Source organism: Leptinotarsa decemlineata, unplaced genomic scaffold (assembly GCF_025532065.1).
Source record: "Leptinotarsa decemlineata unplaced genomic scaffold, Ldec_3_MD MMD2_tig00000251_RagTag_RagTag, whole genome shotgun sequence".
Lineage (NCBI taxonomy): Eukaryota > Metazoa > Arthropoda > Insecta > Coleoptera > Chrysomelidae > Leptinotarsa > Leptinotarsa decemlineata.
The window spans coordinates 3720670-3864848 of record NW_027412547.1 but is presented as its reverse complement, the minus strand read 5'-3'; the positions used below and the strand labels follow the sequence as shown (position 1 = coordinate 3864848).

Sequence of the window (144179 nt, the reverse complement as noted above, 5' to 3'; positions counted from 1 at the left end):
ACCTTTCCCGAATGCTTGTCGGGTTGTTGAAAAATATTAGGAATTCGAAATAACCCAACCCAAATCTAACGTAAAACTTAGAAAAAATGAAAGCCAACCCAGTGGCTAACTCAACCCAACCCAGGAATGGAAAAAAAGCCAACCCAACAACGCCAACCCAACCCAACCCAAGAAAGCCAACCCAACCCAACCCAATCCAAGAAAGCCAACCCAAAGGGGCCAACCTAACCTAACCCAACCCAACCCAACCCAGAAAAGCCAACCCAAAAGGGCCAGCCTAACCCAAGCCTGAAGAAAACACAAAATAAAACGCTACTCCAGCCTTCAAAATAATTTACTGCGTGAAACAAAACCAATACAATTACAACCTCTCTTCATCACGCGTGTCGCATCGGTTTGTCAGGGCGCTTGAATTCATTTTCTCATGCGTTAGATTCAATTTCGTGATAATAATTCAGACTTCAAGAGCATATGGATGCTTCAAGAATTGCATGCAAAAGCAACTGAAGTAGGTAGATCTATGAAAGAACAACAGTATGTAGTGAATTGTTTTATTATATTCAAAGGGATTAAGCAGTGTTTTCTATGAAAACTGGCAGGAGTAGCACCAACGCCCGGATTCAATACGATTAGAAGCATCGTCATATTTCAACCAACTCACACAAAATAATAATAAAGTGTACACATAAACCTTCCTCTAGAATAGCATCGTTCATTTGTGAAAACCATATGAAAAGCTGATGATTTTTCAGTTCATACTATTCAGACAGACTGACTATAATATTCAAAGAAGTTTTCATACACTTCATACAGTTTCCATACAGTTTTCTGGTTCAGAACAGTGTGCTGAGATTTTGAGAAGCAGCCTTTGCAATTTCAGTGACGTGATTGTGCCAACACATATTGGTGTCTATTTCAACCCCCAACAAACTCATCGAACCAGAAAGTGGAATTGTCTGACAAGACATTATAATATATGGTTCGGAGACATTTATCTTCTTGAACAAAACCAATGCCTGGGTTTTTGTGGCATTGAATTGATTTGATTTTCTTTTCGAGAATAGGCTGAACGCGAACATGGATGACTGTTCGCGTCAGGAAGGAAAAACCTTCACTTCATCAGGGCCAGACGCGTTGTTGATATTGAGCTGTTACAGAATTCGCCTGACTAAACGCTGTCGAAAATTAATTTCCGGCATTTTGGATTCTAGTGTAGGAATAGTGGGTGGTGCCTTTTTCAGAAAATTGACTGTGGGGTGGGACGTAAATTGTTCAGCTAGCAGATTTTCTTTTGCTATGGCTGTTGTTGAGATTAAAGCATTCGCTTGTGTAAATGGTGGAATTGTGGATTTTGTGAAGTTCTAACTGACAGCAAGCAGTTCATCTCTAATTCTCTGATTGTGAAGTTCTTTGTTTTCATTTATCCCAAGTTTGCAGGTGTTGCGAACTTCAACATACCTAGCTAACAAACCTGCTAACAAACTTGCTGTTGCAAGCATTAACAAACCTAGCTAACAAACCTGCTAACAAGCCTGTTGTTGCGAGCATTAACAAGCCTAGCTAACAAACTTGTTAACAAATCTGTTCTCTGTACTGTCTTTATTACATATATGTAGTATTGAATGTATATATTTTCAGTTGATCCAAACTAGTTATAGTTATATTTTCTTTTCAAAATTCAAAATTAAAAAATGCTTCATTTTCAACGGATATATCATAATCCTTGATTCACTATCCGTCACTAAATTTCGAATACATGCAACATAAAATTTAGTGCAGTGATTTTCACCGTTTATGTACGTCCATATGAACGCCATTTACTTCTGCGGTGGCTTTTTATTCGATATGGGAAATTAAACGTCAACTATTTGGAGTTATGATTATTGTTACTGTTATTACCGTAGCGGGAGTCTGCGTTTATTTTTTTATAATTTGCGTTCTGAAACGGGTAATCATTGTCATCGTTTTTATGATGCTGAATAAGCTAACTGGACAAGCATCATTAGGAATATGCAGCTTCCTTTAGTAGACGTTCGCATGAACTTAATGAGTGGTAAACATGCTCATGTCGAAATAATGACAATATATGATATCCATCGTTTTCTGCTTCATGTTTCACAACCGAATAATGAGTTTACAGAGTTGTTTTCCAAATACACATAGCTAGTAGGCAAACTACAGAGTGGCGAATTGGAAATGAAATGTTCTACCATACAAATGAATCTTCATAAGTGTTTGCACGTGATCAAGTGATCAAACAAAATCCGATTGAATAATTAATAATAATAATAATAATAATAATAATCGTCTGTATTATTTTCAAAAAATATATAAAAAAACTAGATCGCGGAAATACATCAACACAATTTTTTTTTAAAATAATAGGCGAAGTACAGTTCAGTTCCTGAATGAATTCAACAATTGAACTATTCTTCCACTCAGCCCTAGAAAATACCTCTCTACTGAATTTTCTTCAAATGATAAAAAAAAACAAAGAAAAATATACAAAGTTGTCCACGACAAGTAAGTTTACAGAAGTAGGAGCAAAACGATGTGAAGTTCTGAAATAATTTTTGGAACCCACCTGTATGTAATTCAAGGTGAAGGTCATTGATCACATTGCATATTTGATAACTGAAACACCTGCGGAAAAATTCAGTTTTGAAAGAAGCTGGAGTAAGTATTCCCCTGAACCTGATATTGACGTTATGAACATCCGTTCGAAAAGAAATTATTCTATGATAGGCAGGCTTTCTAGTAAGAATAATTCCACAGAATAGATTCTTCTGTTATTTATAATAATCCAATAGGCATCTTTGAGCTTATGAGAAATTCTCTGAGAACCTTTTATTTCATAAATAAGTCTCAAGCACGAGTTTTTTACTCTTTGAATTTCACGTTCAAATTCGTACTGCTCACTCAAATGTGGTCCATAGACAGTATTAGCATCGTTAAAATGTGATAAAACTAGTGCTTCACATAATACTGATTTCAATTTCAGTGGAAGGATCTGCCTAACTCCATATATAAATTTTAAAGAAGAATATGCATGTCGTATCAAGTTATTCAAGTACTTTCCGAATCTGAGAGTGTGGTCAGGAATGACTCCAAGATTTTTCGCTTCTTCCACCAACTCGACATTCACGCCATTGATTGATATGTTTAGGTACTGTTAAATATCAGATCGTTTGGACTTTGGTCCAAGTAATAAAATATTTGATTTTTGAGAGTTCAAGGGTAAACAGTATGCTGTTGCAGCCCTTTAAAAATTATCCAAGTCTTTATTAAGTATCATGCAAAAATCATTTACATCTAGAGGGAAGAAACTATAATAAATTTGGGTGTCTCCGCATAGAAGTGCATCTTGCAGTGTTTGAAATTTTTGATGAGATTGGATGAGTAAAGAGCAAAGAGGATCGGGCCAAGTATAGAGCCTTGTGGCACTCCACGCTGTCGAAATAGATAAGATGAAAAAGTTCCATCAAACGTAACTCTTTGATTTCTTCCATTGAGATAATTGGCAAGCAAGGTGATAGCTGAAGTTGACAGACCAAATACAAAATATCTAATGCCTAACGACAAAAGAACATAAGGAATTTATTAATTTAGTCGGAGTCAAATAGTGTTTATGTGGATCAATGTGGCCAGAATTTCTGAAAACGGTATGATGAACATGAATGGTCCTTCCGACTAGGTAAAAATGATTCGATGTTTCCAAACTATTTCTTGGAATGCAACCACGAATTGTCCAATCTAAAATTTTGTACTATGCAAGCAATTATTTGAAATCCTTAGAAATTCATGAAATAAGCATTGCGGGTAAACCTGCTAAATTTACAAATTGATCTAGTCTACCAACTGGTTTTCAAATAAGCTCACTCACATTAACACTTCTACTACAGAACTGCAACCACGACTCTTCAAGACGAGGTCACCAGGTTCAGGGTCACCAGGGGTTGCCTTCAAGGTGGGGTACTATCTCCCCTTCTGTAGTCGTTCCTAATGGATAGTCTGCTTGATGCCCTCAACAGAAGATAAGTAGATCTCCAATCTAGTGCAGATGACCTTGTCATCTTGGCGAGGCCCACGTCGAAAAGAGTAGCTTGTAATATCTTCCAAAGTACGATGGACATTTACAATTGGTGCCTGAGGGAGCAGATGTTTGCCAACCTCAGCAAAACTGTGATAATCCTCGTCACCATCAGGATAATCACTTATGGAACAAATGTCTGGTAGCCGAAGGCTTCACAGAAAAGGTTCAGGCGAAGCCCTCTGGCTCACAAAGGCAGGCTTGTCTGCCATCAGTTCCATACCGTCAGCGGCCATAGAAAATTTTCTAAAACTACCTTCTTTCCACATTCTTCTGGAGAGAGAGGCTAGATGAATTGCATATAAACTCCTCAATAGGAAGACTCAATAAATCGTCTCTGGTCTGGATTTTTGACCATAATGGTCTGGAAGGTAATGAGGCTGCTGACTGCCTTGCGAAGGAGGGTACTGCAAGTAGCTTTGTCAGACCAGAATCTGTCATTGGCATTGTTTCGTATTCCAAACAAACACTGAACACCTGGATGGCAAGAACATTGAAAGGATAACTGATGTAGCATGGAGAATGATAAGTTCTTTAGAGGTACTCATTTTCTTTCCTGAAGGATATTGATGTAGAAGAATTTAATATTGATAATTAATCAATCACGTTCCTGATGCGAGCACCGAAGATGTGCTCGCAACCCGAATCTAGCCGAAGCACCGCACATGAACAACTATATTTGAAGTCTTCCTCATCAAGGTAACTGACAACCCGTTATCTCGCAAAACTCCAAGTAGGAGTGAGGTCACCCAAAAAATTGCAGATCATTTAGAAACCGTTGGGTGTATTGATTTTTCCAGTCAAATACTGGATTATGTATACATAAATTCCAGAATCCATTGGAGTTGAGCATTTGAATCCAATGGCAAAAAATATATTCTGAATTTTCCAAAGTTCACAGACGCTCAAAAGTTATTATTCGTCTCAAACCACCCAATTCAACAATAATAAACTCATTTATACTTTTATATCACTTTCCTTCACCCGAGCTCATTTCTAAACAAAACTTCCGTAATTTATGTGGAAATTTAGATTGCACGTAAAATATGAATAAAGCATTTCTTTTACCTTATAAAATGCAATTTTAAAATGATGTCTGTCGAGCATATTTTACCGGAGTATCACTTCTTTGTATTATCCTTTGTGTCCGTTTACCAGGAAGAATATATGACGGACTATTCAAATTGTCGTTTTTGGAGATGAATGATATTACTGCGCTTCTACTCCTGGAAATATATTACGACAGGAAAGTTTGCCACATAGTGTTTTATGAATAAGGCAAGTAACAGAAAGAAATATGTATTCTGAATGGTATCATACATGATATTCTAAGTTTTTTGAAAAATCATTATTAGTACAACAAGGGGATTGTTCCGAATCCTTAGGGTTCCTGTTGAATACTCTTCGTGAGCAGGAAAATAGCAGAATCAATACTCCTGACCGCTTGAACGATTCCGTACAGACTATCTCGTCCCGTATTTGTATATGTTTTGCTGAAAAAATCTTCACTATTTTGATTTGTAATACATGTTCACGAGGTAGCAAAAACGTATGTGACTTTTTGGAACTCCAACTAGCGTTTCCTAATATGACTGATAACCGATCCGTGCAAAGCTTATTGTTAAATGTATTGCCAAACATGCGCCAAACTAACTGACTAAGAAAAGAAATATAGTCGAGACACCAGTCAATCCAATAATAACACTGATGATCTACAAACGTGATTCAACCTCTGACGGAAGCACCAAACTCTTACGAAGGTTCAAAATAGGTGAACACTTCAATCTAGCAGACCACTATTATAATATTCATGCATTCAATGTTCACTGTGGTTTTGGTATTGAATTTGGTCATTATTACGCCTTGGTCAAAGACAAAACGAACTGGTTCAAGTTTGACGATAGTCGTGTCACTAACTGTTCTGGGGATGTCTTGAATTTATTGGAGCCTCTGGAGACACCCTACATTTTGTTTCATGAAGGAGAGGACATTGGTAGATCAAGATTATCAGAAGATGTGATGCTGCAGGTTTTTCTGGGTTTTCCTGCAGCGGAAAAAGCAAATGCGCCGCTCGAATCAAACAAGGGAGCGCCAAAAAATTTTTGTTGTTGTTTAGTAATTGTCGCTCTCAAAATGAAATATTAATTCTCTGAGAGATTTTGTTTTTGAGATTTTATACATGGATGGAAAATTTTCGTTCGAATGCTTTTAAGAAGTGAGAAAAATAGATTTGGAGCCATTGAGAAAACCAAATTGGTAAAATATTTGACTTGCTAGATTCAAAATCTTCTGGTGAGTTAGTTACAGGTGAACCAGCGGTAGAACCGTCGAGTCTGTAAGTTCCAGTCTTTCATATAATTCCTTGAATCGAATCCTCACTGAAGCGTTGGTGTTCATCACCAAAAAATATATATTTGAGGTCAGATCCCAATTTTCATCGCATAATTCAATGAGTAGCGATTGTTTCTGATTTTGGAGAGGCTGTACTTGCTTTACAACAGAGTAAAGTCTGTGGGCCAGTACTTAAAGCACAAATTCAGATTCTGATTGCCATATAATGGAGGAATTTTAGTTTTCCAAGAAGAGTTTTGCTTTCTGAGGAGTATATGATACTTCCAGTGAGTAGTACTTTATATATTATCAACTGCTCACTCTATCTGTTGATTATTTTCCTTTTCGAATCTCACTAATTTGATTTCGTCACGAGTAGAATATATATACTTTCACTTTTTATACTCAGTGCTTCATTTCTCAATTCATTTTTTCAATAACTTTCGAAAAGTTTTGTTTCAATATTTCAAATATTTCGCGTAAAAAAATTTGTCTATATGGAGTACTTGAAACGAAAATTGTATCAATGTTTATAAGAATTTGACAGATATTCTAAAATGTGCATTGTAAAAAAGTACCTAATTCAATTGTATATAGTGGCTACCATATAAAAGCTAAAAATATGCTATCGTGAACTTTTATTTGGAACTATTTAAGGTAAACAAGTTCTTAGGGAGCAAGAATTTCAATACTCATCGTTATATTATGACCAAAATCACAAGAAACCTTTGTGAAGTGTAGCCAATATATCTTTATGGTGTATAATCTGTATTTATGTAAAGTTTCATCTAAATCCGTTCAGTCGTTTAGGCGTGAAAGAGCCACAAACATATATACATACACACATCTATCCGTCCTCACAAACTTTCACATTCATAATATTAGTTTAGATGGTTATATTAACAAAATGCGAAGAATCTACTTCGTTATTCTGATTTTCAGAATTCTAAGTGTTATTGAAGTGAAGTTCTACGTTGTTTGCTGAGCATCTATGAGTTTCAACTTTCCAAGAATGATACCAATTTCAGCAACAAAATATAACCTATTTAAATGGTTTTCAATATCGTGAACTTAAAAAAATTATTTCATTTTCAACCCATGCCTTTCGTGATCAAATCATTGATAAGCAGACAAACCATTTTATAGTCGTCTCAACTGGTCCAGAATGCAGGAGCGAAGAAAGAAGGATAAATAATCCACCGGGTAATACACAATCTTAAACTACCTACGTGCATTGTTATTCAAGGTGAAATATTTTTAACGAACCTCGGTCTTGTAGCCAGACAGTATAGAAAAAGAAGCCATCGAGCACATATTTATGAATCGAACAGAAAAACCAATAGAGTTAGGAAGCCACAGAATGGAAGTATGTTCCTGCTCAGCTGTTCATTCATATAGCCTGAGGAGGAATAATCGTTGTTTTCAGATTCGTTTTCAGATTCTAATTATTTAAAAATATAGGTAAAGCAGAAGATAAATCTTGAAAATATTCGAGAGAATATGATTGAAACACTAATGGCAAACTTGAAGATAATATGTTAGAAATAACATTAACATTGAATGATAAAAACGAAAATAACAATGAAAAATTTTTATTAGCTCTGGTTTCTGAGATACACAGTACTTAATCTTAAAGAGTAGTTATACTATACGTGAAAAGTGAAAGTACATAAAACAATATTGTTATGTTTCTTTTAGAATATTTTAAGTACAAAATTAATAAAAAAAACATTATTCTTAGTGTTTTGACAAATAAAAGAAGTTTGTACCACCAAATTTCAATTAAGTCCATCCGATTCATTGTAAGATCGCTCACAGCTCCACAGTTTTGTGGGAAGAAATTTAGATGAGAGTGAAGAAAATGAATTTTTAAGGACATGTTGCATCCAAGTTGGTGGTAAGCTTGAAGAAGCTCTTTAACCAATGCTGTGAAGTTATCATCTCTTTTGTTACCTAAAAACCCATGTACAACCCCCTTAAAGGCTTCCCAGGCTCTTTTTTCATTTCCTGTTAAAATCATGTCAAAAGCAGGATCATTTACGATTTCACGGATTTGAGGCCCAATAAAGATGCCTTCCTTGACTTTAGCATCACTCAACCTGGGAAACTTTGCTCTCAAGTACTTAAAAGCTTGTCCTTCCTGGTCCATGGCCTTCACAAAGTTTTTCATTAGTCCCAACTTAATATGTAATGGGGGAAGGAGAACATCCTTAGGATCTACAAGAGGCTCGTAAACTACATTTTTCTCATTAGGGTTTAGGTCTCGTGTAGGCCAGTTCATTTTTTTATAGTGGGATTTTCTATCCCGACTGTCCCACAGACACAAAAAACAACAGTACTTGGTGAACCCTAATTGCATTCCTAGGAGTATAGCAATGACTTTCAGATCACCACAGATGTGCCACTTGTGTTGTTCATATTTGATTGATTGGAGAAGTGTTTTCATATTTATATACGTTTCCTTCATGTGAACTGCATGACCTATAGGAATAGAGGGTAGCTGATTTCCATTATGCAGAAGTACAGCTTTTAAGCTTAGTTTTGAAGAGTCTATAAACAGTCTCCATTCAGATGGAGTGTGATCCAAATTCAAGCAGTCCATCAAACCATTAACATCAGAACAAACTACGAGGTTTTCTTTTTTCTCAAAAAAAGGAAGCAAATCTTTTTGACGCTGTCTGTACTGAGATATTTTCACATCATGTTTTAGAAGATTCCACTGTTGTAGTCTTGACCCTAACAGCTCAGCCTTTTCCTTAGACAAGCGAAGACCTCTTATAAGATCACTCAACTCTGCTTGACTGATTCTGTGCGGATCACTAGACCTATCGCTTACCCTCAAAATCAGGGTCATAGGATGTAGAAGGATGGGTTGCTCCTTCTAAACAGTCTTCATCACCTTCCTCTAAAATTTCATAGTTTTGGAGTGGAGAAGGGACTGGCAAATTGTCTGAGTGTGGTACAGACCGAAGAGCAGATGGGAGATTAGGGTATTTAACCGTTCCTCTTTTCTTCATAGATAAACCTTGCTTAATGGGAGGAGTTAAGCAGAAATAACAGTCGTCTCTATGATTGGTAGGCTCACGCCAAACCATAGGTACTGCAAAAGCCATTGCCCGGTTTTTATTTTTCAGCCACTCTCGCAATATGACGGAACAAGAATAACAACATATATGAGGAGCCCATGATTTATCTTGGTCCCCAACTTTCACACCAAAATAATGTTCATAGGCTGTCTTAACGATAGGTGTCATTTTACGTTTCTGAGCCTTAAATGTTATTTCACCACATATATAGCAAAAGCTATCGACAGAATTCACACACTTTCGAGGCATTTCAGATCAGCACTTAAATTAATTTAAAAATCAACTTCACACGATAATTTCAATAGCAACCACGTGCGTACAATTGACAAACTCACATAGGTTATGTTTACTACTTAAGAACAGCTGATGAGAGGGGTGTTATGTTAACAAACATGTGTACCAACTGTTGGTGATAAAATATTTCATTTGATGAAAACTCAATATACATATATATAATATAATGATACTATATCTTGAAAACAAGAGCTAATATATAATTTTTATGGTCACTTTCGGTTTTAACACGTGGAAATACATTAAAATCATCTAATTTCAACACCGAAACAAAAACTTTGTTGTGTTGTGTTATCTAAGATAGTCTGCAGTCAGAAAAAAATATCTGCAAAACGCTCGACCAACCTACAAATGAAAAAAAAAGAAGAAATAACACAAAGCTTATTGGAAGATCTTCTAAATCAGTAGTTGCCAACCTCTTCAATGTGTTGAGCTACTTTGTTAATTTTGGAATAAACAGCGAGCTACCCACACGGAAGCCACGTAATGCAACGTAAATGAAATAATCCACAGTTAATTTATCATTATATGTATTTATTTTACTATTTAACTGGTAATATATACTACATAGGTACTAATAATAAACTAATAACAAAATAACTAATATTACTAGTACGTACTTGTTCATAGCTACATTCCTACCTATCAAACGAAGGTGTTTGAAATATAAATACAAACTTTTATCCAGCCACAACGGCTGGCTAAATCACGTATGATTTAAAAATATTTAATAATAACAACAAAAAAGTAACGCACTATCATGAACATAAACATTGAAAAATAAAAAAGCACGTTCACTGAGAAGGCTGACACTCAGACTCGTCGATAATTTTTTTAATGTTTGCAGTATAATTTGATGCAGCCATTCGAATACAATTATCCAAATGTTCATCTGTAAGTCGATTGCGATATTTATTTTTAATAAACTTCATATTGGAAAAAGAAGATTGACACGAATAGGTTGAACTGAATAATGCTTCCACTTTCAAGGCAACACGGCATAGAACTGAATATTTGTCTTTACTTACAATAGGCCAGATACATTCAGTACTTGAGACTAACGATTTCAAGGCTGAATCATTTTGAAACTCAATGACTTCGATTTCTCTCGCAGCGATTTCTTCGCTAAAGTTCTGCATAACACAAGTTGCAAACTGTTGAATATCAATTTCCATAAAGGGAGAAACAACAAACTGCGCTACTAAAGCCACTTCATTGAAATCCTTAAAACGATTCTTGAAGTTATTCTTCAGGGTAAAAATTATTTCTACATGAAATTTGTTGTCATAGGGATCTAATGGATTTTTTTCTGAAAGAATAGAAAATGATCGGAAAATACAAGAATGAATTTACTATCTAAAATGAGTCACGTTATACTTTCACTATCATATTCGACTGATTTTCACCACCGTCGATGAAATCCATACAAATACACACTCGGATGGAGAAAATTCCACTCTGGAACCCATCATTTTCAATTTCCTTTTGCGGCTAGAGCTAGAAGTGCCTAGTGAGGATAAACGAGTTTCTAGACCGAAGACGAATTGAATTACTATTTCTCGACTCAGATAGGGTTACAGTTAAATAAAAAAAGACATACCTAATGAAAAATAGCTGTAACGGCATTCTGTCATAAGACTAGAAAGAACGGTGGAAAGCGGCTTGATGCAATTTGTACGTGAATTTTTCTTCGCTGAACAGCAACATTTCAGAATATTAGTAGGGGAGCCATTTCGGATTTGCTTTATGCTCCACATTTCTGTTCTCATATATTTCAAATCTGTTAACATTTTTTTGACAATAGATGTTCGAACCTTCAACATTCACATGGATCATATTTATTTGAGTTGTTTGGAGCTAAATTGATGGGAACAAAATTTTTGTATTTTGAATTTTGATCAATTCATAGTGGGTCTCTCATCAACTCTCAATTTTCCTATATCTTTTCGTTTGAAATTCTAACCATTATTTCATATGGCACAGCTGCGATGGACAAAATCGATAAAAAACAAATTCACTACTAGCTCACTGATTTCAAAAAAATTTACACGATTTCTCTCGGTAAAATCACTTCATTATCCTAAGCTTATTGCTTGACTGAATTCTCAATTCAAATTTCTTCATTAGACTGAATTTGATCCAGATTTCAAAATATTTGCTGTGACATGTACCTTTGGTACCTTGGAAGCTGTCTTACTTATCCATTTAGTCCAAGTCTCCAGAACACACTGCAGCCTCTTGGGCTCAACGTGTTTATAGTTAGAGTATGGCTCTGTGTTATAGAATCCAATTCACGACTACCAATAAATATCAACTGAAAGCGTGCAAAGGAGTTCCTGAAATACTTATTTCTAAAAGTTGATGGACAATACCCCACGAGAGGCATCGATTATAACATTTTGTTGGCACGATTTAATATGACATCTTTGGAAAATAAAAGAGTTATTCTTGGTATAAAATTCCTGTATAAATTACTAAACAACACTATTGACAGTACGGTTCTCTTACCCGAGATTAATTTCTTAGTACCAAGAAGTGAAGGTCGACACAATCTGAAATTCTATTGCGAAGCATCACGCACAAATGTTATACTACGATCACCATCCATTGAGTTTTATGTGCAGTAGCTTCAATGAAATCTCTGTAGAGTTAATAAAGTTAATAGTGCTCCACACTTCGGGCCCACTTCCACTGTCTGAAATTTTTTTTTTCGCTGAACAACAACATTTCTAATATTAGTAAGGGAGCCATTTCAGATTTACTTTCTGCTTAACATTTCTGTTCCGTAAAAAATGTGATTCACTCGATTGAAATATTTATATATATTTAAAAATTGCAAAAATAATATGATGCCTCTTAGTCACGTGCAGGATACGAACATCTTTTGATTTTGGCAGTGTTTGATTCTGAAGCTTTTTCATTTTGATCGATGTCTCAAGACTTGTGACTGTGAATAAAAATGATGAACTTCAAAATCCAATTCCAACCGATAGACTTCATAGTGCTTCATGGAAATATGATTCTTCAATTTGTTATAAACTCTTCTAAAAGTGTTGTTGGAGTGTACAATAATATATTCTTCACACTTGTAACTTTTTGATACGAAGCATCATTCTGGTGCAATAATTTTCCAATTGTCTTTATTGAAGGGCAAACCTTTTTTATCCTGCTATCTTTTTGTCTTCGGGTTGAAACTCTTTGGCGTTCTTCAATTTTTCTAGGAAAGTTTGTGGCTATCCTAAAGAGAATCTACGAAATGAAGTTTCATAAGGAGATGGCCGAAGGGCACAATCTTGACTGGAAAATACGTCACATTTCCATGGCCCTCCGGAAGGGAAACTCCTGAAGGGCTAGATACCATTCGACAGCTGCTAAGACCTACTTCTCCTCACAACTGTAACGCCACTTACGGTCTAGTAGTAAACGACTTGCCCAAGCCACAAAATTTTGGAAGAACTGCCATAGTAATTTCTGATCTAGATGGTAGAGTGGAGTTACATTCTACCAATTTTGTTTGGTTCCAATTGTGAGGTTCTGTAGTATCTGTTCTGCAGAAGAAACCATATAACCTGTGAAATGGCATATCAAAGTCTCTAGGAGAAGACTCCACTGCAGTGAAGCTATCATGAGAAAAGATACCACAAACCCTTTATATTTTCTGTTTTCTCACTGAATCAGCAACGGTTAGCAACTATTGCATCAAAGGATTCATCAGCATCATCAATTTCAAGAGGTTACTCCTGAAAAGGTGGCACAACGGAGTGTGGACTAGCGTACAAGTGAATATGAAAATCACTTGTTTTCTTCACAGTTGTGGGGGTTGACATAGTAATAACCCGTTCTGTAGTATCTCTTTGGGACAGTGGCATTATTTATCGCATCTCGATGCGCCACTGGTATCGACTTACCGTTTGGCAATACTATAGCTTTTTTATAAATATTTTTCACCTAGTATAAATGAGAATAGCATCTAGAGACAGACCAACAGAAATTGCCACTACATTTTCTGTGTAAAGTTCACAAATATTCACATTCACGTGGGAAGAGTCCACTTCATGATGAATATTATCCAAAATTAGCAGAATATTCATGGATTAAGGGTTTCCACATTGGGCGCGGAGCTCCATACATAAGAACATTACTCCAAAGATGGTCTGATCTGAGATTTATAAAGCATCAAAAGTTGCTGAGGTGTGTATAACTTTTTGGTTCGGAACAGTATTCCAAGCTTTTATGCCAAGACATGTTGGTGTCCATTTTAACCCCCAACAAACTCGTCAAAGCAGAAAGCGGAAATGTCTGACCTGACATTATTAAATCTAGTTCAGAGACATTTATCTTCTTTGAGAAAACTGATGCCTGGATTTTTGTGGCATTGAATTGAACCTGGTTACTTCCACCCCAATTCGAAATCATTTCTAGATCCTCATTAAGATATGCAACCTCCTGCTGCCGGTGAAGATATGCCTCCGTAGCCGATGTCCTGAAATCCAAATGAAATGACGAAACAAGTGTACTGTTGTCAGCAAAGCAATATATTGGATTATTTTTTCTCAATGAGCGTTGATATACGATAAAAAGAGGGTTGGAGACAATATGGATTGCTGGTGAACACCAGCATTGATGGTGAAGTATTCGAGAGATATCCATTGACTACCTCTTGCAGAAAACGTTCTTTCATGAAGCTGAAGAGCTATACACAGAAATGATCCAACATCGAAGTTTGGCCATCAAACCCTCATGCCACACACGGTCAAAGGCTGCACCAGAGTCAATATTGGAAAATTTTTGTACCGCATTCCAAACCGCATATCCAAATAGCCATGTGATTATGCGGTTGGTTAGTACCTCGTTAACAGGCAGAGGGGGCGATGGCAAATATACTCGTATTGCTTGTCGTTGGCTACAACTTTGTTCGAGGTATGATACCCTGAAATGATCTGATTTTTAATTATGATAAGTCGTCGACTTCGTATTGATCAAAAAGCCAAATAGCCCTGAACCGGTCTGCAAATGTGCCCTCTCCAATAATTGAAAATCGATTTTGTCAGTTGTTTCGCCAAAAGCATATACAAGAATCACTGCACTGACACCTGTCGGATAGCCAGAGAGTAGTTGTTTTCGGATACGTATCAGTTCTTAAACCTACTGTGCAGGTAAGGGAAAACTGGTCTGAATAAATTGTTACTTTAGATAATTTGATTCAAAACCAGTCTTCAGTATGCCCACTTATTATATGTGAAACTTATTTCCTTATACGAGGATTTCAACCATTTGGATATGCGGTTAGATAGTAACTCGTTTATAGGCAGAGAGGACGATGGCAGATATGTTGCTTGTCATTCGCTTCAGCTTTATTCGAGGTTTAATACACTGAAATTATTTGATTTTCAATTGTAGGAGATCATCGACTTCCTGTTGATGTAGGAGACACTACCTTGCACTGACTAGAGGCAAACTAGAGATTTGCCGATCATAACTTCTGCCGAGTAGCCGATTAGTCGATTGTAAAGAAGCCGACTAGTCGGCCAAGCCGATCACGGTTTCGGGAATTCCCGTGACGATTTTTTGCAGCCATTCGCGCGCAAGCCGTGAATTTTTAGCCTTTTTACATCATAATTTACCTTTAATTGAAGGATATATATTTTAAAAATGTGAGAAAATGACATATCTGTTGGTCACAATTATCACTTTGATTTGATTAGGTTATGTACGATTGTAAAAATCATATACGCACGTTACTATCTTTTTGTTTCCTTTCATCAAATAGTGAATGCGATCTTACTAGAGTAATATTGAAATATTACTTAGTGTGTTAATTAAAAACAACTTTTTTATATGTTTAAGAAGAAATATTTATAAATGTTCATTGAAAATCAGAAGATCTTATGTTGCTTTGTTTTTCAACTGAAATACTAACTTTCTTTATTAAATGTCATAGTTATGTTTCATTCAGAAGCAAGTAATGTAAAGAACTGATTACAAAAAAAAGGTTGCTTTGCTTTTCATTTCCAAATGTGTGAGACCGATTGAAAAATGAAAAAGAAATTGAGATTCATGATTGCCAAATAGAAAAAGGAGATTGTTTGATCAAGGTTCTTATTTGATGTCAGTCCCCTACATATATTTCATTGAAAAAGACATAAAGTAGGAAGCCGGATAGACGGCGATCTTTACCGATTGGTCGTCGACTAGACGCCGACACATACAAATATCCCACAACCGATTTGCAAGTGTACCCGTGTCGCCAAAAGCATATGCAGGAATTACTTTTGTGAAGAATTCTGCACTGACACCTGTCAGATATAATCCAACGCCCTTCGTGGTATTGGCCAAGTGATTAGTTGTACTGTGCAGGTAAGGGGAGAGGAGGTAGAGGAGGCTTTGGAAGCTCTTGGCTCCTACCGACCAACGTATACATTGGTAGCAAATTACCAAAAACGACTTTCCTTGATAGAAAGACCAGTTTGGTCAGGAATCCACCTGACCAAACCGGCCTGGAAGGCAAAGAGGCTGCTGACTCCCTTGCAACGGAGGGTGCTGCAAGCAACTTCATCGGACCATCATTGGCATCGCTTTAGGTTTTGCCAAACAAAGATTGAACACATGGATGGCAAGAAGATGTATGGACTTCTGGCAGAATCTTCCAGAATTGGCTCATTCAAAGGCGTTTATTACCCTTCGAAACTTGATACCAAACATTTTTTGGGCTACAGTAGGGATGAACTACGATGTCTAACAGGCCTACTTACAGGTCACTGTGATTTGAATCATCATATGCAGATACTTGGACTGTCGGAAAACAGTGTGTGTCGCCTTTGTTTGGAAAAGGATGGAACTGCAGAGCACATACTTTGTGCCTGCCCCGCTGGGGACCGAATTAGGTTTCTAGAGTTCGGTAGAGCCTTTCTCTTACCATCTGACCTGAAAGATCATTCACCATACAAACTAATCTGCTTCGTTGAGAAGCTGGGTTCATTTGGTCAAGTGGAAATAGATGTGAGCCACAATAAGCCCTTACGGGTTGCAGATGAGGGGCAAATAGACACACTCGCTTTGGACCTAACATGAACTAACCTAAGGGATGACTGACCTGAACGAAATGTTCCTTTAGATAAATTGAAGGCAATAATTGTTAGAAAAGAATTGGTCCAGTGTAACATATCCCAGTTGAATCACTTTTTGGGAAAAATACTAGAGAAGTTCATCACTATTCCAATTTGAATACATTCGAACATCCAACAGAGATCTTTGATACTCTTTCAATAAATTTAGCTCCCTAACTATTGTAGAATATGATACAATTTGTAGGTGAATTCTCCGCCACATGAAAGTACCAAGAAAAGTCTCTTTAATGAAATATCTCGAGACCGCAATATGTCTGGTCCGCTGAGATATCGCGGATGTCAACTATACGTCCTTTATGGCGGTTTTCTATTTTATTTTGACCTTTTGTCAGGCGGCGCGCTTTACTAAGATATATGATTACTTTTCAGCACACTATTGTACTTTTAATCCACTTTGTTCCGTAATTTCTTTATAGAGATTGAGTTGATGGGTTGATTTTGAATTTTGACCTTCTATTTAAGGAACTTCGATTGAATGGAATGATGAATTTCACTAGTTCGGGCTTCCATTGTCTACTATATAAAATGATTTGAAATCCCTGAAACAACTAAAAAAGAAGAATTAAAAATGAATAACTGAAAATAACAATTATATTAAGCAAAATAAACCTGAAATAAGATAATATGAAATAAAATACAAGTAGAAATAGAACGATAAAAATAAAGAAATGAAAATAAGAAAATAAAAATGAATAAAAATAAATAAAAAGTGAAGAGATTCCAAGTCACGTTAGTTCACGATGTTTCGATTGTTAGTATCTACAATCGTCGTCGGGTGATGACTGGACTGATTCCTCCGAAAGATGACTATTTATAGGTAAGATGTCTACAAAATTATCTCAGTTATTATTAAAAAACTGATTATTTTTGAAAACTTTGCCACTCTGTATCTCAAAAGTTAAGGTGTTTAGGACATACGTCCATAGGACGTTTTTTCCTTAAAATGGGTCTAAGAATTACCTCCTTAAATATTAGCATGTGTTTAAGGAACACCCTGTATAACACAGTTTTTTCGTGCATTGCGTGTGTATTTTATATCTTTGTATTACAGTACATAATGTAAGTACATATATTCGTACATTAGAATATTTAAGAATTATTAAAATGAAGCATATGTGATTTCTATAAAATGTTTTATTCACCTATCGATCAGCAATCCAAACAGCTAAATGAAAGACTAATGAACTAATGTACACTTTGCTACCACAAAATAATCCGTTTTGTGCGTCGTCCGGTTAGTACGCCATAGTATATCCGGTCCCTTGTAGGTTGTTATATCCTGATTCTACTATATATTTAACATGTATATTTGAGTTTTATCCTCACCGTAATTGAATATTACAGAGCTGCCTGCCGTTTTCGTTTCTATGACTAGTAAGCCCTCCTGGAATCATTTATAATGTTGCTCACAACAGGAAGAGCATTCGAATAGAAAATCCGAGAACGGTTCAGCTCCACCCATCCACCCCTGTGAAAACTTCCCAGAAATGATAATCCTCAACTCTCGCTCACCAAACTGAACCCTGTTTCACGGATGGCTCGTCAGAAACCTTCAATACCTAAAACTAGCTACCGGATCCCATATCTAATACTCAATCTAGAGTAGAGGCTGCGATGTTGAGAAGATAAAGCTTCACAGGAAGCGTTCTGTGTGTAACAGACTGTAACTGATGCAGCTTATGCATCACTCAAACGACATCAGGAAAATCAGGCGTTTGCACAAACATGGATTGGAAAGTAATATGTGGACGTTGACAGATTTGAACTACGATTATGCATGCATGAATACGTATGCCTGAATCAGGCGATAATATTTTTTAACACAATCCTCGGTTGGCATCGACAGTTTGACGTGTTTCGTTTTATATGCGTCTGGGATATCAGTTATACAGGAAGATCCTCATTCATTACTTAATTTTTCTTTGCTGGAGCGAATGTTGTGTATATATATATATATATATATATATATATATATATATATATATATATATATATATATATATTGTTATGATAAGTTTTTTTATAAGATTATTCTGTTTTCAAAGTTGAAGATTTTCAGATTTTAATTAGTTAAATGTTAAAAGTTTGCATTTATTTTAGTAGTTAAAAGTTTGTATTTATTTTGATAGTTCGATGTTAAAAGTTTTTCATATTATTATTAATTTGATGTTAAAAGTTCACATATTTTGTTAGTTCAGTGTTGAAAGTTTGTGAAAATCAAAGTTATTCTTAGATGTTTAATTTTATTAGAAAGCCAGATACTTTACCTTTATTCAAATTCTTATCTGTATAATTTGGAGTAATGTTCATGCCCAGATCAGGCAAAGTTGTGACTTATCACTATTAGAGTATTTCAGATCATTTCCAAACAGCACAACTAACCAGAAACCATCAATCATCGGGATAAATACACTGAAAACAGTAAAGACATTAATACAACATAATAACATACAATAAAACAGATTCACACTACAAATTAATAACAAAAATTCAATTAACACTGACATTAGGAATTTTCTCTGAAAAATGGTAAGAACACTCAGTACATGATTTGGATGCAACTAAAGAGTGGCCAATCAGATTGATAAATTGAAAAGGAGGTGTAAACTTCTGAAAAATGATGAATTTTGGATTCAAAATTAGAAAAATTCAAAAGAAAATGTGATGAAATGTAATCAAAATTAATCATTATTAGTATTAGTGAAAATTGGGTAACAGAAATCGTAAATGTGTGAACAGTGAAAAGTGTCAAAATTGAAGAAATTTCAAAATTATTGTGAGGAAGAGCAGCAGGCAGGAAAATTTTGTCTGGTTGCCAGGGGTGAATCAATAAAGAAGGAGGAGGGAAGCTTTTGAATTGTCCAGACGCGAATTTTTTTGAAGAGCTGTTAGAAATTAAAAAAGGGAAAAGAAAGAGAAAAGGCCGTTTTGCATGTTCTTATCAATATAAATCCATCAATAGGAGCCAGAGTATAAATAATAATAACGAGAAAGGATACTTACTGGAGATTTTAGAGTGTCTGGAAGAATTCAAAATTCCAATCAAGGGAAAACCAATCCAGGGAAGCTGTACCAGTTTTGAGGTATTACAATATTATTTATAATTCCCAATCCATAAGAAGAATACATTTTTTGAAAATCTTGAACAATTCATAACTTCCAAATCGAATCAAAAGTTTTCCAGTCACAAGGAACTTCCAGTGTGAAAATCACAACTTCTGAACTTTTATTTATCAACGAACTTCATCATTTTATTTACAAGAACTATTATTGGATTTAATATTAGGAAAATTTGAAAAATTCACTGACATTTAGCACAGATATTTTTAGAATCGTTTCCCACGCACGAACCACAGACATCTTGAGTTTTCAAGTAACTAATTTGCCGTTACACGTAAATTTAACTGTACGGAACACAATTCTAAGAATATTTTTGTTTCAAATTTAACATTTACTGTAACATTTCTTAGCATAAGGTATTTTGGCGCAGTTTTAGGGTAATTTAAGTTTGGTTTGACAAAACATTTACAAAAATTTGACATTCATTATATTTTTTTTTAACTTTGAGACAAAGTTTTATTTTCAAAAACACAGACATACAAAATTTTATTTATAACACCTTTCCAAGAACTCTACTCTGAGAAAGAGAGCTGCATGAGCTTCGATTGAGCTGAGCAACCTTGAAGAATAGAGGTAAGATTTAGAGGTAAGGACAGGTATCTGCCGGAGCACTAAGAATTTTGATATCACAAAAAATTTTCAAGTTATTTGAACTATCAGAATAACAATCAGGAATCAAATTAATTAAATTATAAATACTCTTCTAATTTTATATTTTTATAACAATATATATATGTATATATATATATATATATATATATATATATATATATATATATATATATATATATATATATATATATATAAATCAAAAGGGGGAAATTCGTGGACAGAACACTCAAAAAATAGGGGCAAACCGCGGACACGTGTTTCTGGCTATTGGCCTCATCAGCGTGGTGCAGCCAATTGCAAAAATGGACAACAACTGGTTACCAAAAATGAAAAACATCACATATGCACGGTGTCACCAACAGGAGCTAACCTTCATTTGTATTACAGAGCCCGAAAGCACGGTCTAGTAGAGTCTTAATGATTCCCATCTTAGTCGATAGATGGTGGTTGGATTCCTGGTTCAGACACTGTCCTGTGTAAATGTTTTTTATATTTTTTTACAGATTTTATTCAGGTATTTCAAATCAATTTGTATCATATTAGACAATGGAAGTCCGGACTAATGACATTCACCACGAAACATTGTCAACAACCTTCAAACTAACTCTTATTTATTATTTTTCCACTCATCACGAATATCAGTTATACCCAGTCGACTTTTCATTCACGAAACATTCCACTGCCCCAGACCAATGAAGCAATAATGAACAAAACCCTTTGCCGTGCAAAACCGGGTCATAAACCAATTCCACCAATTTCGTTCAAACTTCATTTTGCATATCCAACAGAAATGTATAGCATAAACATTAGCAGACTCGTCCGTTGTTTATTGTTCCTGGATTTGATTTTCGCGTGCACATTCGGGAACCATTATTCGATAGTGAAATATGCCCAACATAGACATAGGCCCGACAGACCCACAACCCTCGCCGCTGTCTGATATCGACCGGACTGAAATGGGGTAGGCTGCCCGAGCTAGACTCCAGAAACATGAATGAAACATTTTTTATGGAGATTTTGGTGTTGTATATTGTTAACAGAAAAAAAAACTGAGAAATTATATTGAAAAACTTTGCTGGGAGAATCGTACGTATGAATGGAAAAACCACTGAAATGTGCATAAGGCATAAGACATAATTTCCCAATTGTAGCTGTACTCCTGTACACAAAACGAACACAATAAAATTCCTAAGAGTATTAGGGGACCAATCTCTATGGTGGAACGACCACATTGACTAAACAGTAATGAGACTACATAAATCAATCTCTATGAATTTTATCAGCTTATGAATAAAATAAACACGGAAATGATACTTATGGTGTATGATGCTTTGGCTAACTCCATAATAAGTTACTGTATAATGGTACCTTCAAGACATCGCTAGTAAACTCAAAAGTGATTTAAATTTCAATAATAACAATCCACATTTTTCAGAGTTTATAATGGACTGCTAATTCTTCAATTGTTAAGTCAAAAACATCAATATTCCACGATGCAGACTCACGCATAATCAAAAATTTATAACGTATCTTGGACCGAAACTTTACAACACTCTACCTGAATCATCGAAAGACATGAGATACTAACTCAAATTCAAAAGAGAGTTGAAAAAAATGTTGAAGAAAAGAGAAAACAAACTTTCTATGTCTTTTACCACTCAATATTCCCATGAAAATAAAAAAATAAATAGATAAGTACTTTTTGATCATTCCCAATATTGATTTCAATATGCCCGGTACTGACGATGCCCAATAGGCTGAAACAGCTGTCTACCGGTGGCTCTTAAATTGAAATCAATATGGGAATGATCAGAGAGTACTTATCTATTTATTTTTTGATTTTCATGGAATTATTTTCCAGCAGCTTGACTGCATTAATTTTTCTAGATTTCATATCATTTCTAGAAACATGTGGATTCATTTTCCGATGGCATTTCAGGTTACTTCCCAAATTTCTGCTACCGCAGTTGTCGGTTGATTGGTCAAACCAACAACACTGACATAAAAGCTTGGCAAGTTGACTTGGGTGTCACACCAATAGGTGGTTCCACTTATGTTTCGCTTGTGTTTACGCAGCTACTTTTATCAAGTACTTTCTTGGTTTTTCTCGAACATAAGACTAATTGATATTGTACAGTTGAGAATTATGTACTTACATTGTCACTGAGGTTGGACTCAGTGATGTTTAAAATAATTTTTGTTATTATTTGATTTTGATGTTGAACTTAGATTCGAGAAATGGGAAAACATTGAAATTAGTTTGGATACTGATTCAAGATGATTCTAGTTACACATCAAACAATTGAACATATAAACGTCAAATTCGGTAAAATTATTGTGAATCTAATGAATAAATTCCTTTTTTTAAATTCTAAAATTCTGATTTTGTACCAGCCTGGTACAAAATCAGAATTTTAGAATTAAACAATTAGAAGGTTTTGACAGCATCTAGAATTTTCCAAAATTGGTTGCCAAGGAGATTTGGAGTTTGTTGAAAGGGGAAGCTAACGGGAGTCGATGATCAACGTTGGAACGAGAAGCACGTACAATTTTTAAAAGTTTCGAAAATTGAGTTAAAATTGAGAATTGATGAATCAAACCTATTAAAATACATACAGATTCAATTATAAATAAATATATATAGTGGGAAGCAGACAATTGAACTCACCCATAGTTTCAATTGGGAAAATAGGAGTTGAAAGAAGAAACAGCCAGATCAATTCACCGCACCAAAAAGGAAAAGTTCAAGGTATTTAGAAATCATTTATAAAACTCAAACCGCCATTTACTGAACCTGTTTGCTGATAGAAGGAATCCAGGAGAGACATTTCAATTTCTCAGTGTCTGAAAACTCACTGAACATTCATTCACCATTTTAAAACACATTGAGAATGATAACCATTTGTAAAATTGATATTAATGATTAATTTATAAACATTCAGTGAGCAGTCATTTTAGTAATCTGTCATAAGGCAGAGAACGTTGTAGCATTTTAATTTCAACAAGGTTATACCACGGAACAGCAATTATTATAGAGTGATACCTTTTTGTGTAATTCCATTCAGGATTTAAATTTTAAGATATTTTTCGCAGGTGTAGGTAGGTTAAGGTTAATTGTATTAGTGCCATAATTTTTGAATTCAATATTATATTTATTATTCTTTTTTGAAAATTTATTTGGCACAATAATTTTAAAAACAAACAAGACTTTTCCAAGAACTCTACCTGTAGAGGGAGAGGACGCTGCATGCTTATAGAAATACGACTGAGCTGATCAAGGTAAGAAATGTCTGTAAGATAAGGTATCTACCTGAAGTATATTTATCAAATTTGATTAAACAAACAATAAAAATCAAAAACTCTAAGAATACAATTCTGAACCCATTTATAAAATTCAAATAAAAAGTTTAATACTAAAACAAATTAGTAATTATCAACATCTCTGGAATATAACAATATATATATATATATATATATATATATATATATATATATATATATATATATATATATATATATATATATATATGTATATATACAAAGAGATATTCTATCGAGTGGGTAGCCGAAAGCAGGAAACAATACATAAGCACGGAATCAACAACAGGAGCCAACCGCACATTTGTGGTTCCAGTTAGAAGACCTAGAATTCCTAGGCTACATCTAACATGACCACATATGCAGCTATAGCTACCACAAATGTGCGGGCAATAGGCAATAGGCAAAGGTTGGACTCAGTGATGTGTGAATCTAATGAATAAATTCTTTTTTTTTTTAATTCTAAAATTCTGATTTTGTACCAGGCCGGTACAAATTTCTCAGACACTGAGAAATTGAAATGTCTCTCCTGGATTCTTTTTATCAGCAAACAGGTTCAGTAAATGGCGGTTTGAGTTTTATAAATGATTTCTAAATACCTTGAACTTTTCCTTTTTGGTGCGGTGAATTGATCTGGCTGTTTCTTCTTTCAACTCCTATTTTCCCAATTGGTACTATGGGTGAGTTCAATTGTCTGCTTTCCACTATATATATTTATTTATAATTGAATCTGTATGTATTTTAATAGGTTTGATTCATCAATTCTCAATTTGAACTCAATTTTTGAAACTTTTAAAAATTGTACGTGCTTCTCGTTCCAACGTTGATCTTCGACTCCCGTTAGCTTCCTCTTTCAACAAACTCCAAATCTCCTTGGCAACCAATTTTGGAAAATTCTAGATGCTGTCAAAACCTTCTAATTTGTAAATTTTGGCACTTCACTCAAACTACACTTAGTTTATTAACCATTTGTACTCATAAACTATCTAATATTTACAATATTGGTTGTCTTATAGCAATTCATGTTCTGTATTTTACAAAATTAATTTTCGAAATTTGCATTTGGCAAAATTCATGAGCTCCTCTCCAATTTTCTCACCTAGTAGGCTAGACAATATTTTAGCTACATGGTTTTTTCATATACTGAGTGTTTTTCCTTTCACAAATTGAAACTCTTTCAAAATATTGATTTGGATAATTTGAATAAATTGTAATGTTGTTTTGTTTTCTAATATTGATCTAAATGGTTTAATTAATTTGTTTTTGTGTTTCAGGAAAATATATATCTGGTGACTGAGGACCGAACCTGGTTTTTAGAGTTCGGCAGAGCCGTACTCTTACCATCTGACCTGAAAGACCACTCACCATACAAACTAATCGGTTTCGTTAAGAAGCTGCCTTTAATTGGTCGAGTGTGAATAGGTGTGAGCCACAATAAACCCTTGTAGGTTGCGATAGACGGTGGAATAGATCCACTCTTAACCCAACCTAGTCTTGCAGATGTTTCTCGTTCATCCAGCAGCAGAACCATGCTGAAATCAATTGTGTAGATCACCTACAGTATTATATCTCATCAGTGCAGAAAAGATCTGACTCGGACAACAAAGTACTTGGGACTCGATTAATTTCAACGTGGCTCGGAACTGGAAGTAGTTTTCGACAAAAATTCAGATGAATTGAATCGTGCATTTCCAACTGGGAATTGATCTGAATGCTCAAAATGTGGGAAGTAGAATTTGTTTGACATTTTCATTCAACTACCCAGAAATCATGCTGTTCAAAGCAACCTTGCGAAATTTTTATCATGGTACCTAATTGTTTCACAGATGACAATTCTGCTTCAGGATGGATATTCGCAAATTACAACGATATGCAATTGCAAAATATGGATTTTGAAAACTATGTAACTGGCTTCAAGAATACGGAAATAAATAATTCACAACACAACAAAGTTTTTGTTTCGGGGTTGAAATTAGATGATTTTAATGTATTTCTACGTGTTAAAACCGAAAGTGGCCATAAAAATTATATATTACCTCTTGTTCTCAAGATATAGTATCATTATATTATATATATGTATATTGAGTTTTCAGCAAATGAAATATTTCATCACCAACAGTTGGTACACATGTTTGTTAACATAACACCCCTCTCATCAGCTGTTCTTAAGTAGTAAACATAACCTATGTGTGTTTGTCAATTGTACGCACGTGGTTGCTATTGAAATTATCGTGTGAAGTTGATTTTTAAATTAATTTAAGTGCTGATCTGAAATGCCTCGAAAGTGTGTGAATTCTGTCGATAGCTTTTGCTATATATGTGATGAAATAACATTTAAGGCTCAGAAACGTAAAATGACACCTATCGTTAAGACAGCCTATGAACATTATTTTGGTGTGAAAGTTGGGGACCAAGATAAATCATGGGCTCCTCATATATGTTGTAATTCTTGTTCCGTCATATTGCGAGAGTGGCTGAAAAATAAAAACCGGGCAATGGCTTTTGCAGTACCTATGGTTTGGCGTGAGCCTACCAATCATACAGACGACTGTTATTTCTGCTTAACTCCTCCCATTAAGCAAGGTTTATCTATGAAGAAAAGAGGAACGGTTAAATACCCTAATCTCCCATCTGCTCTTCGGCCTGTACCACACTCAGACAATTTGCAGTCCCTTCTCCACCCCAAAACTATGAAATTTCAGAGGAAGGTGATGAAGACTGTTTAGAAGGAGCAACCCATCCTTCTACATCCTATGACCCTGATTTTGAGGTAAGCGATAGGTCTAGTGATCCGCACAGAATTAGTCAAGCAGAGTTGAGTGACCTTAAAAGAGATCTTCGCTTGTCTAAGGAAAAGGCTGAGCTGTTAGGATCAAGACTACAACAGTGGAATCTTCTAAAACATGATGTGAAAATATCTCAGTACAGACAGCGTCAAAAAGATTTGCTTCCTTTTTTTGAGAAAAAAGAAAACCTCGTAGTTTGTTCTGATGTTAATGGTTTGATGGACTGCTTGAATTTGGATCACACTCCATCTGAATGGAGACTGTTTATAGACTCTTCAAAACTAAGCTTAAAAGCTGTACTTCTGCATAATGGAAATCAGCTACCCTCTATTCCTATAGGTCATGCAGTTCACATGAAGGAAACGTATATAAATATGAAAACACTTCTCCAATCAATCAAATATGAACAACACAAGTGGCACATCTGTGGTGATCTGAAAGTCATTGCTATACTCCTAGGAATGCAATTAGGGTTCACCAAGTACTGTTGTTTTTTGTGTCTGTGGGACAGTCGGGATAGAAAATCTCACTATAAAAAAATGAACTGGCCTACACGAGACCTAAACCCTAATGAGAAAAATGTAGTTTACGAGCCTCTTGTAGATCCTAAGGATGTTCTCCTTCCCCCATTACATATTAAGTTGGGACTAATGAAAAACTTTGTGAAGGACATGGACCAGGAAGGACAAGCTTTTAAGTACTCGAGAGCAAAGTTTCCCAGGTTGAGTGATGCTTAAGTCAAGGAAGGTATCTTTATTGGGCCTCAAATCCGTGAAATCGTAAATGATCCTGCTTTTGACATGATTTTAACAGGAAATGAAAAAAGAGCCTGGGAAGCCTTTAAGGGGGTTGTACATGGGTTTTTAGGTAACAAAAGAGATGATAACTTCACAGCATTGGTTAAAGAGCTTCTTCAAGCTTACCACCAACTTGGATGCAACATGTCCTTGAAAATTCATTTTCTTCACTCTCATCTTAATTTCTTCCCACAAAACTGTGGAGCTGTGAGTGACGAACATGGAGAAAGATTCCATCAAGACATTGCCTTAATGGAACAGAGATATCAGGGCCGTTGGAATGAAGCAATGCTTGCAGACTACTGCTGGTCTGTGTGTAGGGATGCTCCAGAAGTGTTTTATAAAAGACAAGCTAAACGACAGCGATCTTACAATGAATCGGATGGACTTAATTGAAATTTGGTGGTACAAACTTCTTTTATTTGTCAAAACACTAAGAATAATGTTTTTTTTTATTAATTTTGTACTTTAAATATTCTAAAAGAAACATAACAATATTGTTTTATGTTCTTTCACTTTTCACGTATAGTATAACTACTCTTTAAGATTAAGTACTGTGTATCTCAAAAACCAGAGCTAATAAAAATTTTTCATTGTTATTTTCGTTTTTATCACCCCAAAATTAGTAGAAATTGACTAATTTTGTTTGTGTTGTGAATCACTTCAACCATTTCGAAAGGTCATTTTCTGATGACATTAGACCATCATCAATTCAATTTTTTGCACTCCGGGAGCTGCAACATTCAAATCATTTTGATTTCATGAGTATATCTTAAATCGCTGATTTTCGCACATGTTCCACCACATTCATCATCATTTCAAACTAGATATAATGAGGTATATGTTGAATTCTCAAACATCCTAAGTGACAACCATGTTCTGCTAAATTATAAAAAAACGGTGCTCGAAATAAAAACTGAGTTCATTGTTTCCTGTCACACTAGCATGGCTACCATTCATGTTTTTATTGTCCACTCGACTATTCCAATAATAGATCCGAACAATTCCGGTGAGCTGAAGTAGTCCGGGGACGTGTAGATGTGATCGATGTGAGCCCCAAGTGTGCACTCCATATTAGCGCATCGCCGCTTCCAATAACCTGATCATCCAAGGCGCATAACATACAGGAGACCATATTCCTATGTACATACAGGAGTGAACTTTTTCATATCTGGAAATATTTTTATCGGTTTTCCAGAGCGAAAGCTCCATTCGCCAGCGTGTTACCTCTTCATTAGCCAGTCATTGAGCTTGAAGTTGATTGTTTCGGTGTAATAATGTACATAAAAATAATAAAAACAATATAATTGGTCTGAACAGTGGAATTAGTTTTCATAACCGATAAATCCTCGTGAAATCCCACTTAGCTGTTACCAGCGTAATAAATGCTCCTTTCTGGTTTATTTATTCTTTTTAAATTAATTTTGGCAGCTACTGTCACTAAATGCGAATTTCTCCACATCAAATTTTGGATGTTAGGCAAATCCAAAAGAGGTTTGAATTCGGCCTCCTGCACGAAGAGGAAGTCTTTTGGAAACCTGATAATTTGGTATACACCAGGGGTCTCCAAACTTTGAAGCCTTCGGGCCATAATGATTTTTACAGTTTATTCCAAGAGCCAATTTCTGCCCTAACTATATTTCTATACTAGGATAGTCGCAAAGTGCGTGACCTGAGCTTTTTTTGCATTTCAATTATTATTGTGTATTGTGACACTCAACGACATCTAGTGGCGAGTAGTGGTACTATGTACTATCTTTTTCAGCTACCCGCTAGGTGGCATTAGGCGTAATTAAATATTTGGAATTACCGCGTTGGTTCGAGAAAGTTCTAGTTCTAGCTAGTGTATTCCGATCACCTCGAGATGGCAGTAATAATTGCATATAAAAAGGCTAGCGGCGCAACTGCGAGTTAGTCTGCGTAGCAAAGGCGAAGAAAGCGAAACTGTCTATTGTGAAATAAAGTAACACCCCTCAATAAAAGTATTTTGATTTGACTTATTGTTTTTATGTGTGATGTGTTAGTATGGAAAAGAAGCGAAAAATCGACAGTGAATGCAGAACGTTCCAAGAAAAATGGAACTTTCAGTATTTTGTGATTGAGTCCAGTAATAAGGCGCTATGTTTAATTTGTAATGAAACCAAAGCTCTTCTCAAAGACTATAACATTAAACGACACTATGAATCGAAACATCTTCAAAGTTACTCCAAGTATACAGGAAGTTTGCGGAAGGAAAAATTTGAAGCTTTGAAACGCGGACTCAAATCGCAGCAATCTTTGTTTACCAAAGCGAATACTGAACAAGAGTCTGCAACTCGCGCCAGCTTTCGTGTGGCTCTTGAAATCGGAAAATGTGGCAAACCATTCACCGATGGAGAAATGATAAAAGAATGCTTGATTTCAGTAGCCGAAGAAATATGCCCCGAAAAGGTAAATTTATTTAAAAATGTCAGTTTGTCAACAAACACCGTGACACTCGGAGGGTGCAAGACATCGGAGGGTGCAAGACATCGCAGAAAATATATCATCTCAACTGTCTGACAAAAATGGACATCATGAGTGGTTTTCTCTAGCATTGGATAAGTCAACGGATATGTTAGATACTGCTCAGGTGTTGCCATTATTAAAAAGTGGTTCAAAACTATTAGTCTTACATTGTATCATTCATCAACAGTCCTTGTGCGGAAAATGTTTGGATATGTCTGAAGTTCTAAAACCAGTCATATCAGTTGTTAACTTCATCAGATCCACTGGGCTGAATCACCGACAATTCTGCGAGTTCATTCAACAGATTGGAGAAAATGATCTACCATATCATACTGCCGTACGCTGGCTTAGTTGCGGAAAAGTCCTTAAGCGCTTTTTTGAGCAGAGATCGATTTTTTTTTAAATGAGAAGCGGCGCCCTTTTTGCCGATTTAGAAAATAGTGAATGGATGTGGAAGTTAGCCTTCTATGTCTATTTGACAAATCATATGAACGAACTGAATTTGAGATTGCAAGAAGAAAATCAGCTTCTCCCTGATTTATACACCAATATCAAATCCTTCAGGCAGAAAATAATCCTAATTCAATCGCAATTACGTAAAAAATGTTTCATACATTTTGAAACATGTGAAATATTCAGCCACACTACAGAGACTGAATTTTCCGTCAATTTTGCAATTGAAACTTTGAGTGCTTTGAAAATAAATTTTAATACTCGTTTTTCAGATTTTGATGTCATTGCGAATGAAATTAAGCTTTTTCAAAATTCTTTTGATTCTGACATTGAAATCCTGGCTCCGGAAGTCTAAATGGAAATTATTGATTTACGGTGCAGTGATAATTTGCATAAATTTGCTCGTGGGTTGTTTTCTGTTTTTGGTACTACTTACTTGTGTGAGAAAACGTTTTCCAAGATGAAGTACACAAAGAATGTTTACAGATCTCAATTAACAACTACAAAGTATTGTCGGTGGAAAATCACAATTACATAAATCTCATTAGTGTTTTTTTACTGTGATTCATTTCAATTATTTGTTAGTTATCAATATGCTCAAACTTAGATACTTAAGTTAAGTTTTCTTTGTCATCATTTCTGTCGTTAAGTTTTATCTTGCAAGTAAATAAAACCGAGTAATTATCATTCTGTGTTTTCTTCAACTTATCACAGCAATAGTAACAACAATTAGGTAATCATTGGCTGTCGCGGGCCAGATTGATGACAGTAAATCATTGGCTGTCGCGGGCCCGATTGATGACAGTAAATCATTGGCTGTCGCGGGCCGGATTGATGACACTGGCGGGCCGGATTTGACCCGCAGGCCGTAGTTTGGAGACCCCTGGTATACACACTTCTAGATATCTCCTGTTAGATGGTTCCAAAACGATGCCGAATATGCTCGAACTGAATTTTAATCTTAGTTATAATACTTTTCACTAACTATTCTCTTCTCTAATTTTTGTTGTTTTGTCAACTTCATCTTACCCTACGAGGATAGTATTTTTCTCAGTCCAAAAGAAAATGAAAGTCCGAGGTTTCGAATATTAAGTATAATTCAGTAGAACAACGATTACATGGACAAACAAAAAAAAACGTGGAAAATCTGAATAAAAAAATGTTAAATTCTATAAAATGAAGGAAAATAAAATTAAAAAATACCGCCAATTTGACTGTGCTATTCACTATTGATTTAACCTCATAAATCACTACAAACGCACCAACTCCGTACAAAATATTTTCAGTTCTACTTTTACTTTAGGGAGAGTGGTGTATATCCTTGAATTTGCTTCCTTTTTCAATTGTAATACAAACTCTAGCTAAACAGCCCACACCAAAAACCCAATGAAAAATAACCTCTCTGCAAATCGGAGGTGAACTTAGACAAAATAATATGTGAACTCTCTCATAACACTCTCATAACGCCTTTTTGGTAGTTCATGGTCAACCATGAGTTTCGTTGACTCGGTATATCTCCAACACCAACACTTTCATTTTCAACTTCCCTGTACACGATACAGGCATACAATTCCGCTACTGATTTTCCTTAATTTTTGCAGCCCCGCGCTTAGAAACAAAATAACTTTTCTATTCAGGCCACTGTCCTCACCCTCGAAGACTGAGGGGTGACACCCCCGAAACCGCCTCCACGGGCTCTCGTGTTCGATCCTCTTCGTGGCTCTCGCAAGACTTCCCCGAACTCTCCGTCCTACCTCCTTTCAAAAACCCAGGAAGAAATGACGGGAGCTTCGTCCCCTCGTTTCTCAAACCGTTCTTCGTAACAGTCGTCCACGTGCGAGGGGGGTCACCAGAAAATCAATTTCGCTGAATTGACAAAACTCACGATTTCAAGGTTCGTATATTGATGAGCCCATATCTACATCCGGGGCGGTTTTCAGCTACATCTGACTGCATTTTCCAAAACACGCCGATGAATTGTGTTTAATAAACACTCTCTCGGTCTACCATAATGTTAAATTGTATGAGAGATTGATCAGGCGTTTAAAAAATACTTAGTAAAAGAAATTTGTCTCTTTCCGAAGTTAGAATACATATTACCACACATAGCTTTCGCTAGGTGTCACATCGGATGCTTCGGTTTGGATGCAGTTCAAATGGTTGTCACTTTGTTTTGCAGACAAAGGACATTTAGTTGAGATTCTTTCGATACCAAACCAGTGAATACTGGAATTCTGTATAAAATCTCCTTACGATAGTGCAGCTCATTTATAAACAATGTGATCCTTCCAGGTGGTTCCAGGAATAGTGCGACATAATTTGTTCTTTATCTTCTCACAAAAAAATTCTGAAAGTCACAAGTTGGGTGACTGAAAAAATGATTCATTTTCACTCCTTCGTCCTATTCAATGACTTCGAAACCTGTTGTTCAAATAAATACTCTCATTTTGTGGGTTGTTTCGTGGAGAACTGTCTTGAAACATGATTTTCCATTTATTGTATTACGAATATTTTATAGTTTGGGGATAAAGAAGTTTTTTGGATTCCTAGTTCTCCATTTCCATACAAAAATTGTATGAAACTCTCAGAGGAAGACGAAACGTTCAAAAAAAATGAAGATGTGTAGATTATGTATGGAAGTTACTTTCAGAATAATACTGAAATAAAAATCCCTCTTGGAACAACTGAACATTGATTCACATTAAAAAAAAGTACTTTCAAACGACTACTTCCATATGAATATCCAATTATACGAAAATCGATTTTTCCTATTTAGTTTGAACTTCAACCTATCGTTATTGAATTGAGTCACTTATCTTTCATGTGAATGCTATGCATTCCCATTACAATGACGGACTTTGAAGTTTCGCAATAAGGTGCATATCTTATTACCTCTTCATCACCTTCTTGGATATCATTACAAGATGAAAACTCAGCATTCATAGTAGAAAACCAGTAATCTTTCTTCACAAAAAATAATGTCTCCTGAAGAAATATACACATTTTGATTTGTGATGTTTTCATTCTATTAATAAAGACTGAAACGATAGCATTTTGAAGTAGGAACAGCTTGTCAAAACGTGAGGCGTAGAGTTCTCTCTCTCTCTTTCTCTCACAGTCTCCTAACGAACGCGATGTTAGGGAAGATTCTATGCCGAGACTTTGAAGTCGCCTCCTAGATTTGACAAGCTGTATGGGGGAGCTCACCTATAGAGTTTTCACGAAAAAAAATAACCTAGAACAGAATTCCAAAAAGAAACAGTTTGCATGTTGAACTTCCAGTAAACTTTCACCAAATAAATTATTCAAATGGATACCAGACCAACGCCGCTCTGTTTTGAACATAACTCATGAACATGCTCAAAACAAGAAAATCAAGATATGTGATGGAACTTTAATTTCTTTCGAAAGAATTTTCGAGAATGTACTATAACAAATATTGAACATGATGTATTTCCTTAACCAACAGTCAATCATAACACTAATCATAAAGAAGGACTTTATCGCGTCAGGCATCAGACGATGAACAGTGAACATTCAAAGTCTCAGAGCAGAAATTGAACCCGCTTCCAGATTTATTATTTATTTTAATGACAGTAATAATTATGTTTGACATTTCATGAACACTTACCTAAAACAAACATGAGAACTCATTGAAACCGTAGAGAGTATAAATATAAAGAAATATTTGTGATATCCTATGAAATAAAAAAGTGAGAAATGAGAGTTGAATTTTCGAAATCAGGTTACATAAAAAACAAGAAAAAAAATTGAACACGATATCAAAACTTTCGTATATAACGTAGGTTCAATGAAAAAATAACGAAGGACACTGAACTGTTTATGAAAAATGACGGAAAATGGCAATTGGTATCTTGTACTCAAATAAAATGAGAAAAAAATGGTTGTGTTGAACGGTTTCATTGAAAAATATATTAAAAACTAAAAAATAATTCGAACGGTTCTAAGCAGCAGTTATCATACCACTCTCCTCGGCAATCTACGGTATTGATCAGAAAAAAATAATAAAATCGTTGTGTATACAATGCCCAACGATTTTATTATTTTTTCATCTGATCAATATCGTAGATTGCCGAGGAGAGTGGTGTGATGACTGCTACCTAGGACTTCTCGATTTATTTTTTAGTCTTCAGTACATTTTTAAATGAAACCGTCCAACATACATTTTTTTACTTATTTTGTTTTCAATTTTTTATCCACTCGAATGCCACACAGTCCTCGACACGATACAAAATCTTGACTTGGGTGAGAGATCCATGTTTGTGTCCCGAGTCTGAGTTAGCAAAGTTCGTTGTATAATTATATTGGATTTGCATCTTTTTCATAATATACTATTAAAGTACTAATGAAGTACTGTCATTTGATACCCATTATAGGTCATTGTGAAAAAAATTTTATCCGTCATTTTGTTGCTGCGGCCATTTTGAATTTGCAGCTTTTTCAAAGTGTACTACTATTCTACCAGTCAATCCCTGTCATTTGATACCCATATTGAGGTAGTTGTGGAAAGTTATGTAATCCGCCATTTTGTAGCTGCGGCCATCTTGGATTTACAATAGTAATACAGCATTTATTAAATCATATTGTCATCAAAACTAAATGTGTGTACCAAATATCAGATCAATCTGTCAACAGGAAATAAATAAATAAACAAAAAAACAAACAGAGCAAGCTAAATAAAACCCATTGAAAACAATAGATCTTTCTATATATGCTATAGATGGTGAAGATGTATGATCTCATTATCTTTTTCATAAGATTGACTGATTTGCTAATGATCTATTTCCTTATTCAGATTTTTCATAAGTAAATGTGATTTCTCTATCCAATATTTTTGGAGCATTTATTTTTAAGGTCTGAACTGTATCTGAAAACCTCCTGAATACAAACAAATGATCTAATTGAGTATGCCCATTGTTTATTCAGCAAATTTCTCATTCTGGATTTTGTTGTGGCGAGGGTGAAGTGGAAGAAATTCCACTTATCATTTTTTTTCTGGCAGACATTTACTGAATTTTACCATGTACTGAAACTGACTGATTTGAAAATCACTCGTATTCATTTCCTTGGTTTTTTTGATGTTCATAACTTCATGACAATTTCCTATAATTATTACATGAATAATATAACCAATTCATTTCAGGATTTACACCAGCTTCTAAGTGTCATTCAACGTGGAAAGAAACTATGTCGAAGGAGTAGATATTAATCGACAACTCATTTTTCATTGAAGGAAATCCACACAAGAAATGCAATGATTTTTTAATGGAAGCTGCAAGAAATGATGAGATTTCTCGTAATACCAAGACAATGAAAAGAGATCAAAGAAAAATTGGCCCGAGACGAATGAATTGAATTACGGCTCAAAAGTATTGTATTGTTTTTCCATTAGACGATTGGCGTTTGTTCTCATCCTAAGTGGTATTTTTCATTAGTAGCTGACACGAACTATGACCAGGGGTGGTTTCGCCCATTAAGTCTTTGGTAGAACAATATCTCTGAACGAGCGGAATGATTTCACAAAATTTTAACTTTGAAGAATGAAACAATGTGATATTTGTATTTCATTCCGACTTCATTTTATGAAAATGTCAAAACCTCAAGGCAATTGGAGCAAGACCAATATTTACATTGACAATCGAAGTTTATTGAAGAGAGTTTGAGCAATTTTCAGGAATAAAGGTGTGGCGAGATTTCATATACAGAAAAATCTGTTCTCATATTTTATTATACAGGCAATATACACTTAATATATTATATTATACAGGGTGTAACATAAGTCCATTGAAATATTCAAGTGACGTATTCTTGAGACAATTTTAAGAAAAATAGTCTATATGAACTTGTATCTGAAAATACTTCGTTTCGGAGTGTTACGGGGTGTTGAAATTGAATTTTTTGTTCGCTTTTTGAAAATAACTCTTGTAAAAAATAAGTTATTTGCACGAAATTCGGTACCCGGGGTTTTTCGACGTGAAAAATCATAATTTTGTATTAATGTTCATGCAACATCTAGATGGCGCTGCGTACACTGTCATTATTTATTTCAAATTGCCCTAACTTTTTTGATAGTAAACTTTCGGTACTTTTCATGAAAAAACCTAATTTCCACACCTTTTCCAAGTAAAGAAGGTACATCTTCTCAACAACGGTGGAGGTGATCGTTTTCGAGATATTTACAATTTTCTATATCGATGCATATTACTTAGCTCCTAGGGTACTAAGTGAAGTTGCTGAGAACATTACAAAAACTGAGTATGTGGTGGATCTTGTCAAAATAAACAATTTTTTCCTATAAAATGTTTTACGAAGAATGATTCGTTTTCGAAATACAGATTGTTGACATTTTTCAAAACATGATAAGGTTTTTGTCATAAGTTTTTTGCAATTTTAGTTATTTTCATCAACCTTTATACGCAGTATACCCGTACAGACTTCTTCTAAACTGAGCATTATCGAACTGCTTATTCAATCCAAATTGAAAAAAAATTGTCACGTTTAATAATTCAATTAAAAAGTGCTTCATTTCGGATCTTGTAAAAAAACAATTCGGAGAAGTACTATGTTATTTATTAGGAAAATAAACATAAAAATTGAACGAAACAACTATTACAACAGCTGTTCAAAGTGACGACCCCAACAGTAATACAAGCTTCTGCTCTCCTCATAAAAGAATTCCGCACCCGTTGAAAAATGCCCGGAGTATTTATTATCGTTTCGCAGCAAGATGATGCGATCCATCAACATTTCCTCGTTTTCAATGGAGCTAGCGTGAACTAGTGATTGTTGGTGTCTCCAAAAATATCGACGGGATTGAGGTCCGGTGACCTCGGGGGCAATGATCAGTGCCTCCTCTCCATATCCATCGTTGGGGATATGCTACGTCTAGAAAATTTCTTGCTATCACACTAAAATGAGCAGGAGCTCCATCGTGCATAAACCAAGAGTGATTTCGGTGACCAATGGGAACTTCTCCCGTAAGTAAGGGAAGCTCGTGTTCTAAAAAATGTAGGTCAGCATCTCCATTCATACCTAAAAAGGGATTAAAAGAGAATCTGTCTTGGAAATGAGTTTGCGTTATCGCATGTGGGTTATCTTCTTTCCAGATGTGGTTGTTATGGAAGTTCATGATACCGTTTCTTGAAAAATTAGCCTCATCTGTGTGAAGAGGATTTTTGATAAAATTTGCGGATGTTGTTCGACTTTTTTTGAAGCCATTGAGCAAATTCGATACGTGGTTGGAAATCACGTACTTCCATCAATATGGCTTTCTGGAGACCTTTTGAAATAAATGATAACATTACGTGCGAGGAATCTGTTTCAATCGACAGGGATCCGGACAGGGATCCGGAACGAAACTCTCGTTCGACAGTTCTTTGAGTCAATAAAATAGGGGATGTCATTGACCATGCAATGAAACGAAAACAAAGGAATAAAATATTCGCAAACGTTGATGGTGCTACAAAAGATGTGATGCGGCGAACAATTTATGGTATATACCAAGAAAATGAAGTACCAACTTTGGAAATGATTTGGTATTAACTACTCAACTATCCCGATTACAATTACAAATCTTTAGAAACTCTACGAGGTGTCTTATCTTATTGTCTTGTGGTTTCAAATATAAAAAATTGAACAATCGGATAATGGAATAGACGCGCATTGTTCAACTCCGACAAGAATATTTGAGGCGAATGAAAAGCTACCGAGAATCCAGCAGACATATAATCTACCTCGACGAAACTTGGTTTGACACCCATGAAGTTGTCAAATATGGCTGGGTAGACGAAACCAAGTATTGTGCTTTGAACACACCTTCTTCAAGGGAAAAACGTGTTATGATTTTGCATGCCGGGAATGAAAGTGGTTTTGTATCTAACGCTTTGCTTCTGTCGGCCAAAAATATAAAAGATTTGTCTGCTGATTATCACGCAAATATGACTGCGGTTTTATTCGAAACCTGGTTCAGTGAGCAGCTTCTCCCAAATATTCCTCCAAACTCGGTTATTGTTATGGATAACGCTTCGAATCATTCTCGGTTATTCACTACAATACCAAACATTAACACAAAAAAAGTAGATATTGTTGATTTCATGCGAAATCATGACATGGAAATACCCGAAAAGATTCCAACGAAAAAGGTATTACTGGCGACCATAAAATAATGTAATTTCAAAAAAGAGTATATTATTGATTCGATGTGTGAAACACGTGGTCATATTCTCTTACGTTTGCCTCCATACTATTGTGTGTTCAATCCAACTGAAATGGTTTGGGCCACAATGAAAGAAAGCTTGCGGAAATGTAATCAGTCACCGACTTTGGATGCGGTAGTGCTAGACAATATAAGGCGAGTGGTGAATGAAGTAGGTAATAGTGATGTGTGGAAGAACTGTGTGGCCCACGTTATAAAAGAAGAGAACAAATATTGTGTGCAAAGTTCCATAAATCCGATCGTTATTCAACCCCGATGATGATTCCACCTCATCCGAATATAGCGAAGAAGAATTTTGATTTTTCTAGCAATTTTGTTGGCCTCTATTATTTTGTAAATATATGTTTGACGAGAATTCGGTGTGATCATTTGTGTTTTCATTGTATTTTAGAGTTTTCGACTCGGAAATCAACTACCTTGAATTTCGAAGTTTTTCATAATTACCCATGGTGGAAAAATTCAGTTGAGATAACTTTTTCATGGAGTGATCAACTGCTATGATTGTAAGAATAAGTAACTGAAAAACTACCACTGAAAAGTAATATGCCGACGCCTATGTTGCGGCGGGAGTTCCTTATCTGTGCTGTTCCAATTGGTATTGGAAATACTATACCTCAAACTACTTACTACACGTAGACAGATCACTTTCTATACCTACCCTTTTTACTAGATCCAACCTTGGAAAAGTGTCTTCTATAAATTTGATGTGTGGAAATTATAATATCCATTGCAGTCAATGCAATATCAATTTCGATCCATTGAAGACCATATTATCCAAAATTGAACAAACCATCATCTAGCTCACTGTCTTCATTTCATGTTATTTATAAATAATAATTAATCAATATACCATCTTTTTTTTGAACAGATCATATGTGAATTTATTTCTTAATTTGAAATCCTAAATAGGTCAATCTTTTGTTATATAATTAGTTTGAGTAGCTTTTTTTTTATATTGCATTATTATATCATATATTGTCCTGTAAATGGATTCATCTGTTGGTCAATAAATTTTGTTTTCTTTTTCTTCTTCATTTCCCAATAAAAACGTGAGTTAATTTGGAAATTATTTACATTGTCAAAATTATGTATTGATATACAAATCAAAACGAATTCATGCAAAAATACCATTACTGTTGATAATCATCAAGACTCCATAACGTATGTGAATTCAGTGTAGATTCTTAGATTTTGGGTGGCATTGAAAAACAATTTGTGATCGCATTCAAAATTATCACTGTTCTGTTTTAACCTCACATAAATATGATAAACCTCCTCAATATTTTCCATCCTGTAAATTTGTATTTTTCATGCTGAGAAAACTATGACACGGTCTAACAGTATGATCATTTTTCCAATAGAACAGATATCGGGCAAACCGAACAGCAGTAACAAACCTCAATTATCTAGATCGAATTCATTGATCTCTATACTAAGTTATGATGTCATAGTTTTATTCTAAAATGTTTCCATTTTCCAAGTTGAAATAGAACGATGAAAATGAAATTTTCAATTCAGTAGCAACCACTCTTCCATTAAATAACAAACAATTATTTCAACCATCTGCAAATTAAATGAAAGTGTGATGAACATTTATTCGAATTCAATTAAATGATTCTAATATTCGTAATGGAGTTGTCACAATATTTTCCTCAAACACTGCGCTAAGGTATTAGAGCTGATTCTTTGTTAACTTCAATATAAAAAAAGTGATACAAATTATAAAATTATAAAACAGCAATAAAAATCAATTGGCGCTCTGGGGAGACTTGATTGTTTCCAGTGGCGCATTTGCTTTATCAGCTGCAGGAAAACCCGGAAAACCCTGCAGCACCATATCACCTGAAGATCTTGATCTGCCAATGTCCTCTCTTTCATAGAGTAAAATGTACGGTGTCTCCAGAGACTCCAATAATATAATTTTCAGATATCCAAAAATATTTAGTGACACGACTATCGTCAAACATAAACCAGTCCATTTCATCTTTGACCAATGCGTAATAATAACCAGATTCAATGCCAGAACCACAGTGAACAGTGACTGCATGGAGATTATAATAGTGGTCTGCTAAATTGAAGTGTTTATCCACTTCGAATCTCTGTAAGAGTTTGGTGCTTCTGTCAGAAGATGAGTCATGTTTGAAGATCATCAGTGTTATTATTAACTTCACAGAAACATAATGAAAAATCCACCTTCAATGAGGGTAGCTTGTCCTAAAATGATACAATCAGAATACACAGGTCCCCCGGCCCAAATGCTATGATGATGATGCTAGTAAGTCGCAACCAAATTATTTCTGCACAAAATGACATTGATTCCTTACGCAATGCAATATTCTATGGAATACATGAGAGAAAATATCAATATCAGATAAGGATTTCTTTTGCCAGAATAGTCTTCAACACTTTGGGATCCTATCCTTCACAGAGAACATTACAACATACTCTGAGGAAAATATCACCAATAGAAATAATTATCGAAAGAAGCTTACCTAACCAATAAAATAACCTAACGAAGACGCTTCACGCTACACTGCGCAAAAAAATATGCGCAGTGTTAACGATTTTGCAAAATGTTCCGCTCAAACGAGCATATTCTGGGAATCCCATCCGTCAAAGCAGAGAATACAACACGAATTGGTTACCGCACATATACAAATATTAACGTTCGAATTAGCTATTGCGAAAACTAACCTGACCATAAGCCTTACCTGATTGAAACGCAAAATAACGCTCAATTACATCTAAACGGAATTGTTCCTGAAAATAAGGATATACCAAATTTTGAGTTATAAAGAACGTGTACCCTACCGTAATAGCTAATAGCTATTCGTATCGGTTGTGCCACCGCAAAACGCCTCAGACAGTATAAATTTGCTGTCAGCTCTCCTATAATATCGACAAGAATCTGGTGTCCCTTATGCTTCTGGGGTTCCATTGGATCCAATGTGAGGAAAGAAAAATGCAAATTTATTGAAACTATACATTCTCTATCCTCAGGATGATGCAAGCTAATGAGTATAATGTCCTCGACTATCAGAGTGTGGGGTTTCTATCTCCGGCTTGTTGCTTTACAATTGAAATTCTGGCCAGACAAAGGCAGACATCGTTATTCTCAAATATGTTATAGAATTTCCCAATACTGATGGAAACCCATTACTTGAATGAAACTTCATAGTGAGATTTTCCCTAGATAGTTTTTGTAAAACCCTCCATAGCGAAAATCACATAATACACTAATGGATATATTGATTAGTTATAGAATTGAATCAGATATCATTCACGGGATTCCTACACAATATACTGAATGAAAGGTAGAAATTTCACTTACTTGGAACACTTACAAACTGGTGGACATCGATGTCTCGCCATAAGACACTTACCTTAGGGTTTTTCAGTACCAATCTGAATAATATTATAGGAAAATATACACAATTTGTTCAAAAATTACGACTTCATGTCAAAGAATGAATTCGATCTATTCATCTCATCGATGACATCTCAATGACATTCATTTGCTCATTTCATTGAATCCCAGCCAAAGGAATCTTGTTTGCATTGAAAGGGTTATATTTTTAGGATTGATCAATTTTTTTGAAAAATTTTTTTTGGCGTTCTATCACTCCATTTTGGTACAAAATAAAAATGTGGGAATCTTCCAAAGAAAAGAAGGAAGCATTCTGAATATGTTATTTTCAGCTCAGGACACACATTTTTCGGGCACAATTATTATTCACCTCGGGATTATTGATTTGTATTCCATGAGAAACATTTTGAAAGAGGCCTTTTAAATCGATCGGAGCCGGTCCTGACTGTCGTCATTCTGAGAGACTCGGCATCGGCACTTGGAATGGAACTCTGGGCGTTATTGTGAATAAAAGCATTACTGGCTCTGCTTTCAAAGATTATTGAAGTGTATGAAACTTCAGAAGGAATTCACGAAATAATAGTTCCGTGTTCGGTGCAAGGTTTTGTTGTAAGTGGTGGGTGTTAAATAGCTACACAGGAGTTGCATTAACTTTTTGCCAAGCTGTTGAATAGAACTTCATAAACTATAGTTTGGATACAATGTTAATGCTAAAACCGATTTCCTCTGTGGCGAAATGCATCTGGAAATACTGGTCTTTCTTCTTATCTAACAAAACATTATGCCAGCAATAAAAGGGATTTATTGTACGATTATGGAAGTTTATTTATTTATTTATCTATTTGCCACTGTGGTACAGTATGTACATATGGTATGCCAATAACTTAAAATATATAAAGAGTATAATAAGAGTGTGATACGAATAAAATAGGTAGGCTTTCTGATCATTCCCATATTGATTTCAATCTAAGAGCCACCAATAGACACCTATTGCTTATAGGGCATCGTCAGTACCGGGAAAGCGGTCCTCGATTGAAGACAAAATGTGAAAAACCAAGAAAAGTACTAGTCAAAAACAGAACTTGGAAAATTTCTTTGGGTGATCAGCAGAACGGAAGTGTACTCTTATAACACAAGTTATTCCAATATTTCGATAAAATTTATTATCATCTTTAGGAAAAAGCTACAAAATTTATATAATGGTGTTACAATATGAAAAATTATTAGGTACCATTGCTCTGAGCGTTTTCTACAATGAACTTCGAATAAGAAAACCTTTTTTGATTATTTGAAACATATTTACATCAAAAATACATTATATGTGTTTTAATATGCAGAAAAAGAAATGATAACAATAATAACATCCGAAAGGAACACTATAATTATAATGAAAATTGAAATGAAGTAATTTATATAGGTACCCAAAAAAATTATTGGCGCAAATATTCGAATTGGAGTCCTTCCATTTCAAGACATTTTTAAACTCGGTTTTTCATATTATTTATTACCCTTAACATACTTAATTGCTGAATTGTTGCGGAATCATTCAAAATCCTCAATCTCGAGTCTTCCACATTTTCTATCTCTCTGCCAGCGTGAATCCTATTTTTCAATGTCCCCCATAGAAAATAGTCCAAAATAGTGAGATCTGGTGACCTTGCAGACCATCTAATTGTCCCATTATTTGTCTCGAAATGGAAGAACTCCAATTCGAACATTTATTGCACAATTATTTTTTTGTGTATATAACTTACTCACTTCATTTCAGTTTTCATTATAATTATAGTGTTCGTTTCGGATGTTATTATTGCTATCATTTTTTTTTCTGCTCATCAAAACACATATAATATAATTTTGTTGCAAATATGTTTCAGATAATCATAAAAGGTTTTCTTATTCGAAATTAATTGTAGAAAACTCTCAGAGCAATGGAAAAAATATGAATAGGTACCTAAAAATGAAAAAAAGTAACGGCCGAATCAATCAGGAAAAAAAAGAGGTAATTCGTTTGATCTGATCTGGTAGATTATTATACAGATTTATAGCATTATACAAAGGTGACTTTTTATATTTTGTTGTCTTATGACTTGGAATGGGCAAAACATCACCATTGCGTGTGTTGTAACTGTGCACAATTGCATTTGTTTCTAATTCATGAATGCATAGCAAATCCTATACATTTGAGAATGTATATGGAGGGAGCCGATTATCATTTTTCCCTAACGAATACTGTTTTACAGCTGTCTCGGTTTTCAATGCTGATAATTAATCTAACTGTGCGCTTTTGTGCTACGAATTCTCTGATGAATTCATTACTACAACCCCATGCTATGATATTGAGCGATATATGTGAATATGCCATAGCAAAATCGATTTCTATTAGACCTGCTGTGTTCATGCATGATTTCATTCGCCTTAAAGCAAATAATGTCTTGTTTAGTTTGTTGCAGACATCTTTTATTTGCCAATCCCATGATAAGCTTTCATCCAAGTAAGTTCCTAAACGTTTTACTTCCCTACCCATTTTTATTTCGTCAATAACTTGTAGGTCATCTGGAACATTACTACAAATCTACTAGTACAGTTTTTGTGGATCATTTAATAATGATCTATTCCGCTGACATCAGGAGCTAAAACCATCGATTATGAATTTTACCTTACTAAGCAATACATCAATATTTCCCCCTGTAACTGTGATAGTGGTATCATCCGCAAACATAGTAAGGTGACAATCTTTCGGATATACTGACAAATCATTTGCATATAACAAAAAAAAGCAATGGTCCAAGCACTGACCCCTGTGGCACTCCAAGCTCAACTTCACTGCACTTTGTTCTGAAATTTTCACATTTTACAGTCATGATTCTAGTGTTTTGTTTGAAATGTGAAAATGTTACATATTTTTTCGTCACCAAGACAGATCTCACCTGAGATCTCTCTTGGAATAGAATAGTAGGTGGCACCGTTTCAACCCTTAAATGATAGGAATAAATGTATAACGCGTGGAATTTTTTTGGTTATTGTCGTTTCACAAAATAAAATTTGATTTGCGAGAAAGACATTTCGAACATAAAATCTACTTACGCTTATCTTGTGAACTGTTCAAAATGTCGTTCATTCTGCTGTTTGAAGTCTGTTTCCGAACACCCTTCTAACATTACGGAAAACCTCACTAGGAGTTGACAGGCATGCTGCTGTAAGTCGTCTTTTAAGTTTTTCACTATCAGAAGGTTGTGTTATATAAACAACGGATTCAAGATGTCCCCAAAGAAAGAAATCTAACAGTTTTAAATCCGGTGATTTCGGAGGCCAATCAGCTGCTCCTCTTCTGCCAACCTATCTATCCCAAAATCTGTCGTTTAACCACTGTCGGACGGGAGTAAAATAATGAGGTGAAGCACCGTCCTGATGAAAATGTAACAGATCCTCCTGTAAAAGTTCATTACCTTCTGCATTCTTTTGAGTTTCTCGCTCATGAGTTATGGAAGGATCGATGATATCTTCAAGCACTTCAAGGTACAGATTGCCAGTCAAGTTTTCTTCCAGGAATGATAGACCAACAATGGCATTTTCAAGAATACCAGCCCAAACATAAACTTTGTTGCCTATGCCCTTCCCGAAAAATATGTGGTTTTTCGTCACTCCAATAGTGACTTTTTTGGTTTTTCAACATTGCCTTTCGTAAAAACTGAACAGTCATCGCTGAAACAGATGTTCAACAGAAGATTAGGGGTGGTATTGACTCGTGGAGGTCTTGAAGAATCGGCATCTTGTATAGTTAAAATTCATGCATTTTCAATTATTTTTTTAAAGTATCGTGTGACATTCCCGTCTGTTCTGATACTGATCGTAAGGAGCTCGTGAGCTATGCAGCAATTGTTCCCAAAACTCCAATTTCAGCTGCTTCATTCAGTACTCTGGGGTTATTTCTTGTTTCATTTGTCACTGAAACAGTTCCGTAAAACTTTTTCAGCAAATCAAGCACTTACTAGTGAGTTACATTACAATTTGGATGTCTTTCGTTGAAAAAACATGCGCACTCTCCACCTCGTCCATAAATTACAATCATTTCAATTCTATCTTGAAAAATGTAAACCATTTTTAGACTTTTATACACTTCTTGAACTAATCACTGAACAGCCCGACAGGTACAATTGTATGCACAATACTACCACATCGTTTAAATTTGCGAACCAATTTTTTTGCCTGAAAACAGCAACTATTCACAGCAGAAGTAGCAAAAAAGTACGGCTATCTGTACACTCAAATTTCAGCATTTACTAAAGACAACTTCACTACCATCTACGATTTACTATTAGACTACTGTTTAATGTAAATTAATTGGAGATAATGCCTCATGTTACCCATAATGGTACCACCTGATATTCTCAACACTTCTGGAGAAATTATGCATCTCAGTATAGGCGTACCAACAATTACTTCTGTTAGTTAAGAACGCTATTTATCGAAAAATGTCAAGGTACCATTGGAAACAGAATTGAACCCTAATCGAAATGATGTGCCACTTGAACTCCCCTTCCATTTAAAATTCTGAGGATAACATCTACCCCTTCTAGGGGGATGAACCACGAGGACTACACAGAGTCCTTGAAAGTTCTCCCCTTTACAATAAAATTGACTCATTGTTTCGATTCCTCATCTGTATCTGTAGAGTAGGGAGGGTGTGAAACTAGACCCACAGCTCTTAGGCCACATGTGACCTACTGTACATCCTCCCGAAGAGTTGTCTTCCTAGGTCATCGTCCATTCTCTCCTTTTCAGGAAGGGGGGACAGGTCACTAGGAGACATCTCCTTTATATCGGCAGGTGAAGGCTAAGACTCGTCGAACACACACTCTCTTTGGCAACGTTGAGGTGTCTCACGGCGGCCTTCGTGAAGGTTTTGGAAGGTGCGGCTTCTTCAACCTTCTTGGGATTCCCTTCGTGAAAGTGCTCAAGTAAGGGTGCTTTCCTGCTGGGTCAGCCGGTCCCTTGCCTTTATTCAAGGCGGAGCTCTTGGCGCCCGCCGTGGGAAGTGCCCTTGCTGTTGGAGGTGAAGTGGGGAAGAAGAAGGGTGCACTTATAGTTGCTGCCACTCCTGCATCTATCGCTCTCTTTCTTCTTTTGGCCTCGCCGCCGCAAATGCGCTTACGCCTTGGCCTTTGTATTATATCACGAGGAGATCCGCCATGTCCAGCCTCATTCCAAGTGGTAGATTGGGGTGGACTTTTCTGTTGTTCAAAATTACTATTTGTTTCATGTAATTCAATGTTAATTTGAAAGTTGTTGTTTTTCCCAGTTTGAAATCAAAAGTAACTTCCATGCCTGATCAACACATCTTTGTAATTCAGTTGATCTTTTTCTTCTTTCGAAAATTTCCCACAATTTTTTATACCTACAAATTGAGAAGTAAAAATCCAAAAACCTAATCTTTTCTGAACAATATACACTTTTCATTCTTAAAAATATATCTAGCCTCCAATTCTTCTTTTTATTCATGAATTATATGCATTCTTCCATTATGAAAATTGATCAGTGAACAAAACCAAGCATGACAATCAAGTGAAATGCACTTTGCTTCCAAAATACAATGTTGTAGCTCACTCAGCACTTTTTTAAAGGGCGAAATCCAATTTGCAAGTGCAGTCGCTCGAAGTAGACTTTAATCTAAAATCAATTCCAAAAGGAGTTCGAGTAAAAGCACATGTGGCTAATTAGGAGTAAATCCGACGCCGGCGACGCCTCAGTAATGCTGTATCAAGCCATATTACATCGGTGGACATCAATTTGTTAGTTGCTCGATGTCCCCATTTGAGAGCAGACGCCCAATAAGAGTCTACTTCTACAAATTGAATATCTGGATCGCGTATCTCTGATAATGACCAAGTGATTTCATCCACTTCAACTTCCATTGTTCTCAAATAACAGATGCGATTAAAGTCAGAGCTGAATGAAATCTACTATCGACACATCATTGGTGTAAGTGAAATGTATTTATTTCGTGTGAGTTGATACCTCACGTAATACATCAACTATTCTTTTTTCCCTGATTGATGGCGTGATCATCAGTTACTAAGAATTATTAGTTCCGTGTCATATGTAGGACTTGCAACTTACTTCTCTGTCACCAACAGAAGAATTATTTATTATTGATTTATTTATTTATTTATTATTCATTCAAACAGGCTGATCAGCCTAACTACATGGCTATAACATGAAAAAAATATATAATTTCGGTTCAATACTGATACATAATAAAAATACATGATAATTACAATTCAATGTATTCATAACCGCAACGGTCAATATACAAGGATCGCAGAGAGAAATTATACAGAAATATCAAGTGAATAATTCAATATCAATTGACAGAAACTGTTTTGAGATAAAGTCCAGTCCAATGATGTCAAGACACCAATTTGATAAGCAGATACAAGAGATGTAGATCCATATAAATTCAAGTGGTAGTAAAATTCAAGTAATGAACGTGTGCGTCACAGCTCTACTTTAAACAATTCTGTATTGTAAACAATTCTGTATTGATGTTGGTATAGTCGAAGTAACCGGTATTGTGCATAGTTAAAGCTGTCGTAGATCTCAAAGGCCAAAAAAACCAATATAGTGTAATAAAGTCGCTGCCAACTAGTCCACGTGGACTGAAGAATTGGCGGTTCGTATTGGATGATTTTTACTAACCTAACCGAGTTTTATGATTGGCTGAAGAGTCATAAAATTAAATTTGAAGTCATGTTACAGTGACGAATAGAATATGAGGATGGTTATAGCAGTCGTGTTGTCAATGTTCAGTTCAGGAACTGATTGCGATTTGAGTGTTGAAAATCGATATAGGTGAAGCTATAATTACTTTAGTTTTTTTATCTGTTTGAAATGTGGCGTCCTTGGATAAGTACTAATAGTAATAACGAGTGTGATAGCACTGCATAATTTTTTCTGTGTAGTGATTCCAATAGCGATGGTGAACAATGCGAAAAAGAGATACCAGTGAATAAGATTCGTATACATTTGAATATTGAAACACAGAGAGTATGTTTCAATATAATATATAAGAATATATATCTCAAGTTTGATTTTGAGGGAAACAAACTATTACAAGCAACATCAGATTTGACCGAAATTATTTTCTCAACTGTCCGTAAAATAGTATATATATATATATATATATATATATATATATATATATATATATATAATATATATTATAATCATCATTATAATACAGCTGAGTATCTTCGGAGTTCATATTATATGAAGCTTGTTGTTGGCAAAAGATGGATGATTCTAGAAGGAATTCACATCGGTATCTACATTTTCCACTGATCTCTCAGAATACTCACCTCCAACATTTTTTCAACCAGAAAGGGTATTTGCTAATTTTGCTAGTACGTCGGAAAACATTTGTCCCCCATATACTTACTTTGAAATTTATCTGAAGCTGTCTCGACATTAGCATCATTCAAAATCACACACCAATCTGAATCTCTGACATGCATACTTCAAGCCAATGAATATGCATTTTTCAGTTATATTTTGCTTCATTACACTTTCGTGTGGATTTTATGAGATTGTAACTTTTTGGAATATTGATAGTTAAAAAGGACGGGTAGTGGTCGTCTTCTTTTACAGATGGCAACAAATTTTCCCAACTAAACATTCACTCATAGAAATTTCAGAACCCAGAAAATATTCAATTTTCTTCCTTGAGTATCCCTAATATTACTCTTGTAACATATTGTGTTTTTTTGGTGTTAAATAACCAATAACATGAACGTTTTTGTTCTTTTTTGGTATTTTATGTGCACTTTTCTTTTCGCTCTATCAATGTTCAGTAAATATTTTGAGCTTTAACTTCTAGCAGAAGTCAATAAATGATAAAAATATGAATTGTTGTACAACATGTGAATGGATTCATCTAATCCAAACTCCATATCAGGTCATCTTGAGAGACATGTCCTTAGTGTCGAACATCCTGTAGGAATAAAATTGGATATCCGCTTTTACTAGTGTATTCAAAATCCCCCAGGAAGTTCATATGATATCCTAATAAAAAAAATATTGATCTATTTATTGAACAGTCAACACCAGGTAATTTTTCTGAAAGGCCAATTTTTTCATATTTTTGAAGAGGTTCAAGATATATTTTCCACAGACCTCCGCGTGAGGATAGGACATGAGGATAGGACAAAAAAAATAAATTGTTTTCCAACTTCTGGAGGTGCACGGCGTGAGAAGTCATGGTTGATATAAGGAAATATTCCAGAAATTTGTGTGTATTATTCCAATAAAAAGAATGTCCACAAATACATTTGAAAATGGTATGGTCAGGGCAGCAATTAAAAATTATCCATTTGATAATTATCAAACTCTCAGGAATATGAGAAAACTCCAATTTCGTAACGATTCATGAACAAAGTCCTTCAGAAATGTTGTACAAAAAATACAGGCCCATATTTTGAAAATCAAAGATGAAAGTTGTTGAAGTAAATGAACATATTCTGATAAAACTTACCGCGAAGAAAATTGAACAGATTTTCCATATCTCAACGGCCAATTATAGATTATTTTAACTTCTTCCTTATACTTTCGAAACCAACATACTGGAGAGGTTTTTTGATATCACTCATTAGTACCCGAAAATAAACAACTCTGCCATGATTCAACCTAGCCTTTATCTCTTATGTTTACAAGATTTCGTGCATAGACTCGATTTTAAAAAGCCTTGTTCATTTGTTGGCAAAAAAACAGATTTCCCGTTTCAAAAAGATGGAATTATATGTTCTTTAAGTTAATTCAGTACTCAAGTTATAAGCTGAAGACTAGTTTATTGAAAAAATTATGTTCTTTCAATGAACCAAGTTCCTTTCATTTGAAATACCTTTTTCGTTTCCAGTATTCCAGCATTCAACTTGCTTCTAGATACCGAAGAGGCAAAAATCAAATTCAAGTAGTATTCTAAAATTCAAACGGCAGTTAGTGTCATTGAATATGTTTCCAATCTGAAAGTATGTCACAAAATATCTGCAATTTGGATGAGTATGAATACAAGAAATTCGGAGGATAAATTTGAAGTATTAACATTTGTAAACTACAACTAACTTGTGTAAAAAACTTGTCACTCGGCAATCAACTAAAATGGCGAACTCGCCAACAGAACAAACTAATGACCGTCGCCTTCGCCATTTCATATACATTGTTTCCGTTCGTATTCTAGCTGATAAAAAATAATAATCCAGTCATTTAAGCTTAAATTAGGTGAGAATTCGAGATACCCAGCTGTAAGTCTGTAAATACTTGTATATTGACACCCTAAAAGTTGTCTCAAAACCTACATATGGTAGGGTGTAAGCAACTATTAAATTTCAAGGTCAAAGGTCACAAAAATCGGTTTTTTGCGCTTTTTTTGGAAATATCTCATTTCCTATGGGTTTTTTGCTATTTGTATTTCAATCAATATTGTAGAATACAAAATTCTCTACAAATTTTGTTTGAAAAAAATTCTTATACGGTGAACCGTTTTCGAGATAGAGGGCGGAGAGCACGCGGTCACAGCATCACTTCAGGTCAACCGGTGCCTCCGGTCGAAAACGCCCCATATATAGTTGATGAACTATTGATAAATCAATGATTATAAATATTTGTCAATTTTTATTAACAATTATATTATATTTTATCATTTTTTTCCTAACTTAGGTATCCACTTTTTATTCAGTATTAATTTATTTAACAACACTTACCTGCCCATCTAATTGCAGAATTGTTAATGAAAATATAGGAATTATATTCGAATTTTTACCTAATTAATATTTATAACTTCTTACATGATGAAAAAAAAAACAAATAAATTATGAATTAATATTTTTAATAAAAAATATCATTGAATACATTTATTTTAAGTAAAGAAATGGAATAAAGGGTACAAAAACTACAATTTATAATTTTAATCATCTTCTTCCTGTTCATCGTCGTCTTCTGGCTGCTGGTAAATTTCAAACTAGTCTTCATTATCGTCTTCAACGACATTTGTCTCAAGTTCTTCCATGATTTCGGGGTCAAAGGTTCCATCTTTGTTAATGTCGCTCTGATATGGTAGAGCATTGAGAAAAGCTTGCCCATTACATTGGCCACAAGCTAAAGAGCATTGCAAGCCCGATTTCCTGCATCCGCATCGCGAACCACAACCAATCTTGCAGTTGCAGAAAATTGTATTTAGCAAATCTTCTGGAACCCCAGGTATGGGGTTGGGCAATGCGAAACGATTTTCTGGAGCCTATCATGACAATTTTAGCACCTGCTCCACCTGCGTGCTCTCCGCCCTCTATCTCGAAAACGGTTCACCGTATAAAAAAATTTTTCAAACAAAATTTGTAGAGAATTTTGTATTCTACAATATTGATAATAAATACAAATAGCAAAAAACCCATAGGAAATGAGATATTTCCAAAAAAAGCACAAAAAACCGATTTTTGTGACATTTGACCTTGAAATTTAATAGTTTCTTACACCCTACCATATGTAGGTTTTGAGACAACTTTTAGGGTGTCAATATATAAGTATTTACAGACTTACAGCTGGGTATCTCGAATTCCGAGGTGAACTTACTAAAATGACTGGACTATAAATATCTTTTGAAGTATTCTGTTCACCGGTTACCCTACAGCCACAATTCACTCCATGTGTATCGATATGAGTATATCCCTTATTGAAAAAACACAAAATGATGTCATATTGTGGAATAAGAATCGTTTAAATGAATATAACTTGAAATACATGTTTTTCACTACAATGGAAATGGAGATATTAATTCTTTCAATAAGCCATATTAAAAAAAAAAATATTTTACGATAAAATCACCTTTATACGTTTTGTATTCCATCAATTACTCTCAAATATCTACTTGAATAATTCAAATAATGATAGTAGTTAATAATAATAATACTCGAAATTTTCTTCTTCGGGGTCGAGTGGTCTGAAATCAAAAAGTGTCGAAAACTGAGAGGTTCATGTTTGACACCTGCTCACTGGGGTATTCGATCAATTCCCCATTGTAACCCGTCGTGAAGGTTTGTTGTGGCTTACGTATATTCAAACTCTCCCATGTCAGCTAGTCTTGTGAAGAAAAATCCATTCCAAAGTAAACAGACAATAATAATTTTCCAGAATTGTTATTCACACCATGTTTCATTCAATTTTTGGAATAGAAGATCGTGTTTCGCATGAATTGTTTGTAGATGAACATTTTGAATACCCGTAAGTGTGATATCAATCACACTTCCGGTTACATCCATGTAAAATTCACTGTTTTATTCAAAATACCAATGATGTTTTGTATCTGTATCTGTAGTGTAGGGAGGGTGAGTGTAAGCCCACAGCACTTAGGCCACATGTGACCCATTGTACATCCTCCCGAAGAGTTGAATTCCCAGGTCATCATCCTACCTGGCCTTTCCAGGAAGGTGGACAGTTCACTGGGAGACATCTCCTTTATATCGGCAGGTGTATGCCAAGACTCGCCGAACACACACTTTCTCATTGACGATAACTTCTTCGGACACTCGCATAGGACATGCCTGACAGTCTCATCTTCCTGTTCACACATCCTGCATAAAGGTGTCTTCACCAGCCCCATATTATGGAGGTGTTTTCTTAGTTGACAGTGGCCAGTCAGAAATCCTACTGTTAAGCATAGTTTTTTCCTGGTCATCGACAGATATTTCTTCGACGCCAGTTTCTCAGGGTCGCCCAGGGTGATCCTGGCAAGATAACATCCTTTGATTCCATGCCATCTCTTTAGGGATTGAGTATGGGTGTCACATTTGGCTAGTTCCGCAATTGTCGAAGTCATTAGGCCGTAGGTGCCACTGGGTCCTAAAATTCTTAGTCCAGCCGCTTCCTTAGCTAAAGGGTCGGCAATGCGGTCGTGCCCTTTAACCCACCTCAGGATGATGTTATTATCTACCGAGGCTTTGGCTAAATCTTGGTGGCACTGTAGTACCAGCTCTGAGGTAATACACGTTGTCTGTTCAAGGCTAATAGGGCTTGTATACCGTCAGTGCAGATTGTTATGTTTTTGCCAGAAATTCCTTTCCTGATTATTTCTTTTGTGGCGATTGAAATACCAGCCAGTTCTGTTTGGACCGACCACGCTGGTATGTTTTCCCATTCCCCACTCAATCCTCAGGCTTACTCATCTGGAGTACACTCCACATCCCGAGCCTTCTTTGGTTTTTGAGCCGTACAGGTGAATATGTAAGCTCTTCAATTCCAATTGTTCATTGACATTCTCATTCATCCATCAATGAAAATAATATAAATAAAAGAACTCAAGAATGGCTGGGCCAATTTCCATGATTTTTGTGTTTTTGTATTCATCTTCGTCGAAAATAGGATAACTGACAATTCGCATTCATTCTGAGAGCTCACGGTCATTATTCATTCGTTATTACAAACTGAAAACTCACGTAATGTTACCTGTGTCTGTTTGTTTTGAATTAACGCAAAGTTGACCGGTAATGTGTTTGTTTTCTGCGAGAATTATTATAAAATAAGTCTTATTGTGAAGCTATTATTATTAACATTGCCGCTACCGAGAAGATCTGATCTTTCCCGACAAAGCCGTAATGCAATTAGGATTCGAAACATCGCGAATGCATCATTTTTTATGAAAACAATGAAAACATTCTCATATTCCTACTCGATGAATATTAAATGTGTGTGAAAAAATTAAAACTGTTTTCGAATCTCTCAACATCGTTTCGTTAAGTGAACTATTCTCTTGCTTGCAGAAACTTTGTTCCCGTCACTTGGATAGCAATGTATTACAGTTTAGTTATTGTAATATTAGGTACTGAACGCCCTATGATTTCAAACTAACAGAATGATAATCGATTATTCTCACAATAGAATGTTATTTCCACCCGAAACTATACAGCGCGCTTTCTCCTTCAATGTGGCCTGCATAACTGTGAGTCTGGTATTCATTAATCAAAGTTTAAATTGCTATTTTTTGTCTGTCTAAAACAAGCGCTGCCTTCGAGAAGTTTCGAATTTCATCCCGCATGGAGCCCAGAAGAGAGACTATCCACTGCTTAATATTTATTCTCTCTCTGTTTCCTTATTGATACTATCTAACTCCCTCCTACTAGTTAAATTCAAAATGAAACGGCTCAGTCATTATCTCTCAACTTGTTACAAAGAACCACAGTGAAAAGGTAATTTGGATAACTTGAATCTCATTAAATACTCTCCAAGTCGGTTTCTGAATGGAAATAAAATAATTATGAATAGTGAAGATACGGATAATGACTTTTCAAATGAGATATACGAGTTGGATGAGAAAATTGATGTCGAAACAAAATTATTTCACGCACAAGAAAATAATAGTTCTCCATAAATTTCCTGAAAAAGGTTAGTAGTAAAAGGTAGGTAGGATATGTACTGAAGAGTATATATCCAACAATTTGTATCTAAAGTTCAAATTGGTGGTGAGTGTGTTTTCGCTAACTTCAATACGATAGTCGATAAGAGCTAACAATGGGTTTTTTGGAATAGAATTTTTGTCACTGTTCATAGATCTCATTATCGACTTTCAGTCTAGTCGGAGAATATATCGAAGAGTCTATGAAATATGTGAGAATTTCTGAATTCCTCAGGAGTAGTCATTTGGTAAACGACTGGTGAATTACTAGTATCGATGTCCGATATCTGAATAAATTACATAACGAATGTATGGAGAACGAAAGTATTTTTTCCTTTGTGTAATCCAATGTTTACATGAAAGTAGTTGTTCTTATTGAGGTCACTGTCAATGCCACAATCTGAGAAAAGAAAGAAGTGCAAAAGAGGACAAACTGAAGAGTTTGCCCCAAAAATTAGTAACAACAGTAACTTGTTCTATAATAATAATAATGTTTATTCAAATTCAACTAACTAAAGTAATACATACAGTTGAATAAACATCAGAAGCATCAGATGTTGCTTGTATGTGGTGAAAAGGAAATCCAAAGGAAAAAAATTAATATATTCATGATGAATAATAAAATATAAGATATGAAAACAAAAGATAAGAAGATGAGACATAAGATAATATAAAATCACAAATATAAGTATAGATATAAAAAGTTGTCAGTTTTGACATATAATATTATTTAGATATAAAATCATACAAACAAAACTAAATTGACAATTGAGTATAAAATCACAATTGTAAAATACGCGTACTAGTAATAATATATAAAAACATGTTGAAACATGATGTTGTTGAAAATTCAGTTTTGACATATAATATTATTTAGATATAAAATCATACAAACATGAAACTCAATTGACAATTGAGTATAAAATCACAATTGTAAAATACGCGTACTAGTAATAATATATATAAACATGTTGAAATCGATATGGATGTTGTTGAAAATGGATGTGATATATATTACTAAAACGATAGTGCCAATATATACATGAAGCGATTGACATTTGAGATAGATTTTATATTTTCGGGAATTCGGTTGTAGAGTTCAGGCGCGAAGTGAGTAAACGATGTTTGAGTAACGACCCTGACCATTAGGGGTATAGTATACTGATCTCTTTGGCGGGTGTGGTATAGTCTATTAATTCCCAATTGGAACGGCAATAAAAATAAGAGTACAGTCATAAACATTCCTTGCCTGTAGCCCCTAGTCGCCCAGATAGTTATTAAACGTGCCATCAAATGTATTTGAGCAATAAAGGCTCGGCTAGCTGGCTGCCTGAATACTAATTTTTTGTCCGTTTCACAATATTTCTTCATCAGTGCCGTGTATTTGTGGGGTTAGGTGAGGTAGGGAGTGGTTTTGCAAACCGATTTTTGAAAACTTCTTCTATAGATCAATTACCCTAACACCAAACTGATATTTTTGCACTCGACGCGCGTTTCGCTAACAATGTTAGCATCTTCAGGAGAAGCAAATTGATACTGAATCTAAAGACAAGGGTTAGCTGTTTATATACATGAAGTTTTTTGGTCCGATGTGGACTTTGTTTGTTAAATGATGACTATCCTAATTGATTTTTCGGTAATGGAACCACTACCTGCAAATTAATTTGTCAACAATAGATTAAAAAGCGGACAAATTAATTTGCAGGTTCCACTTGTTAATTACCGAAAAATCAATTAGGATAATCATCATTTAACAAAGTCCACATCGGACCAAAAAACTTTAGGTATATAAACAGCTAACCCTTGTCTTTAGATTCAGTATCAATTTGCTTCACCTGAAGATGCTAACCTTGTTAGCGAAACGCGCGTCAATTGCAAAAATATCAGTTTGATTTCTAGAAAAAGTTTTTAACTTTTACACCAATGGTTCCAATCTCATCATTTAAACCGATTTTTGTGAAAATCTTAGAGTTTTTGGGTACTTTCATCAATATGGCTTTCTGGAGACCTTTTGAAACAAATGATAACATTACGTGTGAGGAATCTGTGTCAATCGACAGGGATCCGGAATTTGAAAATGAAGATTTACACGTTACATGTTACATGAATGAATGAATTTGGATTTGACGCATGCTATTTTTCCCATTGATTATTATTGAATTTGTAGGCATTTATGGATAGAACAACTTATTGACTAATTGTACTTTCCAGTGTTTATATTACGCAGTAACTTTTCTGGGTGAACTTTTTAGTTTACCCTCTACAACACTTCAACAAATTCTCTACTGATTTGGCTTTTATTTTTTCAGATTCTGGTAGGTTATATACCTGAACAAGGAAGAAACAAACTCTTCCACAAAAAATTTATTCCAGAGAATAACGCTGCTGATATTCAAACCTCCTTCAATTTTGTGTATATCAATAGCTTCGATCTCTTTGAAGACTACAGTGAAACTTTCGTGCCAGTAATATAATTGAACGAAGACAGATATACTTTCATTCCTCCTTTCAAGCGGATCTTAGCTTTTCCAATGTTAGAAGGAAGTCCACAACGAATCATCATTCTCAGACGTATTGGTGAAGAGGACCGACACTAAGTGGGAAACATCTGTATACCGAAAACCCACTTATACGGGACAGTATCTGAACCACGAATCCAACCACCATCAATCGACTAAAAGAGGAATCATCAAGACTCTAGTAGACCATGCTATCTGGCTCTGTGATACGAAGGAAGGTATCAGGAAGGTATCCGGATCAGAACCTGCTTCTGATTCGTAGCAGCCTCACGAAAACCAGGCCACCAAACGCGGACTGCGATTCCAAGAATGGCATTTACTGGATACCCTCCCAGCGACTGCGGAGAATCATACATCGGTGAAACTAAGAGGTCATTGAAAGTTCGCATTGCCGAGCACAAGAAACACATACGGTGAGGAGAAACCAGCAAATCAGGAATAGCAAAGCATGTTTGGACTATGACTATAACTAATAATTATATTGAAAACCTAGAAGTGACACAAAAATGGCTGATAAAGATAATGTATAATAAAAGCTATAGATTTTCGTCAGACAAACTCTTTCAACAATCTTAAGTACATCCATCAACTGTACTTCCTTAATTCTGCATCTTACCATCATCCACACAAGTATGAACTGCCCGAAATAAACCATACAATACTCGACTGAAAAATAAAATAATCAAAATACCAAAGGTTGGAACTACAAATAACCAAAGATTCCTCTCTTATCTATGCCCTATAATTCACAGAAAAATCCCAAATGAAATGAAAACACTTAATAGTCGTTTCCTATCTAAAAAGAAGTTGAAGGTATGGATTTTAAACCAGCCCCCGAACTAATTCTCGTAGCTTTTCAAAGAGAACTTCAGAAAACGATTTTTGATACAAATTGGACTCTAACAACGACCCAGAAAACTTTAAAGAGTACATTTCACTTGAACTGCCTTAATTATACTGCTTATATTTGTGAACATCAAAAGAAATTTATAAAAAAATCAACGAAAAACAAATTAATATCTTTGTGTGCTCCAAACTTTACCTACACTCCCATACTCAATTAACTTTTATTGGTATATGTTATTTATTATCATCGTATAACTCTTTGATCTCAACTTATATTGTACATAACGCACAAGGTTTCACCTTTTATGCATTTTCTATTCTATTTGCTATTATTGTTACTCACTCTGTTGTTCATCTAATGATTTTTATTATTATTTTTTCATCGTAGTGCGCGCTGGTCAGGCCCTATTCCCCGAAGCCCCGATACATTCGGAAGGGCGCGTCACCATTATCAACCAATGACCACTCCCCACACCGTGTGGTAAGTGATCATTGGGTCCGAGAATCATGTGCCCTAAGCAAGTGCAGTGAGCCAAGAATGACAGCCTTCTGCATCTGTGCGGCTAAGATTTCTGCCTTACTGCGGCAAGCCGGTATGATTTCAAGATCCGAGAGTAGAGAGGGCATCATTTCACCAAGGACTTCAATAATCAGAACAACCATTTCGACAGAGTGTTCTGGATAGAGTCTGCGGAGCTCGAAGAGAAAATCTCGATATTTCATCCGTTTTTCCTCCTATTTTCTGACGATATTCGTCTCGCCAGGAGCTGAAAACTCCACGACAAATATCGTTTTGCTCTGGTGGTCGAGAAGTACTACATCAGGCTGAGGATGGGGAACGAATAGTTCCAATAAATTCGACAGTTCTCGTTCACCACATCGGATTCAATATCCTCCAGAGCGTAGGGCAACACCAGTGTGTCGTCAATACCTTAAGAGTGCCGTAGATGGTGATATAGCATTCTTAGGGCCGCGTTATGTTGATGGATTTAGGCCGAAACCGCATATGCTGGACATGCTGATAGCAAGTGCATTAGAGTCTCAGGCGCCCCGCGGCAGGCCCTGCACCTTGTGTCAGGAACCTCTATACCCATCACGCGACTGCGGTAGACTAAGGTGTCACCTCGCAAACCACAAGAGGGGACTAAATCATCTGTCGGTAACAAATAAGACAGATGGGTATCCGCGGCTAAGCTAAACAGTGGAGACGGGAGTGGGTTAAACAACTTAGCAAATTTCAAATAGATCTTAATGGGCGCCAGGTAAATTTAATCCTCCAGATACCCTAAGTAACTCACAATATCAATAACTTACCAATTAATATTGGAAATAAAAGATAAAAATCCCCAATATGATTTATTCAGTAATCCTAACTTACATGGATTAACCAACAACGCTTCTAAGACAACAATGCAATATTCACACTACTACGCGATGTTCAAATGTCCATACAAGAGCGCGGTGTATCTAACCACGAATTCAATCAGCCATAAATTACGGTAGTAACGACGCTCAAAAAAAAAAACTACAATACGTCGAGTAAAACTACCACGAAAATTGAGTAGGTGAAATCGTAAATACTAGTATCGGATGGTAAGACAAACTCGTTTGCGTCGCGTGAGCTCAGGCGTAGGCGCATCGGTGTCAATCAGCAATCGTGAAAGGAAGAATATACCTCAATTTCCGTTTCACAAATATCTATGTCAATCAGGTATCAATAACAAACTCTTAATCAATAAACGATAAACAAACACTATATCAACAGGTATCAATAAACGTAAGGGCAACAATTATTCAAATATCTCAGTATATCACAAATATTCAATTAAATCAATTATAACTTGCGTGCTCCTTTTGGGCCACCCGGTATATGGTGTTAGGCTACCCTGTAGTATGGCGGAGATGGATCACCCTGTAGCACCGGAGATGGATCACCCTGTAGCACCACCAAGATAGATCACCCTGTAGCACCGGTGGATCACCCTGTAGTACGGCGGAGATGGATCACCCTGTAGCACCACCAAGATAGATCACCCTGTAGGGCACGACAAGCTGGACCAGTAATGGATCACCAAATAAGATCCAGAAAGAAAATAAAGGAAAACAGGAACCCTTGACGAAGACAAAAAAAAGCAGGAAGAAAAGCAGGAAGAAAAACCCTACGGAAGAAAATTCTCAATCAGAATCAGATGAAACAAGGTGAGATTCAACCCCCATTCAATAGGACTATTTGACTAATCAATACCCCTGGTATATTTTCATCAAGCAAAGTAGCAAGATAACAAGAGTATATTTTTGGGTGCCCTGTATAACCATATGATCCGTAAAAATCAAGAAAATTGAATGAGTGTTGAAACCTCTCTTCAATACTAATATTCAGTTGAGATATAACGATGGAACCAGAAATTACTAAAATCATTTAAAACACATTTAATGGTAAAATTCTTACCCTGGCCAAGGGGTTTTCTATACGATTCTTCGTGTGCGGTGTTCTGCACGGAAGTCCTGCTGGGACTTGATGAGTGACTGAGGGCCTTCTGTTTCTTATGAATCTAATTTCGGAAATCCTTCCACCTGGCACGAGTTCGGTATCCACCACAAATCCTCAAAAGAGCTTAAGTTTCCGACTGCAAATATCCACACCAAAATGACCAATCAGTCTTCCACTATACAATCCTGACTTGTAGAAATAATCCCCGTGAAGGATGGCACAAATACAACCAAATATATCCTACAATCAGTCTGATGGTACCCTTTGAACTCCGAACCAAGCTCACCGAAGGCTAACTTCCAAATACTAAGAGAATGCCACATCTGACAGCTAACCAGTTGTTGCCACAGTGCATCCAATCTACACTACAAGCACCAAGGGGGCGCTGTGCACAACATCATAAATCTAACAATTCCTCCACAGCCACTTGATACATCATCAACAAGTCCATGACCCATCAAAACTCCTTCTCAAAGCAATGCAACCCTAAAACAACCCTTGACAACTTGAGTAACCGATCAATCCCTCACCCGTGAACAACTGTAGAACTAGTTCGGTGTAAGTCGACGGAACGACACTACGAAAGTTCGGCAGATGTCAACCAACAGCTGTCTCTTAACCTTGTTTACGAATATTTACAAAATATATTGTTCCAACCTATTTTCAACTATTTACCAATCCTTATTCATGCGATGGAATAGAAACATATAAGGTAAGTCGCCATAACCTTCCCTTTCAGTACAAATATTAGAGCATTCATATTATGCAGAATATTTACCGAAAATATCAAACAGTATTCAGAAACCAGAGCTAACTAATATTGTTTTTCAGGCGATATGGCTCTAATATGTAGTAATCCTTCTGGAAGTGATGAATAACAATCTATGCAAGAAATATTCTCGGAAAGGTATAGAGAATAAGGCAGGCAACGGCTGAAAAATGATAGGCGAAGTAAACTGAGAAACAAACAATAACAACTATTTCAACCTAGCGAGGAATTTCGGATCTCCAACGTCGATTGGCAATAGGAGAATGCGTAAGTACTGGTCAAAGCAGTTAGTCAGGGAGCATACATTTATTCTTGTACATTTCAGGTATGGTTTTCTATGGAACGGAAGATTCCCATTACTATGATGTTAAATGAATAAAATGAACTTGTAACTGAATTACATTGTTAATATCCTCTGAATAAAGATCTTAAAAGGTAAGGTAGTGGTTTTGAAAGGTCACATAAGAGCAGTTTGATCTAGTGCTAAATTGAAACGTAACAACTTCTTTGAAAATGTAGGTCGGGCACACTGACAAACCAGATGTGTCCCTAGCTGTGACGAAAAGTTCGTCATCAATAAATGACAATTCTGTCGATTCCATAGTAAATAAACGAACAATATCTACAATATTTACAAGTAAATTTAGACCGTTACAATTCCCCCTTTGCCTCAAGAAAATTTACTAGCGTAAATTTTCATCAGCGCTAACTGACTTTAGGTCTTTCGCATTCCATATCCCCTTATAATTACCGTCTTCATCTCTTAATTCATATGTCCACGGGGATACCCTTTTTTTTCAATATCAATGTTCCGTAGTGGTATCAATAGAATGCACAAAGATTACATACATTACCAAAAACGTCAATATTTCAGTTACACTTAACAAGGACATCTCAACAATCACAAATTTACGTTTTCATGTATATATAAAAACATCAATACTATAGTTCAATAAAATAATGATAAAAACTTTAAAACAAGCTTTTACTTAAGTGCCCTTCTCCTCTAATTTGATTGCCATCGTCAGAGAATGCCGCATCTCTTGAACAGTTCCTGTAGCAATTTCTCTAACTCTAACCTCATACACGAGCTCATCTTGACTCAAACGGTTCACTAGCATTTTGCGGGACATGATAACAATTCCAATGAGACACAAAAAAAATATTTAAAAAAAATGATCAAAAATTTTTTCCAAATTTATCAAAAAATTTTTCCAAATTTTTAAAAAAAAAACTATGAAGACGTTGTTTTAACGCGGCCCCACGTTGGGCGCCAAAATGTCACCTCGCAAACCACAAGAGGGGACTAAATCATCTGTCGGTAACAAATAAGACAGATGGGTATCCGCGGCTAAGCTAAACAGTGGAGACGGGAGTGGGTTAAACAACTTAGCAAATTTCAAATAGATCTTAATGGGCGCCAGGTAAATTTAATCCTCCAGATACCCTAAGTAACTCACAATATCAATAACTTACCAATTAATATTGGAAATAAAAGATAAAAATCCCCAATATGATTTATTCAGTAATCCTAACTTACATGGATTAACCAACAACGCTTCTAAGACAACAATGCAATATTCACACTACTACGCGATGTTCAAATGTCCATACAAGAGCGCGGTGTATCTAACCACGAATTCAATCAGCCATAAATTACGGTAGTAACGACGCTCAAAAAAAAAAACTACAATACGTCGAGTAAAACTACCACGAAAATTGAGTAGGTGAAATCGTAAATACTAGTATCGGATGGTAAGACAAACTCGTTTGCGTCGCGTGAGCTCAGGCGTAGGCGCATCGGTGTCAATCAGCAATCGTGAAAGGAAGAATATACCTCAATTTCCGTTTCACAAATATCTATGTCAATCAGGTATCAATAACAAACTCTTAATCAATAAACGATAAACAAACACTATATCAACAGGTATCAATAAACGTAAGGGCAACAATTATTCAAATATCTCAGTATATCACAAATATTCAATTAAATCAATTATAACTTGCGTGCTCCTTTTGGGCCACCCGGTATATGGTGTTAGGCTACCCTGTAGTATGGCGGAGATGGATCACCCTGTAGCACCGGAGATGGATCACCCTGTAGCACCACCAAGATAGATCACCCTGTAGCACCGGTGGATCACCCTGTAGTACGGCGGAGATGGATCACCCTGTAGCACCACCAAGATAGATCACCCTGTAGGGCACGACAAGCTGGACCAGTAATGGATCACCAAATAAGATCCAGAAAGAAAATAAAGGAAAACAGGAACCCTTGACGAAGACAAAAAAAAGCAGGAAGAAAAGCAGGAAGAAAAACCCTACGGAAGAAAATTCTCAATCAGAATCAGATGAAACAAGGTGAGATTCAACCCCCATTCAATAGGACTATTTGACTAATCAATACCCCTGGTATATTTTCATCAAGCAAAGTAGCAAGATAACAAGAGTATATTTTTGGGTGCCCTGTATAACCATATGATCCGTAAAAATCAAGAAAATTGAATGAGTGTTGAAACCTCTCTTCAATACTAATATTCAGTTGAGATATAACGATGGAACCAGAAATTACTAAAATCATTTAAAACACATTTAATGGTAAAATTCTTACCCTGGCCAAGGGGTTTTCTATACGATTCTTCGTGTGCGGTGTTCTGCACGGAAGTCCTGCTGGGACTTGATGAGTGACTGAGGGCCTTCTGTTTCTTATGAATCTAATTTCGGAAATCCTTCCACCTGGCACGAGTTCGGTATCCACCACAAATCCTCAAAAGAGCTTAAGTTTCCGACTGCAAATATCCACACCAAAATGACCAATCAGTCTTCCACTATACAATCCTGACTTGTAGAAATAATCCCCGTGAAGGATGGCACAAATACAACCAAATATATCCTACAATCAGTCTGATGGTACCCTTTGAACTCCGAACCAAGCTCACCGAAGGCTAACTTCCAAATACTAAGAGAATGCCACATCTGACAGCTAACCAGTTGTTGCCACAGTGCATCCAATCTACACTACAAGCACCAAGGGGGCGCTGTGCACAACATCATAAATCTAACAATTCCTCCACAGCCACTTGATACATCATCAACAAGTCCATGACCCATCAAAACTCCTTCTCAAAGCAATGCAACCCTAAAACAACCCTTGACAACTTGAGTAACCGATCAATCCCTCACCCGTGAACAACTGTAGAACTAGTTCGGTGTAAGTCGACGGAACGACACTACGAAAGTTCGGCAGATGTCAACCAACAGCTGTCTCTTAACCTTGTTTACGAATATTTACAAAATATATTGTTCCAACCTATTTTCAACTATTTACCAATCCTTATTCATGCGATGGAATAGAAACATATAAGGTAAGTCGCCATAACCTTCCCTTTCAGTACAAATATTAGAGCATTCATATTATGCAGAATATTTACCGAAAATATCAAACAGTATTCAGAAACCAGAGCTAACTAATATTGTTTTTCAGGCGATATGGCTCTAATATGTAGTAATCCTTCTGGAAGTGATGAATAACAATCTATGCAAGAAATATTCTCGGAAAGGTATAGAGAATAAGGCAGGCAACGGCTGAAAAATGATAGGCGAAGTAAACTGAGAAACAAACAATAACAACTATTTCAACCTAGCGAGGAATTTCGGATCTCCAACGTCGATTGGCAATAGGAGAATGCGTAAGTACTGGTCAAAGCAGTTAGTCAGGGAGCATACATTTATTCTTGTACATTTCAGGTATGGTTTTCTATGGAACGGAAGATTCCCATTACTATGATGTTAAATGAATAAAATGAACTTGTAACTGAATTACATTGTTAATATCCTCTGAATAAAGATCTTAAAAGGTAAGGTAGTGGTTTTGAAAGGTCACATAAGAGCAGTTTGATCTAGTGCTAAATTGAAACGTAACAACTTCTTTGAAAATGTAGGTCGGGCACACTGACAAACCAGATGTGTCCCTAGCTGTGACGAAAAGTTCGTCATCAATAAATGACAATTCTGTCGATTCCATAGTAAATAAACGAACAATATCTACAATATTTACAAGTAAATTTAGACCGTTACAAAGGTGTTGAAGACACCATCCTAGCAAGCCTTGATGAACCCCTCAGTTTCCGACTTCAGCCCACTCGACCTGAGAAAAGCTAACGTCAGGCGCTTTGATTAAGCCAAGGTCTCCAATGTCATTGAAGGAGACCCCATGCATTGGCGTATCCCAATGTTTTCGTAGAAGTGAGGTGATCTCTGCGGCTTTTATATGAGCTGAACGGGTTCCAACTCGGTGACAGAATTGTGGTCACCTCCTTCCTATATCAAGTTCATCAGCTGCTCGGGCAGCTGCCCTATAGAGAAATGCTCCAATCCCTGCTCTCTCATGGTCACGGACCATACAGAGAAGGGGATCCTAACTCGTGATGACTTTACAGGCTGTATCCAATACCATTCTGTCATGTAGACACTCCAAACTCGAAAGTCCACGGCCTCCCTGTTGTCGGGGGAAGTACAATCGTGGAACGGACGATTTAGGATGCAAACTCCTATAGAGATGCATCATTTTTTGGGTCTCTACGCCGAGTTGATACAGCTCCTTCCGAGTCCACTTCACTACTCCAGACGAGTAGAGTAAGATTGGAACGGCAAGCATATTTGTTGCAGCAACTTTGTTCTTCTCCGACAGTTCCGATGACCAGATCTGTCGAAGTTTGTGCTGATACTTGCTTCAGAGAGAGTTTTTCACTGCTGTTACCTCTTGTGAGTGGCGTTGTTGCACCCCGTTGTTCCACGCAACTCACAAGAGGTGAGGTTATTATTATTATTATCAACATAACATCAAGTGGTCCCAAGCTGAGATCATCCATTGGTTCAGGAGGAAATTCAAAGACGCCGCAACAACGTATTCAGCCAAGCTAGCGTAGAAATACGCAACATATGGAAACCCATAATCAAGCAAATAACGGCCAACTCACCCCAAACGAAACGTCGTTAAGTACCTTGGCTTGAATTCTTCTGATTTTCATGTCATCTTTTTTATAATCATTTATAATCTGAGTAAGTCGCTGTTTATTGCAAAAGTCGCATCTGCGACCTTGCACGACGTTGTTAATTGAAAATTTATGTCATTCGATATTGTGGACATTGAAGTCATCAAATACAGTAATTTCGGTACTGGAGCAGATAGTCAATGGTGTTTGCAAGTGGAGAGAATAATGCCCTATTTTATGTATCGCTTGGTGGTCGATAAACGCAGAATATGAATTCAGTGACCGGTAAATTATCGCTTTGAGGGCACCCGGCGAATTTGAAAGAAATTTTGAGTGTACTTACGTATTTTGATGCGTAGATTACGAATCCGAAAGAAAAAAGCGGCGCTCTCCCTTATTTAAAAAGTTACGGCCCTTCAAAGTTCAGAAAAGGGCAACTTTCCAGCCTTCTTTTTCACAAAATAAATAAAATGAATTTGAATTATTTCATGATTATTTTCTATATTTGACAATACGATTTTAGTGTATTAGTCTTCTCTCATGTTATATGCTTATTCACTGATAGAATCGTTTACGTTTGCCTATAACTAAATGCCCTGATATCCTGATCTTCGGCATTTTCCGAATGCCCTAACGCATTTTCATCGATACGTTCAGTTCCTGATAATAAACATCAATTATAGAAAATGAAGAACTATATTAATAGTTTCACTATCACTGGAAGCTAGCGTAGAAATACGCAACATATGGAAACCCATAATCAAGCAAATAACGGCCAACTCACCCCAAACGAAACGTCGTTAAGTACCTTGGCTTGAATTCTTCTGATTTTCATGTCATCTTTTGTTTAATTGTTCAATTCTCAATTTTTTACTTGCATTTTATTGTTATTTATTCAGGGTTTGTTTTTGCTCAATATATTTGTTATTTTCAGCTATTAATTTCAATTTGTATGGGTTCTTTCAGGGATTTCAGCTCATTCCATATCATATTAGACAACGGAAGTCCAAATTAATGAAAATCACTGTTCCCTCATTCTTTTTCACACATAACACAAATATTATTATAGAATCCGACACCTGGAACAAAATAAAACAATTTTTCAATCAGCGTCTTTCTCTCGTCGTGTTTTCTTGTAATCTCAGTTCACATCCCGTCAAGAATGCACCACCTGAGCCCGAGGCAGCTGTCACAACCCCAAAACAAACAAACATCGTACATGGCAGCACAGAGAGTGCTGTGGGCGTATTGCGGAAGGATTTGAATATCGAAACAGTAACAGTGAATATCAATTTGGGATTATAGCTTACAAGGTCTACGGTCTCCCACTGCTGCATAAATTAAAAGGGCTTTGAGCGCAGTTTAATTTGAGGATCATGTTGTCTGTGCAGTATGTAGACAGGAGAAGAGTTAAGTCTGCCTGAGAGGTGCATGGACACAGGGGCATTTTCACGGCCTTGATTGGGTGAGAGGAACCGGGAGGATTAGTGGGATGCCAGCAGAGATTTATGGAAATTTTGGTGCAACGAAAAGGATTATGACGAAGCATTATCGGTTTTCAGTTCACGGGACATTAATCAGCGAATAACTACTCAATTAATCATCAAAAAATGTGAGGGACATTTTTGCACAATATACGGGTAGTTCAACGAAAAAAATACATCTGACTATGATAACGCATCGATTCTCTTTTTAATGAATATTACTGTAGTTTTTTCCCAACACCAAATCGTTATTTCTAACACCTCTGCACGTGTTTCGATCATCAAGTGATCATCTTCAAAGAGGAAGATTAAAACTAGAAACTAATGCGAGCTAACCCTGTTTATGCTATATAGGTATCCCATACAGGTAAACCATCCAGGCGTACCACCCATACAGGTATACCAACTTAAATTAATTTTACAATTTTGCCTTATCTATTATTTTACAATATATGTTTATATAAAACAATTTTCAGCTATATAAAAATTAATTTCACAATATTGCCTATCCAAATTTATTTTTGCAATGTGTCCTTATGTAGCAATCAGTAAACCCAACAACAATATTTTATTTTAACAAGCTCTTTGGTATAGGTCCGTCATCGTTATTCATAATATTATGGTGTTTACTTATTTCTACACTCTCATAGGCATCTAGTTGCCTGTTGTTGTTAACTTGTCTAAGTAATCTTAATGAACTGAAGTCTATGGAATGGTTTTTTTGCAAAATATGATGGGTGACTGCTGATTTTTCAGGTCTTCCATAATTTAAGTGTGCTATGTGTTCCTTATATCTTACTTCAATAGATCTTTTTGTCTGTCCATAATATTTTGCATCGCATTCAATTTCGTAAATTCCAGACTTTTCCGAATTCTCGACCTTGTCTTTTGGACCTCCCAAAAGGCTCTGTTGTGTATGACTTGTTTTAAAAACCACCTTCATACCTAGTTCCTTGAAAATCTTACCAAAGTTCCTCGTATATTGGTGGTATGGAACTGAGATGTATTCATCTTGGTTTTTGTCCTTTCTGAAAGTCGAGATTTCGTTCATCCATTCTCTTTTTAATGCTTGGATGCTTCCAATATCAGTATCTGAAACATGGCTAATACCTAATTGTGATGTGTCTATGTTCCAAATACCTTCTCACAAATTTATTCATGTAGCAGTTTTTTTTTGTTTTCAAATCCACACGTTGTTCAATAATCATGCACCATATGTCACAAGAATTTTTACCAAACCTTATACACCATGGATTACAGACAATGTGAAGTTTATGATGAAAATAAGAGATAAAGCCAGAAACAAATTCAAAAAAACCGGTAAAGCTGAAGATTGGAATTATTATAAAACTCTTAGAAACTTCACTAAATCTTCTATTGAGCGAGAAAAGAAGGCTTATCTAGAATACATTGCCTCTAATAATAACCATAATAACTCTAGAGATCTATGGTTGAAGCTAAAAAAACTCGATATTCATAATAAAAAACCTATATTGAATCTTCCCTCCCATTTATGTGATCCTAACAACATGAATGATTTTTTTATTGCTTCGCAACAACGGTGTAATAAGGTTGACCCAAATCTAGAACAATTTTACAGTAATAATGTGAATGATTCTATCACATCATTTCTTGAATTGACATTGATTACCGAAAATGAACTGTTAACCTTCATATCACAAATAAAAAGTAGATCCAAAGGGATAGATGATCTCGATAATTCTCTCTTAAATCTCTGTTGTCCACCTATAGTGCCCGTTATTTTACATATTATAAACTTTTGCTTGGCGAAGAAAGTTTTCCCAAGTATGTGGAAGCAGTCTATCGTGGTACCAATACCCAAAATTAAAGAACCTAAGGAATTCAAAGACTTGCGTCCTATAAGTCTTCTTCCATTTCTTTCCAAAATTTTGGAAAAGGCTATTGCTCAACAGCTGAGAAACCACCTTCACAACAACAATGTACTTCCAATTATGAAATCTGGTTTCAGACCAAACTATAGCTTTGCTACAGCTTTATTGAATATATTAGATGATATCGTCGTAGCATCGGATAGAGACGAAATCACTGTCCTACTATTGATTGACTTTAGCAAAGCTTTTGATACATTGAATCATCAACTACTTCGATCTATATTACATTATAATGGACTTTGTCAAAGCACTTTGAATTTTTTCCATGCATATCTTTCACATAGACAACAAATTGTTAGAGTGGAGAACCACATGTCAGATTTCAAAAATACTTCTTCAGGTGTCCCACAGGGTTCAATCCTTGGACCTATCCTCTACATAATTTACACCTCCCATTTGACAACCTATTTGAAAAAACTCAAATATCATATGTATGCCGATGATACACAGTTGTATTATTCTTTTACTCCTGACTCTGTACAGCAAAGCGAAAATATCATTAATGACGATTTGAATCAATTCGTTAATGTATCGAGGAAACATGCCCTGGAAGTTAAAAATTCCAAATGCTCTATGATTGTATTCGGAAGAAAAGTCGCAAGGTCAAAACTTAGAGATCTAATCATAAAAATTGATGACACTGTTTTACCGGTTGTAAATCAGGTTAAAAATCTAGGAGTTTGTATGGATGATGAACTCAAATTTAAAAAACATACTTCAACATTGATTCAAAGAGCATCTGGGAAAATGAAAGTATTATACCCTCAAAGGCATGTCTTGAGCCTAAAAACCAAATTACTCATTTGTGATTCGTTAATATTATCTATTTTCAATCATTGTGACGTAGTGTATCATTATTTTCTGAATAAAAATGAGCAACAACGAATTCAAAGAGTTCAAAACTCTTGTTTGAGATTTTCATACGGTATCAAGAAAAGAGAACCGATTTCTCATACACTCAAAAAAGCTAGGTGGCTGAAAATGTACGATAGGCGGACTCTTCATTCTTCGACATTATTTCATAAAGTTATTGTCAATAGAACACCTCCCTACCTCTATAACAAAATAACTTATCGAACTGATGTTCATAATGTGAACATCAGGCACAAAATGATCCATGTTGTTAGACACTCCATAGAACTATTCAAAAGGTCATTTACATATACGATAGCTGAATTCTATAACAACCTACCACCTTCCTTTCGGTCGAAATCTGTTTCCAGTTTCAGGTACTGCCTGAAAAAACACCTTCTGAAAAATCAATAATACCCGAATATATTCTATGACACATTGGCTCTTGTAGGCCATAGCTAAAATATTTGTAGTATCCTTATGTTTGTATCGATATCCGCCTCATGAATTAAATGTTGTACCCGCTATCACAATTCCAATTTTATTTTAGGTCTTTTGTTATTTTGTTTTGTTTTTCATCATTTGTTTTTGTAAAGTGCAAGAGGAAGAATGAACTCTGTTCAATCTTGTATCCTATTGACAAATTTGTATTTTGTTTTTCTCCATATTGTATCATGTTATTTCAACTGTCAATAAATTCATTTATTATTATTATTATTATATACAGGCTGATTTAGGGAGGATGGCAAATTAGACATTTTTGGTGAACCAAACACCGGATCACTTTGAAAATTCGATAGGAAGCAAATTCGGACATTTTCTATCCAACTGAAACATCTTCAACAATGCGGTGTTGCCTCTTTCACTAGAAAGTAGTAGCAACTTTGATCATTCTAATCGAACACTCTGTATATAATATTATTTTTGGAATCTACAATAATTACCCGACAACTCTTCTTGATTTTCCTATAAGTATCTGTTCACGTTTTCGAAATATGAATTGATTTCAATTTTTTCTTCGTAAATCATGACCTCTTAAATGCTGATATCTTCAAGTTGAGGAATACTATGGTACCTGAATTTGGTTTTTGTTAGGTAATACTTGGAGGCTTCCCACACTTCAGCAAAATTTCTATTACTCCTATACAGGGTGGTAAAAAAATAAAGTTTTATTGTTTGCTTGAAAAAGTGACGGGAAGTTGATTATTCCAAATGGAACACTCTGTGTATTATTACAAATCCAGAAAACTTCATTTTTATGCATATCGTGTGGCTTGCATATCGTTCGAAGCAAATATTTGTAGAAATGTCCTTCAAAATGGTATTCCTATTTGGTATTTTGTAAGCCGGCCATGATTGCCATTTGACAGTAACTTTATGACATTCTCCCAATAATATTGACATTTTCGTCACTCCCTAAATTTCAAATACCTTCGAAACGATGAAACAAAACTATTCAAATGCAGTTCTTATGGATTTGTTCATCATTTTTGGACAGTTTGATGAAATTATCAGCAGAACATGTAGAAAGTTCAACGAAAGGTATTCGAATCTACTACTAATGAGCCTCAAGAAATGTATACGAATTTTGAACGATTTCAATGCACCATCCGCTTATGTTAGTGATGGAATTGGGGATTTTGTAAAGTTTTAATTGACAGTTCAGCGACCGACTAGCGAGATTTTGCAAGCGGCAGCTTGCTCGCGATTTTTCTTGAACCAAGATTCACCGTTAGAACTTCGTTTCATTGAAAAATGAATATATGCATCCATGGATGAAATGAGTTGATTGGTTGTTAGGTATAGATCCAGAATCAGGAATCCTGTATGGCTCATTTATAATCTGAGTAAGTCGCTGTTTATTGCAAAAGTCGCATCTGCGACCTTGCACGACGTTGTTAATTGAAAATTTATGTCATTCGATATTGTGGACATTGAAGTCATCAAATACAGTAATTTCGGTACTGGAGTAGTTGCAGATAGTCAATGGTGTTTGCAAGTGGAGAGAATAATGCCCTATTTTATGTATCGCTTGCTGGTCGATAAACGCAGAATATGGTTTCAGTGACCGGTAAATTATCGCTTTGAGGGCACCCGGCGAATTGGAAAAAAAATTTGAGTGTACTTACGTATTTTGATGCGTAGATTACGAATCTGAAAGAAAAAAGCGCAGCTCTTTTTTATTCACAAAGTTACGGCCCTTCAAAGTTCAGAAAAGGGCAACTTTTCAGCCTTCTTTTTCACAAAATAAATAAAATGAATTTGAATTATTTCATGATTATTTTCTATATTTGACAATACGATTTTAGTGTATTAGTCTTCTCTCATGTTATTTGCTCATTCGCTGATATAATCGTTTACGTTTGCCTATAACGACATTTTCCGAATGCCCTCACGCATTTTCATCGATACGTTCAGTTCTTAATAATCAACATCAATTATAGAAAATGAAGAACTATATTAATAGTTTCACTATCACTGGAAAATGGCAAATGATCAAAATTCGATGCAACCTTTGCTGCACATGCATTCTCTATTCTTAAAACGACAAATATATTCCTGCCCTTTAAGTTTTTATTCCGTGAATTGAAAAACCACCAGACCTTACCTCATATAATGGCTCCTAAATAACCAAGCGCACCGAGTATAATGCACTTATACGGCGGCTTCTAAGGAAGAATGTGCATGGACTGATGTATAGGAAGCCAGATTTCTCCAGGGAGCGATTGAGCTATATACTTGCAATTACGTGAACAGGGTGATTTCGTGGACTCGGGATGAGTTGAAAATCTCGTGACTAGGATGGAAAAAATCTAACGTGAATCACTACCTCAGCACAGGCACCGCTCTAAGAGCGGTGCCTGTGCTAAACTAGTGATTCACGTTAGATTTGAATCGCTGGAGATTAAATTCATTTGAAAAAATGTTTGGGAAGTTTGTTCCACATAAAGGCAGTTCTCCAAATGAGAGAGTTCTCAAACAGTGAAGTTCAAGGTGTACTGAGTTGAACCTCGAAACGATGAACAGGCACAGTACGTCGCGTATTTCTGATACGTACCGCTCTTGGTGGAATCAAATATACCAAGTAATTTTAACCCTTCCCATGAACGTATGAAAAAGAGACCAATCTCCAACTTTTCTTCAATGTTCAAGATTATCAAGGTTTCAAATGATGTTCGTGTCTCCAACCAGGTGGATGCCTCTTTTCTGGAAGGAATCCAGCAGCTTCAGGGTTTGCTTAGGGGAGGAGCTCTATACATGAGAACAGCACTCCAAAGAAGGTCCCATCTGATCTTTATGAAGCATCAAAAGTTGCTGAGGTTTGTACAGTTTTCTGTTTCGGAACAGTGAACTGTTTCCTTTTTGTTTTGAGGAAAAGTGTGTGCCGTTAGCTATTGAAATAGGTAGAGCATGTGGTCGAGGTTCATCAATTGATTGTGTTTGAAATTAAATTTGGACGCCACCCAATTCTGTTTAAAAGATAACTCAGTTCTTGTCCGAAATGGGAAAACAAGATGCAAGAAAAGTTGGTGTACACTTCATGTAATATTTCATCAATTTTAAAAGTCACACATTAACATTCAATAATCACAAAGGGAGGAATCTGAAGTCAAACAAATACTTTCATTAATAACAATATAATAATAGAAGATATGACATATAAAAAGGTAAATTATCATCCTACAAGTAACTTCGTGGGAATTGACACAATATTACGCTTGATTTCAAATCTGTTCAACCAATATAAAAAAGTAATTCATGTGATGACCATATTCAAGTGTTCAAAAAAAATTGGAGCGATCGTCCAGTACTTACAATGGCTGTTACACACAATTATGATGTAAATTGAACAGGTGGCAGGTAAAACATGAAAAATATTAAAATTGGTTCAGGTATACTATCCTGAATAGACTGAGCAGTAGTATAAAATCCCACAAAGTTGGTTGAAGCAAAAAGTTGTACCATCCACTCCATTCAGGTACGTCGTAACCAAATAAAATAAGGATAGACAACTAGGAGAGTAGATGAAACGTCCTTGGGCTAAATAGTTTTTGACAGGCTCTTCAGATGGACCACCCTCTCAATCCTCATGACCAGATAGAATCCGAAAAAACGATTGTTTGGGGAAAGTAGTTCATCTTGAGTGGTTGAAACGGGCTGCAAAGTTGAACAATCTTCCTTTCGTCTTCACCAAGAAAGAAATGGAGAGACAAAAATCTTGTATCCTCATAACCAGGTAAAATCCGGAGAGACGATTAGAGCAGGAAAATAATCCATCATTGGAACATCTCGCTTGTGAAAAATAAATCGAATTTTCATGGAAAGAGTTTCAGTCCAATACGACAAAATGGCGGACAGGATCAACGCAGAAACTGCCATCAGCAAAATGAAGGAAATCAAAAGGAAATCTTCCCGTACATTTAAGATTAACTCAAATTACATCGCAAGAAGAAGTTTCTCCTGAAATCTCCCTATTTCAGAAATGTGGTTACCAAAAAAATTTGCAAAAACTCACCTCGTACCGAGGTTAAATTCATGTCCTTACAGGAACAAACAAAATATGGTCACTAGACATAGTGCCCAATTAAAGCAGGAGCATTCAAAGTTATAGATAATCCACACTGGATTTAATTTACTCACAAATTTGCTTTTTCTGTCGGAGTACACAAATCTCGACTAGCGTCGTTCCCTACACGAACAGAAAAGACAAGCTAACATGGCTACCTCGAGCACTTCGATTTATTTCAAATCAAGTAACGACACCTGACTATACCATTTCTAAGAAGATAACATATTAAACAACAGAGTTCTACCACAAAAGTGAAGTCTATTCAAATCCAAGAAAGAGTAAAACAAAACAAAACCGAAGCGTGATGTTCACGTGATCGCCCAGTGTCAGATGGAAAGGGCAGCGTTCATTGGTGAATTCGCCTTCTTGGTACTAGTTCGGTACCAGCACAGGGTTGTAATCAGTTGTTTGCGTCCAGCCAGGAAACGATCCAAAAAAAAGACATTTGAGTGTTGACATGAAAGAAGTGATTTTGAATGTATTCAAGAAAGAGATGGAAGAAATTGAGACAACGACTGTCGACGAAGTCGTATCGAAAGTTTCCGATAAAATTGGAGTGTGTTGCGCTTCGATTTATAATGTTTTACGGGAATATAAACAAAATCATACATTTTCCAAACCGAATACAAATCAGAATCGTCAAACCATTATAAAATCAATAGATGATGCTGATAAACATGCAATCAGGAGGAAAGTGCATGAGTACTTTTTCAGAAATGAAATACCCACGATAGGCAAAGTACTCACAGAAATAAATGAAGATGTTTTATTGCCAAGTTTTAAGCGATCAACATTCCATAAAGTATTTAAACATTAGAATTTTGTATGGAAAAACGAGGGCGCAATAGTTTATTATTAGATAGAGAGGAAATTGTGTTATGGGGGAGAGAGTATTTGACCAAAATCAAATATTATAGGGAACAACAGAGAATAATTTATTATATGAATGAAACCTGGGTTGATGATGGTCATACTACCCCTAAAGTATGGGTCGATGAAACTGTGACCTCATCTAGGAGGGCCTTTCTAGATGGACTATCCACCGGATTAACAAATCCATCAGGTAAACTTATATCTATATCAAGACCTGCCTCAATCTCAATATATAAAAAGTAACCCGAGTATTTGTTTTATTTACTTACATACCTCTTCATAATTTCAGGTAAAGGAAAACGGCTTATTGTTTGTCACATCGGCAATGAGATTGGGTTTGTTGCTGAAGGGCTGTGGTGTTTCGAGTCGAAGAAAACTGGAGATTATCACGAAGAAATGAACGGTGAATCTTTTGAACAGTGGTTTCTCAAAGTTCTACCCCATCTGGAGGATAATGCTGTGATTGTAATGGACGATGCACCTTATCATTCGCGACGGTTAGAGAAAATTCCGACAACGTCTTCAAAGAAGGTTGAAATCCAAAATTGGCTGCGATCAAAGAATATTAGCTTTGAAGACTCGATGCTAAGAGTACAGCTACTAAAAGTTGTCAAGGAGCGCAAGCTTGAATACCAAAAATATAAAGTCAATAAGATGGCAGCAGGCCAAAACAAAATTGTCCTTCGCCTGCCTCCATACCACTGCGAGCTCAATCCCATCGAGTTAATATGGGCGGATGTGAAAAATTTTGTAGCTCAGCATAATACCACGTTCAAATTTGCAGATCTCAAAGTATACAATTTAGGTCAAAAACTTATGCTAATCTATTCTAAAGGTTTTTCAGAATGATGAGCTTTCAATTTTTTCAACATTTGTTTCTATTGGCAAATTTCAAAGTATAATCAATTATTACCCTTGTGAAAAGAGAAAATAAATAATCCAAAGGAAAATTATCACAAGGATGAGAAATGTTGATTTTTGAAAACGTTGTTTTGAGCTGGTTGTCTATGCAATCAGTGGCACATAAATTGTTGAAATGATTAAAAAAGAAATTCTGTCTCTAGATGAATGATACATTGTAAAAATTAATTTGGCGGCATCTATAAACTCCCAACTGTTTGGCTACTGTATTACTATATGCCTTGAAATGACTATATACATTTGTTTCATTCAGTGTAGTACTAGCCGTCGTGGCAAAATTTGTACATACTTCACATGAATGTTTTCTTAAACATTTTCTCAAAAGATATCCACTAACATATCCCAAGCTGTTTGTTGCCTTCTGGAGGGGCTAGAGTTCTATAATCATTTGTCTCTACTCTCAAAGGTTTATAGGGATTTTTTGTAACTTCCACAAGAATCTTCATTCTATTTATGTCTGCATCTTAATACTAGATAGAATCTCACTTGTATCTTCTAGACAGTGACTTCCTTCTGCCTGTGTAATATACTGAAGAGTAAATGTGTTTTTGAAAGCGCTGGTAATTTGAATAGGAGTTGGGTTTCTGACATTTCCACAAGTATTTCACTGTTGACCAAAAAAATTATCCACACAGTCCTGATTCATACCCCTCGTCAATATGTAGGAGTTTCCTTCACTATGTAGGTTTTCTCAAAGTTACAGAAATGCCGAAATTGTTATCTGCCATCCTTCAATGAATCTCATTTGTCTAGTCATGCTTTTTTCTTTTTTTTTATATTACAGTCAATTTGCTGATAAATATTTTCATTTCTTTCAGAAAACCAATTTGTTTTGATGTTTCGGAAAAATGTTTTTTGAAATGTTTGACATCGTCAAATCGTTTTGAATTCAAAATATCAAACACTTTATCCATTTTTTCAATGAATGTAGCCGTTCCTATTGCTGCTAATGGTATCTGATTGAAACTGGCATAGGTATTCATCGCTGTAGCTACCGAATCACTGAAAACTTGAGTGGCTAATTTAACTTTCATCCTTTGAAAGTTAGTTGAAAATAAATGAGAATCAGTAAGTTCGGGTGCTAGTCTATATTGCTTTTCCTTATCCAAGTTGTAAAGTTGTTCAAGATGACGTTTGTTCGTTGTATATTCATCAAATTTAAAAAAGTCATCAAAAAAATGGTTTCTGCTACATTTCAGCAAATGATGAGTATCAAAAAAGTAAAATATTTTTTCTCATCAACAAAGAAAGTTGGCTGCTCTACAGTCACTTCGAGATCTTTTCTGGCAAGTTTATAAAAATTAGAACCTAAATCTGAAATGATACCCCTAACTCTCAATCAAATTTTTGATAATTGCCTTACATTTTTAATCACGATATCCAGTAATGATGTGGATGAATTGGTAAAAAATTATGCAACAGGTTGTTTCCAGTTCGAATGTATGCCTTTTGCCATGACTACCAAGGCATATCCTTCTATAGAAGCCGTTTTCTTGTTAAATATTTCCTCAAAACCAATTGTTCTATCCTTTCCTATATTGTAGAATCAGTGTGACTTGATGCTCATTTCATCGAAACAGATGTTGCAATCCTTATCTTGATTACTGAAGTTATCGATTTCTATTCATTCCACTATACACTGTGTCCGTAAAGTATGGAACAAATTCATTTTCAGCTAAACAGGTCATTTTAAGAAATAATCCTGAAACACGTCGATTTTTGATGTTAATTTACCGTATTTTAAAATAATAATCTAATATACAGGGTGAATTACGTTCGAGTAATGACGTCACCGTCATTTTTTTTAAATGGAACACCCCCATTTTGTCTCCATTTTCGGATTACTCTAGCTGAGCTGATTCCAAAAATGTATCACATGTTGATTCCAATTGGTACAGGGTGGACAAAAATACAGTAGTTGTGTGTGTGCTAATAAAGTAACGCGTAACATTCTTTATTAGGTAAATTAACAATATTATCAAAAATACTTATTGTCTAGCGGCAATTGGTTTAAATGTAACACCCCGTAGTTTGCTACATGTTTAGAATAATAAAAATGAGCTGTTTCCAAACATGTTTGGTACTTGTGGTCTAGCAGACAGAATATGAAAGAAATAATTTCTTATCTACATTTATAAAAAACATAATCGTCTAGTTTTTTGTGAAATATCATTATTTATTTAGTAATTTATTGATGTTCAGTGACAGTTTAGTACTACAGTATTTTTGGTATTCGTGAATATTCGAATGATTGCTTAGATTTAATTGGGAGTAGAAATGAAGTTAAGTGTAAAACGAAGAATTTAAATACTTATGATGATTGGGTATGGAGACAGATCGCGAACCCAGATGGAAGTGTGCAATTTGTTTAATGATAAATATCCAGAAAGACCTATAACGCGTTCAACAGTCAGTAAGCTGGAAACGAAATTTCGAGAAACTGGTACGGTTGCAAATGTACGCAAATCAGGTCGTCAACCTGCAAATGCTGATACAGCATTAGATGTTTTACTGAGTTTTGAAGAAAATGCGCACACTTCTGTTCGTAAAGTTAGTCGCGAAATCGGTGTTGGCAAAACAACGGTACACAAACTATTGAAGCTTGAAAAATGGCATCCTTATAAAATCAAACTTGTGTAAGAATTAAACGAAGATGATCCCGATAGACGACTCCAATTTTGCGAAGAAATAATGGATAAATGTCACCGAGACCCTCTTTTGATACAAAACATTACTTTTTCTGATGAGTCCACTTTCACGTTAAATAGTGAGGTTAACCGTCAGAATTGTAGATACTGGGCAAAAGAAAACCTCCACTGGATGCGTGAGCATCATACACAATACCCTCAAAAGGTAAATGTATGGGCTGGAATTGTACGAAATCGAATCATTGGACCCTACTTTATCGAAGGTAATTCAAACGGGGCAAAGTACCTTGAGTTTTTAAGGGGGTATCTCTTACCTACTTTACGTAATTTATTTTCCAGCAGACGTAATCCTGGAGGTTTTGATGAAAGTTTATGGTTTCAACAGGATGGTGCACCTCCACATTATTCTGTAGATGTTAGAAGGTACGTTACTTTATTAGCACACACACTGTCCACCCTGTACCAATTGGAATCAACATGTGATACATTTTTGGAATCAGCTCAGCTAGAGTAATCCGAATATTAAGACAAAATGGGGATGTTCAATTTAAAAAAAATGACGGTGACGTCATTACTCGAACGTAGTTCACCCTGTATATTACATTATTATTTTAAAATACGGTAAATTAACATCAAAAATCGACGTGTTTCAGGATTATTTCTTAAAATGACCTGTTTAGCTAAAAATGAATTTGTTCCATACTTTACGGACACAGTGTATATGGTCTATAACAATTTATTTTATGATTTTCATTATATATTCATTACTTCAATCTTACACAATGAATAATTAAAAAACATACCTTTTTTCGTCAATTGGAAATCGAAAAAAATTAATGCCGACATCACCCTGCAAATTACAGCAACTCACAGCTCGACACTTGCTCATTTTGAAACTAGACACATTTTTTTTCACAAATACAAAACCACCACTTACAACGACTCACTCTGTAATAATATTCCATGCCTCAATTTGGCTCGCTTGGTGAACGCCTCAGATTCAGTTGGTTGAGCTGTAGTTTGGCCGCGCATAAAATTTGAGGTGGGGAATCTTGACCCAAATATGGCGGAGAGTGAACTTACCTGTGTTTACTTCTATACGGTGACACAATGAAAGTTTTACAAACTTGTTAGATATAATTCAAAGTCAACAGTGTCATTGGTAAGGAAACTAGTTGTTTTTGGCAGGCATTTGCCTCATTGCTTTCTTGTGCATTGCACATCAACAATATGTTCATAAAAAAAATGCATTGAAGTTACTTCACTTTATTGTTAATTAAACTGGAATTCCCAAACTACAAGTTCCTCCAATGTCTCCTAGCCAAGTATGATGCAATTATATGGCGGCTGGTGAGGAAGAGTACGTCTCGGACTGATGTATAAGGAGCCGAATTTCTCCAGAGAGTAGTTCGGGCCGCTGCGCCAACCCACGTATCCTGTAATTACATGTTATATTAGTCCTTTGAACGTTATAACATAGTGTACACAATAACACAGTGTTCATTCATCAAACTGTACACCACTTCACGGCCAACTGCTCGTAAACATGATTAATTAAAGTTTATTGTCTGTGTGTTCATCGGAAGAGAACGAGAGATCATGGTTAGACAAGACTATTATGAAATAACAGCGTCGAGATTTGCTCAAGAAAATTGATCATCCTGTAGTTGGTGAGATGCATATGTACGGGGGCTCCATCTGAAACCTCATGTAGGAAAATTTTGATAATTTGACAGTATGTATGAATATTTATTTGAGAGTGGCAAAATTCTGATACACATACGGTTTTGTGTGCGCATTTTTCACTTCAGTTGAAAGATTATAGAAGTCATACCATCCAATGTGAATATTTTTTCCAGGACAAAACACAAGCACTGCAGAAGAAACCTTGAGGCGCTCTAAACGAGGTCCTATGCGAATGTAATAATATGCTGATGGTTCATAAATGCCGGTTTTATCCTTTTTTCGGACAGTGTAACAACGTACAAAAATTAGGCAGCTGCTGTCACCAGATGCAGATTTCTCCACATCAAAATTTGGAAGTTCCGAAAAAGGCTGTAGGGTTCGTGCCGATCGCACGAAGGCCGGTCTTTTTGAAATCTGATCATTTGGTATACCTACTTATATTCTCTTACATTATGTGGTTCCAGAACTGAATTTTCATCCTCAATTAAAATGCTTTTTACTCACTATTCTCTTCTCGATAGATTGACAAAAAGTCTCCTATCTGTTTTTTGTTATCTTAACTTCATCTCACTCTACGAGGATGGTATTTTTCTCAGTCCAAGAGAAAATGAAAGTCCAAGGTTTCAAATATAAAGTATAATAAGTAGAAAACGACTCCATGGACATTACAAATGCGCCAACTCGGTACAAAATACTCTTGGTTTCACTTTCACTTTAGGGAGAGTGGTGTATAACTTCAAATTTTTGCCCTTCTCTGTAATTGTATTATCAACTTTAGATAAACAATCAGCACTAGGAACCCAACAATATATAATCTATTTGCAAATGGAAAGTGGACTCAGACAAAATAATATGTGAACGCTCCCTAAACATCAACTGGTTAGTAAAAAAAAACAAACACTCACATAACGCTTCTTTGGGTAGTTCATGGTCAACCATCGGTTCCGTTGACCTGGTGTGTTTTCAACATCAATACTTTAATTTCGAACTCCCCTGTACCCATTACCGGTCTATGATTTCACTACCGTTCGCACCACGCACGACGAGTTCCGGTGACTGACTTTTTGTGTCTCCATAAAGAAACTCTCCCAAGCCCTCGCGTCAACAACGCTAGCCACAAAAACACCATTTCAGCGTTTTTTTAACCTTCCCAAGCTCATGATAATCGGCAGGATGCAATATATTCATTTGTTTAGACTAGCTCAAATTTAACATGACCACAACGACGCTCGAAGGTCCGACAGTCATAAAGTAATTCAGCGCTTTTTCAACTGGAAAAAATATCAACACCGAAGAAACGGGTCATCGACCTCGATCTCAATGAATAAAATAATATTTTATGTTACTATTGCAATGGCAGTTATTACACGAAAGTAGCGATCCACGATGGATTGATCTGCATGGAGAATGCAGAAAGTACTCAGGAACGGACCTCGACAGTCATGCCCGCCAATACCCGGCGAGCAAGGAATCGTCTACACTTACCAGGAGAAGGTGGACACATTCGCGGACAACTTCGAAAGGCAGTGCAGAGAGAACGACGTCCCGTTCACGGAGGAGGTAGACAAAATAGAGAGACAGGTGAAAAGAATGGTACGAAGGCTATGACAACGAACGGACAACACGCAACCCCTGGCCCCGACATCTCCCGAGGAAGTGAAAGACATCCTAAGACGTCTATCCACTCGGAAAGCACCATGCCCGGACAACAAAACAAACCGGGCACTGGAAGTACTACCGCCCAAGAGTATAGCAGTCATAACCAACATTATAAACTCAGATTGCAACACTTTCCGTACCCGTTCAAAGAGGTTACGGTAATCCACATCCCCAAGTTCAACAAGAACCACCTGTTCCCAGACAATCACAGACCAATCAGCTTACTTCCTTCCATGTCATCCAACGAGCTAGGATTCCTTCTGGATGAACAATTCGGTTTTAGATCAGAACACTCAACAGAGCTACAAGTCCTAAGGGTAGTAGACTTTGCGACCGAAGGCTTCAACATCGGCAAAGGATACAACACCGAAAACATCTTCTTAGATGTCTCCAAGGCGTTCGAGTGGTTCCAAGGCGAACCACCTGTTCCCAGACAATCACAGACCAATCAACTTACTTCCTTCCATAAGCAAAGTGGCGGAGCATGTCATTTTGAAGAGACTTGAAGACCAAACCAGAGAGCTAGGAATCCTTCCGGATGAGCAATTCGCTTCTAGATCAGAACACTCGACAGAGCTACAAGTTTTGAGGGTAGTAGACTTCACGATCAAAGGCTTCAACCTAGACAAAGGAGCTATCTCCTTAGACGTCTTCAAGGCGTTCGACAGAGTTTGGCATGACGGACTACTAGCCAAGATGGGCGATTTCGGATATTCAAAACCAATAGTAAGATTAATTCAGTCTTTTCTAGCTGACAGAGTAGGAGACGAACTATCAACAATTCGACTACTGAAAGCAGGGGTCCTGCAAGGAGCAGTCCTTTCATCACACCTCTTCTTCGTATAAACAGCGGACGTGCCCAAGTCAGAGAACAACTTCAACAAGTTGGCGCTCTACGAGGAGGACACGGTCCGGCTAACGAGATCCACGAGCCAAGCGCATGTCACGAGGTACTTGCAATAACAGGCAGACAGATTAGAGAAGTGTGCCAACCTGTGGAAGATCAGTATAAACCCTGACAAGAGTCAGGCGATACTGTTCACTCGCAGGTTTGTACAACCGGAAGACAACGTTACCTTCAACAGACAAGAGATTCCGTGAACCAACAAAGCGACATACCTGGGGGTCATCTTAGACAGGAAATCAACATTTCAGTCTCACGTACGGCAGAGAATCGGAATGGCTAGACATGCCAGACAACGCCTGGCACCAATCATAGGACGCAGAAGCAACATGGGGTTGAAAGTGAAGTTACTGATGATCAAAATCGTTCTCATGCCCATAATACTTTATGCCTGCACTGCCTGAGGCCAGTGCGCACAGACATGCAGGAAGAAGATACAGTCGTTCATGAACGCGAGCTTAAGGGCCGCCGGAAGCGCAGCGTACTACATTCCCAACAGATTTATATACAGAGGCCTAGATCTGGACATGCAATATGTGGACGTGTATATGAGCGAACACGCAGGAAGCGTGTTCGATAGAATCAGATCGCACAACAACCCAGCGCTACGCGATCTACACGATGCGTTGAACATGGATGACCCCAGGTTCCGAGAAAGGGACAAACATCCAAGGCCAACGAAGCAGAACCAAAGACCGCTCCCACTAGTCGCCATCAGGCGACTCCGGTAAGGACACTAATCAGATTTTCTTCCAGCAAGTTCACCGCAGAACAACTCGACCGCGATCCAATTATCCTTAGATTCACTAAGGAACGCCCGACGTTAATAGCAACAGCCGCGGGTTAGTTTTTGGGGTCCCCCATGCAAAAATTCAGTTAGGGATAGTTAGACAAAACACTTTTTACCGATCGCGAAAGAATAGCACCTAAAGGCTGACTTTCGACCAAAAGAGGTCAGATGTCAATCTTGCTGAAGTGCCCATCAGTGAGTTGAGGACCGCTCGGAGAGCGGTGGTGGATGGATTAGGGTATTAGGTTCTCCTCGCAAACCAGCAGGATGGAAAGCTTCTACTTCAGGGCGCTCAACACGGGAAGGGGCATGAGGGGGGCAGATCAAAAAGTAATAACACCTAAAGGCCAAAGACGATCAGATGTCAATCTTGCTGAAGTACCCATCAGTAGGACTGAGGACCGCTCCGAAGGAGCGGGGGTGGATGGAACGGTGTATTAAGTTTTCCTCACGGAATTTATTTTGTGAGGCAAAGTTTTTACTCCAAGGCACTCAACTCGGAAGGGGGCATGGGGGGGCATTGATATCCCTGTTCAATCTAATGAGTAGGTAGATTGAGACCTTAAAGAGAACTCCTGATGAGACCTGGACAGTAGGCAGATTGAGCCCCCGGCGTCAAGTCACATCAATTTCTTGAAGATGGCTCCATAATAGGAGCCAAATTTCATCTTCCATCTGATCGTCTGAAGAAATAAATTTGAAATTCTTGATTTGAGTTTTTTGGGCCAAAATTCCTGAGAAATACTAGACATCACACCATTCGTCACCTGATAGCCAACGCATTATCTGAGAAGTTTATGAGAAAGTCAACGGTACAGCTTCCAATGGAGGCATTAGTAAAAATCACGTTACAGCAATAGCAATTCATAGTCGATCCAACAATAAGATTCGAAATCGGTAATTCTCGAGTTGGCCCAGAGAAAAGAGGAATCTATCAACCAGCCATCAACTTTCTCAAGAAAATATTATCATAAAATTATTCGTGAAATGAAAGTCATTGATCCTCTCATTGCTGCCCGAGGAAATGTTCTCAAAATTTCTGGTGATTTTAGTTCAAAATTTCAATGGAAACTTGGAACTTTGAAATATTCAGTTGAAATTGCTAAAGCACATAACTCCTGTGTATGCTGACTTGGTTGGCGAATCGCGCATCGAGAGACAGCGATTTTATTTCAAATTCTACTTATTGAGTAATCGTATATCCATTTCTTCATTCATTGATATCCACTAGTTGGCATTACAAAAACTCAAATTATAGAACCATAACAGTAAAAAATTACTTCAAATTCAAAAAATTTCGAATATACTCTTTCATACCTACATAATCACACAACGTGATTAAATTAAGTACAATAAGCTCTCTTGAGATTCTAATGTTCTGAAATTATTTAAATGTTCAACCACAGTTTGGTCTATCAACACAAAATGTATGAAAGTGTTATCAATCCTGAATCTATGGAATGATCCCACTCGTTGAGAAAGTACATAGTATATTTTAGTTTATGATTGACTTTTTCACAAAAATCCATATCTAAACCGAATGTATTAGATGAAAGCAACAGAGAAATTCAATTCAGAACTTTCCCCGTTGGCAAGTCAGTTCAAGTTTGCGATAAATCACGCACCCCAGCCGTAAATCTAGCAGTCCATGGACAGCACCTATTTTCACAGTTCTTTAATAACATTAAGTTCGAAATAAGTTACAAAAAATCAAACATAAATACAGTCTAGTGTCTGTTGTTCAATATTGATGGCGATTTCTTCTGTAAACGTGCTATGGCATTGCCTGGAAATTTATGTTGCAATTCTCAGGTATCTGAGCTGAACGAAAGGTGAACGAGAGGAAGTTTGTAAGGTTACAAAATGATTTCCTTAACTATGGCTTAGTTTCCAGGAAACAACTGTACCAAAAATCAGTCATTTCTAGGTAAAAAGTGAGATTTTGTGGGATAAAACATGTGATAGTACAGACAATAACAGAATAGAATGATTCAAAATAACAAAATTGTAAACAAAATATCACATTTTCACAATAAATGCTGAAAATGTTGTCCATTACATTCTAAACACTTTAAAATGTTTTTTTGTACGCGACTTGTGGTTGCTTTTTCAATTTCCTGGAGATCCAGATCTTCAATACTCCGCACTATTCGCCGTCGCAATTATTCTTTGGTAGGCACTGGAGTACTGTATACCCTTTCTTTTAAAACACCCCATAAAAAAGTCAAGTGGCGTGAGGTCGGGTGATCTCGGTGGCCAATCCCACGGCCCTGAACCAACGATCGTCGAAGAGTTTGTCAAGTTTCTTGGAAACTTCCTGGGTGGAATGAGCTGGCGCTCAGTCCAGTTGAAACCACGAATTCCTATATTCCTCTAATAGAAAATTTTCAAGAAAATCGGTTACAGTCGTCCTTAATATTTGGATATATCTCTCTGCATTCAGTGTATCTTCATAAATAAAAGAGCTAATTTTTTTGTTCTTCAGAATACAGAAAACATTCAGGTAAAATTTTTCTTGAAAACCCATTTCTATTGTGACATGAGGATTATAAACAGCCCAAAAATGTTTATTCCTTCTATTGAAAATACCATCCCTCGTAAATTTTGATTTGTCGCTCCAAATAATTTTTGACAAAAATTCCCGATCTTCCTGTGTAAATTTATACGGATGCATTCCGTGATTTTTCAAAATTCGTTGTACTGAAGCATGTGATACACCTAAATCTTTTTCTGCACTGCGAATGGAAGCTTCTGGATATGCATAAAAATATGCCAAAACGTTAACAGTATTGTCCTCATTTGAAGTAACAGGTTTTGGTAATGTTGAAGGCGCTTTTAACATGAAGCCATAGTTAAGAAAATTATTTTGCAATCTTACAAACTTCCTCTCGTTCATTGGTGTTAATTCAGGATACATTTGGTAGAATTTTCTACAAGTTCTGGCAATGATTTGATCACACTGTCCGTGTATAATAAATAATTTCATAAGAACTTCGTTTGAATAATCAATATTTGCATTCATTTTTGGCGATTTTTTGAAACACCGTCAATAACCATTTATCAATTACTTATAAAAGTCACCAAACTGTCATAAGCTTGATATTTCCACGGCTATCTAGAAATCAAATTCTTTAAAAATTATACTGTTATTGAAAATCTCTTTGATAGAAACACTTCAATCAGAATACCTACCAAAAAATCATTTAGAAAAGTTCGCACATGCAGTTCGTGCTATTGGTAATATTAAATCCCTGTGAAGTTACTGACGATGACGAACTAGTATTCAGTCCAACTGTAGAAAGTCCTTCATGACTAACCAATAATCCTCCTTAAAATAACGTGAGTTGGCGTTTGTAGTTGTATATGCCTTGTCCAAAGATCGTGTGTTCAAATCCCATGGACCCTATAATTTTTTTTATTATCAGCAGTAAAGTTATACAAAATAATTTGTATGATACATTTGTTATTCTGCTCGTGGGTTTGCTCCACTTGCTGACGCTCGTTTCGCAATAATCCCCACTCACAAAATAAAATGCCACTTTCAACACTTGTAGGTAAAACCTGAATAACTATTTTTCCACAAAAACGGCTTTATTAAGAAAACTTGACAATTTAGGTATAGGGACATGTATATGATCTTGAAGCATTTTTCACCATCTTTCAATTTATCGAGTAATATACAGGGGGTTTCATTTGAAAAAATGGACTTTCCACTACTTTTATGCACAATGGAAATAATAGTAATTTTAGCAGGCCATGTATGATATGGAGTCGATTTCTTGGTGTTATTTGAATATTTCGAGTTTGTCCAAACTATCATCAAAATATCAACTTTTCATGAATTGAGAGTACTAATGTACTTAATTTCAATTAAGGCTATGTCTTGGACCATATTTAGCACAATTTATTTTTTATCTCGAAAACAGATAGAGATAGGTATAGGACATTATCAACAAAAAAGTATTAAAATACCAGAGATATACCAGAGCGGGGTGTTCCATTTAAAAAAATATAATTGCTAGGACTCTCTGATAGAAGTGGCAATAGAACAGGTAAGGAAATGTGAGAGGTGGAATTTTCAGAAAAATCATGCTTTGTGTTTTCCAGAAACGTCTAACGTACCATCGACCGTGAGTCACGGGTGTTCATCCGTTGTGTACTATTCGATAGTCGACGTTTCGCCATCATCTCAGATGGCATTATCAAGACGAGTTACTGCACCTCTCGAAGCGAAGCAGTAACTCGTCTTGATAATGCCATCTGAGATGATGGCGAAACGTCGACTATCGAATAGTACACAACGGATGAACACCCGGAAAAACAACACATCATATATATATATATATATATATATATATATATATATATATATATATCACATCAAATTGTTGAACCATATGGAAATTGAGGTTCAATGATAAATCTGGAATGTTATTACATTTGTCTAATTGACATTCCAATTTTTGTAGCATTCTTATCTGAAATATATGTTACATGTTCTTTGAAATTTGGTAAGCTATTCAGAAACACATATAACTTTTTTCATTTTCAATAGAGAAAGATATGGAATTTTGTTTTTGCCGATGTGAAAGTAACATACATTTTGATTCACCTATATTCAGTTCCAACATATGGAAATCCAATCAGTTTCCAATGCAATTGATATTTTTTTGTAAATATTCAATAGAGATCAGTTTAACATATTCCTTATCATATGGACAAAACGGATGAATGAGATTGATATCAAACCAAATTAATTCAACTAGCGACAGTTCCACAAAATCCCAAACTTCTGACAATTTATCATTTGAAATTTTGAAAAACGCCACAAAATAAAATTGACTCAGTGAATTTGACCATTAGTCCCAAATTTATTTCTAGCATTGCATTAGAACGTACAATTTATAGATACATGCAAACTAATTTTCATCCCAGTGGACACTGTGCTCTTCTGAAAAACTTTTTCATTTTCATTTCGTATATTATTTTATCTATAGCATTTTTTATGTTCCAGTATAAATGTAAAAACAAAATTGTAACTGAATAGTTAACGAACTTTAGGTAAAATTTCCTTTAGTTGTGCTGAACTTCTTTGAAAAAAATGTATTTGTGTCATAATTTTTGTTTGCTTGGGTTTTCGTCAACAAACTTTTAAATAATTCATTTCGGTAGGAGTACGGGCTAGGAATAGCATGTTGAAATGTAAGACCCCGTTTATCCTGAGATCGCAAAAGTTTCGACTCTCGAAGGTTGTCAATAGTTGTCTGATACCTACTACTCAATTTCTCAAATGAAAAAAATGATTAATCGTGAATTTCAGTCATCTCGACAAGAGTTTCTATATATATATCATCTGTCAGAGTCATGGAAATGTCAACCAGGTTCAATAAATTACATATTTAAAACCTATGTTTCAATATTTTTCCAAAACAACTGTCACTATCAACATGAAGACAACGCATTTTTCATTGTCGTCTACCACACCAAACATTCAATGTCCAAATGTTAACTTCCACTGCCCATGAAAGAGACCTTAACTGCAACGTAAATTACTTTGCAGCGGAAATTACTGAAAAAAAAACAACATCGTGAATGTACATTTTTCTTCAGTGACTATTCCTTTCACTAGATGGCTGGTACTATTACGCATTTCTATACAACAAAAGACCTGCCATTTACGCCACCCTTTGTGCCACGACATGCCTCCATTTCCTAGTCGAAATGAGACGTAATTAATGAAAGGATACATTACAGACGCGATGGAAATTCCCTAATGAGCTTAATATATTACTTTCCTACCTATTCGCTATTCACGTAATTTGAATGTAAGCTTTGGAAGTAAAACTTGATGTGCGCTTGACTTGGGGCTACTCCCCAAGTGAATGAATGAAGGGAGTGTTACGAACGTTACAAAAATTGTGATTGAGCGAGGCGAACGGAAATTCAGAAAGGTATCAATACAATATAATTCCTAGGAAAACAGTCAATATGAATATGGGAACAATTTCAATAATGGTGAATGAATAACTTCCTGTTGAATATTTACGTTTATTAATTTTCAGAGATTCAAGCAGGTTTGATTTCTGTCCCTTATTTCCTTTATGAAATATGCCATTGTTTATGACGAAATCATGGTTATTCTCTAAAAAGTAGCAAGCATAGGCAGAATTGATTTCCTTCAGCTCGAAACTTCTTAAATGTTCTGCCATTCTCGTTTTAGAATTTCTACTTATTCATCAAACTCAAACAATTGTTCATGCAGCTGCAGTTTCGTAAGAAGGTATCATCTTTCCCTCCAACCGATTTCCTGGAGTCTTTGAAGTCCACTAGATACTCAGGACAAAAAGAGGATTGTTCCGAATTCTTGGGGTTCTTGTTGAATACTCTTCGTGAGCAAAACAATAGCAAAATCAATACCCCTGACCGCTCTGGACTGACCCATCTCGTCTTGTGTTTCTAAATCTTTTGCTGGAAAAATCCTCACTTGTTTACTTTGTGGTAAATGTTCAAGAAGTACCGAAAAGCTATTTGAATTTCTGGAACTTCATCTAGCTTTTCCTAATATGACTAAAAACCAGTCCGTGCAAAGCGTATTGTTAAATCATCTGAAAATGGAATTTTTAACAGGTGATGATCGACTGTATTGTCAAACATGCGCCAAACTAACTGACTGTTATGAGAAAACAAGTATAGCTGAGGCACCAGTCAATCTAATAATAACACTGATGATTTTCAAACAAGACTCAACCTCTAATGGAAGCAAGAAACTCTTTGAAAGGTTCGAAATAGATGAAAATTTCAACCTAGCAGACCACTATTATAATATCCTTGCAGTCATTGTTCACTGTGGTTCTGGCGTTGAATTTGGTCATTATTACGCCTTGGTCAAAGACAAAATGGACTGGTTTAAGTTTGACGATAGTCGTGTCACGAAGTGTTCTGGCGATGCATTGAATTTATTGGAGCCTCTGGAGACACCCTACTTTTTTTTATAAGAGAGAGAACATTGTTAGATCAAGATCTTCAGAAGATGTGGTGCTGCAGGTTTTTCCGGGTTTTCCTGCAGCTGAAAAAGCAAATGCGCCACTGGAATCAATGAAGTCGCCGGAGCGCCAATTAATTTTTATTGTTGTTTTTATTTAATTTTTATGTAAACTATTGGATATGATCCACATGTTAGTTTGTAGATCCCGGATTTGTAATATTTGTCCATTTCTGTCCCCAATAACCAAGTATAAACGAAAATATTGAAAAAAAATTAAACGACCAACAGAAAATTATTCACCAAATGGTAAAGGCTTTCCTAACTGAGGTTTTCAGTATCACTATTTTGTGGGTTTTGAGGCCGTGGAGTTTTGAAATTCATCCCTGACGTTTCGTTGGCGCAAGTGGCTAGCTTCCTCAGAGGTTCATACATATCATCGGAGATATTAACGTGCCAGCGAACGTGCCAGCCATAAAAAAATCCAAAAATCCATGGCCTTCAAACCCGAAAAATAGTGACACGAAATGTTATTCATTAACCATTATTTAACTGTCATTGTTTAACATATTTACATATTTACTGTTCAAGGCTTAGATAAAAAGAATTTGAAGTCAACTCTGAGAGTTGGAAGCTTATTCTAACTTGAATCCTCAGAAAATTCTAAGAATTCTTGTACAAATAACTAATCCGACTAGAGTTCATCTATTCAATAGAATAACCCAAAAATGAGGATAAATAAAATTGATTCATTTTGGAAGTATATCAATGTAGAATAAGTTACTGGAGTATAGAAAATAATGGAATTATTGTAAAAATAATCAGAATCAAAGTTATTGAAAAAAATTGTTTCCAATTGAACTATTAGGAATCATTCATTTAGGTAAAAATCCTAAAAAGGGGACACACCTCCTAAATTTATTAAATTCAAAATCCAAAATATTTTTCCTAATTTACGCTGATTTATTGAATTAAATTTTATTAAAACAACGATAAAAATAAAATAAAAACAACAATAAAAATTAATTGGCGCTCCGGGGCGACTTCATTGATTCCAGTGGCGCATTTGCTTTTTCAGCTGCGGGAAACCCCGGAAAAACCTGCAGCACCACATCATCTGAAGATCTTGATCTAACAATGTCCTCTCTCTTATAAAACAAAACGTAGGGTGTCTCCAGAGGCTCCAATAAATTCAATGCATCGCCAGAACACTTCGCGACACGACTATCGTCAAACTTAAACCAGTCCGTTTCTTCTTTGACCAAGGCGTAATAATGACCAAATTCAACGCCAGAACCACAGTGAACAATGACTGCATGAATATTATAATAGTGGTCTGCTAGGTTGAAATTTTCATCTATTTCGAACCTTCCAAAGAGTTTCTTACTTCCGTCAGAAGTTGAGTCTTGTTTGAAAATCATCAGTGTTATTATTAGATCGACTGAAGCCTCATCTATACTTGTTTCCTTATATTCCTTATAACCGTCAGTTAGTTTGGCGCATGTTTGACAATACAGTCGATCATCACCTGTTAAAAATTCCATTTTCAGGTGATTTGAATTAAATAATTGCTCCAAATAGAAAATCTGTAAAATTCAAAATATAGAAATGATATTTATCAAAATTAGAAAATAAATACAAAAATATCGAATTAAAATAATTTTTTATATGAAATTCTAGCTAATATTCAAGATATGCGATTATTCATGGAGTATGCTGAAATTTGCGAATATGCGAATAATATATCAGTCTGATAACAGATTTCTACACATCTACTGCACATATTGAGGCAGCGGCTTCACACCAGTCCGGCAGCTGTACCTGGCAGAGTTTTGACATAAAATTCCAATATTTCACCAATTTCCTAGAAGTCACATTGTATTGCACCTAATTGTTTATTGAAAATGTACCTGTTTTTTTAGTCCTAATCATTCATCCAATAAGTTTATCCTCAAACAATGTTTTGTGAAAGATATTCTAGAATAGTTTAATGTATTAGTAACTAATGAAGCTCGCGTATAGCAATATGCATTTCAAATAAAATGAATTGTGAACATGATATAATTAATATTACTGGAATTTTTTCCCAACACCAAACCGGTATTTCAACATCTCGAGGCGTGTTTCGATCACCAGGTGATCGTAACACGTCTCTTCAAGAGGAAGATCAAACAGTTTGATCTTCTGACCCAAATAGTAGAGTGATTGATTTCAACACGGCTCAACTGCGTGTATGAAACCTTCGTCTGAGAGAAATATTGTTATCTGGTGACACCTCCATTGCTCGATTGAGATTTTGTAATTCGTCTGATATTTGATGAATGAAAACAGCTTGTACAGGTATGAAACTTTATTACCAGATGAAGTTACTGGAAAATTATCCGATGCTTCAGCCTTCCAAATGTCCGGTTCCAAATTTTTTTTATTTTTTCTCATTTCCACCAGTCGTCGATACATTTCTGGGGTGTATCCTCTTTTTGAAGCTTCCTCTAGGCAAATCTGAAATATCAATTTTCCTCTTTCAACGTTCTTACAATACCAGAAGAGCTGATTGATTTGGGCGAATATCTCAGAATGAGAATGTGATTAAGAGTATCTTGGTTGTTTTGATACAAATATACTTAGATGAAAGGTATTAAATTTTTAATCGATTGTACTCGAAGTGTAAAAAGTCCAAAATGAGGAGGACGACTATTAGAAATTCGAAAACGTTAAAATATGAAACAACGTTGAAACGTAGATAAAATCAGTATTCTGATAGATTCTTGAAACAAATTGTCAACATATCTAACATCAACTGCAGATTATAGTCTTTCCAATACCAATTGGAACAGCATAGAAAAGGAATTCCCGCCTCGACATAGGCGTCGGCATATTATTTTTCAGTGGTAGTTTTTCAGTTACTTATTCTTACAATCATAGCAATTGGTAACCCAATGAAAAAGTTATCTCAACTGAATTTTTCTACCATGGGTAATGATGAAAAACTTCAAAATTTAAGGTAGTTGATTTCCGAGTCGAAAACTATAAAATACAATGAAAACACAAATAATCATACCGAATTCTCGTCAAACATATATTTACAAAATAATAGAGGCCAACAACATTGCTATAAAAATCAAAATTCTTTTTCGCTATATTCGGATGAGGTGGAATCATCATCGGGTTGAATAACGATCGGATTTTATCAGAACTTTCACTAAATTATTACCTTTGAAAATGATTTATGGGACTTTGCACATAATATTTGTTCTCTTCTTTTATAACGTGGGCCACAAAGTTCTTCCACACATCACTATTACCTACTTCATTCACCACTCGCCTTATATTGTCAAGCACCACAGCATTCAAAGTCGGTGACTGATTACATTTCCGCAAGCTTTCTTTCATTGTTGCCCAAACCATTTCAATTGGATTGAACACACAATAATATGGAGGCAAACGTAAGAGAATTTGACCACGTGTTTCACACATCGAATCAATAATATACTCTTTTTTGAATTTACGTTGTTTATGGTCACCAGTAATACCATTTTCATTGGAATCTTTTCGGGTATTTCCATGTCATGATTTCGCATGAAATCAACAATATCTTCTTTTTTGTGTTATTGTTTGGTATTTTAGTCAATAAACGAGAATGATACGGAGCGTTATCCATTACAATAACCAAGTTTGGACGAATATTTGGGAGAAGCTGCTCACTGAACCAGGTTTCGAATAAGGCCGCAGTCATATCTTCGTGGTAATCAGCAAACGAATATTTTATATTTTTGGCCGGCAGACGCAAAGCATTAGGTACGAAACCACTTTCATTCCCTGCATGCAAAATTATAACACGTTTCCCCTTAAAGAGAGTGTGTTCAAAGCACAATACTTGGTTTCGTCTACCTAGCCATATTTGACAACATCATGGGTGTCAAACCAAGTTTCGTCGAGGTAGATTATATGTCTGTTGGATTCTCGGTAGCTTTTCATTCGCCTCAAATATTCTTGTCGGAGTTGAACAATGCGTGTCGATACCATTATGACCATCCGATTGTTAAATTTTTTATATTTGAAACCACAAGACAATAAGACACCTCGTAGAGTTTCTAACGATTTGTAATTGTAATCGAGATAGTTGAGTGATTTATACCAAATCATTTCCAAGGTTGGTACTTCATTTTTTTGGTATATACCATAAATTGTTCGCCGAATCACATCTTTTGTAGCACCATCAACGTTAACGAATTTTTATTCCTTTGTTTTCGTTTCATTGCATGGTCAATGACATCCTCTATTTTATTTGAAGGTGATTGACAATGTTTCATAATGAATTTCACTAGTTCGGACTTCCATTGTCTACTATATAAAATGATTTGAAATCCCTGAAACAACTAAAAATGAATAGCTGAAAATAACAATTATATTAAGCAAAATGAACCTGAAATGAGATAATAGTGAAAATAAATGAAATGAAATGAAAATAAAAACAAAAAATAAAAAGTAGAGGGATTCCAAGTCACGTTAGTTCACGACGTTTCGATTGTTAGTATCTACAATCGTCTTCGGGTGATGACTGAACTGATTCCTCAAAAAGATGAATATTTATAGGTCATTCGAGTACTTTCACTTATTCCCGCTTTCCATTTTCCGCTTCACTGATTCCGTGGGAGATGACCGTTTTGGCGGGAAATGGCCATTTTTCGCTTGATAATGGGTTTCCATATGTTGCGTATTTCTACGCTGGCTTGGCTAAATACGTTGTTGGACAACATGTATGCGGCTTCCTTGAATTTTCTCCTAAACCAATGTTCCTCTCTGTGGAAGATCTCAGCTTGGGACCACTCGATGTTGTGTTGATGGGTCCAAACATGGTCTGCTATTCCTGATTTGCTGGTTTCCCCTCGCTGTGTGTGTTTCCGCACTCACAGGGTATCCGGTAAATGCAATTCTTGAAATCGCAGTCCGCGTTTGGTGGCCTGGTTTTCGTGAGGCTGCTACGGATAGTGTTACCGGATATGTTGTACTTGGGACCAATTCTTCTTATCCTCTCCGATAATTCTCTGATGTAGGGAAGTGCAAGCACTGGTTCTGATGGCTTCTCTTCCTTGCGAGGCTCCTGCTGTCTTCTAGCCAAAGTCTTTTCTACCATCGCTTTGGAGTAGCCATTCCGTTGAAGATCATTTTTGATGATGTCTAGTTCCTTTTCGAGACCTTCCTTCGTATTACAAAGCCCAAAAGCACGGTCTAATAGAGTCTTGATGATTCCTCTTTTAGTCGATTGATGGTGGTTGGATTCGTGGTTCAGATACTGTCCCGTATGAGTGGGTTTTCGGTATACAGATGTTTCCCACTTAGTGTCGGTCCTCTTCACCAAAACGTCTAAGAATGGCAATTCGTTGTGGATTTCCTTCTCCATTGTGAAATTGATGGAAGGTCTCACGCTGTTGATGTGTTTCAGGAAGGCGTCTAGTTCAGTATTCCCATGGTTCCATATTATAAAGGTGTCAGCAACATATCTCAACCAGACTCGAGGTTTCTTGTGGGCTTCTTCAATGGCCAGAGTATCAAACCACTCCATATATATATGTTGGCTATGACTGGTGAGAGTAGCGATCCCATTGGCAGTCCCTCATCTTGTGTAAAGAATTCGTCCTTCAGTTGGAAATAACAGTTTCGTACACAGCATCCTAGTAATTCCATGATTACTTCTATAGGTAGATTCGTTCTCTCTTTCAGGTTCCCGTCTTCGGATAGCTTTCTCTGTATGATTTGGAGTGCTTCTTCGACCGGAACGTTGGTGTAAAGGCTTTCCACGTCGGAACTAATTAGTTGATCTTCCTGTGTGAACTCAATTGACCCTAGTAGTTCGACAAAATGCCTTGGATTCTTTACAATAGACGATGTTTTTCCTTGTAATAGTTGTATGAAGGGAAGTAAAATCTAGACAAGTTTTGAGTAGCCGAATCTCTGGAGCTGATGATCGGTCTAAGCGGAACGTCCTTCTTGTGGATTTTGGGTAGTCCATACAAGTGAGGGATCTCACTGAGGTGCGGTGTTATCTCTTTCCTTGTCCGAAAAATAGACTTGGTGTTTTTTCAAAATCTGGTACAACTTCCTTTCGGTTGATGCAGTAGGGTCCCGTACGATCTTTGTGTATCGTCCCGTCTGAAGAACCTCTTCGATCTTCTGTTCGTAGAGAACGGTATCCATTTCCACAATAGCGTTAACTTTATCTGCAGGTAGGATCTTGATGGTGTTGCCTCTACGTAGGTCGTTCAGAGCTCTACGTTCTTCATTGCTGATGTTAGATGTTGGAACTGGTTCTCGATCCAGCTGTTCTCTAATTTTCCATCTGAACTCTTCTGCCTCGGTCTGGTCAATGAGGGAACTGGTGGATCCCACTGCAGTAATTATCTCCAAAGTGGGCACAGATGTTGGCGTGATGGCGAAATTTAGGCCTTTTCTCAACAAGGATTCCTCTATTCCCGTGAGCGGACGGGAACTCATGTTGATGACGTTGACGGCTTCATAGTTGTCCTGTTTTCGGTCTGTATTTGGGCATTGTTTCCTTACTAACTTCCCCCACTTTCTGTTGTGGGTATTCTCCATGTCTTGGCGGATCTTCAAGCACGTGCTTTCAATTTTGGCAAAGATTGGTCCATGATCATCTTCCAATGTCTCTCTTCTTATCTCTTTAAATCGTTCCGTGGCATCCTGCAACAAAGTTGACCTCTTCCAATGGTGATAATTGATTTGAGACCTTATCAGTGCTCGGCTGGCGCGTTCCAATATGCGTTTAGCTCTCTCTCCTGGGATTGGCGATTTCAGCAGAAAACCTTTGGGGATGATGTTGTTGTCTCTCGCTTTGCACAGAAAGCTGAGGTGAGTTTCTTCCTTTGTAAGCTTGATCATAGTCTTCTCATATCATCGGAATAAGTCGCTGTTTCCAGGTCCGTACCGGGTATTCAACGTTTGTTTGAAGGTGATTAACAATGTTCCATGATGAATTTCACTAGTTCGGACTTCCATTGTCTACTATATAAAATGATTTGAAATCCCTGAAGCAACTAAAAAAGAAGAGTTGAAAATGAATAGCTGAAAATAACAATTATACTAACCAAAATAAACCTGAAATGAAATAATAGTGAAATAAAATACAAGTAAAAATAGAACAATTGAATAAATGAAAATGAAGAAATGAAAAAGAAAATAAAAAAATAAAAAGTGAAGAGATTCCAAGTTCACGACGTTTCGATTGTTAGTATCTGCAATCGTCTTCGGGTGATGACTGGACTGATTCCTCCGAGAGATGACTATTTATAGGTCGTTCGAGTACTTCCACTTATCCCCGCTTTCCAGGTTTATTTTGGTTAATATAATTGTTATTTTCAGCTATTCATTTTCAATTCTTCTTCTTTAGTTGTTTCAGGGATTTCAAATCATTTTATATAGTAGACAATGGAAGTCCGAACTAGTGAAATTCATCATGAAACATTGTCAATCACCTTCAAACAAACCTGTATACTATTGTTATTAAGGGTGGTATTGAATGGAATGCCCTGTATATGCCCATTATTCAGGTGTGAATAGTAATAGTGAAAATTAGTGAGACATTATCAATGAACTGGAAATCGAATCAATATTTATTCACATGCATGAAACGACAGTCGAGTATATTCACGTGCGCGTTCAACAGTTCCGATAATCATCTCCTTGATCTCAACAATGTATTTTTCTTTCCTTGAATGGATTCAATCAACCCACGATCCAGCCAATGTCTGCTGAAAGACCCTTTGTTGGTGAATCTCGCTTTAAATTTAAATGGTATCTATCAGTCTGTATTTGCCGTCTGTGTACAAAGGCAAGAGCAGAGGAAATTGGCGACATAACTAAGCTCCTTATTGTGCCGGGCCGGGTTCGCAGCGATGCACATTGCACTTTGTAGTTCGCTATCCAATTTATGTGGCTAACAACGATTTACTTTCGAACACTTCAGTGCACAGTTCGGCTTTTTGAATGACGAGGCTTTTTTCGCGTTTTAATTGCATCTGCGATGAAATCTTCAAAGGAATTCGAAAGCAATTTATACATAATTATACTGAACCGTACCGGTGTGAATTGCTGACGATTTTCGTCAATGAATGTCTGGTTTCGATTGAGATCGTTGGCCTCGTGAAGTGTCTTCTGCCTGGTCTCTGATTTTTGCTAGTTTGAATATGTACATCCAAGTTATGCACCGTTCTCAAATACCAGAATTGCGAAACTCTCCTCAACACGCGTTTCATGACCTTGTCTTCGGGAGATGAAGTAGCAGTCCACTTCATCTCCTGGAAACGCCAACTTGGTTGATCAAACGCGCATTGAGAAGAGTTTTGTTTTTCTAGTATTTGGGAACAATGCTTGCATAGGATGTATTCCAATGTCCAGCTCTCCATTGCACATGAACAACTTAATGCAAATATACAACATGCTGTTGACGAAGGGGTAAAAGCTAATCTTCTGTAATTTTTTGAAATGTGGCCAGAGACCAGAGCAGAAAAGTATTGAGCCGAAAGATCTTTCATAGAGCAACTTAGAATAATTCATCAGGTGTACCACAAGATTCGGTTCTGAGTCCTATCTTTTTTATGCTTTATCTGAATGATTTGGTAACCATTGATATTAAAGGGAAGTTAACACTTTTTGCGGATGACACCACGAGCCTCCGGCGTGGGACAAATGAAGATAATCTCAGAGACATCATAACTCTGAATCTGTATACGGTTGAACAGTGGTGCGATTCAAACTCCTTATGTTTCAGCACAAATAAAACAAACATAGTTTGCTTCAAACTCAATTTTGACGATTTACTTATAGAAAATCACGCTATAGTTAACAAAACTCACACAAAACTTTTAGGGGTATTTATAGATGATAAATTAAAATTTGATGAGCATATAACAAATTTATGCAGTTCGAGTTACAAATCACTTTTCATCAGTCAGAAAATTCTTACTGTACCTTGTTTATCCCTTTCAGAAACCGTTTGCCTAATTCACAAAATATACTACAACTCAGCAGTAAATAATGACAGACGTTACCACACGAGAGAAAGTCGGAATTTACCCTTGCCAATCCCAAAATCAGGAATTACAAAATTTTCTTTGATATATGAGAGCAAGAAAATATACAACCACCTTCCAATGTGCTATTAGGCATAAGGAAATTTTTTAAAATTCAGAAAATTACTTAGAGGAGTACTTCTGCAAAAAAGCCTACTATTACTTAAAGTAATATTACGATGATGTATTTTAACTCTTAGTATTTCAAATGCTTACATATCTGTAATGTGTGTATTGTGCTAAGTAGATACAAACTGTTTCTGTTATCTTTTTCTGTTCTATTTTTTTACATATACATATATGCAGTATCTACTTAAAATTGTATATTATTTTATAGTTTATAGTTTTATATGACTAAGTAGCGATAGCTAATATGTGTAATTTTGTTTGTTTGTTTTTTTTTATTTAGTTATTTCAACCAAGCTTTGTCAATAAGATGAATCTTCAGACAATGAAGCATATTTTGACTTTGACTTTGAAACTCTCTACTGTATAGAGACAGGCTTGCCTAGTTATCTTCGGTGCCATCTACAATACACTGTCAGCGGCTTTGAAAATCCTTCCCAACCTTCACCTTTCCCACATCTTCCTGAAGACAGAGGTTATGTGGGCAACAAACATAAATGTGTTTTTTTTCTATACATATCAACAGACTTATGAGTTAGCTGACACCAACACTGCATTTTCGAAATAACTTCCGCCCTCATGGCTCTACTCGAACTGAAGGTTTTATCTTTTTGTTTGTTCTTTTATACGGTTAGAACGCGTTAGTGCAGGTATTTGTCCTCTCCTTTCATCCAGATGTCTCATTAAATTTTCCTGTATTTGGGTTACATCAGATAATATACATATTTTGTGTTGGTGTTTCTCTATATTCATTGTTTTTAGGAATGTGTATTGTATTGCGTAGTATATCGAATGTTATGTCTTGTTGTGTATTGATTTGTATTTCTTCTTCGATAAGTAAATTATGACTTTTGAATTTATGGATGTTTAGGTTTTCCCAGATATCTATACGGTTTCCTTTATTGACTTCGTTGAGTTTGATGTTTTCTGATGGTGAAAAGTTATGTTTGTTTTGTATGGTGTGTGTTGCGTGTTTTGACTTATATGTTATTGGGTTTATGTATGCTTTTTTGTGCCCGTCGTACCTTTGGATCAGTTTTTTCTTGGTTTGGCCAATATAAAATTTATTGCAGTCCAAGCATTGCATGATATACACTTCTTTTAGGTTTTGTCTTCTTCTCCTTCTCCATAGCTGTTCATTTTTGGTGTTATTTTCGTGTTCGGCTTATAAGTGATATTGATGTTCAAGGGTTTGAAGATGTTTGTTAATTTTTTGGTTTGGTGACCTATGTACGTGAATGCTATGTATATGAATTCAAATCAAAACACAAGACCTAGGCAAATTCAAAGAGACATCCGAAATACCTGCACTAAGGCGTTCTAACCATGTAAAAGAACACACAAGAAGACAAACCGTTCAGTTTGAGTAGAACTATCAAGATTAACACAAATTATATTGAAGCTTCAAATGTACCGATTAAATAACAATCACCTGAACTGGCCCTTGGAAATCTGAACTCTGCTTCAAAATATTTTCTTCATTTTCTTCTTTGATGGATTGCATTTTTCAGGTAGGTAATGTTACTTTTCATTCGATTATGATTTATTATTATTAAAATACTTGAAATTTAATTGTTATCAACGCATTTCTCAAATATTTCTGAAGCATCAAATTCACTCGATCCCCTCTTTAGGCTTGGGAAGCGATCCTTTTGTTAAATAAGTTAAATAATCGCTACTTTCCTTGGATACCAACTACTGATTGTCATAAGTTCAAATTTCAAAGCTTCATATTTATAAAACTAGTTAACTTACAGCTTTGATATTTACTTCCAAAATCAGCTACATTTCTCTTTTATATGTTTACAAATTTTGTATAACCCCACTTAGGTTCAAATACCTTGATTTTATGTAAGCATTATTTAATGTTCGTAACTAGGGAGTCTGTTTACAACCATTCTTTTCAAACATTTCATTATTTATAATTAATTAATTACAATTTAATTAATTAAATAACAATTTTATTACATTTCTTCTAATTTTCTGCAATAGATACAATATTATTTCTGATTGATAATGTACAAATTCTGTCAATTGTATTCATTCTGAAATAATTAAAATAATAATTTTAAATTTTTGACATTTTCCTCGCTTAGTGGTGTGATTTCCGCTTAGAGAACAGCACTTCTGTTCATGTACAGGGTGATCAAACTGTGTTTCTTCTAAAAATCTCCCTGAGATGTTGTAAATATTGCCTTTTTATTGATTTCTCAGAGTCTATTTTTTAACAATACATATATATGTATATATGCCTATTGGACATCGTCAGTACCGGGCAGGAAGTCCTCGATTAAATAAGATGAAATGCGAAAAACCAAGAACAGTACTTGCGTAAAAGCAAGCGAGACATAAGAGGAAGCACCTAACGGTGTGACGACACCCAAGTTAGCTTGCCAAATTTTTATGTCAGCGTTGGTGCTTGACCAATCAACTGCATTAGCAAAAATTTGGGAGGCTTTCCTGGAATATCATCGGAAAAGTAAGCCACATGGTTCTAGAAATGATATAAAATCGAAAAAGATTAATGCAGTCAAGCTGCTGGAAAACAATTTCATGGAATTCAAAAGATGAAGATCAGTACTATTTCATGATGTTTCAACCTGTTAGGCATCGTCACTCATTTTTGTCAAGTACTGTTCTTGGTTTTTCGCATTTTATCTTCAATCGAGGACCGTCTGCCCGGTACTCACGATGCCCAACAGGCTGAAACAGCTTGTCTACCGACGGCTCTTAAATTGAAATCAAATTTGGAATGATCAAAATAGTAGTAACATAAACGCAACAAAATCGGTCTACTAGTATAGGAGCTACAGTGTCACAGACAGACACACAGATACACTAGTCAAACTGAACTCCCTATTTAGTGATTCTCAATTTATCTTTGATGCTATAACTGCTTCAATGGATAAACGCGCCAAAGCTAAAAATTTTTCTTGACCCATTGTATTTCTTGAATAAATCTTTATTAGTTTCGATTTTTCTAATAATTATAATGATAATGATACGTTTATTCACCCATAATTTATCACAATTATGTCGGATACATTTGATTTAAAATTCGATAAATATGAGGGCAAGAAGGAGAGAAGTTCAACGTAGTTGCTCTTTCACTTCTCCCTGGGAAAAAACTATTTTTATTAACACAAGACAAAAATACCTAAGCTGATTTTATGGTAATAATAGACTCATATATTTGTATACAAATGAGTAATGAAAGCATTGAAAAGCTCCTTTCAGCGGAAGAAGTAATAAAATTCGAATGACAATGTGAACATTTCAAATCGTTCTCTATAATATATTGGAGCAGATATTTCAAGTCTTCAGTAAGGTTTGCTGAATTTGGGATCATATTTTGTAGTTTTTTATATAACTCGTAAGTTTCTCATTATTTGCTTCTCCTGAATTTTTCAAACCAGTTGATTTCGAATCCATATTGTTCATCACAAAAAATCAATCACGGTATTGAAAAAAAATTTTTTCATACCGGCATCTGACTGACTGTATAGATTGATCGCTACTTTCATAATCAAACTTTTTTTGGCAACCCTTCCTTCATTAAAATCTTTTGGCAAATTATACCTGCTTTTCTCAAAGAACTGACGAGCGTCAGATAAGCATTCCTCAAATTCAGTTTTTCGATATTCTTCGATCCAGTCAGAAGATGATAATCTTTTAATTAATTAATTTCATAATAGTTCATCAGTTCATCACGAATTTTTCTATCATATGCTTTCGTGCGCCGAAGAGTGGAATATCTTCAGGTTGGGAATTTGCTAATGTATTAATTATGAAAAAAATCATGGCGTGTACTTTTAAATGTTTTGAAATTCATTTTCCCTTTACAACGCCAAGCTTTGTAGTAGTAATAGTAGACCTTCGAACCTAATCATAATAAAAAAATGTATCCATTCGTTTCTAGTAAATTATGAACGTATTCGTTATTCTCAATTTTCAGAACTTAATCCGTTATTTTGAGAAAAATAGTATACAAAATGATTTTTGTTCAATATTAAATACCCAGTGTAAAACTAATTCTTCAGCTTGGTCTAATAGTTATGAGAATTGGTTGTAGTTTGATGGCTGATTCCAATCAACAATGGATCTCATTACCAAGAAATAATTTGTATTCACGGAATAAACTCAAAGAAGTAATGATCACACTAATCGTACTGAACAAACAAAGAAGATTGTTGCATGTTTCAAAGGTTTTTTTGAATGTTCGGATTTTTATAGAAAAAAAGTTATTTTACCTTATCAAAATCAAGATAAAATCCCCATTTTCTATTCCATTCCTTACTTGCCTTCTCCTGTAGAATTTCTTGAGATTTCCTGAAGAAGAAAGAAATGACTGTCAAAATATCAAAGAATAGTAATGAATATAGATTCAAAATTTAATTTTCATGAATTGAAGGGGTTATATTTTTTTTAGGAGTGATTAATTTTTGGAAAAGAAAGTTTTTGGCTTTCTACTACTCCATCTTGATACAAAAAAAGAAGGATGAGGGAATCTTCCAACGAAAGGAAGGAAGTAACTCTATACATAGATGTGAAGATCATGCAAAGAAGTAACTTTCAGACATAAACTGAAAGAAAGTCCTCCTGAAACAGCTACTTTCATATAAACATTGAATTATACGAAAGAAAAATACTTCCATATGAACACTGAATTATACAGAAGATACTTTTCTCTACTCAGTTTGTATTTCAAACATTTATTGTGAAATACAATTCAAATAAGATTCCTCTTGGCTGGGATTAAATCAAATAGGTGAATGAATGTCATTACGATGTCATCGATGACATAAGAAGATCAAGCTTCAGTACCAATTTGGTACTGAAGAGCCTTAGGGCAAGTGTCTTAAGGCGAAACATCGGTGTATACGAGTCAGGATGACAGTGTTTTATGTAAGTGCAATTTGTTACTATTCATTTAAAGTAGAACTCATGTGAATGATATCTGATTTTTATTTCACAACGAATGTTTGAAATACAAACTGAGTAGAGAAAAGTATCTTCTGTATAATTCAGTGTTCATATAGAAGTATTTGTTTCGAAAGAATTATTTTCTTCCGTATAATTAAATGTTTATATGGAAGTAGCTGTTTCAGGAGGACTTTCTTTCAGTTTGTGCCTGAAAATTACTTCTTTGCATGATCTACACATCCATGTATAGAGTTACTTCCTTCCTTTCTTTGGAAGATCCCCTCATCCTTCTTTTTTTGTATCAAGATTGAGTAGTAAAAAGCCAAAAACTTTCTTTACCATTAATTTTCATAATATGAAGTGCAACTGAAAGAATATTCAGATTGATGTATGTAGCGTATCAAAAAAACTGAGTGAAATATAATTTGATTCATGCTTTTTTGGTTTAATTTGGAGTTGTGATATAAGACATAAGTGAAATGCTCATTTTCATTTCTTTTTTCTGCTTTAATTCAACATTTGCGACGTGAACTACTGCGTAACAATTCCTGAAATTTCCTACAACAAACCATTCAATTTGTCTACACTTTGTATACAGTATGCAGTAACTAGCGTGAAAAAGATTTTCAATGAAGAGAGATGATGAAAACATTTATGTCCAAATCATGGACCTTCATCACACTTCGTAGTTCTCATGTCACTCTTTGCTATTCTCAGGTTATCGAAATGATCCGAAAGTTTAGTGTTCAGTTATATGTCGCAACCATTTATAAACTGTTCTGCCTAGGTTTTCTAACAGGTATAGAAATTTTGATTCTTGACAAAATAATAATTGCAAGGTTTATGAATTATAATTCACGATTGTATTTTATAAAATACAATCTATGCTCTTAGGATGGATGTGGCTCTTTCACGCCTAAACGACTGAACAGATTCAAATTTTACATAAATAAAACTTATACATCATATAGGCAACATATAGGCTACCGTAATAGTGTTTATTTCGAATAGTTCTATATAAAAGTCCGCGGTAACATATATCTACCTCTTATGTGGTAGACAATATATGCAAAATACTCCGTTAAATTCTTATAAAAATTAATAGAATTGTCTTCTTGAGTATTAAATAAAGATAAACTTTGTTATACTAAGTAATTTGGATGAATCGTTTAAAAGTTATCATGATAAGATCAACTTGACGCAACGCAGTAAGCCTGAGGGCAGACGTCGTTGCGAATTTATTTATAAGCAACTCAATTCGATTCTCAAAGCTATTCAACCAAGTCAAACAGGCCATCATTGATCACCAGAACGAAACGTGGGAGGATCTCTCGGAAACCCTTGAGCCTGGAGATGACGAGCTTTGGCAAGTCACCCGTAGACTCCAAGGGAAGAAGACTGCTCCCTCACCCATTCACGGAGAGCACGGAGTGTGCTACTCCCTCGCCAACGAAGCGTTGGCCTTTGTCGACACGATAGAACGCCAGTTTCAACTTAACGTTGACGACAATGATGATATGGACCGCGATATTCTGCTGGAAGATCGGGGTCACCATATCCTCAGGGAGGATGACGATGATAACATCCGCCCAGCTTCTGTGGAAGAGCTGAAGGGTTATATCAGAGCAGCAAAGGCCAAGAAAGCTCCGGGGGTCGATTCAATAACCAATAGGTTGTTGAAGAGGCTACCGGAATTCTGCTTCGAAAATCTATTGCAGATTATCAACAGTTCATTGGCACTCAGATACTTTCCCAGAAGGTGGAAGCATGCGATCGTTGTCAAGATCCCAAAACAGGCTCAGAACCTGCTGTTCCCACATAATTATTATCCGATCAGTCTGCTATCATCGGCGGCGAAGCTGGCTGAAAGAGTCGTTCTGCAAAGACTCAACGGAGAAGTTGAGGACCGGAATGTTCTGCCTGACGAACAATTCGGCTTCAGGAAAGAGTACTCCACTGAGCTACAGGCACTGAGACAGGTCGAAAACACCATCGCAGAGCTGAATCAAAACCGTCCATGTCGTTCTATGAGACATCTCTGACGCCTTTGACCGTGTATGGCACGAAGGCCTTCTATATAAGCTAGTCGCGTTCGACTTGCCTCGGGGCCTGATCCGATTGATTGGGTCTTTCCTGAAAGACAGAAAATTTCAGGTTAGAGTAGAGGGCTCTCTGACAACAGAGAAATCCTTGCTGGACTGCCACAGGGGCCGTGCTCTCTCCCACACTGTACTCTCTCTGCACCAGGGGCCTCCATAGGTCCGAGCGTGTGAAAATATCCCTCTACGCCAATGGCACGGCTCTGACACAGCTCTAACACGGTTCTTCCCTCATCTTCCATGGGTCGGGATAACATGGAAAGAACGATATATTCTTCGGCTAGAAAAGTGGGAATTTTCGGAAGGAAGATCGATTGGCAAGCACGGGTAAAGTATCTCGGTCTTCTTATGGTCCGTAGACTCACCTGGAACACGCACATCATAACCGTGAAGGCAAAGATCGGGGATCAGATCAAAAGTCTGTACCCTTTGATCAACAGACGATCCAAATTGAGCCTAAAGAATGAAGTTACGATGTACAACACGATGTTCAAGCCTGTCATCATATATGCTTCAGGCGTCTGCGGACAAGCGGCTCCGTCTAACATCTACATTCTGGAGAGACTACAAAATAAATGTATAAGTATGATTGTAAATGCTCCGTGGTTCATGCGGAACGAAGCCATCTGCGGAAATTGGCAGCTGTTTTTCATCCAGCAGTCCATTCAGTCGAGGAATCGGCGAGTTTTCGATTGTGGCGGAAACTCACGATAATCCGTTAGTTAGGAAAGCTATAGATTATTCTAGAAACGACCCCTTCCGATATAGAACGCTCCGACACTATGTCGAATGAGGCCCTATGTCCCCCGCTAACAGATGAATAATTTTGTATCCATCTCACCCCAGCCAGGCAGAGGTACACCATGAAAGGCGGTACTGATTTTTAAAGACTTTCATGCCGCCGCCACCATTCAGTTATGTCCCATTTGTCCTTCTGACAAACGCCAGCCCGAAGGGCATGGGATCTAGTCTCCAACCTGTCTATTCATTATTCGGTGTCGTTGATATATTTTTTCAGTTACTTTTTTTTTAAGTAAAAATATAAATAACTGTATATTGCCCGCCCTTATATTGACGTACAGCAGAAGATACTGAACCTAGAATCTTGGAATATGCAGGAAGGTTCTTTGTATAGCGTAAATAACCATCAAGAATGGAAATCAGGAACTTCCACCACCGAAGGAAAAAGAAGGGGTTCAAAGATCGTATTGAATTTCGTCAGTTTTGAAGTCGGAAACCTGAAGTTCTGGGTTATTAAAAAAATATTGTAACTATCTGTTCAAAATAGTCTGTCACGAAACTTAAGGTGACAAACCAAATACTACGCAGTCGAAGCTGCGGGCAACAACTGGTCGAATTATAAATGCACATCCTGATAAGTATCATGGTTCAGGTTATCATTCACTGGCTTTTTCTGTCTTGTTAACCGTTGAATTTCTCAGCAAATTTGAGTATTATGAAAAAGGTTCAATACTCACAGCACCTCACTTTTAGTTATATATTCAAACGTGCGATTCATAGCCACCAAATCGAAGTATAATTGAACAATTTTGTTGTCCACACTTGTTATTTTGTCTGGAATAGTTTGATCAATATATCAGATACATGCGCGGCAATAGTTCCACGTGTAAATAGAGGTGGTGTGGTCTGAAACAAATGAATTCCAGATGGTGCTGCCGACTACAAATTACGTAACTATTCAGAACTCATGCAAATTATACCCCAATATGAATTCTAGTACTTTTCAACAACTGTTTTCCTTGGAAAACAGTAAGTAATAATTTGAAACGACAAGGAAACTACAAGTAATAAGTGGAACCATTTGAATTATTTTAATTCGGAATTGAGATTCATTATTGCTACTATTGCAATTCAACATTAACTATTTGTGAAATGGTAGAAAATGTATAGTTCTACAAAAAATAATCAAATTCTGAGTAATAATAATAATAATGATTTATTATTTACTATAATATATAAAATTTCACTTTTTTTCAATAACTATACCTCAGGATTCGATCTACACAAAATTTATTTGAAAAATATGTGGAGATCAAATCGTGAGGTGTAGTTTTTGAAATAACTATGGTTCTTCATCAAGTAACGGCTGAATCAATCAGCAAAATAAATCATAAAATATCACTTACATGAAACACCATCATCCCCAATGACCGACTCCAAAGTTCCTGAAACACTTATTACTACGAAAGAAGTCATTTTCAGAAGAGGAATCAGGAAAATAGATTCTCTTGAACGCCTTCACTATTTTCTGTTAAAATTTTTAAAATATACAATTTTCAATTCAAACAAGATTCCTATGTCTCAGATTGAATCAAATAAGCGTCTTTACATTAGGTTAGATTAGTCAAAACCGCTCGCACCTATTCATATTAGACCAAATAAACCTAGCTTCTTAACGAAGCCAATTAGCTCATATGGTGAGTAGTTTTTTTCAGGTCAGATGTTGAAAGTGCTGCTCTGCCAAACTCTGAAAACCTGAGTCGGTTCTCAGCCGGCAGGCACAAAGCATGTGCTCTATTGTTTTATAATTTTCCGACAGTCCGAGTCTCTGATGATTCAGACAACAGTGACCCGTGGGAAGGCCTGCTGGACATCATAGTTCAACCCTACTGTAGTCCAACAACTGTTTGGTTTCAAGCTTCGAAGCGTGACTGAACGCCTTGGAGTGAGCCAATCCTGGAAGATTTTGCCAAAAGTTCATAAATCTTCTTGCCATCCAGGTGTTCAATGTTTGTTTGGCAAAGCCTAAGGCGATGCTAATGACAGGTTCTGGTTCAAAGAAGCTGCTTGCAACACCTTTCTTTGCATTCCAGACCAGTATGGCCAGGAATCCAGACCAGATACAATTGGTTGAGTCTTTCTACAAAGGGGAGTCGTTTTTGGCAATTTGCTACCAAATTAGACGTTGCTCGGTACGAGCCAAGAGCTTTCAACGCCGCTTGACTGTCCGAGAGTATTTTTATTGACTTGTGTATGAGGTTTAATTCTACCAATATTTACACACACTATAGTCTATTTCAAAAGAGTGTAGAGTAATAAAATCTCATTAAGTATTCAAAAGCGCTACAGGGTGATCCGTCAATAAATTCTGTCACTTCCCTAGTCCGCATTGCAAAATTATGTCGTTTCATAAAGAGCAGGTAGGTATCACCCTGTTTTAAGGGATTTGTCCATTGTTATCGACGGATAAATACTGAGCCAGAGGCGCGCTAGTGGGATAATTGCCAAAAGAATATGCATTCATAAAAATTATATTAAAGGAAATAAAAATTTAATACAGCAGAACAGTGTTATTAAAAAATATAAAATGTAACAATAAAATATATACGAACCGAAATCGGGAAATACTCACAAACACACACGAACGAACTTTACGTATTGAAACACTTGTGGGGACTTTAAATCAATTTATTCACAAAAACGACAAGAACTTTACTGGATACGTTATTACAATTTGACACTTGAACAATACTAAAACTGTGAACTTCCCTTAACGTTTAACAACACTCTATTTATACCCTAATTGAATGTTCTAGAGATTACTAGGTACAATTTTCGAAAACCTTCCGAGAAAATAATTATTCAGACTACCCTTAATTCTAAACCCTAACCTAAGCAAAAGTGTCACTGTCACTGATACACTGGTCTCTGTCCAGATTGCTTATCCCGCTACAGTATATTTACAATTCAATTAAATTATTCTACATCAGTATAGTCTTCATCCGAAGAACTGTCATCATCCCCTGGTGTTATAATTATAGGGTCAACCACCTGATCGACCAAGTTGTCCAGTTCCCACATTTTATCTTCCTCTTTCAAAACATGCTGGATTGCTTTTTGCCAGTTTTCTGATGTGATTTCCATAATGGCTTGATCAAACAATACCTTGACATCTTTCATTTTAAATGTGGTATTGTGCCTTGCAACATATCCTTTAACTTGTGCCCATATAAGTTCTATAGGATTTAATTCGCAATGATATGGCGGTAGGCGCAGCACAGTTACTTTATACTTTTCTGCTACATCTTCTACGGCATATTTCATGAAGCGAGATTTATGTTGTTTTACTATGGCTAGTAGTTCCTTCTTTACTGAATTCGTCTCAAACTGAATACCTTTATTTGACAGCCAGTTAATAATTTCTTGCTTTCTCCAAGCTGAAGTTGGTACCTTCTCTAAGCGCCTTGAATGGTAGCTTGCATTATCCATAACCACGACCGAATCAGCTGAAAGAAATTTTAACATTTCCCCGAAGTAGTCTTCGAAGACATCCGAATTCATGTCCTCATGATAATCTCCCGTCCGGCACGACTCAAAGCTTAACAAACCTTCTTTTAAAAATCCGTCTTCGCTTCCAATGTGAGCAATTATAAGCCTCTTCCCTTTCCCGAAGGCACTTTAATACCCGTCGAAAGGCCTTCTATGAAAGCTTGGCGAGAACTTGTTATATTTTTATCTTGCCACATTTTTTTGACTATATAACCTTCGTTTATCCACTTCTCATCAAGATAAAAAATTTTCTTTTGCTCTCTGCGGTACTGCTTCATAGTTGTCAAATATTTTCGTCTCCAGCAAACAATTTCATCACTTTCCAGTAATAGTGCCTTTCGATTGTGCTTTTCCCAGGCAAAAATCATACTTTTTAAAGTTTTCCATAAAAGTTTTCTGGATATCAAAGGAATATCGTTATCTTGGCTTATCTCGATAAATATTTTTTCAAGAGTGGGTATTTCCTTTTTAAAATAAAACGAATGAACTTTTCTTCGAATGTCACATTTGGTGTCTTCATCTAAGATTTTTATTGGTCTTCCTGATTTTCTCTTGCATGGACTTACCTGGCCTGATATCTTTCTTTCTCGCAATAATTTAAAAATCGTGGACTGTCCAATTCCAGTCATTCGGGCACATCGCTCAACACTTTCTTGCACAGACAAACTAGGGTGATCGTGTTCTATGCAATCATATACATTTAAAATTATAACTTTTTCGCAAACAGATAGCGGAGAATTTTTTACACTTCTTTTCTTTGGAGTAAATGTCCCCATTTTATAACTTTTTCACTATTTCTATATCACAATATCACTGTACGTTTAATTGGTGTAGTAACAATTACTATTATAACTCGAATGTTTAAGACACCATTACAATATATTTAAACCCTTTTTCCTAATTACCTGGGTTTAATAGGTATTGCATGATTGGTGGGCAGGGTCAAAAAGGGATTATTATAATGACATGGCACCTCGGAACTAAGTGTTAACCCTTTTTTGAGAAATCATGCTCAAGTATATGAACCCAAATTGCATATTAAATAAGTTTACAAGAACCACTAAAATTAATCTTAATCTTTTTTTAAGAAATTTTACTTACCTAAATACATGTAGGTACTTAGTTTTAGACCAAATTACTTCCCAAAAATGGCCTTTTATTATTATCTATGTCTGTAATTTTTAATTTACTTTAATTATTAAGTTTAATAATCCTAAGATTTGCCTACGCCCATGGACGACAACGAAATTCAGGCAAATTTTATGACACTTCATGATTTATTACTCTACACTCTTTTGAAATAGACTATAGTCAATAGTATATATTTCTGCTTGAAATAAAGTCGCATAAGACCCTAGATAGATTGATATCTCTGTCCTGTGTCTGCGACTGAAAATACCTGCACCACAACGGGAAGGTGTTTTTGATCCATCTGTGAACCAACAACTATCTGCCCCTAATGTTTCCTTCTTCCAAAAGATCCAGTCCTCTCTACTCAAGAACAGTTCTGTATAAGGCAGTTCGTAGTTGACAGTTGGGAGCATTAGATTGATTTGTGTCACAAGTCTATATGCAGTCCAATCTAGCCTCTTTCTCCAGAAAAAAGTGACTAAAAAGTTCTCCATGTCCGCTGATGGTATGGTACTGCTGGCCGGACCAGTCTGCCTTTTCAATTCAGAGAACTTCGCCTGAGCCGTTTTTTGTAAAGCCTTAAGTCACTCAGAAACGCTCAAATTGATTGTCAATGAAATTAAAACGCCGTTAACTCACTTAATCAACAAATGTTTACAGGAAGGCTGCTTTCCCAAAATATTCAAAATTGGAATGATAAAACCATTTTTTAAAAGTGGAGACAAAACAATAGTGAGTAACTATAGACCTGTATCACTGATCTCAAACATAGCCAAAGTAATAGAGAAAATTCTAAAAATAAGATTAGTGAATTTTACTAGGAAATTCAAATTGATATCTGATCAGCAATACGGATTCAGGGAGGAAAGATCAACGGAAGATGCAATACAAAATCTAACTACTTGTATTTACGAAGCTCTTGACAAAAAAATTCCAGCAATGTGCATCTTCGTTGACTTATCCAAAGCTTTTGATACCGTCAGTCATACAAAACTCCTGAGAAAATTAGAGAACTGCAGAATACGCGAAAGCTATCTAAGTGACCGAGAACAGAGAGTTAGTATCGATGGAATTATGAGTTATCCCAAAATTGTTACTTATGGTGTTCTGCAAGGAACGGTTGTAGGACCAATCCTGTTTACAATATATTTGAATGAACTATTGCAGATACCAACAAAAGATACAATTTTGAGCTCTGCTGACGAAACGGCTGTCTTGTATACCGACTCTTCATGGAACCAATTGAAAATGTCTGCAGAAAAAGATTTCATTGAGATCGAAAAATGGTTCTGTCACAATAAACTTACGATCAATTTCGAAAAAACCAAAGATTTGCCTTTCACACCATACTGCAGTACATTACCGAATATGGGACCCCCAAATATAGGAAACAATAATCACATACCTGAAGGCGAGTCAATGAAATATCTAGGTATCCATAGACATTTACGATGGCACCTACATATGAAAGTAATAATCAGAAAGTTGAGAGGTACACTTTCTAAATTCAATAACTTGAAAAACATTCTTGACATTCAACATTTGAAAACGTTGTACTTCGCACTTGTCCAATCCCAACTATCCTATGGTATAATAGGTTGGGGAGGAGTGAATGATTATTATCTTAGGAATCTGAATGTCATACAAAAATAGATGCGAAAGATTATATTTAATAGGAAAAAACTCATCCAACTGCTGCCTTATTTAAGGAAGCGAATGCAACTTTTTTGTATGAGCATACTCAGTAATGTAAAAAAAGAAACATCAAAATAAAACCAATTATCCACTTCTACAATACTAGGAAAAAGACAAACTCTTCAAATGCACCACGATGTGACAAAACGATAGGACAAAGAAATGCAACATAACCATGTAATGCAACCATGCAACCATGCAAGGCAACATAACCACGCTTATATTACCAGAAAAAATCAAAAATATCAACAGTTCTCACAAGTTTAAGAGAGAAGTAAAGAAATTAATTCTGAATACCGTAAGAGCCAAAGAAGCCGCGTATATATTGTCCAACAACGCATTCAGTCAAGATTGCGTAGAGATACGTAACATATGGAAACCTCTAATCAAACGACCGCCAAACCGTCATCTCCCGCTAAAACCAATGAAGCGGCGAGAGAGAAGAGGGGATAAGTGAAAGCACTCGAATGACCTATAAATGGTCAGATCTCGGAGAAATAAGTCGTTTTCACCCGAACACGATTGTGGATAATAACAATCGAAACGTCGTGACGTAACTTGGTTTGAAATCCTGTAATTTTTCTATTTTTCATTTTTGTTAATAATATTTCTATTTTTAATTTTCAGCTTCTATTAATATTCAAATTTTTTATTTTTTTGTTGTTGCTTGTATGTTATTTCTTTGTAATTTCAGTTTTTTGTTTGATAAAATTGTTATTTTCGGTTGATCTTTTTCAATTTTTTTCAGGGATTTCATATTATTTTATATTATATCAGACAATGGAAATCCGAACTGATGAAATACACTGCTTGGCAGTTGACAAAACTACACATCTATGTATAGAGTTACTTCTTTCAAAATTGATTGGTTTCTTTCCTTCTTTGAAAATTTCCCCCATTTTTTATATCAAGATGGAGTAGTAGGAGGCCAAAAACGTTCTTCCCCAAAAGATAGAAGATATCTTATTACAGTCATCTTGAAATAATGCTGATTATGCACAATGTATATTAACAAACTGGCAATTTTTTAAATCGTGAATAAAAGGTATATCTAAATTTTCATCTTGTGATTTGACAACGAACAATACTATAAAAAAATTCGATAACATCTGGTTTGAATAATTCATATTTTGGCGCTTCAGTCATTCACAGTTAAATAATTTTATTAATTTCAGTTTCTATTCATCGTATTTCTAATTCAAATGCAAATACATCTGAAAGAAAAATGCAATTTCATTGATCCTTACAGCACAAATACAATAAAATGAAAAGTACTTAAAGCCGCAAGGTCTACAAAATTAATGTAGCTCTACTGATTACAGAGTATCAATATAAATGCCAAAATAATTACCCTTCCAACATACCTAAAAACACCCTACCATATTTCATTTTCTCGCAATACCACCACTCATCCTACTTCGATACAAATCCCCACAGAATACAGCAAGGCAAATGGCGATTACTCGAGTGGGATTAAACAAAAACAAGCAGCAGACGACAAATCTACCACATCAGGATTAAAATTATTTTTGTGGCACTTCGCTGCCATCCGTTTTCATTTTCGTAATGAATTTCCATCATTCCGTATGCATTTCGCCGTGTAAACAGATAATCTCGGTTGGAATTCAGGGAGCTTGGGATGAATGTTCTGCGTACTACGTAGTTTATATCGAAATCGGCATGGAAAAATGTGAAACATTTGTTATATCCTTCAACTTGATACAGGCGGGATGAATACGCATACGCCTCTCTGGATTAAAGAGAAAATGAACCAGATGAGTGGCGCAATTCGAAACAGGTGAATGACAGTTCTGTTGAAAATATAAGTTAATGAACTTTCGTGGAAAGCGCCCCCGATCCGATCGTATATTGACCGGTAAAGATATACAAATAGCTTGAATCTATTGAAAAGATCAGTCAACATTGAAACAATAATGTAGAATTTAAAAAAATGTATAGATCAGTAACAGATAATACCTGCATATTAATAGTAACGAGTTAACATTTCTTTCAGCAGTCTATCATACTCTAGATTACTTTTAAGTTCACCACATAAGAAATTGCTGTCAGTCAACATTGGAGTAATAATGTAGTTTCAAAAAAAGGTATCAATCAATTCAATCAAACATTTATTGAATCAGTTTTCATTTACAATCACATTAGGCAAACATCATCATGAAATACTGACTGATAAAACAGGTCAAACTATTATAAAAATCAAATACAAAACATAACTTAAATAAAACTAAAATTACTAAGCTACAATCAAATTATGATTCAAGGAGAAACTCATCCACAGAGTAGTATGCTTTCTGCAATAGAAAAACCTTGAGCTGCCTTTTAAAGACATTGATGTTTGAGGACTTAATGTCATCGCTGAGCTTATTATATTGTTCAACCCCAATGCACATGGGGTGATTCTTTGATACTGTCAATCTACTATAAAGTTGATGTAGTTGAGAGTTATTTCTGGTGAAATGTTCATGGATTTGCTCATTTCTAGGAATAATTGAAATGTTGTATATATCAGAGTTTGGTTGGCATTGTTAATACACTATAACGAATGAATAATGGCCTGCAGTTTGCACTTGAAGATGCCCCAGCTAGAATTCTGATTACCTTTTTCTGAATAACAAACACTTCATTAGCTTTAGCTGATAAGCCTCGCTGTTCAAGACCATAGGAAATCACTGTGATATAAAAGCATGAGAACATCAAAAAAAGTTTGTGTGTATATATTTAGTAACTATAACAGTTTTTCAACCAGATGACAGAACAAACCTGTAGTGTTCTACACTGCAGTTTTGAACTTCGGCTTTTGGATGTTATATTGTATTTCACCCAACAAAGACCATTATTATTATTATTATTATCTAGCATTCATAAACATGACACAAGAATGAAAAATCATCTGAATATACCCTTCTCTGGGGTTCAATTATCTAAAAACTCTCCAAACTCACTAGGTCCTTTATTATTTAATAATTTAACAGACAATGTAAGAGAGAGTCTAACCTTAACATGTTTTAAAAAATGTCTTGAACATTTTTTAATTGAAAGATGCTATTATAAAGTCGATCAGGCACTATAATAAGTATTTGTAAATCCTTTATGATATGTCTGTTATTTGTGTATTTGGGTGAATATATGTATATATGCATATATAATATATATCTTATATTTCATTCACTGTTCTGTTCTTAATATGGTCCTTGTTCACTACACTTCTGTAGAGTCGCTGTCTATTCTATAAGGTAAGTCCTTGTTCAGAAAGATTGCGACAGTACAGAATATGATGAACAATAATGACCGATGTGGATTAGAACAATGAATAAAAGTTCAAATATAAGTATGAAGCTGGTGTATATCATGAATTGTGAAATTATTTCCATTTATACTTCAAATATTTACATTATTTTTTGTGAGAACATGTGATTTTTCTTTCTGTATCACTACTTCATTTTTTTCGTTCCAATATTTCATTTATTTTACCTATTGTTATATTCGTTAGCCATAATTTCAGTTCTTTTTTGAATCTGTTATCACTTGTACTAGACTTAATTTCGAATGGAACTTCTGCATAGGCAATAGGGCACAAGTATGTGAGAAATCTTTGACTTCGGGATGTACTTACTTTAGGAATTCTTGAGGTTTTGTGCTTGAATCTGGTATCGTGCAAGTGATCCACAGACAATAATTTTGTTTCATATTTCCTATGATACATAGCGAGACTTTGAAAATATAGATGTCTACATGTAAAAAATTTAGATTCTGCGAGAAGTATTTCGGACGGATAGGTATAATCTCTATTGAAAATAATTTTAATGAGAAATTTTTGAGTGACATTTATAACCTTGAGATGATTATCAGTAATACCTCTCCACACAATTATTCCATAGTTGATATGGGACTGTACTAGACTGAAATATAATGTTCGTAGCTGTGCTATGTCAAAAATCTTTTTGAAAAACTCAAATTTGTTCAGTAGAAACCTTATTTTATTCGCAACATATTCTGCATGCTTACTCCATCTTACATTTTTATCTATTATTATGCCAAGATATTATATGTTCTTTCATATTTATAGTCATTGTGTTATTGTCATTATCGATTTCCAACGAGGTATAATTTGGCAAGTTGTTGTTGAAATAAGAGAAAGGTACAAAGTGAGTTTTTTTTGTGTTAATTGTCAGCAACCAGCTCTTAAACCAACTGACAATTTTCATAAAATCTCCCTCAACCTTGTCCTTCAATTCATTCCAAGTTTCAGCGCGATATAGTACGGCTGTGTCATCAGCGAAACTAATAATGGTACCTTCTGAATTGACCCTAAACAAATCATCCAAATAGATATTAAATTGGAGAGGCCCCAATACCGTTCCTTGGGGGACTCCATATTCTATGGTACGGTAAGAACTAAGTGTTTCATTTATTTTGACGCACTGTTTCCTATCAGAGAGATAGCTTTCAAATAATTTCAGTAGTAATAAGTAATAATGTAGATTTGAAAACGAAGTATAGATCAGTAACAGATAATACATACATAACAATAGTAACGAGTTAATGTTTATTTCAGCAGTATATCTCATTCAAGATTACTTATGAGATTACCACACAAGAAATGTATATCAGTCGACATTAAAGTGATAATGTAGATTTGAAAACGAAGTATAGATCAGTAACAGATAATACGTACATATTGATAGTAACGAGTTAATGTTTATTTCAGCAGTATATCTCATTCAAGATTACTTATGAGATTACCACACAAGAAATGTATATCAGTCGACATTAAAGTGATAATGTAGATTTGAAAACGAAGTATAGATCAGTAACAGATAATACGTACATATTGATAGTAACGAGTTAATGTTTATTTCAGCAGTATATCTTACTCGAGATTACTTATGAGATTACCACATAAGAGATGTCTATCGGTCAACATTAAAGTAATGTTGTAGATTTGAAAAAACGTATAGATCAGTAACAGATAATACATATATATTAATAGTAACGGGTTGATATTTCTTTCAGCAGTCTATTATACTCGAGATTACTTCTAAGTTTGCCACATAAGAAATATCTATCAGTCAGCATCAAAGTGATAATGTAGATTACAGGGTGTTAATTGAGTATGAACCATAAAATCAACAAATGATTTTTTATATAAACATGGGTCTGCAAATCTTTCGTTCTCAAGAAGTTATTCGTAAATATCTTGAATATCCTTCAACTAATCTTGTTGTAATTTGACAATGGTATTTATAACATCAAGTGGCTAATTTATCCCGAACGTGATTCAATTTAATAGGTCCAGTGGCGTCTCGAGCGGGATTTGAACGAATATTTTTGACTTAAAAATGTACGTCACTGACTTTTGTGGAATTTCATCATTCCTTTGGATTGTGCAGTCAGAAATACAACTTTTTTGGCTCTTGAATTTTTTTCGTATCTTGCTTAGTTTTAAAGAAAAGAAAGTCAACCTAATTGAATATCCCTGGACCTCACAAGGAATAAAATAAGGAATTAAATGTTTCTTTTGGAAATTATCATTCTTTCAATTTTTCATTACTGATTATGTAACAACAACAACAAATATTAAATAACATCAACATCTAGACTAACGAATTACAGGCAGCTTTAAAAGATTGACGGTTGTCATTGGGAGGCCTGCAACGGTACGAACAGTTCAAATTGAAGAAGCTATTTTAAATGAGATTGAAGTAAATCCTCATAGCAGTACTCGGAAAATAGCTGAAGAACTGAATATTACCCATGTCACAGTGTGGCAGATTTCAAGAGCCCAGCAGCTAATCTCTATCACATGCAATGTGTGCAAGCTCTATTGCCCAGAGATTTGCCTGTAAGACTAGCTTTTTCTAATTGGTTACGCGATAAAATAAGAAGAAATCCAGGTTTCCTAAGTCGAATATAGTTTACAGATGAAGCTTGTTTTTCTCGCAATTCAATTATCAACTTCCACAACGATCACATTTGGGCCGAAAACAATCCACAGACCTTGATAGAAAATAATTTTAAAGAACTTGAATATTTCGGTTGGAATTGTCGGTGACCATCTCACTGGGCCTCACTTTCTTCCACCTAGACTTAATGGAGAAGAATACCGAAGGTTACCGAAGGTAAAGTGTTCCACCACACTTTAGTGTAGTGGAACAGCAATTTTAGGATGAAAATTACCATAATCGCTGGATTGCGAGAGCAGATCCACACCCAAGGCCACCTCGCTCGCCCGAAATGAATCCCCTAGATTATTTTCTCATTAATTCATGTGAAATTATAAAAAATACGCCAGGTATTTTCAGAAGAGTGCGAAATTCAATGATGCGGTGGCTAGACGGTTGTATTGAAGCCGAAGGAGGCCATTTCCAACACTTAATTCAGTGCAGTTCGTTAGTCTAAATGTTAATGTTATTTAATATTTGTTGTTATTGTTACATAATTAGTAATGAAAAGTTGTGAGGTCCAGGGATATGCAACTAGGTCGACTTTTCTTTCTTAAAAACTAAGCAAGATACGAAAAAAATTCAAGAGACAAAAAAGTTGTATTTCTGATTGCTTAATACAAAGGAATAATGAAAATTGCACAAAAGTCAGTGGCGTACATTTCAAAGTCAAAAATATTCGTTCAAATCCCGCTCGAGACGCCACTGGACTCAATACATTGAATCACGTTCGGGCTAAATCAGGTCCTTGATGTTATAAATACCATTGGCAAATTACAACAAAATTAGGTGAAGGATAATTAAGATATTTACGAATAACTTTTTTTTATTTTTATTTCAACACCCTGTATCTTGAGAACGAAGGATTTGCGGACCCATGTTTATATGAACATGTCGTCTTAAAATCACCTAAATAATCGTCTGTTAAATTTATGGTACATACATAATTAACACCCTGTATAGATCAGTAACAGATAAAACCACTTGTCTGACGAAATCGTGGATTAATCATGCTGGTTGCTCTCAATCAAAAGAAAGTTTTCGTTAAAAAATGGAAATTTATCGATAAAATTCGAGTCTTGTAGTATGACTTTCGATAAAACAAGTGTATTTCTTATTATATAGCCCCCAAACTGAAAATTCATTCGGAAGGCTCATCTGGTGTTTTAATCAGTAACACTGCAAAAATAAAAATAGATCGTTAAATTTTCCGTGCCACACAATCTGCTTTCCTTATCCGGTTTTCGTTCGTGTTTTTATTCGTATTCACCAATCAATTGCGGTGGACATAAAACTGCCAAAGCTCCACGTAAGAAATAAATGGAAACAATAAATATCTCGATACACATATGCAGCGATCTGTTACGGCTACCCTTTTTCGTAATTGGCACCAAACAGCCCGGAGCGGTACATCCCTCTTAGAAAAAGAGATTTGCATTCGACGCGATGCAGACCAGGATACAGATTGAAAATACCGGATAGGACATACATAGTGGGTTAGAACTGCCAGGGAAGAAAACGCCTTGCAAGAAGTCGGAAAAATGTTTTTGTAAGAGAGACGAATTTTGATCTGAAATCAATTGAAAATACATCACCTCCTCAGCAGAGATATCCCAATTTTTTTCATGGAAATGGGAATGAAAAGCTTTTGATTCGCTTTCCTTTGCTGCAATTTGCTAATCGTTTGGATCAGAAATAGCAAAACTCAAATAGACTTTCGATAAAGACCTACTTTGTTAATTCAGATGGTAAATCCAAAACAAGCAGTTCTCCTAAACACCAGAACTGCGACACTCGGTTTCGACGCACGCTTCACCAACCAAATTTCAAGTCTTCAGGAGACGAAGTAGACTGTCATCATCTCCTGAAGACAGGCTCTTCATAACAATTTTCACTTTTTTCTGTTCAGTGGGTGTTGGCTTTTTCCTTTCCAGAAGATTTAGATAGGCATAGTCTGTTCAAATTGATTGGGGTATATTTTCTAAAACGAATAATTTTTTGGAATGAAATATTTCGGTTTCCTACTTCTCCATCTTTATAAAAAACAATGTTGGAAAGTTCCAGAGGAAAGAAAAAAGAAATTATTTTAAAATGAACTCTTCACAAAATATTCAGATCCGACATTGTTTTGTATGAAAATGGTGAAGTAGGAAGCTGAACTTTTTTTCATTTCCAAAAGCATAGTTTTTCTTGTGAATGGTGGTGAAAAATTATTACTTGACCCTTCGAATTGATCATTATGGATCAATAAAGGGTGGAAATGTTATTTTCATATATAACGAATGTGAACACCAACGACATCTTGAGAGAAATTTTTCTGTGTAAAATGTTTTCAAATTATCGTGTCCACATTGTCACAGGTTGACAAATGGCAGGTACTCAATCAAGTTAAGGACCTCTATTGGCACCTACAGTAGATATATAAGGGCCAAAATTATGATATATTTCCAGTTTATTGTGGTTCTTTGAAACGGCCCTCATAGGACGAAACTGAAGTAACATTAGTTACAAATGAAAGTGATAAAAAACATGGAAAGTTGCACTTCTCATTTTTGCATAAACAAACCTTTTCTTTGCACCATAGAAATATTTTTTGGAGTTCTTGATGACATATTCTTTCATCTTTGAGATGACATAATTATTTTTGAAATATGAACTGAAACATGAAAAGTATACAAAAAGGTTACATCAATACATTTTGTGCCAAAAAACATTAAGCAAATACGACGGATATACCCTATATAGACGGTATAAAAATACTTCGAAATAGGAACAAACTTCAAAGAGTAAATTAATTGAAGTATTCCCTCAGCGAGTGTTGATTGCAGTCGAACTAATTGCCAAGCAGCCAGCGCCCAGCTAGACACACAAAAAAGACCAAAAAACCTTCTAAAGTGACACTTTACGGATTAGAGAAGTCCGGCTAAACTTTAACTCCGGCAATTTGTCAAGAGACTTGAGGTCCTTCGTGAGATGAGCGATGAAATTGTGTACCGCTAGAGGAATTTTTTGCGAGTTGATGGGACGGCCGACGGATCGCGTTGATTGGTTTGACTAATGATGATCTTGTAGTGAAGTTTGTCTTTGAAATGATGGCAACAAGCAAAGTTTACTGTTGGACGCTCTACAATATATCTTTCAGGAATGCTTTTACTGAAATTCAGGAAGTTAGTTTTTGACGAAGACAAAAATCTTCATTTGCTTCCAATCATAACTGAAAAAAATATAGAATCAATATCTACATTCAAAGTATAGCTTCCTGAAGAAAATATTCAAACTATACATATTACATTTTTCATGTATAACGTTGTATAGTGTGCCCATGAATGATAAATCTCAAAGAAGGGCGATTCGGGGATTACGCACCATCAGGATACCGTAGAGGCGTGAACTTACCTTGAGGTGTACCAATACCATTCATAAGAGGTAATTCCAGTAAAGAACTCTCGGCAAGTATCAGTACAAAGTCCATCCAATCTTTGTTTGAAGGTAGTTGATAATTTTTGTGGTAGTTCGGGTTTCCATTATATGATATAATGTGATACGCAAGATGACAATTTCTGCATCCACATGGTTCCATATTATGAAGGTATCGTTTACGTATCTCAACCAGAATCGGGGCTTCTTGTGGGCTTTTTCGATGCTCAGAGTTTCAAACCACTCTATACTATATATATATATATATATATATATATATATATATATATATATATATATATATACAGTAGAATGGAATAACGGGGTCTCTCAGTCAAAAAATCAAAAATCAAAAACTCTGCTTTACTTTGCCAAGCTTTCGCTTCTAGTGTGAAGCTTCTTCAGGGCAGTAAAGATGAGTAAAAAAAAACAATTAATTGAACATATAAATCGACGAAAAATGTTAAACATTAATGGAGTTTTTTGGTTTGACAAATGTTTGACGATGGTTTGACAAATGTCATACCTTCACCATCACCACGCATCACCACGTAGGCAGCTATAGCTACCTGCTATAGCTGCCTACGTGGTGATGTTAGATGATGCCTGGGAATGCTGGTTCTTCTAATTGAAACCACAAATGTGCGGTTAGCTCCTGTTGGTGACACCGTGCATATGTGATGTTTTTTCATTTTTGGTAACCAGTTGTTGTACATCTTTGCAATTGGCTGCACCGCGCTGATGAGGCCAATAGCCAGAAACACGTGTCCGCGGTTTGCCTCCATATTTCTTGAGTGTTCTGTCCACGAATATATATATATATATATATATATATATATATATATATATATATATATATATATATATATATATATATATATATATATATATATATATATATATATAGAAACAGAAATTAATATCGGACATAGCACTCATGAAAGTGGCAAACCATAGACACGTGTTTCGGGCTTTTGGAATGATTAAAAGAGTACTTATCAATTTATCTTTTGATTTTCATGGAATTATTTTCCAGCAGCTTGACTGCATTAACCTTTCTCGATTTTCATATCATTTCTAGAAACATGTGGATTCGTTTTTCCGATGGCATTTCATGCATTCAACCCTTGGGTAAGACCCTGTATTAGTTGAATATTCCTATAGAGGCCATCATTGGGTAAGAATTCAATATTTATTCATTGACACTCTGATTCGTTTATTTAGTCCGATTATTTAAAATCGAGTCATATATTGAATTTCTAAAGTGAATCGTTTCCCTTGTTTCATCGATGGTCTAGAAGTGTCTTCTATCCCTGTGTAACAAAGTTGATCTATAGTGACGAGTGTTGAAAATGGGTACATTATTTCTATGAAATTCTGTAAATGGCGTTCACTTGAGAATTTAAATTTGGTAACCTTCTTCAGCAATTATTATTGAGCCTCTATGATCAAGATGAAGAACCGACTTGCGCCCTTGCCTTCACAGATCCATGGCTAGTCATTTCAACTAGGCACATCTACTCTCACCTTACTGTAGATATGGGAAAGAGTAAGGTGAAGTTACAATGTTTATATCATCACATCCTATCTCTTGACTTTGACTCCTCACATCTCTACAAATACAAACAATGCATTTTCTGAAAAAAAAACTACCACCATTCCTGCATAAACTCTAGAAAATCATTCTTTCAAGGTCATCATCATCATGTTCAACTAATACATCCACCAATTTCGTCAAATCGTTCAATAACTTCATAAAATAGTCGACTTTGGCACGATTCATCAGACTCTCTATCCCTCACTGGTGGCAAGAGAAACAGTTGGAAACAGTGATAACTCGTTTTTCATTCAAAGTACGATGAATGGATTATGGATAAATATTTCCGCCTTTCAAATAATGAGACAAAATCCAGAGGCATTATAGCATGAATTCACGTTCCTCACCAGGTAAAAACATTACATTCCTCTATTATCCCAATCCAAGCGGCGACCTCACGCAAGACATGTTAGAGCGTGACAGCGTCCCGACGCCTCCGCATTTGCATGCATTCAACCGGACAGACAGACGAACGCCGTCTCCTGGGAGATTTATCCACGTACGCTGCAGACCGGTTCTGAGGATACTCCTGCTTGTTATTTTGGAGGTGTAATCAGGGTGGGTTTATTTTGTTTTGGCGTCGAGTCGGGTAGTTTTGTGGATATTCCCTTTTGAGAAAGAAGCGCACAGAATTCGAATCCAGTTTCAAATAATCAATCTTACCCAATTCTTGATCTGGAGTTTTATAGTCTCGATTTTAAATGGGATCTGGAGATATTTATCCGATATGAAATCTATATTACCATCAACATTGTGAAGCATTTGTTTTCATTTCAATTTTTATATCGCACTTTCGCTGATCTAGAAATGAAACACTGAAACTCACTTTCCTAGTCTTCTCTTTTCGGCTATTCTGTAACTGATGTGTTCTTCGACTCTCTACCACAATACACGATGGTTTATTGTGGCTCACATCAATGCAAACTACACAAATTAAATCTGGATGTTTCTACAGTTTAATTTTTGTAATGTCAGTAGGAATGTACCTGGACTATAATACTTGTATGAAAAGTTATCTGTGACGTCCTTGGACAGGGCTCTGTGATTTGGTATTTTAAAATTGGAAAATGTAGTTATTGAATGACCCTTGAAGGTGTTTCATTTAAATGGATGACAGACATCACAATTTTCATATGATGATTCAGATGACAATGACCTTGTGAGAAGTTAGACCTGTTAGATAGTGTAGGTCATTCCTGCTGTAGCCTTTGAAGAATGCAAAAATGAATTGGAATATATCAATCCTGGTTAATTATGCCAGAACTCTGAAACAATTGACAAAAATTTCGAGTAATACCAATATTTATTTAGCGTATGGCTTATTCACATCACAAAAGTTAACATAATTGTATAAAAGCATAAAAAGACACAGGAAATTAGTTTTACAAACATCTAAGTCACGTATATATTCAATTGCATCCTTAGTCGCTGTCCGAAAGTCAGAGGGGTCACCAGTGTAGGCCCTCAGTAGGCAGTCTTCAACGATGAAGCTGATTTTTTGCATATCATCGCCACAGTCACACCTGGGGGAAAGGTTTTTACCCCATTTATAATTTGAGTCGGCGCATCTCCCACATTTGGTTCTAATTCTATTTAGGGTTGACCATGTTTTGCGGAGTAGGTTGAATCCATGTGGTTTGCTGGATACGCAAGGCATGTTGTGGTAGGCTATGATCTCCCATTCTCCTCGCCAGCGGGCAGTTATGTCAAAAACAGCATCATGCAGAGACTTTCCAGTTCTGAGAGGAGTTTGCCTGGAGCGGAGTCGGTTTCTTTCGAGGGCAAGGGTATGGGAGCAGACCGGTAGTTGAGGATTTTAATGATTCTCTTGAATTCCCTAACAAGAGCGTGCTCTCTACCCCTTTCACTGCTCAAGACGAGTATACTCGATCGTGGGTACAGTGCTCAAGGCGAAATAACTCGCATTTCAAAATTAAATACGACCTGACTGCTCTAGCCGCATATTGTCACGAAGGTATTTCGCACATGCCAATTGGAGCGAGAAATTAGCTGCGGTGGCATCGCTGCTGTACAGCTGATTAGGTAAACAATAGTTCTAGTGATAGCAGTGCGTCTTTTAAACCTGTTTACATAAACAAAAGGCAGTACCTATTTGTTAAGTGTTGTTATTATTTTTTGAGGTGTATTTGTGTAAAATTATTTATTCATGACAAAGAAATATTTGACTGATGAAGAGTTGGAAGAGATTTTGTCTAGGAGCGATGACAGAGACCAAGAATATAAGTCGCTATCGTCAGATGACGAACTATCTGACACTGAAAATTTGCAAAATCAACATGAAAATGTGGCAGGCATACAAAGCTTTATTTTGAATACGAGCAAACAAAACTTGAATGTGATGGAAACTGATGATTCAATCCCAAGAATCGAACAAGAAGAACTCCCTTTACAAGGTACATTTGGATGATCACCCACAGAGTTCTCACCTTATGTTAACGAATTTGAAGAATCCACTTTAGGCTGCAAAATTCAAGGTATTTCAGCACTTGAGTTTTTTGAAAATTTTTTACCCCAGATATAATGAGGTTGACATCAAAGGAGATCAATAAAATAAGGAACTTTTTGTATCAAATGAAAGCTTCATTCCATAAAATATTGTTTTAATGAACTTTAGTTTTTTTTATTGTAAATAAATGCTTACTATCGTAAAATATTATGATTGTGAGCTTTTATTTTCGATTACAGTTCATTTAATTGAAAACTAAGGTATTTTTTTATCGTAAAACGTATACCCTGTTGCACTATACTGCTCAAGACGACTATTCTCGCAAACGCCGAAAAAATGCAACAGTGGGTGAACCGCGACAAAAAGCCAATGTGCAGTAAAAGGGCTACGGAGGTGAGAAGGGAATATGTGGCTAAGCGTGGGGAGCCAGAAATTAGGTGTTGGTTTGATCGCACTTGTAATAAGCCGCATTGTGTGGTTGAGCTGGACATCAACCAGGTCAGCGTGAGCGCTATTAAGCCACCCTGGGGCGCAGTATTCAGCTGCTGAATTTACCAAGCCCAAGGCTGAAGATCTCAGTGTGGAGACTGATGCTCCCCAAGTGGTGCCGCATATTTTCTGGATGATGATATTACGCGTTTTGATCTTAGCTGCTGTTTTCGACAGATGTTCTTTAAAACTCAACGTTCTATCTATTGTAACCCCTAGGTATTTAGGTTGTTTATTGTGTTTAAGAAGTATCCCTTCAAAGTGGATTTGCAGTTCTCTATCGACTAATTTGTTGTTCAGGTGGAAACTTGAGACATCTGTCTTAGCAGTACTTGGTTTCAGTCTCCACTTGCGGAAGTATTGCGCTGTCTCACGCTGTTGATGCCTAGACGCCTTCCTGAAACACATCAACAGCGTAAGACCTTCCATCAATTTCACAATGGAGAAGGAAATCCACAACGAATTGCCTTTCTTAGACGTTTTGGTGAAGAGGACCGACACTAAGTGGGAAACATCTGTATACCGAAAACCCACTCATACGGGACAGTATCTGAACCACGAATTCAACCACCATCAATCGACTAAAAGAGGAATCATACGAAGGAAAGTCTCGAGAAGGAACTAGACATTATCAAAAATGATCTTCAACGGAATGGCTACTCCAAAGCGATGGTAGAGAAGACTTTGGCTAGAAGACAGCAGGAGCCTCGCAAGGAAGAGAAGCCGTCACAACCAGTGCTTGCACTTCTCTACATCAGAGGATTATCGGAGAGGATAAGAAGAATTGGTTCCAAGTACAACATCAGAACCTGCTTCAGATCCGGTAACACTATCCGTAGCAGCCTCACGAAAACCAGGCCACCAAACGCGGACTGCGATTCCAAAAATTGCATTTACCTGATACCCTGTGACTGCGGAAAACCCTATATGAGTGAAACTAAGAGGCTATTGAATGTTCTTATTGCCGAGCACAAGAAACACACACAGCGAGGGGAAACCAGCAAATCAGAAATAGTAGACCATGTTTGGACCCATCAACACAACATCGAGTGGTCCCAAGCTGAGATCTTGCACAAAGTGGTTTAGGAGAAAATTCAAGGAAGCCGCATACATGTTGTCCAACAACGAATTCAGCCAAGCCAGCGTAGAAATACGCATCATATGGAAACCCATCATCAAGCGAAAAATGGCCAACTCCCGCCAAAACGGTCATCTCCCACGGAACCAGTGAAGCGGAAAATGGAAAGAGGGGATAAGTCAAAATAGTCATCTCTCGGAGAAATCAGTCCAGTCATCACCCGAAGACGATTGTTGATACTAACAATCGAAACGTCGTGAACTAACGTAAGTTGGAATCTCTCCACTTTTTATTTTTATTTTCTTCTCTTTATTTTTTTATTTATTCAATTGTTCTATTTTTACTCGTATTTTATTTCAATATTATTTCATTTCAGGTTTATTTTGGTTAATATATTTGTTATTTTCAGCTATTCATTTTCAATTTCTCTTTTTTAGTTGTTTCAGGGATTTCAAATCAATTTATATAGTAGACAATGGAAGTCCGAACTAGTGATATTGTCCGATAGCCAGCAGGTCGTTTGTTAGGATATCTTCGGTGACTTCAATTTATTTGTGTCTAGCAGCTAATGCCCAGTTTTCAGCGTATCAACACATTCTCGAACTCATTACAGGCATTTCAGCAATATATGAAAGCTGAACAGTCGGGGGGCAAGTACTGATCCCTGTGGTGAGCCGTTGTTAAGCTTCTTCTGAGCACTCATGTTTTTACCCAGGGGTACTTGAAAATTTCTATTGAAGAGCATAGCATCTATCAAGTCGATTGTCTTCTTGTACATGAGCTTGAAAATGATGCCTGATCTCTAACCGCAGCCGTCAGATATATAAATACGGCTGCTGTCTTTAGCTGGAAGCCTGCTTCTATAAATGAGGTTAGTGACAGGACTTGATCTGTGCAGTTTCTGTTAGGGCGGAAACCTGTCTGCTCAACTGACTGATCCTGTTGTACATTCTGTTGCTTGGTTTCAGTATGGCTATAATTTTTGATCGTTTTAGGAGATGACGGGTTCTGTCAGTTTGGAGGATGTCCGTGAAGAAACGGGCCAACCATTGTTTTGTGTATTGACCACAGCACAGAAAAAATTCTGCGTGGATGTAGTTGAAACCAGAAGCTTTATCTGCTTTCATATCTGCAATAGCTGCTGTGATCTCTTCGATAGTGAAAGGGACGGAATACTCAAATTATCTTGTACATGTTCGTTTGAGGTTTCTGAGTTCTCGTTCCACCTCTCTCGTGTGGGCTTTGTCTTACCAATAACAGGTTTTGATGCGATGTAATGCAAAGAAGTCAGTAGCTTCATTACCTCCCAGACCCGAGACAATTTGTTAAGGTTGAGGAGAGTAGTTCAATGGCAATTTGGGAGTTGAAAAGAACAAAATCCGTCAGGTAGGTCTTGTCATCCTTCATCAAGGAAACTGAGTAGAAGTTATACAATCACGTAGCGTGCATGACGTGCATTTATATCCTACTTCGGTCTTTGATATTATACCAACATTAAAATACACTACAAAATTCGAAGTCATCTTCACAACTCGCATAAATGTAGCCTAAAGAAAAATACATATAAAGTAACAGTCATGAAAATAACAATAGCTATTTTCCAAATAACTGAGATGAGATATTTGAGTCACACTTTATTCTGTGATTTTCATTGTATGTTTCCCAAATCTGCTACACTATAGATTCAGATTCAGATTATTTATTAACCATTTGTAGAAAAGCTGTGCTTGGATATGGTAAGTCATATTACACTTATTAGCACATTATCAATGTTATGCAAATCAATTTTTAAAAATTTAGAAATTCAATAAATTATTTTGAAAGTACAATATCCATACAGGGGCATGCTTACATACAAGTATTAAAATAAATTAGATACTTTTGCAATAGTTCACAAATTCTTCAAGGCTGTAGAAAGCATTCATTGTCAGCATTTTTTAAATTTTTTTCTTGAAGAGAAGGTGCGATAATTCTTTTACATTATTTGATATATAATTATATAGTGTAAGTCAATTATGTTGTGGTGATTTTGTATAATATGTGTGGTTGAATTTTTCGATGCGAAGGTTATCTTTGTTTCTTGTTCCATACCTGTGTCTGTCACCATTTCTAGCGTAGCAATCTTTATTAGTATGTATATAACGTAATATATTTAAAATGTATATGCAGGGAAATGTCAATATACCCTTTTGTTTAAATACTTCTCAACTTGAGTCAAAAGGTTTCATATTATATATAATTCTTATTATGCGATTTTGGAGAAAGAAGGCTCTAGTCCACTCAGTTGCAAGGCCCCAACTGATTATGTTGAATGATAACGTCGAGTAGACTACGGAGTAATATACTTTCAGGAGAGATGATTCATGAAGAGATTTTTTAGTGTGAGGAAGGCAAAGCAGCTTTTTTGAGTTTGATACATGTATTATCTATTTGTTCGATCCACGTTATGTTATTATCAAGATGTATGCCTAAGAATTTTGTTGAGCTTGATAATTCATGTTGATTGTTGGCATCTAGATACCTGTTGTTGTTAACTTGTCTCACTATTACATGAAGTCACATTGTAAAATTAATTTAGAACTAGTAGATGAAGCGACATTGTAAAATTAATTTAAGACAGGTATGACGCCGGTACCCAGCAGGGATATCTATGGAATGAATGAGGATAACATTGTATGCATATTTAGTTCATTCTTCCTCTTGAAGATGATCACTTGACGATCGAAACACGTGTCGAAGTGTTAAAATAACGGTTTGGTGTCATTGTTGTAACTATAAAGTATATTTTACCAAAAGAGAGGTTAGGGACCCGAAACATATCTTATCCTCTCTTATCCTCTCTTCTGTATTAAGCCTATGCCATTTTTGACAGAACTTCCTATATTTTTCAACATGGAAAGCAATTTTATATCGTTTTTCAATATTACAATTTATGACTCTATCAAAAACACTTTTCCCTCACCAGAACAACATCAGAAGGTAACTAACAGTTTCAGTCTTAATCATCTCGAGACGGGATTATTGAAGAAGTTGATATACAAATTTGAAGGTGTTTACAAAAAAAGGTACGTTATGATAAAATTCCGATTTGTTAGTTTCTGTAACCATGACAATGTTGATATCATAAGACTAGAAAAACCTGTAGAAACTTCCACTATTTTCAAACAATTGCTCATCTGATCCAAGATTGTTTCTGCTTATACCACTCTTTAGGAGTTTTGTAGTAATTTGTCATTGTGATGCTTCACATGGATATTCAAATATTGTTTTTCAACATTCTCTTCCAGAGAAAGAAAGGAACCAATTATTTTCAAAAGAACCAACTCTATACATAGATGTGTAGATCATGCAAGTAAGTAACTTTCAGACACAAACTGAAAGAAAAAACCCTCCTGAAACAGCTACTTCCATATAAACATTGAATTACACGAAAGAAAAATTCTTTCGAAACAAATACTTTTATATGAACACTGAATTATACGAAAACATTTTTTCTTCACTCAGTTTGTATTCCAAATATCCGTTATGGAATTGAATGAGATATCATTCAAGGATTCCTACACAATATGCTAAATATAAGGTAAAAATTCAAAATTCATTCATAAATGACGACTTTATGTTGTGGAATGAGTTTGATCTACTCTCGTCATCGATTACATCGTAATGACGTTCATTCGCTTATTTTATCATTTTTTTTTGTATCAAGATAAAATAGTAGAAAATCAAAAACTTACCCGAAAATTAATCATTCCTAAAAATTACTTCAAATATCAAAGAAACTTGTGGATGTATTCAAGCAAGAGACTATAATATTTGAATGAGAAATCTGCTTCGTTTAGAAAAAATTGTCAATGACATTGTTGAAAATCGAAAGGAATGACACTAAAATTCAAGAAATCCTTTCGGGATATTGATTCATGAAAGTTTCCTTTTTAAAAATATTCACAAAACGTTTGGAAATATTCCATAGGAATCATACTTATAAAATGATTAAATTCCCATCAAGTTATTCCGGAAAAACAGAATGTTTATCTTCCCATTATAGGACATTATTGGATTGCAGGAATGACTTGATGAAAGCAAGAGTTTTTTTGAAAAGGAAAAAAAATAATGATGGGTTTTTGAGAATTGAAAATTATACCAGTAATTGCCAACAGGAAGTAGTGATCTGTTACACTAACGCTTGTATATAAAAATGGTATCTCCAATATCATCAATTCCAGCAAAATGATACCTTCAATTATTTGTGTGATCTCAATACTAGCACAGGTAACATAATTTAGTTATTTTTTTCATCTTTACCAGTTCAAAATGAATTTCAGATTAGTTAGGATGGGTTGTGGTGATGAAGTGCCTAACCCCTAATATGCCTAACCCCTAATATCTTAGAACAAACCTATGGTAGGTCGAAACAACGATGTCTGGTGTTGAAACATAGATTGAACGCGTTTGAGCCCTGGTGTCACTCACATAGATAAATCGAATATCTGAAATTAGAAAAGGTGTCGTGTAGAAAAGTGTATGATTAGCAAAGTGTATTCATTGAGCTGAAAAGTTTATGGCATGCACATCTTTCAAGCTAACTGAATATGAAATGTGAGGAAGTTTATGTTTAATTAGTGGGTAACAACAACATCCAACTTCAAAAATCAAATGTTCGGAAAAATCGGAATACCGGAAAAATCTTACGAATTTTATCAGTTTTGTATATTGGGGAAACGGCTCCAGTGCATCAGTTTTTGTTAACTTCCCTCGTTATTATACAGATTTACCTTTATCCTTCGCAAAATAATATTACTGGCACCCTTCCCTCTTGCTAAAATATGATTCTCGTTGGGTTCACTGGAATTCGTGACACAACACTCCAAACAAGTGTTGCTTTCGGCAACACTTGTTTGCCGAAAGCGGGAAACAACACATATGCACGGAGTCAACAACAGGAGCCAACCGCACATTTGTGATTCCAGTTAGAAGACCTAGAATTCCCAGGCTACACCTAACATGATATCCGGGTCCAGGTTATTAACAAAAATATAGATGCTGATGAGGCCAATAGCCAGAAACACGTGTCCTTAGTTTGCCCCTCTTTTTGGAGTGTTGTTTCATTTTTTATTCATATCATACACACTCGATAACATCCTATATCTGTATTTATATCCTGGACCCGGATGTCACGCAGGTAGCTATAGCTGCCTATGTGGTCATGTTAGACGTAGTCTGTGAATTCTAGGTCTTCTAACTGAAACCACAAATGTGCGGTTGGCTCCTGTTGTTGACTCCGTGCGTATGTGTTGTTTCCTGCTTTCGGCAAACAGGTGTTGCCCATCTTCACACTTGGCTGCACCGCGCTGTTGAGGCCAATAGCCAGAAACACCTGTCCGCGGTTTGCCTCCCCCCTTTTTTGGAGTATTGTGTCCACGAATGGTTTCATTTTTGATTTGTATCATGCACACTCGATGAAATCTCTATTTGTATTTATATCCTGGGCCCGGATGTCACGCAGGTAGCTATAGCTGCCTGTGTAGCCTGTGTATTCTAGGTCTTCTAACTGAAACCACAACTGTGCGGTTGGCTCCTGTTGTTGACTCCATGGGTATGTGTTGTTTCCTGCTTTCGGCAAACAGGTATTGCCCATCTTCACACTTGGCTGCACCACGCTGTTGAGGCCAATAGCCAGAAAAACGTGTCCTCGGTTTGCCTCCCCCCTTTTTTGGAGTATTGTGTCCACGAATGGTTTCATTTTTGATTTGTATCATGCACACTCGATGAAATCTCTATTTGTATATATATATATCCTGGACCCGAATGTCACGCAGGTAGCTATAGCTGCCTATGTTGTCATGTTAGATGTAGCCTGTGTATTCAAGGTCTTCTAACTAACCACAAATGTGCGGTTGGCTCTTGTTGTTGACTCCGTGCGTATGTGTTGTTTCCTGCTTTCGGCAAACAGGTGTTGCCCATCTTCACACTTGGCTGCACCGCGCTGTTGAGGCCAATAGCCAGAAACACGTGTCCGCGGTTTGCCTCCCCCCTTTTTTGGACTATTATGTCCACGAATGGTTTCATTTTTGATATGTATCATGCGCACTCGATGAAATCTCTATTTGTATTTATATCCGGCTCCTGTTGTTGACTCTGTGTGTTTACGATTAATATCCGGAGAGGTGCAATATGACATACTCAAGGTTGCCCATTTTCTCTCATACAAACCTACGACTTTGTAGGTGAATGTGTCACATACCCAACTGAAAAAACAACAACTAACCCAGCTAATGCCACGCAGAGAGTTGAAGTAAAACCATCAGTCACCTGTGCAACGTCTTCGATTTGAAAGATTTGTCGCAAGTTATTTCCCACTACGAAAAGCAGAAATTAATTTCGTTTGATCGATCCAACCAACCGATAGACCGGTTTCGGGATGTTTGCCCCATCATCATTACCAGGCATGGTCTTTTTAGAACGGTGCGAACCGTCTGAGTATCACAACCAAACAAATATAATTCCAGCTAGTCATGGAATCCCTCTGCAGTTGATTCAGTGGGATGTTCACTGCACAACCTGCAGACAGAGCCAGGAAACAACTCCACAAGCATACTCCGGGGTGGGAGTCAGAATAATGATTAATATTCCGGAGAGATGCATTATGACATGCTCAAGGTTGCCCATTTCCTCTCATGCAGACCTACGACTTTGTAGGTACGTATGGCAGATACCAAACGAAAAAAACAACAACTAACCCAGCTAATGCCGCGCAGAGAGTTGAAGGAAAACCAAAACGAATCTTCCAAGTCGAAGACGTTGCACAGGTGCCTGATGGTTTTATCTCAACTATCTGCGCGGCATGAGCTGGGTTAGTTGTTGTTTTTTCCGTTGGGTATCTGCCATACGTACCTACAAAGGCGTAGGTCTGCATGAGAGGAAAGGGACAACCTTGAGCATGTCATTATGCGGAATATTAATCTCGTCAAGTTAATTTTTATCTTGATAACTTTTGAAGGATTCGTCCTAATTACTCAGTGTACCGTTGAAGTTACATGAAGATAATGCACCATAAGAGTGTTTATCTTGAAAAGATCCAAATGAAAGCCGCGATAGTATGTATCTACCTTTTATGTGGTACAATGCACAATTGATACAATTGTCGTTTCAATCATTCAATATAGATAAACTTTGTTTCCTACACTAAGTAATTTGAACGAATCGTTCAAAAGTTGGCTCAACGCAGTAAGTCATTGCGCGTCGCGTCTACTGTAAGACGACGGGGGACGATGCGCGGGGGAAGAGGGTCTTAGCAATGAAACGCCATCGCCGAGAACGCCACCCGAACGCGGGCAGACGTTGTTGACAGTTGTGTCAGTTTTACGAATTTCTTTATAGGTAACATAATTCGATTCTCGAAGCTATTCATTACTTATTGCAGTTGGCATATTTTTTTATTTTCTGTATTTTCAAAGTAGAAATATAAATTATAATAATGAGCATAACGAAAGGGAATCTGGAATTTCCACCCCCAAGGGAGAAACGTAGGAATTCACAGTTTGTATTGAATTTCGTGAGTTTTGAAGGTGGAAACCTGAAGTTTTGAGTTGATAAAAAAATATTGTAACTATTTGTTTAAAATGGTCTGGCACGAAACTTAGTATGACAAAGCAAATTCTACGCGGGCAAAGCCGCGGGCAACAACTAGTACAATTATATTTGTTTGAGGATGGTTGATCATGTTTCATGGTAAATTTCATCAGTTCTGATTGGTTTTGCTCAATATTATTGTTATTTTCAGCTAATCATTTCAAATTCATTTGTCCTTTCAGATATTTCAAATCACATTGGAAGTCCGAACTGATGAAATTCATAATTATATTTCATACACAGTTGTAATTGTTGATATAGTTCAAGTAAACGATATAGTGCCCTCTACCTTCCAGCAGTTTCCCTTTGATAAAATGATATATATCTATATATTATGCCAATATATATATATATATATATATATATATATATATATATATATATATATATATATATATATATATATATATATATATATATATATATATATATATATATATATATATATATATATATATATATATGTACTTTTTGATCATTCCCATATTGATTTCAATTTAAGAGCCACCGGTATACAGCTGTTTCAGCCTATTGGGCATCGTCAGTACCGGGCAGGCGGTCCTCGGTTGAAGACAAAATGAGAAAAACCAAGAAAGTACTCGATAAAAATAGCTGCGTGAACGCAAGCGAAACATAAGTGGAACCACCTATTGGTGTGACACCCGATGACAACAAAGTGATGATTGAAAATACTTCTGAATACTACTTACTCGTACTTGAATAGGTGTGAACCACAATAAACCCTTGCGGGTTGCGGTGGAGGGTCGAATAGACCCACTCACTTGTGACCTAACCTAACTACTTACTCACATATATACACAATTGATTGCTTCAAAAACACTTCACTATCTTTCTTCGAAAGCTTCTGATAATTCCTCTTCCATATTCTCCGTTTCACTATCACTGTCGTCATTTAAATCAATAATGAATTTATTTCCAATATTGATATGGAAGTGTCCAATCTCCATATATTCTTTTTCAACTAAAATTACTTTTTTATTTATTTTCTGCCAGTGTTCTTCGGTGATATTAGATACTTCTTCTTTAACTAGATCTATCACCTTCTTATAAAATTTTGGAAAATCATTTAAACGCCTGATGATTTGTTTCAATGTTCCCCAAATCAACTCTATGGGATTGAAAACACAAAAATAGGGAGGAAGTCTCAATATGGTGTGTCCATACTTTTCAGCAATACTCTCAAGGGCATACACTTTTTCAAATGTTTTTGTCTGTAAAACTTTAAGTAGTTGGTTTTTGGTATAGTAATCTATAAAATACATATTGTTATCCATTAAAAAACTTTGTATTTCATCTTCCCTTGAATTTTTATTCGGTACTTTGATGAGCTGTTGCGAATGATAGGAAGCGTTTTCAAGAACTATTACACTATTCGTATCCAAATTTGGGATCAATATGTTTTCAAACCATTCCTCAAAAATATTAGCTTCCATGCTCTTATGACAGTCAACATTGCAGTCCTCAAGTTTTTTTCCACATAATTTAAAAGAATTCGGAACCCATCCTTTACTTCTTCCGCAATGCACAATAATTAGTCGCGATCCTTTGTTATCAGGCATGTCTATATTTAGTTATTTGTTATAAGTATTTGTTACGCAATTCCACTATTCTTCTGCTTTCCATAACTGCTTGACGTTTGTTTATTATTTTAAATCTAAATCCTAGTTTCTTTATCCAATTCTGAAGAGTTTTGTCACAGCATCTCACGTTATGGCCGAAAGTATTCAATTTCTTCCTTATGATTTCAATTGTGGGAATCTCATTGATTTTGTAACAGTCGTATATTGTTTTTTTGAATGATTTCATTAGATGAACATCTAAAGGTTTTGGTAATCCCGCATCACATCGCGTCTTGCATTCATAAGGTTTGTTTTTGACTATTTTACGTACAGTTGAGAAAGGAATTTCGGTCAAATCTGATGTTGCTTGTGATAGTTTCTTTCCCTCGAAAGCAAACTTGATATGTAGATTCTTATATACATTGAAACATATTCTCTGTGTTTCAATATTCAAATGCATCCGAATCTTATTCACTGGTATCTCTTTTTCGCATTGTTCACTAGCGCTATTGGAATCACTACACTGAAAAAGTCTGCGTTGTTATCACAGTCGTTAATACCATTAGAACTTGTCCAAGGAAGCCACATTTTAAACAAATAACAAAAATTTTAATCAATTATAACTTCACCGATATCGAATTTCAACACTCAAATCGCGATCAGTCCTGAACTGAACATTGACCTCACATTCTATTGGTCACCGTAACATGACTTCAAATTTAATTTTATGACTCTTCAGCCAATCATAAAACTCGGTTAGTAAAAATTATCCAATACGAACCGCCAAGTCTACAGTCCACTTGGACTAATTCGTAGCGGCATTAATTCTTTGTATTTTTTTGACCTTTGACTTCGCCGATAGCTTTAAGAATTATTATATCGGTTACTTCGACTATACCATTTCTGTATTCTCATTTTCTTTCAAATATGTTAATGAATATTCATATCAGATGTTTTTTATCTCATATCTCTATTTCAGATATTATTGGTGAACAGTGAATGTTTGGAGAAATACAAAGAATGCCTTGAAATGAACAATCTTACAATTGATGATTTGAAACCTTATAAATATGGAGACAAATTGCCAGAACCTCAATTATGTGCGTCCAAGTGTGCCGCCAAGAAATTAGGTGCACTTGAACCTGACGGAACAATAAATTTTGTAAAAATAGAAAACCACCCAGAATTCATAAAATTTTATAACAGTGATACGAAGAAATGTTTGTCAAAATTACCGAAAATAGTGGAATGTGTCGATATGCAGGTTGCACTGGACTGCTTTGCAGATATTGGATTATCGATGGATGTATGTTAGTTATTAGCCAAATTTAAAAAGCATCAAATAAAATAGTTCAGCCACTCAGTAAGATCATGAATTATTTCGATATCCAGAACTACAGTCTTCTACATCGATATGAATGTGAATCTGAAATCAGCTATCACCGATGTTGCCAATTTGGTTGAAAGGGCAAACTAGTAGCATTTTTAAAGGCCCACTCGATGCCGCAAACAAAAAAATGACAGTCGCGTTCCCAAAATATTTCATAAAACGATATTTTTTTAAATGGAACACCCTATATTTTATCATGCATTTCGATTTTTAATAACATTCTCACTTATAAGGAAATATTTATTTCTTTCACTCGTACAATAGTTATTTATTATACAAGGGGAAAACGTATTAGATTTTAGCTCGAGGTTGTGTTGTCGACGCGTAGCGGAGGGAGACAAAAAACCGAGAGCTAAAATCTAATATTTTTTCCGTGTATAATACACAATTCTTTTCTTTGATGGGAAAAACGACGATTCAATATTGAAAAAAACTATATTATTACAATATGTTAAAGTCAGAAAATTATCGATGTGAAATTTGAATTTTTAAACAGGTAGGCTGTTGTACTTATAGCGTTGCTACGAAACGCTATAAGTACAATCAATAGAAAATCAAATATCTTTTAATTTAATTCTGTGATTTGATTTAAAAATTGCGAACTTAGTGGTCAGTAGTTTGTTGTGGAACTTTAAAAGAAAGCTCTTTTTTAAAGTCCCGCTGGGTTTAGGTTGAAAGTGGGTTCAACAGAGAGATACCAGACTTGGGAGGTTCAAAAAACAAAGTTTATTTTTGGGTTGGTTTGAATATAACAGAGCTCGAACCAGGTAACAACTTAATATTTTGATAAAAATATCTAGGTTTACACACCCTAAGGCTCCTAACATTGTATATTCAATGGACCAAAAGAATTCATAATCTCATTCCTGATCGAGGCACACGTTTTTCAGAGTTGCTGGTTTTTCATAACTCTCAAAACTAAAGATTTTCGTACCTTTTGATTCTCCTACTGACATCTCTAGGCGAGAGATGCAACCCTTCCAATTCTGGTTAGAGTTCTATAATAATTGTTGATAGATTATAAATCATGCCGAGATATTGTTCCGTTACAAGTTATTTTGAAAAATGTCTAATTCCGAGTTTTCTCTGACTCCAACGGAGTTAGTAGAAGCAGCAAAAGTAGCGTCACAAAAATTATTGCCAGCTAAATCGCTGAAAATTTATGAAACCGCGTATTCAAGATTCATGGAATGGAAGATGAAATAGACATGCAGTTCTCTCTCGGAGACGGTGTTATTGGCTTTTTTTTCGGAGCTGGCACAACAACAAAAGCCATCAACAGTGTGGTCGAATTATTCAATGAATAAAAGTATGTTACAATCCAATAATAATGTAGACATTTCAAAATATTTCAGACTAATTACATTTCTGAAACAAAATGGGAAAGGTTACACGCCCAAGAATGCTGCGATATTTACGAGTACACATATTAGTGACTTTTTAAATGATGAAGTTTATTTAATGGCCAAGGTTGTTGTTGTATTTGGGATTGCAAGAGCTTGTCGAATTTGTGAAATCAGCCAGGTAGCATTAGATGATATTGAATATTCGGGAACGTTATTAATTCTGAAACTCAAGCAAACAAAGAATGATGTGAACAGCAGATTTGTAGTTACTGAAGAATATATTAAATTTTACCGATGTACATAGCCCTTCGTCCAGCAGCAGCAAAGGATCGCCGTCTGTTTTATGCATATCGCAATGGAAAATATGTCAATCAGGTTGTGAGTAGCAATTAGTTTAATAAGGTACCTGAAGCAGTGGCTAGTTTTCTTCAGCTTGCAAATGCCAATTCTCAGTACGGATTTCGTGAGGAAAAATCCACGCAAGACGCAATTGCCATTGTGTCAAACAATATTTATGACTTTCTAGATAAAGGAATTCCGTCGATTGGTGTATTCCTAGACCTAGCCAAGGCATTTGATACCGTGGATCATTCCATCCTTCTGGACACACTTGAAGATTTGGGAATAAGGGGTACAGCACATTCGTTTTTCAGAAGTTATTTGAAGAACAGAAAACAGAAAGTACGAATACAAGATAGTGAAAGTGAAGAACGAGAAATCACATGCGGTGTATCCCAAGGCACGGTATTAGGGCCTGTATTGTTCTAGATATATCTGAACAATATTTTTCAATTGGAGAGAAACGGAAAGATCGTTAGCTTTGCGGATGATACCGTCATAATATATAATGACAATAATTGGTATGAACTTAAATCAAAAATTGAAAATGACCTGACAGAAATAAAATTGTGGTTTGATCATTGCTTATTGTCAATCAATTTCAACAAAACAGTTTACTTACACTTCAGTAGCTTTGAAAATGCACTTCCCACCTTTGATATCATGATCCAAAAGAAATATAAAATAAATCAAGCCAAAAATATCAAATACCTTGGTATTGTATTAGATTGTCACTTTAAATGGGACCAACATGTGAGATTTCTGACTCAAAAGTTACGCTGTATCCTGTACAAATTCAAACAACTGACGCAATATCTCAATATCAAGCAGAAAATAATGATATATAAGAGTTTAGTAGAATCTCATTTGAATTATGGAATCATTGGTTGGGGGGGTCTTTCGAAAAGTTATAACAATATACTGGAAATCTCGCAAAAACGGTTCCTCAAAATTCTTCTCAATAAGAATAGAAGATATTCTAGTGACTTGCTGTTTTGTAAAGCTGGTGTTAATGATGTTAGACAATTATATTACATACAAGCAAATCTGAGGCCAATAGTGAAATCAATATTTTTTTTAGGAAAACAAAATATTTC

The 144179-nt window shown here is 35.9% G+C and overlaps 1 protein-coding gene and 1 long non-coding RNA gene across 2 annotated transcripts; both read right to left on the bottom strand.

Annotated features, from left to right (window-relative positions):
• Positions 1–60415: 60415 nt before the first annotated feature.
• LOC141481645 (uncharacterized) lies at positions 60416–64911 on the bottom strand. Its single transcript, XR_012465076.1, has 2 exons — positions 64773–64911; positions 60416–64482 (listed from the first exon to the last, which is right to left on the bottom strand). It is a non-coding gene; the product is annotated as an uncharacterized lncRNA (long non-coding RNA).
• A 16584-nt stretch (positions 64912–81495) lies between these two features.
• Positions 81496–110276, bottom strand: LOC111511670 (uncharacterized). The gene is made up of 4 exons (XM_074173702.1): positions 110150–110276; positions 105900–105978; positions 94795–94936; positions 81496–81852 (listed from the first exon to the last, which is right to left on the bottom strand). Exons 1-4 carry the CDS (start codon positions 110188–110190, stop codon positions 81734–81736), a joined length of 381 nt encoding a protein of 126 aa, XP_074029803.1. The 5' UTR covers positions 110191–110276; the 3' UTR covers positions 81496–81733.
• Between the last annotated feature and the right edge of the window lie 33903 nt (positions 110277–144179).

Excerpts from the sequence above, each read along its gene's own strand:
- LOC111511670 (XM_074173702.1), bottom strand. The coding sequence starts at position 110,190 with ATGAATCGCACGTTTGAATATATAACTAAAAGTGAGGTGCT. Across the intron at positions 94,937-105,899 it reads TTTATCTTGATTTTGATAAG|ATTTGCCTAGAGGAAGCTTC; the intron begins GTAAAATAACTT and ends TTGATATTTCAG. Across the intron at positions 81,853-94,794 it reads TTTTCCAGTAACTTCATCTG|GATACGTGGGTTGGCGCAGC; the intron begins GTAATAAAGTTT and ends ATGTAATTACAG.